At 40.5% G+C, this 121,193-nt stretch overlaps 2 protein-coding genes across 8 annotated transcripts; one reads left to right on the top strand and one right to left on the bottom strand.

Annotated features, from left to right (window-relative positions):
- The first annotated feature begins 5,858 nt into the window (after positions 1-5,858).
- Positions 5,859-60,708, top strand: LOC123787051 (alpha-fetoprotein-like). 3 transcript variants are annotated; one of them, XM_045789481.2, is made up of 14 exons: positions 5,859-5,968; positions 7,125-7,176; positions 7,317-7,458; positions 9,034-9,245; positions 14,317-14,449; positions 16,338-16,435; positions 17,389-17,518; positions 22,843-23,057; positions 25,185-25,317; positions 26,929-27,026; positions 29,541-29,679; positions 32,411-32,637; positions 41,016-41,148; positions 47,479-49,373. In XM_045789481.2, exons 1-14 carry the CDS (start codon positions 5,884-5,886, stop codon positions 47,524-47,526), a joined length of 1,845 nt encoding a protein of 614 aa, XP_045645437.1. In that variant the 5' UTR covers positions 5,859-5,883; the 3' UTR covers positions 47,527-49,373. The 3 variants fall into 3 exon arrangements, with proteins under 3 accessions (XP_045645437.1, XP_087720210.1, XP_087720209.1); XM_087864084.1 differs by lacking the exons at positions 5,859-5,968; positions 7,125-7,176; positions 47,479-49,373 and adding an exon at positions 60,615-60,708 and having other exon boundaries at positions 7,177-7,458; XM_087864083.1 differs by lacking the exons at positions 5,859-5,968; positions 7,125-7,176 and having other exon boundaries at positions 7,177-7,458; positions 43,195-49,373.
- RASSF6 (Ras association domain family member 6) lies at positions 49,710-99,850 on the bottom strand. 5 transcript variants are annotated; one of them, XM_045789503.2, is made up of 11 exons: positions 99,740-99,850; positions 89,036-89,134; positions 75,544-75,622; positions 71,088-71,227; positions 65,553-65,650; positions 64,055-64,239; positions 61,096-61,197; positions 60,702-60,753; positions 55,754-55,872; positions 55,552-55,649; positions 49,710-55,449 (listed from the first exon to the last, which is right to left on the bottom strand). In XM_045789503.2, the coding sequence occupies exons 2-11, from the start codon at positions 89,092-89,094 to the stop codon at positions 55,374-55,376; spliced, it is 1,008 nt and encodes a 335-aa protein (XP_045645459.1). In that variant the 5' UTR covers positions 89,095-89,134; positions 99,740-99,850; the 3' UTR covers positions 49,710-55,373. The 5 variants fall into 5 exon arrangements, with proteins under 5 accessions (XP_045645459.1, XP_045645470.1, XP_045645450.1 ...); XM_045789514.2 differs by lacking the exon at positions 99,740-99,850 and adding an exon at positions 99,420-99,733 and having other exon boundaries at positions 49,710-55,474; XM_045789494.2 differs by lacking the exon at positions 99,740-99,850 and adding an exon at positions 99,420-99,733.
- Between the last annotated feature and the right edge of the window lie 21,343 nt (positions 99,851-121,193).

Raw genomic sequence — 121,193 nt, 5'->3', positions numbered from 1 at the left:
AACACCTTTTTTAAAAAAAGATTTTATTTATTTACTTGAGATAGAGCAAGGACAGCGAGAGAGAACACAGAGGGAAAGGGAGAAGTAGACTCCCCGCTGAGCAGGGAGCCTAATGTGGGCTCGATCCCAATACCCTGGGATCATGACCTGAGCTGAAGGCGGACACTTAACCAACTGAGCCACCCAGGCACCCAACACCCTTTCTTCAAGTGCATTTTGTGAACTGCCAGTGAGTTCATCTTTCCCGTTCCATGGCCTCAATGTTCACACCCACTCAGGGAAATGCTAGATATTGACTAACAGCCTCTAATCACAAGACTCTATAATTACAGAGGAACTTGCCATACAACCCTCTACTGATGCGCCAGAGAACATACTAATAAAAAACGTAACCAGTGTGATGGGAGGAGAGGAGAGAGAGGAATGGTTTCTTCGAAAGATATATTTTGCCTAGAGAAGAGAGGATTTGGAATGAGGGCACATCACGCATACTCTGTATTGCTCAGACAGAACTCAAACCAATGACTAGAACATGCCAGAATGAAGTGCATGAAGAATTCTCTAGTACTAGCGATGATTCTAAGTGGGGTAGGCTTCATGGTACAGTAATCAGTGCCAAGACTGCATGTGCATAAGCAATCCCCAGCCAGATTTTCTGTGGGATCCATGGACCCAGTCCTGGTCTTTCTAAGGTTCCTTCAAACTCTGTTTCTATGACTCAGATAAGAATTAGGTTTGTGGTGAAATAATATTTATTAAAAATCATCACTGCGTCTTGTACACCTTCCATTTTTTATCTTAAAGGTCAGTGTAAAGATCTCACTCTCTTAGGGAACAAATTCTGTGCTGTCTTTTGAGTCTTACCAGAAAACTCATCCCCTTGCCTTTGTTTAAAAAATCCTCACTACTTGTTTTTCCTCTGGTCTGAAATTCCACTTTTAGTCACTGATGAAGGACTTAACATCATTTTATATTTTCAAGAATCTCTTACTCTGAGATGAGAGTTCCAATAGGATGAAAGTTTTGTCCATTCTTTTTTTTTACAAAAAAGAGGAATTAGTTTAGCACATGTGCAATGGTTACTTCTTTTTTTTAAGTGTCAGCTCCAATCAATTAATAGTGGCTGTCTTGTGGCATTGAGCAGTGAATGATTCTAAGGCTGAGTCAAGGTTCATAGAGAAAGAGGGCAATAATTACTCAGTAGTGTCTGCAGTGGGTGACAGTCTGGCAGCTCTCAACCAAAGTCTTAGCCATCCCTAGAGTAATAAGTCCAATTCTAATTGTTTCGGGAGTCTCAGAGTAAGATCTCAAGGGCACAGCTCTAAGAACACACAACAGAAGAGGGGCTGAGCATTATCACTGCTTAGAGGACCCTGAAAAGGATGATGAGAACCTGCCAAAGATAATTTTTCCATCATCTTCCATCGTCTTCCATCACACATCATCCATATTCTTTATCCATCTTTATCCATCACACATCATCCATATTCTTTATCATTAGCTGATGTGTCCCAAACCTAAATAAGAACGGAATTGTCATTATTTTTCAGGTAGCTATATTTTTCGTGTGTGTGTGTGTGTGTATACATTTTTTTTTTTTTTGCCTAGGAAACCAGAAATAAGAATATATGGGTAGCACAATCAAGCGATGGGCTGACAATCTTAGATATTATCTGGTCCAAATCCTCCATATATAAATAAGGAAACTCAGGACGGGAATTGTTAAAGTAGTAACCGGTGATCTCCCATTTCCAAAACTTTTGGATTTCACATTTCTCTTAAACTTTTTATTTAATCAGTAAATACCTGTTTCCTCCCCCAGCCCCCCAAACTGGGTGTTAGGCAAAGGTGACAATAGCTCAGGAATGTTGACACCTCAGTTTTCATTACTAGCTCTCGGGTGGTGTGGGCTCCAAAGTCAGACAGACCTGAATTTCTACCTGTGAGTCCCTGAGCAAATCCTACGGTCCTGAGTCCGTTGTTTTCGATCATTTTTTTACATTAAGTTTTTTATTTTAATTCCAGTATTATTAACATATAGTGTCACATTAGTTTCAGTTATGCAAATAGCGATTCAATAATTCTATACATTACTCAGTGCTCCTCATGATAACTGTACTCTGAATCCCCATCACCTATTTCACCCATCCCCCCACACACCTCCCCTCTGGTAACTATCTGTTCTCTAGAGTCTGTTTCTTGATTTGTCTCTCTCTTTTTTCCTTTGCTTGTTTGTTTTGTTTCTTAAATTCCATATGAGTGAAATCATACAGTATTTGTATTTCTCTGACTTATTTTGCTCAGGATTATACTCTCTAACTCCATCCATGTGGCAAAATTTCATTCTTTTTTATGGCTGAATAATATTCTATTGTACATTTACACCATTTCTTCTTTATCCATTCATCTGTTGTTGGATGTTCAGGCTGATTTCAAAATTTGGCTATTGTAAACAACGCTGCAATAGACAGAGGGATGCATTTATCCCTTTGAATTAGTATTTTTGTATTTTTGGGTAAATATACAGTTGTGTGACTACTGGATCATGGTGTAGTTGTATTTTTAATTTTTTGAGGAGCCTCCATACTGTTGTCTACAGTGGTTGTACCAGTTTGCGTTCTCACCAACAGGGTGTGAGAGTTTGTTTTTCTTCATATCCTCGCCAATACCTCTTGTTTTCTGTGTTTTTATTTTAGCCATTCTGACAGGTGCAAAGTGAAATCTCATTGTAGTTTTGATTTGGATTTCCCTGATGATGTGTGATATTGAGCATTTTCATGTGTCTGTTGGCCATTGGGATGTCTTCTTTAGAGATATGTCTGTTTCTGTCTTCTGCCCATTTTTTAATTGGACTATTTGTTTTTTTGGCTGTTGAGTTGTATTAATTCTTCATATATTGTGGACACTAACCCTTTATCAGATATGTCACTTGCAAATATCTTCTCCCATTCACTAGGTTTCCTTTTAGTTCTGTTGATTACTTTCTTCACTGTGCAGAAGCTTTTTATTTTGATGTAGTCCCAATAGTTTATTTTTGCTTTTATTTCCCTTGCTTCAGGAGACATATCCAGAAAAATGTTGTTATGGCCAATGTCAGAGAAATTACTGCCTGTGCTCTCTTCTAGGACTTTTATGGTTTCAGGTCTCACATTTAGGTCTTTAATACATTTTGAGTCTATTTTTGTGTATGGTGTAAGAAAATGGTCTAGTTTCATTCTTCTGCATGTGGCTGTCCAGTTTTTCCAACACCATTTATTGAAGAGATTGTCTTTCCCCATTGCATATTCTTTCCTCCTTTGTAGAAGATTAATTGACCACGTAATTGTGGATTTATTTCTGGATTTTATTATGTTCCATTGATCTATGGGTCTATTTTTGTGCCGGTATCATACTGTTTTGATTCTTACAGCTTTGTAATAGAACTTGAAGTCTGGAATTGTGACACCTCCAGTTTTGTTTTTCTTTTTCAAGATTGCTTTGGCTATTTGGGGTCTTTTGTGTCTCCATACAAATTTTAGGATTGTTTGCTCTACTTCTGTGAAAAATGCTGTTTAGTAGGGATTGCATTAAATGTGTAGATTGCTTTGGGTAGTATAGACATTTTAACAATATTTGCTCTTCCAATCCATGAGCATGGAATGTCTTTCCATTTCTTTGTGTCATCTTCAATTTGTTTCATCAATGTCTTATAGTTTTCAGAGTATGGGTCTTTCACCTCTTTGGTTAAGTTTACTCTAAGTATTTTATTATTTTTGGTGCAATTATAAGTGGGGTTGTTTTCTTAATTTCTCTTTCTGCTGCTTCATTATTAGTGTATAGAAATGCAATAGATTTCTGTACATTGATTTTGTATCCTGTGACTTTACTGAGTTCATTTGTTACTTCTATAGTTTTTTGGTGGAGTCTTCAGGGTATTCTATATACAGTAGCATGTCATCTAGAAATAGTGAAAATTTAACTTCTTCCTTACCAATTTGGATGTTTTTATTTCTTTTTGTTGTGGCATCAGAGGTGGGGTCTTTTTATGGCAGTCACGTTGTAACCAACATGAATCACCAGACCCCAAAGTAGAAGTAAGCCATTAAAGATGTTATCACCAGTCCTTACTCAAACCAAGATGTCACAAGTATGTTAAGGCCACAAGCTCCCTGGTCAATTTTAGATAAAAGACTGTCCATGGAGGCCCATGTTGGCAACCCTGTGGGGACCCCTCCCACTCCTGAGAGCTTTTCCTGTATTTTTGTTTAATAAAACTCTATTGCTTTCTCACTCTCCTTTGTCAATGAGATTCATTCTTCAATTCTGTGAGACAAGAACCTAGCTCTCCTGCTTCAAATAGCTATTAACTCTTCTTTAAATGTCTGGTAGAATTTGCCTGTAAAGCCATGTCGCCCTGGACTTCTGTTTGTTGGGAGTTTTTGGTTACTGATTCAATTTCATTGCTGGTAATAGGTCTGTTCAAATGTTCCCTTTCTTCCCGTTGCCAACACGGCGGGGCAATCCAAGTACTTCAGGTCGGCATATTTTCTGAAGTCCCAGACTTCTGCAACAAACAAGACTCCCAAGTGTCTCTTATTGAGGATACCATGGTCAGCATACAGGAATCAGCCTTTGCAAGGCTTCTGGATACCTCTGTTCTGCCAGTAATCAAGGCTCTCAGGTGTCTCTTAGTGAAGGATATTCCTGCAGCCCAACAAGTCATGTACTTGCAAAGCAGTCCAGCCTCCTCCACCTGTACCCTATAGACAGGCTACATGGTGTGTTCCCAAGCTTCCCCAGAACTCGAGGCTCCCAGGTGCTGCTTTTGGTTGGCTTCTCAGTCCTCTGGGCAGGCTCTGATCTGGCAGGGCAAATGCAGTTCCTCTGGATCTGCCTCAGATCTAAGCCTCAAGGGCTGCATGTACTCAGAAGTGATTTCTGGTTGTCTGTCCTGGGTCATTGAAAATTTTGTTCCTTCAATTGCTAGAAGAAAAGGCCCAATTTCATTGCCAACTCTCATTTCTCGTAGAGCACCTTCAGCACTGGATGCACTTCATCTGCACACTTGCATCCTGATGTCTTCACTGGTCTAGCAGCTCCTCATCCTTCTCGTGTCTGCCTTCGAGTTTCATGATGCTCTCAATCTCATACAGCTCCTGGGCCAAGAGGCTGCCCGTGCACTTTTCTTGGTTCACCCTCGCCAGTGCTGTCAGTACCCTATTGCCCTTAGACAGACTGCATGATGTGTTCCTGGCCTTTTCCAGAACTCAAGTCTTCCAGGTGTTGTATTTAGGTGGCTGCCTAGTATGTTGGGCAGGCCTATATGATCCTGAGTCTGACTTTCTTATTCAAGAAATAAGAATATTGTTGTCTAAGTATAGTCATATGAAGCACCAGACTCACAATAAACACTCAATAAATTAGGTCCTATTTCCTCAGGTTTGCTCCCAAGGCCTATGCTCCCCCATTCTCCAGGGACTTGAAAATGTGCCCAGCACTGGAACCAGGGCTTTAACCATTTATCTGAATCTGTGGTAGTACATGTTTACCTTCCCTCCTGCCCCCTTCAGAACTTTGTCCATGTCAACAGGTATTCCCAGGAAATGAGATATTTACCAAAGGTACTTATTGATTACTGCAAGGCCTACATGGTATAACCTTGAAAAAACAAGTAGGTTGACATGACTCATTTTAAAATCCAGTATTCATTAATGAATGCCATCCATTAACAATATTTCTCCATTGTCATGAATTTCTTCAATATTATCAGGGTCGTACTGGCTTAGAAAAAATATTCACCAGGAAAAGGTTAATTATTAATAGTAATTACTGGAAAAGAATATAAAAGGATTCTTCAGTTCTTTCAGATGATAGAGCACCTTCTTTTAAGGTTCATCTGGAACAATGAAGACTCTTAGACCCATATGTTTTCTTGTTTTCTTCAGCTACGTTCAATGTCAAACTCTTCAGAGAAGTTTACTAGCTGCAGGTAGGGATCCTATTTACAATCTATACATCCCATGTGCCAGGAGAAAAGGCATAATGACTACTAAAAATATACTAAAATATAAGGAAAGGCTAATCTTCCTCAGTGCTCATCATTGTCAACAGAGTCATCGGAAATTGCTAGAAATTAATTTGTGGCAGGGATGCAGAAAGAGAGCTAATATATAGAGGCAGCACACACAGGAAGATCTCGTTTTAGCCTTACTTCCACTCTAGGTGAGGGAACAACACTTTTCAAACTTGTGTTTGAAATCGGATGAATGATTTTGGGTAAAGCAACTGTGTTTATAATAGCAGGAGTAATATTATGAGCTACATTCTTCAGTACCTATTCTATGCTACATGTTGTGCTCAGCACCACACACGGGTGTGTCCATTTAATCCTAACAACTATCTAATGTGGTAGAGTTTATTTATGTTTTCTAGGTAGAGAAACAGAAACTTCTAGAGCTTAAGCTATTTTTCCAAGGCCACACTCAGTATCAGAGCTAGAAAATGAACTCAGAGTAACTGACTCTAAAGCCTTTCCCCATAATAGAGACGATAATGGTTTCTTTATTTAACAGAAAGCTGCTCAGCTCTTTAGAAGCTGTTAGTATAAGAAGATATTGTTTTCAATAGGGAACGTGTGTGTGTGTGTGTGTGTGTGTGTGTGTGTGTGGTGAGTGGTGAGTGGAGGTGATAAGAAAGATAAAGTTGATGAGTAAATCCAGAATGGGTGAGATATTGCTTTTGCCAAATGAAGTCTGGCAAAGTGCTAATGTTTATAAGTTTGCTCCCAATGTTAAACTTTAATTTTCTTAGTATTCCTTGGATATACTAATAACTTCTAATATAAAGAGTTAAATAACAAAATCATGTTAATTAATTCAGCTGTGTCAACACAAGTACATGCAACTTATTTGTGGGCTAATGACAGATTTCAAGTACACAATATATTTGAAGAGAAATAAGTTATTCAGAGAATGCAGTTTAAACTCAAGTGAAGACGTAGTCTGGTAATTCGTTTTAATTTTTGATGGTAACTAAAATATATCTGGTAATTTATAAGTGAATAAACATGGATTTCAGAATTATAAAGGGAGATTTCAATTTTGAAAATATCCTCTTATACAAACAAAATCTCATTTTTTTTTCAGCCTTGCGCCACATTAATAGCCCGAATTATCTGCAGGAGAACTTAAGGGACATGTGAGTTTTGTTACCAATATTCTCTCCTCTGAAATATGAAATCACAATCATTTTGGAAGGGGGACAGGGGTAGTGATCTAACGATGATGGAGGAAGAGTTTGATTTTATCTTTAACGCTCTTCTAAGTGTTATGTTTCAGCACCAGCATTATGGTTGCTCAGTTTCTTCAGAAACTAACTTATGAAGAAGTACAAACCATAGTTGAAGAGTTGGTAGATCTCGCAGAGAAGTGCAAGGTCCTCAAGGCACATGAGTCACCGTCAGAATGCGCTCACCAGTTGGTAGGTGGATCATGTTTTGCCTTTCTCTCTCTTTTTTTAAAACTAAAATTCCAACCAGAGGTGTTGTTATGAAGTGGGATGTTGAAGAAGTAGATAGGGGCTTTTAAGGCAACAATATGTATATCAATCAATACTCAAAATATAATCTTTGTAGGTTTATATGCCTACAGTTCTTCATTGCATCTCTGGGAGATCAGACTCAGAGAACCAAATGCTCAAGAGAACGAATTATAACCTAGAATGCCAATTTGTTCGTTTCAGTTGGTTGCTCTGCCTCTCCCACTGGAAAGCTATTATCTGACATCCTTGTATAAAGGTTCCTGGGAAATCAAAGTACTAATTTAAAAAAGTTTCTATAAGCATATGAAAAAGAAGAAAAAAGTGAATATTATCATGGGCTCTTTTCCCTAGTTAGTAGAAAATCTTGGGGATCACTACTGTCTTATGAAGTGTGTCTATCTTATTATGAGAAAATTCTTGATGAACACTAACATATTTGCACAATCCACATGTTTTTTGGGTAATGTATCTCATCCTAAACATTTTAGACTACAGATCAATAGTTTTCTTCTTTATTGGTAAGTTGTTTTTTTCTTTTTCCATCTTCTCGGGGCTAAAACCTACCTATCTCTTAATAGACTCTTAGTAGACATAGAAAAACCGTCAGTCTAATTAGAAACACTTTTATTTTATTTTATTTTATTTTATTTTATTTTTTAAGGATCTATTTTTTTTTTGAGAGAGAGAGAGAGAGGTGGGGAAGGGACAAAGGTAGAGAGAGACAGAAAATCCTCTGGCAGATTCCCTGCTCAGCATGGAGTCCCATGTGGGGCTCAATCGATCCCAGGACCCTGAGATCATGACCTGAGCCAAAATCCAGTCAGCTGCTTAACTGACTGAGCCACCCAGGCATCCCTAGAAACACATTTGAAATGAAGTGCTTCTGCTAGTGACTTGTCTCACTTATTTTATAGTGATTCCTTCTTATCTCTACTTCAAAAGATGGCCTTTTTTCTGCCTTTATTCCCTAAATCTAGACATGTATGTTTGAGGTTTACAGCATCCCACACATTTACTGCCACTCAAAGGTATTTGAAAACTAGCTGAATTATTACATTTTCATTTGAACATTTGACACTGAATACACACTGCCTTGGAGTTCAATTCTTAAAATAACTTTCCATGGAAACCAAGCTAATAACAATTAGGAAGCAAGGAAAGCAAACTCCATTTATTTCTTGGTGGATAGTTATAAAAAAATACCTTGATTTCGTTAGGCTCTGGAATTTGGCTAATGTTTAATACCTCTTAATGACTGTATGAAAATAAATTTGAAATCACAATTATTTTGGAAAGAAGAGAATGGTAAATTCCATTTGGTCCATGTCCAGCATGTGGGAATTTAGACTTAAAAACCTACAAAAACTTTTGCTCAAAAGAGCTATGTCCAAGGATTATTAAATACAGAGTGTAAGATCATACGCTCAGTGGCCTTTTTCTTGATAATAATTCTTTACCTTTCCTAAGAATGTAGATCACACATGCTTCCCCTTTAAATTATTATTCCTCCTACAGATGACTACCTTCCTAGAGCACATTTGTGATAACCAAGGAAAGGCTGACAAACAGGAGTTTTCTGACTGTTGCAATATAAATAACAAAGCAAGACTCAAGTGCTTCCTATTACGCAAAAAAGGTGATGCAGATGACAGTGATGTCTTCCAAATTCCAAATCCTGAGCGCATCTGTGAGATGGACGAAGAGAACCAAGTGCCAGGGAAGGAGAGGTAAGACATTTCTCCTTGCCATACTCTCTGAAGAAGAGTGGTTTCCAATTTTGAAGACAGATCTTTTTTTATATGTATGGGACTCTGAGAACACAACTTTATTACATGAATTAAGGTAAAAATTTGAGCTGCAATACATATTTTTCTCCCTCAGAATGACAATTACAGTCGCAGTGAACCTGACAGGGTATGGAAATGTCTGTGTGTAGAAACATTAAAAATGACTAGGACAAAATTTTTTTAAAAAAAGATTTACAAAATGACTAAGACAATGTAAAGGACCCGTCTCCTTAATGGTTAGATGAGTCAGACCAAGCAAATGATGTAGAAAGGTACAGCAAGTAGGCAGAGCATAATAGACGGAGTATTGGGGACAGAAAGCCGGTAATAGCTCCGAGAAGGGGCTGGCATTTAGAAGGTTCATCAAGGGATAACATAGAGGGTATCTGATAGGCATGGAGAGAGCCTGTCATTGGGAACCTACGAATAAGTGACAATTGCAGATTAGACAGAGATGAATTTTCTGCTCATTAACTTTGATTCTATAATTCCCATCTGGAGTAGATAGCATTATAGAAAATGAGCAGACAAGCTTCTATTTTGTTTACCTAGTGAGCATAGAGGTCTATCTGTAAAGGAGTGCGAGCAAGTGGCTTGGGTTTAAGGCAGGAAACCATGTCTAGAGAGGTAGAAATGGTAAGAGAAACAAAACACTTCAATTCTCAAGGAATGCAATTCTAGCCATCTTATCAAGACAGGCTTAGACAATGGGAATCAGGTAAAGAGATCTGTTGCTGGTTCTAGAGGGCAAGGAGCGTGGTAGTGATTTGATTTCAGATTTTAGACATGAAATTTTAAACCGGAGGTGAATAAACAGGGTGACTTGATGTTGAATAATGTAAACTCTTTTAATTCACCCATGTGGAGGCAGAATTGCCCCCAGACATTATTGAACCTTCAAGAAGAAATTAATTGGTTCTAGCCACTTAGGTATAAAGGCCTGGGGTTCCCGGTGGCTCAGTCGGTTAAGTGTCCAACTCTTGGTTTCAACTCATGATCTCAGGGTCTCAAGATCGAGCCCTGTGGGGCTCTGCGGTCAGGGTGGGGTCTGCTTAAGACTCTCTGCCCCTCCCCTTTGTGCGTGTGTGCATGTGTGTATGTGTGTGTGTGCGTGTGCTCACATGCTCCCCCCTTCAAATATATAAATACATCTTTAAAAAAAAAAGGAAAAGAAAGGACAAAAGACGGGATTGGACAGGTTCCAACTTGTCTGACATTAGGGGCAACCAAATGGGAACCAAAGTAGGACTCAGCTACCCTTTACTACAGTGCTTCCACTCTAAGGGAGAATTATAAAATCAGGTTTTGGTTGAACCCTCTGAGATTACAAAAATCTAACCAATACTCAGGCAGTGAGTCTAATCTCTTCTTGAATATTAACAATGAAGTCCATATTAAGGAGTTATTTTAAAAGCTAATCTTAACTGATATGCAGACAACTATAGATATTCAAGGAAAAATAATTTTCTAATTACTTGTCTCATAATTATAAGGCAACAACTTCATTTAATTCTCAACCAAGGAAACAATAACATATTTAGAGCTGGGGGAAGAAATCAGCTCTTTAAGACTTTTCAGAAGATAGCATAGGCTACAAATACACAAAACCATAATTACTGTACCTTTGGATTATCTGAGGAATTTTCAATAGCAGTTTTAATTATTGTAAGCTTCTATTGTATGTCTGACTATAGAACCCAACTTCCAATCAAACGTGACCCTATGTTACCTTACAGTTGAGACATTCCATTTTTTAAATGGCTCTAATTATTAGAAAGCTTTTCCTTATACTAAGTTAAACTTTGTCTTTGGAGATTTGAAATTAGATTTGCTCATATTGAATATCTTCTAAGGGAACTGTTACTGTAGCACAAAAATAAACTCTTAATTCAGCACACACAATAAAGAGCAAGGTATTGAATGGCTTTGGTGAAATTTCATATTGGCCAAGAATTTTGCCTTATGCTGGGAGGCAGATTGTTGAAAATATCAGTTCTGCTCTTCTGTTCTGTTTCTACAAGTTGGGCTTAAGAAACTCTGCTGATAGAAGTCTATTGATGAAAATTCCAGGGGTTTGGGACCTCTTAGTGAGAATGAAGAGGGGTTTTTTGGGGGAGCACAGACCTACTTTTCTAAGTCTTGCTAATGAATATTGTTTAGTTCTATTATTTGGCCTATTTTTCTCCTTCCATGGTTTATGGATGATTTTTTCCTTTAAAGGTTTTTAAAAAGCAAAAGTAATAACCCCAGGATAAGCCAACTTTAGTGTGGTAGCAAATAATCCCTAATTTTCAGCAGCTCAATATAACAAAATGTTTGTTTGTTTGTTTGTTTGTTTGTTTCACTCATGCTATCTGTCCAATGTGGATTGGAAGGAGGTCTGCTTATCATGGTCACTTAGGGACCTAGGTTGACAAAGACACCATCTCAACACTTGCTTCTTTGATTACCATGGCAAGGGAAGGGGCTAATAGTAAATCGTGTATTGCTTCTTAAGCTCGTTCAGAAGCAACACTCATTATTTCTTCTCACACATCATTAACCAGCAAGTCACATTGTCATTCCTCACCTCAGAGGGGGTGGGAATGTGCAATCCTACCATTTCCCTGAAAGGAGGGGAGCTGGAAATCTCTGGTAAACAACTCTAATGGCCACCACCTCGGTCATCCACCCACAAGAAAAGATTTTGTACTTTCAACTGAAAGGAAATGTTACCACGGGATTGCTACACACCAGTTGCTAGATAAGGCCTCTGTTGATGTTTGGTTAGTGCTTCAGGGCTCCTGCAAATCTCCAGTCTTTCGTTTTGGCACCATTATTCCCTATTGGGTCAGAAAGCAGCAAGAAATACTCTTCTGATGAAGTCACATATGGATATAGTCCCTGACCCCAGAAACTCTAGACACCTTCTTGGGTGGGATTTTGTCTTTTAGACTCTGTAGTACTCAGGGATTTCTATTGAAATATTTTAAGCATTTCCTTGGCTATTTGTCATGAGACATAATTGCTTTTTCAATTGTTCCAGGGAAGGCAGCGGTAGCAATTTTTCGTTGGACTTCAGTGTTTTCTGCAGCTGTATCTTTCTCTGGGATCCCAAAAGGACTAGGAGTTAGATCCCAAAGGAGCAGGCATATAGATTTATGTATTATCCAAGCAACTGGGGGTGGGAACAAGTTAAAACATGAACCAAGTCCCTATTCTATCTATTGCTTCCTCCATTATCCTTTCAATGTTGAAAACCCGGTTTTCTGGTATCACCATTTTCCCGCTGATTTCAGCCTGCTTTACAGATATTACATCTTAAACTTGTATTAGGGATAGTAGTATAATAATCAGGATGCACAAAGCTATGCTGTGGTCACGAGGAAATCCTAAATTTATAAATAAATCCTAAAGTACTAAATATTGACTGAATTCAGTAAAGATTTTTTTTTTTTCATACCACAGTCTAAATTGGGTAGTTCTCTTTGGTGACTCTTGAAGAGTCTGGCTTCTGGTTGAATCTTGGGCAGATTTTTTTTTTCATGCCTGACAATAGGTAATTACAGGTGACAGGTCTCAGGGGGGCAAGCTGCCCTTCCCACACCAGATTGGGGCAGAACACATTTCAGTCTCTGAAGGAGCTGCAGTCAAGGGCTCGATCCCTCCCCGCCCCCCCAGATGGGCCGTGTTTTTGTGCACAGCTTCATTCCTGGCCCTGGGACCTCTGCGGAGACTTCCTTGTAGGGGTGATGGAGGGAGAAACTTGGACACCTCTGTACACTTTGGCTCAGCACTCAGGGCTTTCCCACTCCCGGCCCTTTCCCCTCTCCTTCCGCCTGCCCTAGGGTCCTTCAAACCGAAAGGGCTTTTGTTTGGGAATCCCACAGGAGAAAGCCATTTCCCAAGTCTGTGGTGTTCTACTGGATCCTCAACGGGTGCAGGACCTTGGGGGGAAGTGGACAGGGGGAGAGGGGGAGGAATCGACACTTCTGCAGTTTAACCTCTTGCTCATACTTTCCCAGTCGGTGATTAAAGTCTTGAGTGTTACTTTCATTTGGTTTTAGTTGGCTACTCTGACACTTGGCAGTTCATCTCTCTCTAACTCGGCTCTGGTCCTGACAATTCTCCTCCAAGGGGTAACTCGGGAATGCAAGATGTTTCCATCTCTATATTATCTGAAGCGTGTGTTTCCAAGGTCACTGTGAAACAGAAAGAGAGAGAGCAGGGAACTGTGCTGAGACATTAACAGCCACACCTCAGAGCACTGTGGAGCACATTCATTCACATTTCCCCATCTGTGACTCAGTTACATGTTCTCAGACTAACTGCAAGGGAGTCTGGAAAAGGAGTCTCCCTACGCACACGGATTTGGATTTGTGTGAGCATTGAGCCAGTTTTTGCCTGTAATGTCATCTTGTTGAGTATTTTTGCATGTGTGTCTGTGGGGTCTTTTGAGCAAGCTTTGCAAAAATAAGAGGAGATATGTATTATAAGTGAAAGGCAGACCTAATGCCCAGGCTTTACTAGTGTGAGGAATGAATGAACTAGAGAGAGAAATAAAGACAGGAGACTTAGTAACAGACCAAAATATTGAAGGGCACGTCTTGGAGGACAATGGCGTTAACTTTCTTAGTCTAGAAAGAACTTCCGGATGATCTTGAGAGTCTCCTCCGCCCTCACTAATAGATTCTTAATTTAATCCTCCTGCACCAGTTGTACAAGCCTGCATTTACAATTCAGTTTGGACTACTGAACTTTCTTTCTTACATAAAAATGAAAGTTTTAGTAACTTTTTCTTTCCCCACCAGCCTGGAAGTTACACTTCATGGGCATTCAGTGAATGTCCGACTAACTTCACAGTGATCCGTCCAGAGTGACGTGAACATGTGGTGTGTTTACGTACTGTGCTACCTCATCTCTTTCACCATGAAATTCTAGAAGCTCAGGTCAACAAAACTAGATGAAGACACAGTGTTGGCACGTGTCCTTGAATTCTAAATTACACAACTTCGTATTTGCCCAATTACAGGTACATTTATGAAACATCTCGAAAGTATCCATTCTTGTATGGACCCACTATTCTGACCATGTCTGCTTGCTATGAAACCACTATTCGGTCATGTTGCCAAGAAGAAAATAAAACTGAATGCTTCCAGATAAAGGTAAACTATTCGTACGTCAACTGTTATTTAGAGCCTTGCTCTGCAAAGTGTGGACTGTGGATCAGCTCATATGCATAGGCTGGCAGCTCACCGGAAATGCAGAATCTGAAGCCCTTCTCCAGACCTACTAAATAAGACCTCATGGTGATGAGAGACTGAGGCGATTCACATTGTTATCACAATGTGATATATATATATATATATATATATATATATATATAATATTATATATTATATATAATTTATATTATTATATTATATATATTATTATATTATATATAATATATATATAATATAATATATATGTAATATATATATTACCTCCCTCTTCATTTGTCCCCTAGTGACTCCTTCAGAAGTCAATCTGAATTCCTAAGCAGGACAGTCTTTTTTTTTTTTTTCCTTTTAGGCTTATATTAATTAAAAATGGAAAAACAAATGATCATGCAGACTTATATCTCATTACTTCACATTTCTAAGGAATGAACTTTTTTTGTGGGGGTTAAGCTTTTTTTTAAAGCAACTTGTGCTTACTCTTTTAAGTTACAAAGTTTTCTTAATTTTGACCCTTCTCAGTGGAGAATTTTCCTTAACGTATAACATGCCCCTATGAAGTTAGCCAAGAGTTCTTCCCTCTTCTATCCCACTTTATGATCTTGACAGTATTGCTGCTTCTAGGATGTCTGTTCCTAATAGTTCTTCATTCTTCCTCAGAGAAAATGACATGACCAAGTGTGTAAAAATTGTGTCTCTGATCAGAGAATGTGGTTTATGAGTTAAGTCTTCAGAGACTCTTGAAGAAGTAGACAAGCTTGTTTGTACTAGATTTTAAATGAGTGTACTACAACAAAATAAGGATTAAAGTAATAATCATATTTACAATTAATTATAAAATACAGTTATATTTAACAATAATTACTAAATTAAGTTATAATTATTGTGCTAGTTTTGTGGTTTGACTGTTGCCTTCGTATATATTTTTTGACTTGTTCTTAAAAATAGCACGGTACGGTACAGTTAGCCAAAGTAAAAATAATCTGTGGTCGCTATAATGTTTTAAGTGAAAAAATAAAGTTGTTCTGAAATTTTTAAAATATTACTAATACTCCCAGTACACGGAGATACCACTTTTAGTATATGTCCTTTTATTCATTTTTCCATTCACAGATTTTATTTTTACATTGTTGTGATCACACTGCATATCTAGTTTTGATTTGAGATTTAAACATACCTGCTTTTTATTAGAAGTATACATTTTGTCAAAATTAATGTGCCATTATTTACTTTACCATCACTCTGCTGTTGAGACATTTTGTCTCCAAAATGTTGCCATTGTAACAAAACATGCATGTTCTTCTTTTTGCATAATTATGTTTTTTTTTTTTATGTAGAAGAATTTATTTGCAATTGTTTCCAAAGTAAAAATCCTGGGTTAAAAACTATGAACATATTGGGGGTGGGAGACTTCTTTAATGTATATTGCAAAACTGGAGCATATATTTTAGATAAGCAGTAGGAGACACGTCCAAGATGACAGAGCTAGTAACTTGAATAAAAACAAAATACAACTGTAAGATATTATTGAAATTTATTCTTGTGGCTCTCTGGACTTTTGTTTGCTCACTTTCATGTCTTCTTTTTATTCCCTATGTTTGAGGTTCTAGAACAGGTGATGTCTGGGAAGTGAGATGCTATTTTATAAAACCAACCAACCAACCAACCAACCACATTGTGCTTTTGCATTTGGTCTCTTTTAAATAAGACAATAAGGACTTCCTAATTTTGAGGAGATAAACAACTTTTGCTTTTCTTTCTTGTTTACTAATGACAAGAGTGACTTTTTCTGTTACGACCACATTTCTTTGATGAGCTGTTTTTCTAATTGCAGCTAGAACCCATCAGAAAATACATTAGAGAAATATCTTTGAGGCATCATCATTTATGTGAAATTGGGATTAAATTCAACCACAAAGTAGCAAAAGCAGTGTAAGTTACTGAGTGAGATATATGAACTCTGCTGCTGTTGGATCACCGCATTTGATCAAACTCATTTGAAAAATCATTTTTCTTTCAATTAATAACGTCTCTCAATGCAAACCTGGATCCTTTCTCTACACGTATGCTACTTGCCTGTTCAATAGGGCACATGGAGCTGGGCTTGAAACCGCACAACCCACTGTCTCCTGCCTCAGTTTCTTCCTTTGCACACAAAAGATTCTGTACATGAACTTAATTGTTCTGCATGATAAAAGCTGGCAGACAAAATGTATTCTTTTCTCTGGGAAAACAGGAAAGATTTTGGTTCCAGTGTCACGCAGAACAGAAAAATCTAGTGTTGCTTTCTGGGTGGGGATGGAAGAGTGTGGGGTGAGGAGAATTGGATGTTACTCATTGTGCCTTTTTCCCGGCCCAGATTGTGATTCTGTCCAAGTTTACCTGTGAAGTGATGTGTCCTTCCTTTCTTCCCCAATTTGGAACAACACTGGGCTGCATGGAAGCTTAGTTCTCCTTATAAGGCATTTTCCCTATTGCCAGAGAAATTTGGGGGATGTTGCTCAGTTGTCAATGGGGAGAGGCAAGGGAGACCCAAGACTCTTAGAATTGTTGCCTTTATGATGAAGAATTTTACTTGAAAAGTCAGGTCAGATAAATTTCCAAATTACCCATCTAAGCAACTCAGCTTCTTTAAGTGATCATTTCAATGATGAAAATGACTGTATTTTGCATGATTATGAATTGAATGATATTTGTTTTGTGATTTAGATCTTTGTGTGACTCTGAGTGCTATGATTGAAGAAATAGAAGGCATTTAAAATATACTGTCTTCCTCCTACATTTGCAAATGTGTTTATTATTTTGGTTACTCAATGAACTAGAACTAATTTTAGAAAGGATTGAATTCAAAATATGGTTTAAAATGTACTTATTTTTCTTTTCAGGGAATTGGTTCTGCTGACTAAAAAACAACCGAAAGCTAACTTTTCTGAAATTGCCAGGCTGGCCGTGGATATTAAAAATCTGCATCAGACGTGTTGCGAAGGAGACGTAGTCGCGTGCGTACTTGGCAGGGTGAGAGCCTCTCCTTTCTTAAAACTCACTTCAGCCTTGAAAAAAACTTGCAATTCTTTTTTTTTTAATGATTTTATTTATTTGACACAGAGAGAGAGAGAGAAAGGGAAGCACAGCAGGGGGAGGGGAGGAGGAAGAAGCAGACTCCCGCTGAGCAGGGAGACCCACATGGGGCTCAATCCCGGGACCTTGGGATCATGACCTGAGCCGAAGGCAGATGCTTAACCAACTGAGCCACCCAAAGCGCCCCAAAAGTTTCAATTCTTAAAGAAAGGTGACCATGGTACATAATGAATCTAAAATAAAGTAATGAGCATTTCTCAATCTTACCGGAATTACCAGAATGTCTCCCCTCTTGTCTTGTCCCAGCTCAGGCAATGATTTGATTTGTTTCTTTCTCCCTCCCACACTTCTTTTCTCCCTCCTCTCCTCCTTCCTTTCCTTTCTTCCTTACTTATCCTGTCTTTTTTCACTTTATTCTGTTATTCTTTAATTTTTAGAGCTGACCTCTAATTGCCTTCCAAATAAGGTTTATATTTCATTCACCTTTGAATCCCAAGCAAGTCCCAGAATTGCAACCTAGAGCCCCAGGCCACATCAGACTGGAGGAAAGAGAGACATCAAGACAAAGAGGTGGGCTTGCGGTTTGGGGGCATGGACACCATAGAATTCACCTGCTCCTCATCCAAGTGTAAAGTCTCTAAATCCCAGAGAAGGAAAAATTGTAACTGTCAAAAACCCGACGAGGCTTTAGTAAATCACAGGTTACAAGTCATGTTCCTACTCATTCTGCAAGTTAGAAAATTGAAGAATTTTCATCATGATAAATAAAACCCAGGAACAAAGAAGACTAGTATCATCATTTCATGGGGATGTCCACGACTCTTATAGACAGGAGTCTCCACCTTCAACGATTTTAGTCCCATTCCATGAAAGATTAAGGGATATAAGCAACTATGGTGTTAAAATAGAAAGTCATCGCATAGACAATAGCATCCTTCGGATTCTACGTCCTCAACTATTTACTTTGCTAGAACAGAGTTGGGGTCTGACCACAGCTTTTCTTTGGTACCTCTTGTGGTTGTGAAGTCAGTGCCATATTCAGCCCGACTGCTGGGAAGGGTGACCGCAGGCACTGCCCCTTTCATCCTGGGGATACACAGTATAATGTCATTCTTGAGCTTCTGTCTGTATGGCAGGAATCCCAGCGAGTGCTGGAAGACAGACTCCCCCGCTTACTTAGAAGGAGTCCTGGATTTTCAGGACAGACTATTAGAATGTTATTTGTGTGAAGATTAGGTGAACTTGGGGGAAGAGTAAAGAGAAAGTGGGGACCAGACAGACTCCATCGTAATTAAAACAAAACAAAATCTCTAATATCCTTTAACACATAAACAATACCCGTGCCAAAATAACAACTCCATTTATAGTTCTACACCATGTCAGGAATGCCAGAACAATCGTTAATGATTTCATCATATTGGCTAGTATTCACAAACAATATAAAATAACTATAAATGGTTCTAGCATTCCTGTCTTGGTCCAGACTTTCATGGAAACAGATTTAAAGTTACTCACTTGAGAAAGGTATTGTCTGTGTGTTAAGAGATTTTTCATTCTTATTTTAGAGGTTAGTTTTTTTAAAAAAAGAATTTATTTATTTATTTGAGAGAGAGCGTGCACATGAACAGGGTGGAGGGGGGCCGGAATCTCAAGCAGATGTGCTGAGCACAGAGCCCGACAAGGGGTTTTATCTCAGGACCCTGAGATCATGAACTAAGCCCAAATCAAGAGTCTGACACTAAACCAACTGAGCCACCCAGGTGCCCCGAGGTCCTTTTGTTTTTAATTGGGATGGATTCTTAACATTAGTAAATGTTCTTTTGTTTTCTTAGGATCATCCTTTGATTTCCATTTAACTTATTCATTGGTGAATCATATTAAAAGATTTCTTAATTTTTTTTATTTAAAAAATAAAAGCGAGAGAGGGAACACAGCAGGGGGAGTGGGAGAGGGAGAAGCAGGCTCCCAGCAGAGAAGCCTGATGTGGGGCTCGATCCCAGAACGCTGGGATCATGCCCTGAGCCAAAGGCAGATGCTTAAGGACTGCGCCACCCAGGCGCCCCAGATTTCTTAATTTTTAATCATCTTTACATTGCTTACATTCATCTCATTTTGCTTTATTTCTGGATTTTATATATGCATAATTTTCAAATTTTTGCATTTGTGTTTACATGAAATTGATCTAGAACTTTCAGGTTTTGGTATTCAGTTATGCTACCTCCCCAAAATTGCACTGTTCTTCCTTTCAAAATCTCTGAAATAATGTAACAGTATTGAGCATGACCTGTTTTGTGAAGGTTTGAAAGAACTTGTCCGTGAAACTGGAGCAGAGATTGAGACAGAAACCCATGAGACAGCTTTTCAATTTCTTTTGCTATAGATTTATTTTGACAAATTTCAGTCTATCCTCGCGATTTATTAATTCAGTGTTTGTGAATTCACTTATTTGCCAACATTTATCTGTCACCCCCAAGTCAATACTCACAGCACTTTGGTGGTCGTCCGCAGGCTTGCTGGGCACGCTCAGAGCAGTGGAGAATTTGAGTTGCCTGATGCCCGTAGTCCCGCTGGGAGGAAATACATCAAGGTTCTGCCTTCTTACTGTAAATAAGTGTCCTTTCTGCAGTCTAGTGCCACATTTTCCACATTTTTGTGTTTTTTTGTTGGGGAGTTAGCTGTTTGAAATGGCTCCCAGGCATAGTGTTGAAGTGCTGTCTGGAGTTCCTAAACACAGAGAAGCCATGATGTGCCTTATGGAGAAACTAACCTGTTAGATGTATTAGTTCAACATTAATAAATCAAGTGTGTATTAAATAAGGGGTCTTTAAATAGAAACACACATAACACAAGGTTAGGTCTTGATCTCTTGACAACAAAAATGTGACCAGAGGCTTGCAGGCAACTAATCCTGGATTCCCCCAGGGCTGATGCATCAGTATTCACAAATTCAGTGAATTTATAACTATTGTGACCATTCAGCATCAACGGCACCATTTTTGGGTCAGGTTTTAGAACACACATTTTTTAAAAATAAAGTCTCCTTTATCAGCATTTTCTCATTTAGGTATTGAGTTCTACATAATAATGTTATTTGGTAATTAAAAACATCAAGTATGTAGTTATAGTTCCTTTTCTCCATGTATTCGCATTTTCTCCTTTGTTTAATTAGCTTTGCAAAGGTCCTGTTTAATGCATTGGTCTTCTCCAAGGCAAAGTTCTCGGGCTTATTTATTAATTCTACTAAGTTTCTGCTTTTAATTTTATTAGTTCCCTCAGATTTGTTTAGCTGTTTTTTTAATGTTATAAACATAATTATTTATTGGACATCCACGAATTTGATACTGAACACAAGAACTAAAACATTCCCAGTCATTTGTATTGTAATTGTAAATTTCCATAATTGTTAGTGCTTATTTTTATTCAACACACACTTTTATAGTACTTAACGTGGGTCAGGCTCCTTTCTTTGTTCCTAATAATTATTAATCCGTTTAGTTCCTACAACCTTAGGAAGTATTACTTTAACCCCATGTTATAGATGAGGAAAATTGAGGCATCAAGAGGCAAAGTGGCTTGCCTAGGTCATGAAGTTGGGAAGTAGCAAAGTCAAGATTAGAACTCAGGAAGTTTGACTTCAGAGCCAAAGCTGTCAATCATTGCACTGATTTATTTTTCCAGGGATGACTGCAAAGGTGTGTCTAGAAGATGATAGGTGGTGGGAGAAGTTTTTCATCTACTTGGAATGTCTGTATTCTCACAATTTCTTTCATCAATTTTCTTCCCCTCTTCTACTACCCTTTAAAAATTGGTATTCCCAATAGATCTGTCTTTTTTTAATTTTTTTTATTTTATACATATAGTCCGAGATGGCTGTCCCTCGGTTTCAGGAGAAGAATTCAGTGGTTCCATACAACACCCAGTGCTCATCACAAGTGCCGTCCTTAATCCCCATCACCCTTCTAGCCTATCCTCCACCTACCACCCTTCCAGCAGCCCCCAGTTTGTTCACTATCACAAAGAGTTTGTTTTATGGTTTGCCTCTCTTATTTTTCCCCTGTGTTCATCTGTTTCATTTCTTAAATTCCACGTGAGTGAAATCATATGTTACTTCTATTTCTCTGACTGACTTATTTCACTTAGCTTCATACACTCTAGCTCCATCCACGTCATTGCAAATGGCAAGATTTCATTCTTTTGATGGCTGAGTAATATTCCATTGTATATGTATCTACCACCTCTTCTTCATCCATTCATCAGTCAATGGACACTGGGCTGCTTCCACTCTTTGATGCTGGTAAATATTACTGTTGTGAACATGGGATTGCATGTGTCCCTTTGAATTACAATTTTTGTATTTGGGCCAATACCTAGTGGTGCACTTGCTGGATTGTAGGGTAGTTCTATTTTTAACTTTTTGAGGAACTTCCACACTGTTTTCCAGAGTAAGCCCCATCATTTCTCAACTACATTTTCTCAATAACCCCTAAAGATCCTACATATCATTTCCCCAAATATGTCATATTCTTTCACTTCCAGGATTTTTTATATATAAAGATGAATAATTTTGGAATGTTCTTCCTCTTTGTTAGTTTCCAAGTAACTTTTATTTGTCTTTCAGGACTCAAATTGTTTAAGATCTTCCCTCTGCTCTCCACCCAATCTGTATTGCCAATCTTTTTTCTTCCAAAGCGTCACATATGCACTTCTCCTACAACTTCTGTTACACTGCATTATGCTTGTTGATCAATTATTTGGCTCTCTAATTAGACTGTGAGTTTCTTAAGTGTAGAGATTAACTTACTCATACGCACACATGCATAATTATTTGTGTATGTGTGTGTAAGTAAATACATTAAATATGTAAGCATAACAGTAATATTATAACAATATATGTGGTAAATGACAGAGACAAAATGTTTCCTAAATTGGAATCCTAAAACAATAACAACAATAGCAAGACAATAAAACTCTTCTTTGTATCTTGTGGGGCTAACCATGGAAACAATACTAAAGTCTGTCTCCCCTTAAGTTCCTTAAGAGATGTTAAAAGAGCTTGTGACATTTGAATGAGGTCAAATAGAGAAGCCTTCTTTATTAGAACAAGTAACTATACATGACCTTTTTGGTCTCTCACTCAGTTTGCCAAGGATAAAGCAATGGAAGATACCAACTTTTTCTCTGGTTTTCTAGTAACAACAATAAAAATAAATAAGTTCAGAATGAAGTCATCAAAAATAACTGCTCCTTTTGATGTTTTATAGAGCCAGCTTATGAACTACACCTGTTCCAAACAGTCGATCCTCTCCAGCAAAATCAGTCCGTGCTGTGCACTGCCGGTACCATTCCGAGGGGAATGCATTATCATCTCAGAAAATGACGATAAGCCTGATCTTTCATTCATGCCACTCGGCAGGTTTACAGAAGACCGATCTGTATGCAAGCAATTCTCCAACAAGCCAGATGATCTCCTGCAAGAGTAATACAGATTTTTGTAAAATCTTCATAACGGAATATTGTATTTATGGATTTGGGGGGAAGGTTGTAGGTTTGGGTGATGACAGAGGCTAGCCCAAGATGTAGATGAGTGACTTAAATTGTTCAAGAGGAGATGCTTGGCAGAGTCTGAAGTGGCAGCTACTTATACAACTCCAGTCACTTGTTAGCATATGAGAATGCAGGCTTTGAGTGATTGGGTCTACAGCATTTTTATTTTATTTTATTTTATTTTTTATTTAAGTTCATGAACTTAATTACTTCACATATAGTGTATTATTAGTTTCAGAGTTGGAGTTCAGTGATTTATCAGTCTTATATAATACTCAGTGCTCATCACGTCATGTTGCCCTCCTTAACGTCCATCACCCAATTACCCCATCCCTCCCACCCTTCTCCCCTCCAGCAATGCCGAGTTTATTTCCTATGATTAAGAGTCTCTTATGGTTTGTGTCTCTCTCTCTGATTTTGTCTTGTTTTATTTTTTCCCTCCCTGCCTCTATGATCCTCTGTTTTGTTTCTTAAATTCAACATATGAGTGAGATCATATGATAATTGTCTTTCTCTGATTGACTTATTTCACTTAGCAATAATACCCTCTTGTTCCATCCACATTGTTGCAAATGGCAAGTAATATTCCAGTGTGTGTGTATGTGTGTGTGTGTGTGTGTGTGTGTGTATGCACACCACCTCTTCTTTATCTATTCATCTGTCGATGGACATCTGGGCTCTTTCCACAGTTTGGCTACTGTGGACATTGCTGCTACAAACATTGGGGTGCAGGTGCCCCTTCGGATCACTACATTTATATCTTTGGGATAAATACCTAGTAGTGCAATTGCTGGGTCATAAGGTCTACTGCATTTTGAAAGAAGCCGAAAAGCACTTGATTTTTAAATGTTGACAACTAATACAGAATTTTTAAAAACACAGTGAGGGTCAAGTGTTTGCAAACTTTGCTCCAAAGTACTCATTCCTAAGTAAGGGCTTCAGATTGGTATACCTGGTGAACTCTTCTATTCTAATTAAATAAATACCTACTACCAAAGCCGTGGTGTGGCATTTAAAGATTAGAGAGATGGAATATTAGCATCTCTGGTGTCCATTCAGAAATGCCTATTAATTTGTGCAAGACAAACTGATTTCAATACGTAATATTAAAGCAATACCGCTGTGTGACTGAAGTATTTCCAAAGTCACTTTGTGAAGCATTATTTAGAGCAATTAAACCAACAAAGCCTAAGAATTTGAGTTTTCTTCAAAGCACTCTGTAGAATGATTTGAGCTATATTTCCGAAATTACATTTGATATGGCTTATAAAAGTAAATGTCACTGCCTGAATCCACTCATTCCTAAACTTGCATTTGGTACTAGAAAAGTCGATAGGCACAACTTCGTAGTGGATATCACATTAAGCTATGAGTTGGGAGACCAGAGTTCCAAGACTAGCTTTGTCATGCGTAAACTTTGGAATGTAGGTCAAGCCACTTAATTTCCTTAGGCTCTTGTGTTCGAGCTACTAACTTAGGTGGTTGGATAAGATCACTTCAAAGGTGCCTCCTGCGACTCTGTGATTCCTTTGTAAACATTCTAGGGTCCAAATTCCTCTTTCTTGTGACCCAGAAGAATGTGTAGATTAGGCTCAGACTACTCGAGCTTGAAAGCTTATCTGGAAAAGAGGGGAAGATGATGATTTTAATAACTAGCTAGCACTTCCTAGCACAAAAATTCCAATACTTATAAAATCTAGGCTCAAAGATATTTGAGAAAAATGTGCTCTCATCCAATCACTGGAAATTAATTTCTCATAAAAGTAAGTTAGTGACCCTGAACCAGAAACTCTCAGCTAATCAGATTGTTTTAGTTCCAAGTTCTGAATCTGACGCCACTCCTGTGTGACTTTGGAAAAATCTCGTCATTTTATTGATTCTGTTTCCTTATCTCAAAATGGAGTCAATGAAACCTCCCTGCCATCCACTCAAGGTTTCCAAACGCCTAGAATCAGTGAAAATATTGAAAAAAATTCATAATCATAATTAGGTTTTGAAAGAAAACTCATGTCTTCTGAATTTTACTGTTTACTTTCTAATATGTTTGATATGGATACAGGTTTCTTTATGAATATTCAAGAAGACATTCAGAATTGGCAGTTCCTGTGATTTTAAGAGTGGATACTGTATATCAAAATTTATTGGCAAAATGCTGTAAATTAGAAAATCCTCTGGAATGCTATAGCAATGGGGTAAATGCCTTTTTATTTTCTAACTTGTTACTCATAAGTAATTACCAACCTAGGAAAAATTCCGGTGCTGTTGGTAGTGCCGTATTTTATAAAAGCATTGTGCGTCTTCTTGCTAATTCCCAACACTGCACGACAAATATAATTTTCCTCTAAACCAAAGGCCACATCATCATACAGTAGCAGCTCTCTGTGAGTCACTGTCTTATAGATTCTGTGCTTCATGAAAACTTCTCTGTGCAATCTACTCTTTTGATGAGTGTCTGGGCTCCGTAGCAGATGGCATGAAAGCACAGCATATTAAGGTCTGAGAACGTTGACTATTTTCTTTAAGCAGTCCTGGAAACTGTCCCTGTTTCAGGCCAGAAATCATACTGTTTGCAGCAGCTCTGTTTGTGCACCTGACATGAAAAAAGCAGGTGACCTTACATATGTGACCAGATGATCGCTTATCCATGCATTACCAGGAGCCAGGTGGTTCTGGCTTCTGTTATTCTAAGCAATGGCTTCCATGTTGACAGAGGGCAGGGTACTGGTAGAGGATTGACGGATCTCTTGTCCTGTCTGGGCTCAAGCAAGTACATCTACCACCTTTCAGTTCCCAGAGAGAAGGATCAACGAAGGTAATTTATTCCCCTGAGGGTGAGCACCCTTTCACAGCATCCCCAGTAGACCTCCACAATAATCATTGTGACAACAGCACCTTACAGGAGCATGGATGGTTAGAGTTCACAAAGCAACTCTACAACCAGTGTCCTATTGGATCCTCACGCCAGCCCAGTAACATAGGTAATGCCAGAATTAGTAACTGCATTTTACAGATGAGAGTACTGAGTTGTAGAAGGTTTAAAAGACTTGCCCAACATCACACAGGCAGTACGGGCAAGGCTAAGGGTTCAATCCAGGCAAACAGTTTGCAAATCTGGTAAAATTGTCACTGTAACAAACACTGTTCAGGAAGACCAGGTACGCTGGGTCGGATTAGTTGAGATGATAACCTGTCCTCCTACTGAACAGCTATGCCTGCAAGGTCACTTGTATTTTCCTGCTGGAATTTTATGCACACAGTTGAAGAACTCTTTGAACTAGCGGTTAGTTCTGAGAATTCCATTTGATTCGCTTCAATGTGTATTTGTGGAGTGCTTTACTATATTAAAAGCTGCTACCTGTTTTTATTAAACCGTGACTTCTTAATACATATCTATATTTCATGCCTATATCTGTATCTCTGTATCTGTGCTGTTTATGTAAAAAGGCTGTATTATTAAATACAACCAGCACACTCTGACCAATCAAACTGAGATCTGTAAACTACCTTTAAAGAGCTCTTTGGCCTTGATGAATGATTTGCCTTATGCTTGGAAAATACACCGTATCCACAAATGAGTTTATATCGCCAGAAACTAAATATCAATCTTGTTAGACCACTTCTTTTCTCCATAAAGTACTTGGCCGTTCCTATTTTAACAGAATGTGTTTTTCGAGATTTGCAAGCTCACTAAGTAAATAAAGTCCTGGGTTTAGGAAAACAGTTACATTAAACTATCAGGGTTTTGCAATCTTACCTCAAGATATTTTGTTACAGTGATAACACTGATTATCTCTATTTTCCAGCAAGAGATGTTCCAAAGAGTGATTCGTGAAAGCCATGAGCGTGTAAAACATCACTGTGATTTACATGAGAAACTAGGAAATGCTAACTTCCATGACAGGTAGGCTTCCACGATATTGTCCAGATTTATGCTTGTTAGTGAGTTTGTGTTAACTCCTGACACTGAGGGCTACTAAAAGTCTACATCCAACCTTGAAATCTCAGAGGCCAAGGAAAAAATGAGTTCAAAATTAACCTTGCTCTCTTTGTCTTGATAATGCGGATGTCCTCATAGCCTTAGATGTTTCCACGTGGCTTTCCAGGCCAGTTTCCAGATTCCAGCCAATGTCCAGAGGTTAGGGAAACAAGCAGGCCCTGGCTGCCTTCCTGCAGTCTCTTTGGGATCTTCTCCCTCCCACCTGGGCATTTAGTTTGGGGCTTTGCCTGCAGCTATAGGGTCCCTTTGTCAGTTTCAAGTCTGGTCATATAGTAAATTTAGTATTTTCACCATAGAAGGTAGAGATGAATAGATACCTTAGCTATTTGCCAGAGAGAATACATAAATCTCTGTGTGCAGAGACTGATATGTCAAAGACCACTCTATCAAAAACCAAAGGCCAATTTTTAGTCATCTTTAGGGTCTTACTGTAATAGTCTATTTAGAAGTAGAGTATTGAGGAAAAAAATCAGTTTGATATGGTGTTCCATAAATTCAGCTTGAAATTGATGCCCAGTTTTAGGACTCTACTTATATCACATTTGCTACTATCTGATTAGTCAAAGTAAGTCATATGGCCAAGCTGAGTCAAGGGGTAGAGAAATAGATTCAACCTCTTGATTGGAGGATCTGCAAAATATTGTGTCCGTTTAGAAATATATATATATATATATATCACACCACGTGACTTGATTTGGCTAATAAAATATGAAAACTTTGGGGGCAGAAGTTTAACAACCAATGCGTGCTTTCCTATTTTCTCCTTTCCTTCTTACACAATAGCCAGATACATTTGAGAAGGTAGCCTATTTAGCTGCCTTGGTTCCAGAATGATCAAGGTAAGCAGAACCACCATGCCAAATTGTACTGGACATATGGCTTGAATAAGAAATAAGCCTTTGTGGTTTAAAGCCATGCAACGAAGTTGCATTTTTTTGTTATTGTTACAAACCTAGTCTATCCAAACAAATACAAAAATTGTGCAGGATTAAAGTGATATTTTAAAGGAATAAATAAATTAATTAATTGATGTCCAGAATAATGGATCCAGAAAAAATTATTCTTTCAGAAGGAATATTTGGCTTATTACTTCTACATTGTGTTCATTTGCTAATGTTCAGTTTAAGGATTAGATCTGTGGTTCTCAAAATTTAGAGTACATCAGAATTACCTGAAGGACTTGTTAAAACACAGCCCCATCCCCAGAATTTCTCATTCCATACGTCTGAGATGAGGCCTGATAATTTGCATTTCTTTTTTTTTTTTAATTTTTTTTATTACATTATGTTAGTCACCATACAGTACATCCCTGGTTTCTGATGCAAGGTTCGATGATTCATTAGTTGCATATAACACTCAAGTCCCCAGCGCTGCTGATACTGCTGGTCCACCAGTCATACACTGAGAACCACTGGATTAGGTTGCCTGCTCTTTGGATGTTACAGCTAAATTCTTTCCCAAACTCCATTGTAATATAAATGCAGTGATTGAGTCTGACTTTTTGTTGTCTTCAAATCCAGGTCAGTAGACTCTTTCTCCTTAAAATCTTCCTCATATCCCTCTATTCCCACTACCACTTTTCTACTTCAGGCTATCACTGTCTCTCTTCTTGAATGGCCTTCAACTTCTTCTTTCACAATGCTTCTTGACCACCTTCACTCATCCTTTATGTGGCAACTATAATTATCCTAAAAACAATGCAAATCTGATCCTGTAACTAAGCTTTGTTCCTCTTTCTGTATCCAATCCCCAATTACCCCCCTGAAAAACCCCACAAAACAAAGCCACAATCACATTCAATGGCTCCTCTCCCACTTTCACTCCCTTCACTTGGCTCATTTTTTGTTATTGTTAGATCTCAGCCCACATGCCATTACCTCCGGGAGGTATGCCTGACCTCGCTGGGATGGGATTAGCTGCCATTCTCTGTGCACCCACAGCACTCTGAATTCCTGTCACTAAGTCAAGTGTACCTGCTATCTCACCCATTAGGGTGTGAGCCCCGTGAAAGTAGGGCCTGTTTGCTGATTGTTGCTGTGCCCCTATTCCTACACACTGTAGACAACCAACACAAGCTTTAATGGCCTATGTATACATTTATTTCAGAAGCTGATTTTACTAAGACTGATTTTGCAACCATCCACATTAGCTCTCATAGTATCCTTGATAAGTACTACCCCCCACCCCCTCCCCACGCCCTGCAAAGGATCAGGGTGGAGTGATGTGTGAAGTGTGAAGAGAATTCCAGGAATATTGAGTAAGTTATTGGGCCATTGGAACAAGGACTAAAAAGAATTAAACCCTATTTAATGCTTTGTTCAATCTAAGCTGGAGATTGTCAAATATTGAGGAAACTCCAGAATTCTTCCTTTTAGGCACATGGTCATTGCCAGGAGTAAGAGGAAATTATTCTTTCAGGCTCATAATCCTTTATACTAAGAAAGCTCCCCAACTATCTGCTCAAGAGTTGGTTACATTCACGAAGAACATGGCGGCCGCTGCCACCAAATGCTGCCCACTGAGAGATGAGCAACAGTTTGCCTGCATGGAGGACTCGGTAAGTACATCTGTGACTTTATGTTTGCGTGTTCTTGAAGTCCTAATCTCCAGCCTCCAGCAATCGATCTCATGTTTGTGGACACATCATGAATTGTCCATGGAGCTTAATATTTCTGTCTCTAGGAGAACTTTCTCTAGGTCAGATCATGCCAATTGTCTTGATTAATGGCAGAGATAAGATTGTTACTTCCCTAACGGTGGTGATGTCAGATTCAACAAGTCTTTACTTGGATCATACCCCAGGGTCTAATTCTTGGATTTTCAAGCCAACAAAAATGACTTTGTCAACAACTTCAAAGATAATGCTGATTTTAGATTAAGTCATCCTAATCAAATGTATAGGGAAAAAAAAACCCAAAAAACAGTCTTCCTCCCATGTTTCTCCTTTATTCTTACAATAACTACCACACTCACAACACCTTTGACACCAGATGTTTTTTTGCACAACAAGCAATTCTCTGTGACACCAGCTGGGTGTCCTACAGTTTAACTCATGCTGACACTATCTATCTGGAGATAGTGTCATATCCCCCAGGTTAAGGGCTCAGTCCTACAAGACTGCCCCCATCCCACTTCAGATAACAATTGCAAGTCCAGGTCGTCCCCTATGATTCTAACTGACCAGCTATAAATCTAAGGTTCCCATGATCTCCTCCTCAGGTTTGATTAATTTATTAGAGCAGCTCATAGAACTCAGAGGGCACTTAAGTTTACCAGATAAGTAAAACATTTGATAAAGGAAATAGGTGAATGAAGAGATACATAGGGTGAGGTCTGGGGGCATCCTGAGTGTAGAAGCTTCTATTCCTGTGGAATTGGGATGTGTCAATCTCTTAGTATGTGGATGGGTTCACTCACCTGGGACCTCTCCAACCCCCATACTACTGGGATTTTAAAAAGCTTCCTTATGTATATATGATCAATTATTAACTCATTTCCAGCCCATCTCCTCTCTCTGGAGAATGGGAAGCAGGGTGGGGCTGAAAATTCCAAGCTTCCAATCATGGCTTGGTCTTCAGCTCCCACTCAGGAGCCCACCCAGAGTCACTTCATTAGAACAAAAGATGCTCCTAGCTCTCTTATCACTTAGGAATTTACAAGGGTTTCCGAAGACCTTTTGTCAGGAGCTGGGGTCAAAATCAACTTTATTTTCTATTATCTCACATCAAACTCACAAGTGTTAAATTATTATTAGACAGAATACCACCAGTGTGTTCATTTGCAATAAGAAATGTCTTTCCAGTGGCAGCAATAATTGGGCCTAATAACTAGACTACACTTTTTCCTGACTCAAAATATTTAGAGATGGTCTTAAGGGATATTTCTTCCAGGCTATCCCGAAGAATGCGAAATTATGTCTTCCTCACAATGGAGAGGGAGAAGTCCCTCGAGGGACTTGTATGTTCCTGTCTCCAAGATGTAGTCTCCAGGTCTCTCTCAAGTGGTATTTTTTTTAACACTACTGCATTCTTATTTGGTGACAGCTTTCTCTGCTCTATGTTCTTGATAGAACATCTCCTTTATGCTAAATTGGTCTTTCTTCTGATAAAACAGAATTTTTTTTCATAGCAGATATAAAAATTTTATTATCTAGCCCTGTCTAACTTTTATTTTATTATAAATTTTTATTATCTAGTCATGCCTTCCTTGGGGAACTCTTTCAATTAGACATATATGTTTCTAAAGCCTTATTTTAAGGTGATCTCTTTGGTTACATTTAAAATGGATAAACTCACACATCAGGGTGCCTGGGTGGCTCAGTCGGTTAATCGTCTGCCTTCAGCTCAGGTCATGATCCCCGCATCCTGGGATCGAGCCCCACGTCGGGCTCCCCGCTCAGCAGAGAGTCTGCGTCTCCCTTTCCCTCTGCCTGCTGCTCTGCCTACTTGTGCTCTCTCTCTAACTCTCTGTCCAATAAGTAAATAAAATTTTTAAAAAGATAAAATTAAAATGGATAAACTCATACATGAAATGTTGATGCTCACTGACTTCAAGTACTTCATTCCCAAATACATAAATGATTGGGAACTTGGAGAGTCATGCTTGGAAAGGCATACAGACAGACTTGTAGATAGCATCAGGCTAAGAATCAGACACACGAGGAGCAAGGCAAAGTGACAGTTCTAGAAGAAGACAAGGAAATGAAGGAGATAACTGGAATAGGATCCAAGGATTTCTTTCACCATTCATTCATTCATTCATTCATTTATTCAATATTCATAGAGCATCTACCATATGCCAAGTTCTGTGGTGGTTACAGTTGTCCAGTTATAAAAAAAAAAAAGAAAGAAAGAAACAAATTGGATTTGAGCTTCTTAAGTAAGAACTCCACTCATCAAATATACATCTGAGTGAAATTAGCAGTGCTGTTGACTTGAGGCTTGATTTTAATTTAAAAGAGCATAAGAAACTCCTACCTTAAGTCAACACTGGTCTACAAACTGGACTGGGAAGGAACCTGGAGGTGGAGACCAAGTGAACTCAACTTGAGGATGAGGGGAAGAGAGAGGACAAGTCTGGGAACCAGGCTGCATCTGACGCTCCTGCTTTTTCCCGAATGGTGAAATCCAGGCCGAGCTAGCAGAAACCAGAATTTGAGATATTTATGAGTCTTATTTTCTACGAAGTTAAAAAAAAAAAAAAATACACACACACACACACACACACACACACACACACACACACGACCAAAACCTTATGGCTCTTATTGTAATTCTCTTCTGGGAAAGGCAAAACTAATTCTTGGAGCTTTATGCAGAAGACATGAGGCAGAGGCTATCAATGCTGGTGTGGGCCACTGCTGTGATGACTCATATGCCTTCAGGAAGCCATGCTTTGATGATCTGCAAGGGGATGGAACTTACATTTCTCCGCCTTTATCCTGTGACCAAATCACCAACCTTAAAGAGAACTTGTGCAAAGCTCAGGACGAGGAATTCCAAACTGAAAAACAAAAGTAAGAATCTTTGTTTAATTTGTTCTTTAATTTGTTCTGCCCTTAGCGAGCAGGTATAGAGAACTGTAAACTGGGCTCGGATGTAAATATTACATAATGGATGGATCAGCTGAATGTTATGTTAGAGGTCAAGTAGAATTGAGAATATTCTGCAGTTTTGCAATGCGGCTATCATGGTTGCTACCCCAATTAGATCAGTTAATGAGATTGAAGTCTATTGATCAGAAAATATTGACAGAGAAGTACATTAATGTATTTTTCCCAAAATGGGAAAGTTGGAACATTTGTACGTGTGTGTGTGTGTGTGTGTGTGTGTGTGTGTGATATATACGTATGTAACGCATATGACAACATTTATTAATTAGAAAATTTTATGAATATAAGTTATTACTTTGCAAAGTGCTATATGGATTTGGTTGCTGTTTCCAATACTAAAGCCTATTGGTCAGAAATGTTGCCAGTAGAGTACCATGTCTATACATTCGAGCAGAGCTTCCCAACATGTGTTCTGTGTAAAAAGGGCTTCTGGCTGAAGTCAGCAATGGATCTGTGGGTTGACTGGATGAGTCTGTTGACCTGCACCAGCCTCAGCCATTCGCAGCTGGGCTTACTCACGAGCGTATGGTCAGCAGCTAAGTCAGCTGGAAGCTGGGTGGCCAAGGCTGGCCTGGGCTGGGACGGCTTGTCTCCACTGCATGTGGTCTTCCATCCTCCGGCAGGTTAACCTAGGCTTCTTCACATGGAAGCTGGGAGAAGGTGGACGTGTGGAGGCCTCTCGAGGCCCAGATTTGGAACCGTGCAATGCCACTGCTGCTGTACGGTAGGCCCTAGGGCCGGCCCGGATTAAAGTAGGGTGAGGAAATAGGCTTCATTTCTTGCTAGGAAGAGTTGGAACATCACATCGTAAAGGACATGAGTACAGAGAAAGACGGACAATTGGTCCGTTTTTGTAATCAATCTGCCACCTGTGGATCATTAATGCAGTTGTTGAAACTACAGAAAATGATAAATGTCAAGATAATGGTGGAAAGACAGGTGATACACTGGGTCTGAAGTCATCAAAAATGAGGGGGAATGGCCAGACTTTCTATATGGGGCAGGAAGAAGTAGGGGTGAGGGATGTTAGAGCTTGATTACGTGTTACTTCGAAGGAGCCATGGCTTTCCCAAGAGCATGAAGAAGAGAGATGTTGGAAGTAAAAGAGACCTAGGTACTAAGGTAGGTGGAGTTCAAGCAAAAACAGCCAGCCTCCTCTTGAAAGGTCCCGGGGGGAGCTGTGTCCTCTGGGGAGCCTCCTGTTTTCGTACAGAGCCAGACAGCAGTTCAGAAGAGAAGCTGTGGCTAGGGGGATGTTTTCTTGAGAAAGCCTCAAGTTACAAAGGAGACAGAGGACCAGGAGCACAGGAGATGGGTCAGATTAGGGGTGTAGAAGGCTCAGCATGATAACAGGTGACCTGGGAGACTCGGATTTCTGACTGTGACCGAGGCTGAGGTGACTGAGGCGTCACGGCTTGGCTTCGGAAGTAGCGCATCAGCACCCCGAACTTCAGAGCAGCCGATTCGCCCTTTGCCCCCGAGAGCACAAGGTGATTAAGATCTCACAGGTGGTTGGCAATTCTCCCGCTCCTGCACAGACGGGTTGAATGGAACACTTATTGTCAGCTCTTAGAAAAGAGGCTGCTTGTTTGCTGTAGACAAAGAATTGCCTTTCTTAGCGGCCGGCATCAGTCATCCATCTCTTCACCCCCATCCTGCTCCTGAGCCTGCAGCCAAGATATCCCATGGTCCAGGCATTTTCCCGCAGAATGAATTTTGCTTCTGGTGAGTGTGCTGTTAGAGGTCCCATTTGGAGATGACCAAAGGTGACTGTTCTAGGAAAAGCCAAAGGGTGAAATTGTGGTTTCCCTGAATCGGCAGCACGCACTGAAAGCACTCCAAGCCCCCGACGGTGGGGCAGTTCCCTTCTAGTGCCCCTGCTCCTGTCCTCAGGAGAAAGCAAGGAAGCCCTAGTGCTGGTTGTTCCTTCTCCCCCCAGATCATTAGACGCGGTAGTTTACTGCATTTCTAATTCATGTATTCACTCTAAGACGTGCACTTGCAGGGTCTAAATATTCCGAGTCCAGCACTATCATCTTGCCAAGTGAGGCAGAGTTTCTGTTGCCTCCAGAATGACACATCCTCGGGCAACAAGCACAGGCTGTTGCTTGCTCAGTTTTATCCCCACTTGCAATTCTTGAGCCCGCTGACCCTTGGAATCCTTTCTGCAGTTCTCAAGGCGAGCCGATCCCAAACTAGACTTTAACACTGCCCAGTAAACAGCCAAAGACCCTTGGAACATTGAGTTCCATCGCTCAGGCTGGATGGGAGAACGTGGGAGAACGGGGGCTCTGTCTCTCCTAGCGTGCGGTTTGCCTTCCCTCGAGGAAGTTCTCCAGGCACAGACAGGTGCTGCGTTATGTGTGGCTTCTCTCCAAATCCTTACCACAAATCGATGAGGCAGATAACATTACATGCCATCCTAATTGTACGGAGACTGACGCTCAGAAGGCAAGAAGCCTTGGTATGCAATTATGCAATGGGGAAATAGGTCGTTGAGCTGGAAAATTCACCCAAGCTATCTGGCTCGAAGCACATATGCTTTAACTACCAACATATAGCTTTTAGTGTGCCCTAATCAAAGGGTTATAATACTGGTTATAATTTTTAAAACACTGAGCTCTTGGGGTGCCTGGGTGCTCCGTTGGTTTAGTGTCCCATTCTTGATTTCAGCTCAGGTCACGATTTCAGGGTTGTGAGTTCGAGCCCCTGGTCGGCCTCTACACTGGGCATGGAGCCAGCTTAAGATTCTCTCTCTCCCTCTTTCTCTGCCCCTCCCCTCCTACCCACACACACACTCTCTCTCTCCCTCTCAAAATAAAATAAAACACTCAGCTCTTAGATAAGGGCTAGATAATAAAAAGTATGAAATATTAGGAATCATCCCTGTTCTAGTGAGTTCACTGTGTTCTCTGTATGGAGAAAACAATAGCATAGAAACAGTTAATGTAGAGATTTCTGGAATATTCTGGGAGAATCTATATTGGGAGTCAAGGGTCAAATTGGAAAAAATCCCCTCTTACTTCCTGGGATATTGGCAAGGGCTTGCTATGGTTTTTATCCGTTAATAATGCAGGCTGACTATCACAGCATAAATGCAAAAACAAGCAAACACAAAAGCCAGTGAAGGGGCTTCTGGAAGGGAAGGAAAAATTGAGCAAGTAGAAGAGAAGGTAGAAGTTGAGATCATGTAATAAGATAGAGACAATCAAAGGGAAACAGAAGTTCAAAGTAAAAAAAAAATTTAAGTCCAATTAAAAATATTGAGTTGAAATGTGAAGATTTAAGATAGTATATAAAGATTAGAATGTACTGTAAATGAAATGGTGGGTAAATTTAACGGAAATAAAAGATTAATATCATAGAAGTGAAAAACTGAAAACAAGTTGATGGCACTGAATTAAAAGAGGATTTAAGATTTAAAAAGGTAAATTAAAAATTTTAAGCTAAAAAAGAGAATTAAGGGAACTATTTTTAAGTAACAGCAGTCAGGTGGGAGGGGAGGGAGATCAGGTGGGAGAGGGAGAAAGTGGGCAGGAAAGGTAAATCACCTGCAAGCAGATCACAAGTATTTGACAGTTGGGGAGTGGGGGGAGTCAAGCTTCTAAGTGGCACAGAGTCCCCAGCTGTAGAAATGACCACCTTTATGTCTGGAGTTCCAAGAAAGAATAACATGACCTCCTGACATCCCTGCTCTGAATCTCATTCCCAGACCTTCTGTCTTCTCCTAATGAGAGACTTTTTTCCTCTTGCCTATTCTAGTACAATTTGGATGTTTCTCCTGGTTTAAATAAACAGCTGGCTGATGTTCTGGAAACCCAGCAGTCATGCTCGTCTTCCCCCTACTGGTCCCTCTGGGGAAGTGCAGTTGGAAACCAGCTCACCCTGCAGGGGAAAGAGGAAAGCAGAGTAGTTCAGTGTGACTGAGGCCTAAGTGAGAAGGGAGAGAAACTTTTGGGTTGATACTACAGGGTTTGGGAGGGGCCAAGCCATGAAGGCACTTGGATCCCACAGCTTGTAAGTGAGAGAAGAGGAGGGTATAGACACGGGAGCTTTCCTGCCTCTCCCATTAGGTTTCTCTATTACTGTTGAATCTACAGCTCAGGTCCTCAGGGAAATTGTAAAAAGCCTCATCAATCATTTGCTGAATGAATAAATGAATACATAGGAGAAGAGCTATGATGATGTACTATTTATTGTGAAAATCAGTGAAGAAAGAGACCATGGTTGGAAGCAACCGATAATTTGAAATGGAAGCAAGATGTGCTATTATTATTATAATTATTCATCATTATTATTATCTTTGCCATTATTTATTGCCTGAAGTATGCCAGTTACTGTACTCAGCCCTTTAATATGTTATTTTTGGTCCTTACAAAAGCCTTTCAATGTAGGTCTTCAAATTTTCTTTTTAAAAATAAAGGTCAGAGAGGTTAAGTATCTCGCTCACCATCACACTACCTAGTTGAGCCAGAGTAAGTTTGACTTCGAAGTCTGTGCCCTTTTTATGACATCAGAAGGAAACAGAAGTCCAGATTTTGCATGAACTAGTAGTAAACTCTGTCCCCTTCCTATACCAGCTCCTGCCCTCTCAGCGCTGAATCCCTTAAACCAGACCAGAGAAGCCCCAACTGCATGGGTACCCACAGTGTGGGTACCCATGACAAGTAGTTTCTATTACTTGGGACTTCAGCAAGCCTATGCTTTCACGGATTGGTGAGTGAATTTCACCATCTTGAATTTCACCAGTGAATTTCAGCATCATGAGTAATATTGTTTTTGTAGGAAAATACATTCTTATACAAATTCTACCAAATTCCAATAGGAAATGGCCTGTATTTCTCACTTTTACTAATTAATTTCTTAAAAACTGATAAGTATTCAAAGGTAGTGGAAACTGGTTTGATGATATATCTAACCATACAGACTTAAATTATATAGAGACACTTAAAAACAAGTACAGCATTTTCTTTCAAGCAGGATCAAGTTTAGGTCTAATTAGAAGATTGACTATGTACAGAACCATCAGAGAGGAAAAAATATACTATTCTATTTCTTTATAAAATATTGATTTCCATTATTATTAAAGTAATGCATTATCATTGCAGAAAACTTAGGAAATACAGAAGAGAGAAGAAAATCATAACACTTTTATTCCAACACTGCAGACATGCCCAGTATAAAGACATGAATACGATAAGAATATATAATGTCACATATGCATATAAGCACATGCTCCCACAATTGCCCTTTGTCCATCAATCTATGGTTCTAATATTTAATAATACAAGTTTTGCACAATCTTGCGACTAGCTGCTAATACAAAATTTCGGTTCCTGCAATTATCCCTAGAGTCCTCAGGGGAGAGCTTAGGAAGCTCCCTTCACCCTCAGGAATTCTCCAAGCATGCTCTCCCTGGCACCGCTCCTGGGCCCCTGGAAACAGTCACGCCTTCCAGGTGCTGCTGTCTCCTGCTCAGCTGCAAACTGGATCCCTTGACATGACAAAGCTGCTTTCTGTTTTGTCGTGAAAAGAAAATCACCCCTTCCACCTGACCCTTAGGATTATACACTTACGGCGGGTACCAGGGCAGTGCTGTGTGAAGTCGGCAGGACTTCAATGGAAGTTCTCTTATGGCACTTTTTCAAAGAGGAATCCCGATGCCATGTAACTCAGAAATGAGTCTAATGAAAGCTCACTTGGGGAACCACAAAATCATTTCTGCCTTCCACTGCCCAAGCCTTTCTCACTGGGTGGAAGTCTGTGAGGCTGACTTCTGGTCTCACGAGGAGTTCTCCCAAGTGGTTCTCAATCCTCTTACCTTTGGGGAGGGAGGCTGACCTCCCTGGTTTGCTGTATAAGCCCAGAGCTGTAATATTCCCAGGGGGGTCTGAAATCACGGTTATTAATGCAAAATGGAGCTGACATAGAGACTTATTAAAAAGGTAACGGACAGTATTACATGGGATAATATTTGTAAATTCTCAGCACATTGCCTGGATCATAGTAAATATCAGTACACTCAAAAAACGTTGGCTGTTGCCATTATTTTTTGATATAGCTTTAAAAAATTATAATGTATGCATTTTGGTCACTAATTATTTTTCAAAAGCACATTTTAAAAGTACTGTAATATTCCACCATCTGGGTACCATAAGGAATTTAACCATTCCTTATTGCTGGACATGAAAATTGTTTTCAATTTCTAACCAGTATACATTGTGACAATGAGCATTTTTGTACATAATTCTTTGTTCCCATATCTGATTTTCCCCCTAGATTCCTAGGACTTAGAATTAGAGGCAAACATGGAGGCAGTTAAAATCTCTTAGCTTCTCTCAGCTCTGTCTGGCAGCCTAGGGGCAACAACTGTGTGTTCCTCAAACCAGCCTCCTTTTTGAGGTAGTTTCTGGAAAGAAATCATTAGTGGGATGCCTGGGTGGTTCAGTTGGTTAAGTGTCTGCCTTCAGATTAGGTCATGATCCCAGGGTGCCGGGATCAAGTCCCAGATGAGGGTCCTTGCTCAGCGAGGAGTCTGCTTCTCCCTCTGCCTGCTGCTCCCCCTGTTTGTGCACTCTCTCTCTTTCTGACAAATAAATAAAATCTTTAAAAAAAAAAGTCATTAGCTCATGCTTTGCTAATACTTTTAGTCATGCTGTTGTTTTAAGTTTGTCTATCCTCAAGGCGGGGTGTGGGTGTGAGGGTTGGGGGCGGTGGGAGAGGGTGGAGTTGAAATGGCAAGTTCAAGGAAGCACGTCCCTTGGGCTACCATGTTAAGCTGGGTGTATTGTCCTATTGTTTAATGGGATCGGTACGCGATGGACATCTGGGTGTGGCTGTTTTTGTAGGTCCTGAGGGCTCTGCTTGATTGGGCTAGGCCTGAGAGCTGCAGAGGGCCAAGTTTGCTTTAGCCATGTCCCCCACTTTGCTCCTGGTGCCTGCCTTCCCTGCGGGTGACCGTGGGCACTGCTGCACACTGCCTGAGCTGGTGCCCCCTATACCCTGGGGACGTTGCTGTTGGTCACTGCTGGGCAGCAAAAGGTAGAGGCATCTTAGTCCAGGAGTCAAATGAGTCAGTGCGTGGCTTGGGCCAGCCGCCCACAGTGAGACAGCTGGGAGAAGAGGAGGGCGTGTCTGGGGCAGAGCGTGAAACTGATCCCAGTACGTACCTCCTTCCTCACTGGCTGGCCCCTCTTCCCCACCTTCTCCAGCTGATGGCCACTGGACACAAACTGTGCCTGCCACCTGCCATGTGGGCAGCCCACCCCAGGCAAACGGGGGTCTGGAGTTTTCTGTCTTGTGGTAGGATATATTTATAACATCATACTTCTATAATATCCTCCATTTTGTCTCTCTGTGGGCAAAGCCTAAAATATTTACTATCTGGAATCGTTTACTGGACCTGTGGTTTAAATTGTCATAGAAATAGCTACTCAGTGCGTTGAGATATTTTCTTTTATACCCGTTCAAGGCACAAATAAGGTCACTGGCTATTATCAGTGTGAACTTGAAAATGAAGAATAAGCAAAGGTTTTTGGTTAAATAGTAAAATACCGATTAATGTGCATTTTCCCTACCCCTCATGCCTTATTTTCTCTGTGGTTAAATCTGTCTTGGTCTAAAACAGTAAAAAAGAGAGAGAGAGAGAGAGAGAGGGAAAAGATAACACTGGAAGATTTGGAATACTATTTTATTAAGTAGAGAGATAGAAACCAGGTTACACTTTTGAATAGTCAAAGAGGTTGAAACTACAGATGTGGGGGAAACTCTTCGGTGAAGAGTTGGGGATGATTATCAAGCCATGTTAGAAATTAGTTTATTGGTTTATCATTAATAACATATGAAAGACCCTCAACTTACAAGGTTGTTACACTTGCAATATTTATTTGAAAGTTAGTTGTTCAGAATAAATGTTCCTCACAAAATATTATAGGAAAAACTATTTAATTTACTATATCATCTATTTACCATCCAATGCAACGAAAAGAGAAAACAAAAATCTTTACCTTAGTAATAATTATATAAAATAATTAAATTTAATGTATGAATTTTGTAAAATAGATGTCCTGGAAGAAAAGTCTGTTGGATAAAACATGAAGATGGAGGTCAGCAGTGTGAAATCTGTGAACACATCACAGCATTTTCAGGGCTGCTAAGCGTCAAAGTGGGGGTGACAAAGAGGCGTGGGTGGTGTCCGGCTTTACAACAGTAAGGCAGGTGTGCAAGCTGGCCTTCTAGAGCTCAGGGTGTACTGGTATTTTTGCCACTCCTGTCTGATTCAGGCTCCTCAGCAACCTTGTGAAGCAGAAACCACAGGCGACAGAGATGCAGTTCCAATCAGTGATGGCGGAGTTCGCCCACCTGGTGAAGAAGTGCTGCCAAGCAGAGACAAGTGACATGTGTTTCCGGGAAGAGGTATCCCTGTTTCCTTGTCTGTTCTCTCAGTGCGCTTAGGATGTACTGAAGTTAAACACAAAATACTTTCTCCATTCCAATTGTGAGTGAATGAGGAGAAAGTCACAGTCTAGATGAATTGGTGTAATCGGTTACATTCAGGTTTAGGATATGTTAATATTTACGTTTATTTGAGGAAACTAGCAGGATGAGACATGGATAAAGATGAATACCAGAGTCATGACACCAGATGGAGTAGAGATGTTTAGGAATTGGGGATGCAAGGAGGGAGGGGGGACTGAAGACTTTGGTAACTGTAGAGAAATGGTGTCCTTGGAATGTCGTGAAATTTTAAAAAAATAACAATTTAAAAACTTGTGTGGGCAAACTGTAGTTTTGTTCTAGAAATTTCTACGGGCACAGTCAGGAATAGTCACCAATTGTAGTTGGGGGCTTAACTAAGGAGCCAATGCAAAGGGTTTCATTTTCTCAGTGGTCAGAAGATCGTTAGAAGAGGGGTTGAAGAATGGAGAGGAAAGAACATGACAGAAAAAAGTATCTGTGCACACCCACCAAACTGACTCCCAGCAGACTGTTTTCTATAATTCATCTAATCCCATATAGTTAACAAGTAAACGATTTTCACTTAAAGTCGCGGGACTTAAATTTCTAAGAATATCATGGTAGGATGTGGCACAGAAAATTTCACGTAAATTCATGGAGGGGACCCAGGACAAACGGTTGTCCCAGGGACATGACTTGAGGAGCAGAAACTCAGATATAGTAGATTATAGTATCTGAGTAGAGGGATGCAAAAATGCAGGTAAAACAAATAAATAAAGCAGCCTTTATAGTGCAAACAGGCTGGGAATGGTTTGGACCAGGGTTCAGTTTAGCAGTGACCCAGGGAAATGTTTTCACAGGTAACAATTTTCACGAATCCTTGATTACCTTCGGTGGCTCTTTCCTACCTATTCAGCTAAACTGTGCATGTGTTTATGTTAAAAATCATATATCTATGGTCTAGTCAAGGGCAGGCAAACTACAGCCCTTGGGCTAATCGACTCCGCTTCCTGTTTCTAGAAAAAGGGTTGTATTGACACACAGTGGTGCCCATCTATTTACATATTGTCTACGGCTGCTTTCTGTCTACAACGGCTGCATTAAGAAATTGCAGACTGAGTAGTTGTGACAGAGGCTGTATGAACTGCAAAGCCCTAAGTATTGATTATCAGGCTGTTCACAGAAAAATTTTACTGACTCTCAGACTCGCTGATACACAAAATCAAAGTAATCACCTATGTGAGAGTCTATTTATTTATGTATTTTAAGGCCTTTTTGCTTTTTTGTAAAGCATTCAGAAAACATGTTTCCACCTAACAACCCCATAGCCACACAGATCAACACTTTGAAGAAGGAGGGCCTTGCCGGCGAACTCCCAGGGGAATTTTCTTGAAGTATTCTCGCTCCTGCATAAGAATACCACTTGGTTAAACTATTATTGGTGAATAGCACGCCAGGAAGATTTCTGCGTGCTTTTTCCCCACACTTTTTGCCTAACAGCAATCTTTAACTCAATGGTTGGAAAGCCCAATTTTTTTCCCCTTCCCTCCTCTCCCCTCTCTACTTTCTTTTAGGACTTCTCCCCCAAATTAAGGGAGAAAAAAGAAGCTATCTGAAGAATATATCATGTTAATTAAAATTTGCCAGAATTACTTCTTCAGATAAAAATGCTTGTTATCTGTAATTATGCATTATCTCTAAAGTTTGGTCAAACTTACCCTTGTCTGATTATTCTCGGGCTGTGATTCTGAAATATGAGCGTGCATCAGAATCAATTCCAGAGCTTACTAAAACAAAATCAGCCTTTTCTACCCACTGGGCGTCTGATTGAGTAGTTCTGGGGTGGGGTCTGATAATTTGCATCTCCGACAAGTTCCCAGGTGCTGCTGACGCAGCTGATTTGGGGACCGCTTTAAGAATCGCTTTGCTAAGGTGCAAGTGACTAATTATACACTGTTCCCCATCCCCTCCCCATATCTCCTACGCCCAACTCTCCGTGAGAAGCCGGAACCAAAGACAATAGCAGAAATGATGAAACAATTGGAAAATAACATACTTGTGAATAAAAGTGCAAGAATGTCGGGATATTAAATATAAGGATAAGACTGGAATATTTTTAAAAATAACCTTATAGTGTATGAACAGCCTTAGCCAAAAATGTGGGAATAGATGAGCGAACTATTTTAGAATCTTACCGTCAAGAAATCGTGTCTTCGTGCTTCTACATTTATCAAAGGAGTCTAGGTTTGACTCTTAGTGCGAAGGAATAATCCCTAGATACTCCAGGAACCCCCATGAACCAAGACACCGGAACTGAAGAGACTCAGCCAATTGGCAGTTCGTGCATGTTCCAAGCTAGCTAGAAAAGACAAACGGCTCCAAGGACCTACAGGCATTTTCTTTGTTTTCTTTTCTGAGATTTTAATAGTCGATTATGTGAACCTGTTTTGCCTGTTAAAAGAGGAAGCGGGCAGGTTTGAAGACTGCCTTTCTAACTATGGCTATTGGGAGGATAAAGCATTTTTAAACAAGATGGAAGACATATTTTAAGAAGAGAAATTCTAAGGAGAAAAAGGGTGGACCAAAGTCAATGTTGGAATGTTGGCAAGAGTACAACTGAAATATATAAAGGAAAGAAAATAAGACACTCCGCTATACAGCGTGAATTTGGATCGCCCAAAGAAAAGGCATCTCACATTTCATGAAATCATAACATGAATTGTAGACATCAGCAAGTTCAAGGAGAAAATTCGACTCACAGAAATTCTCTCTGCCGGGTCAGTGGGGAAGGATAATTATAGCCTGAGAGATTTCTCTATCAACCAACAGAATATACTATAGGAGAAAGTAAACATGAATTAGTGGAAAGGTGGGCAGGTTGAAACAATGCTTTGAAAATAATACATGAAATTTAACAATGGAAGAAAAACAAGGTTCTACTGTTAGACGTGACTTAACACAGGTTCATGTGGAAAGATCTGCCGGTTAAGTAGTCTGTACTTAACAACTTGATGGGTCTACTATCAGAGCTCCCGCGATCTTGGATGTGTTTCCAAAGGAGAAAAAGTGACCAGATAAAGCAACATGATAATCCCAACCTATGTGGATCAGGTCATTCCTGGTTACTACGTTCAGTTTCTTATAATACATTACGCACGTTTTGAAAATTATGTAGGTGATACATGAACACAGTAAAAAGTTCAGGCAGAAGGGCCGGGTGCATTTCCCGTTCCCAAAGGGTAACCAATTTTATTTTATTATTTTTTTTTATTAATGATTTTTTGTTATATTATGTTAGTCACCATACAGTACATCCCCGGTTTCCGATGTAAAGCTCGATGATTCATTAGTTTCATATAACACCCAGTGCACCATGCAATACGTGCCCTCCTTACTACCCATCACCGGTCTATCCCATTCAAGGGTAACCAATTTTAAGTTTCACTTTTAGCTCCAGTGATTACCATCATCGCTTTAACAGTTTCTTAAAATATTAACATCACATGATGAATATAGTGTACTTATGCTAACTTCAAGAACCCTATCCATAGACACTTTCTTAATTTATTTAAAAGTATTTTTAATTCTTTTATTGGTTATATTTTATTTCTTGGCCTTTTAATACCACTTGGCATCTAATGATTCTCCAGAGCATAGTTAACATGTCCAAACTTCCTTTGACTTGCTTGCCAGCTCTTCTTTTTAAACTATATATACCATTACTTCTACATTGTTTGGGTTTATTTATCTGCATATTAAATATAAGGTTCATATGCTTTGTTCATAAGTGGATGCTAAAACCTGGAAACCATTAAATGGTATATTTAATTGTGTGTTTACTTGGAATATTTTTTATATCAGTACCACGAATGGATTGACCAACAGAATGACTTACCCTGTTAAAAGGTGTAGAGATTAAACGAAATCTCTTTTCTTACCTACTAAGCTGCAGAAAATCATGCCACTTGTATTTAGTTTTGCATGTTTGGACTATGATTCCCTAGTATATCCTCCTGTTTTGGGGAGTTACTAATTGTCTTTCTTTTTCTATGTTGGCAAATAAAGCACTTACTTTCATCATACCACTAAAATGTTTCAGGTTCTTAATAATACAGCTTTTTTAAGAGAATAGTCTGTCTTCTTAAAAGTATATATCAAAAAGTGGTCTGACTTAATCTTTCAATTGGATCTAGTTATTTCTAGGAGATTCGTGGCTGTCCACAGGGGGTCTCATTTTAGTATAATCCTGGGTAAATTAGACTATTTGTAAAATCTAAAATACTATTTTATGTTTTTTTTTCTTGGATTATTTTGTTTTGCTGGGCTACCCTCCTAACATATATGTGCATATGTATGTATGTATGTATTAGTTCAGAATGAGCACCTGGGAGATAACCTTTCTAGGTCCTTGCATTTTAAAATACTATTTTGTCTATGTATTTGCACAGTATTTTTGCTGATATGTCAATGGGGGTTCTTTAGGTGTAAATAATAGGATCAAACTCTTGCTAAGATTAGTTTATTGAAAGGATAGTGGTGGCTACAGGAGTCTTCAGGAAGTTTGAAAACAGGCTGGGCAGCAGACAAGAACCAAAAGCAACTCAGAAATCAGTGACTTTCTGGTCTTTTACTGCTGTGACATATCATTTAATTATTCTGAGCTCCTATTTTTGTACTTCAAAATATTGGTCAATATCATACTGATGACTTTCTTCTTTTTTCTCAGCAGTTCATCAATATCTCTTATGTTGATTTTTTTCTTTTGAGCATCAATAAGGCTTTCTTCTTTTTTAAATAATATTTTTACCATGATTGCACTGGGATTTTGGGAGAGATGAGAGACGATACATTTTAAAAAGACACTGGCGAATTGTTATGTCCAGAAAGTATTTAGAGCAAAAAAAGGATTGAGAAGCATGTCACAGGGATATGGAGAAATTGACTGGTAATGTTTATTCTAAAGTCTCAGGTTGGGTGACATGATAGCGGTCTACCAACATGTCTAGGATTATAGGAAATCAGAGTGACTCATTTGGTGTCAGTGTAAGGAAAATGTTTCCTCGTTCTTTTCTCTGCTCTCCGCATTCCATCGTACGAGTCCATAGTTTATATTTCAAAGTCTTCCTTGGACTTGGCCTCAAGATGTCGAGTTATCATCCCTTATTTCATGAAGGACATTTCTCATGATTATGGTAGTTTCTCTGATGCCTTTCTTCTACCTTACTTTTCCCAGAAACGTCCCCCCTGCCTCCACATTTGTTATCATTACAAATTAGAAATTTACTGAGCAACTATGAAATAAAGTCGGGAAGGACAGATATGGAGAAATGTGACTTACCCCACTCTTGTTAGGTTCAGAGCCAATGAAGAAGATTAAATGTGAGGGTCTTGAGGTTAAGCTTATGGGAAAATTTCCCATGAAGATGGATTTAAAAAGTCATGGGTTACCAAAGAAACGAGGATCCCTTAAACTGGGGAGCTCTTTTTAAAAACAAATTTAAATAGATTCCAGTCTCTAGATGATTTAGGTGTGGTCTGTTTGAGGGTCAGAAGAAGGACTAAATTAATAAACTTCTAACCATGTCCCACAGGCTGCTAGGAGCTCTTAGGAGTGCAAGTCATCTATCAGCTAGGGTGTGTGTGTGTGTGTGTGTGTGTGTGTGTGTGTGTGTGTGTGTATGTGAGCACTAAGCTTAGCAATGGAGTGCTAGGGGTCCCATTCCCACTTCACTAAAGACAAGTTAACTTTTATCAATCAATCTCTGGGCTTCCAAAATGACTTTTATTTGAATAAAGCCTGTACAGGTAAAAATTGGGGAAAACTGCTGAACTTAGCATAGAGGTCAACACCAGTATATATGAAAGCAGTAGAGACACTGATCAATGTTAGTGATTTTGTTCCTCTTGAGTTCTTATACCTGATTGTATAATGATTTAACATGGGATTAGCCTAGAGAAATTTTAAAATGCAACGAGACACTGATGTTCATTGTCTATCTTTACCCTATAGCAAGAGTGCCATATTTTTGTGAGGAAAAAGCAAGTTTCTGTTTATTCCAAAACTGGGGTCCTGAGAGTGAGAGAGGCATTGCGGTTAGCTCAGTCCTTAAGCTCAGACACTAGGCTGTGAGAAATTCTAAGACCTTGAGCCAGGGGCACATTAGAGCCCCTCTCAAGCATATAACAAGTTAAGTCTTAAAGATTTTCTATTTGGGGATCATAGACGTTCAGATGCTTTGTTTTGTTTCTCTTTTTCTTACAGATGTACTAATTTGCTTTTTTTTCTAGGGGTCCAAACTGATTGAAAAGTGCCAGTCTCTCTTGGGAAGCAAATGAGTCCAGAAAATGTCAACATAGAGCCTTTGCTGAGAACTGCCTTTATTTTTCATGACTAATGAAACACATGTCTAATATTCAAAATACGAATCAACAACATCATTTTTCAGCCACTCACAACGTTACTCAAGGGTCCTTGCCAGGCTATAGTAAATCTCTCCTTTTCTACTTAGCAGAGAAATCTACTTACCGTAACCCCGATACAACAAGTTTACATTCTTCCTTTCTCCCAGAAGCTTTCAGCTTCTCAGGAGCAGTACCAGAAATATGAAATCAAGGGGCCTTTCAACACTTCAGGTAGATGCAATGGGCTGCCACATCTCGCTGGGAACAGGCTGCTGGGTTTCCAGAGTGAAAAAGACCCAAGTGTAGCTTTGAAGTTTCTGTCTATTCCACTGCTGAAAATGATTATTGATGCACTGGATGGAATGTGGTTTATAGTGAGTCACCTTTATAACTGCCTTGACTTTTTTTTTTTTTTTTTGAAGAAGTGTGGAACTGGGAAGGTACTGGAACCACGTATTCATTCATCCAATAGATTTTTAGTGGGTGTCTGCCGTGTACGAGGCATGGTTCTAGGGGCTTGTGACACATCAGTGGCCAAACAGAACAGAACAAAATCCTTATCTTCATAAAGTTAACCTTCCGGTGGAGCTTGGTCAAAACACGTCTTTCCTTCTTTTTGTCTCTTTCTTTCACCATCAGTTAGACTTGAACTAATCAGGACTTTGCCTCGTGCCTACGGCATTGAACACATTATGAAATCAAGAAAATATTTAACATTCTGTTTGCCAAGAGTCTTTGAGTTACTAGCAAAGCTCCAAAAGGTCAGGACTGAGGTGAGCGGTAGGTCCCGTGGGCCATACATTGTCTCCTACGTGCCAGTTAAGTCTGCTTTTGCAACAGCCGGTGTCCTAAGACACATAGTTAGACTCAACTTCCGGCTTGTTGTTGTCGCTGGCGCGAGAAGGAGCAGCTAGCATGTGCTGCGTGCCAGATATTCTTGTAGTTCTTACCTGGAAAAACTCAATCGATCCTCATCATGATCTAATGATGATCTAATTATTAACCTTCCCAGTCTACAGACCAAGACATTGTGCACAGAGAGGTTAAGTAACTTGCTCAAGTATTCACAGGTGGCTTGGAACCAGGATTTGAATCTAGATCATTCATCTCCAGAAACTGGGCTCTTCACTAGTGCGTTAGTGCTCCTTTGTCACGTCAAGGAACATCATTATCTGAAAACTCAACACCAGAGAAATCTTCCTGAAGCACTCATTGCAAATGGTGGCAGTTTTCTCTTCACAGTATTGAGAAGACAATGGCTAATTCCTTCTGTGAACAGTTAACCAAATATCTAGTGCTGTCTCTGTTAACCATCGTCTCTGCAACTTAAAGCCTCAGCCTTGGAAGAATTCCTCACATGTTCATTCAATTTCTCATTCTCTCCTATCCATCTCATTCTCTCTCTCACCTCTCTTTTCTCTAATATAGATTTGTGAATTCCTTTTTGTATGTGTGCTCTCTTCTTTAAATTTTTTAATTGACCTCTGACCCCCTTTACCCATTTTTCCCATCCCTCCACTTTTATCTTTACCCTATATATGTGATGCTGACATTGGAACCCAATGGGGGCCCTAATGTTTATTAACTCAAGCTTTCAGTGATGATTTGTAATAGTAGTCTTCTCCCCAGAAATCTTGGCATAAATGACACAATGAACTTATCATTTGGACTTACTATTATTTTTCCAGATAATTTAGTGTATAATAAAAACTAAGCAGTAATATTTTAGTGCTTATGAAATAAATGAGCTTATTTTGATTATAGAAAAAATTTAATCCTCATTATAGTATACTTTATTTTATTTATTTATTTTATTTGAGAGAGAGAGCATGTGCACACACAAGTGGGAAGAGGGACAGGGAGAGAGGGAATGGGACAAGCCGATTCGCTGCTGAGAGTGAATCTTGATGCAGGGCTCGATCCCAGGACTCTGAGATCATGACCTGAGCCAAAGTCAGACACTTAACTGACTGAGGCTGCCCAGGTTCCCCCATTTCCCTTGACTTTGAATAGTTTTTCCTCATTCCAGTGATTTCAGCATGTTCATATACATTAGCAAACTAGATCCAAGGAAACGGTTAAGTTATTATGTATTCCATACACTACTAGGTGCAATAGAGCATAATATGAATATACTAAAACCAGATAGCTAATGAATTTATACAAGAGACAAACAAATAAAGAATTATAACAAAGGGCAGATTTCAAACTTTCCAGATTTCAAGCTTCCAGGAGCAGAGCTAACTGATAATGTGATGCACTGGAGTCCAAGATCACACATTGTCACGGAGACCAGGAAAAGTCATGGAAGGAGTGACCCTGGCCAAGGACTAGAAACGCCAGGGTTTGAAAAGAGATGTGGTGGGCTGTGAGGTGTTTCGGGGAGTAGCAAGTGATTCCGTTTGGCTGGTTTTAAGACAAAAATTAAGTAGTTGTGGGCGGTAAGGCCTAGTGGAGGATAAGGATACATGGTGGGTGGGGGCATATTGTAGTTTAATTACAACAACAGCTAAGATTTATCACACTTGTTACGTGTAAAGTGCCAGCCTTTGCATGATTTCTTCCTGTAACTCCCACAATTGTCCACAGAAGTAGATTGTCAACTGTCCACTGCCAGATCCAGGGAGTGTAGTTGAGAGTGAGGTCATAGATTAGAGTGGTTAAGATGGCGGATTCTGGAGCATGATTCCAATCCTACCTCCATGGGTGGCTTTCTTCTTCATCTATAAATCTGGGTTGAAAGGGTCATATCTTTGTGGGACTATAATAAACACCAGATCAGCTAGCAAATGTAAAGCTGAAAACACTGCCTGGCAAATGGCAAGTGCTCTTAGTGTGAGTAATCTGAAATTGCTGCTTTTGTAGGTTTAATCTTGAGAATTTCAAATGGCTCCATCTAATAGGTGTTAGCTCTTCTTATTTAGAAGACAAACTGGTGATGGGTAGTAAGGAGGGCACGTATTGCATGGTGCACTGGGTGTTATACGCAACTAATGAATCATGGAACTTTACATAAAAAACCAGGGATGTACTGTATGGTGACTAACATAATATAATAAAAAAATATTATTACTAAAAAAAATAGAAGACAAACAGATGCCATTGAGGGTTTTGTCCTGATTGCATCCCATTCCTTCCCTTTCACATGTAGATAAAGCGACATAACAGTTACACCTGCCATCTTTTCCACCTCATCAACTGCCTTGAAAATGGACTTCTTTCTCCTTCAGTTCCTGAAACCGACATTAATGGCCCTAAACAAAATTCCATAGCAACACTGCCTAACTATTTTGTCTAGCCAAGAGATAATAAAATATACCATCAAATTAGGGGAAACCATTCCGAAAAGATTCTATATTTCTTTAACTACTGGGTCAGATTTGTGAAAAGGAGGCATACATACAGAAGATTTTTAGAAAAAAATATTTCCTATAACTCATTCACTCATTCTTTTACTCACTGATTCACTAAGTCATTAAGTCTTTTATCCAATTGATTTTTATCAAGCACACTTTATACACCAGATGCAACATTAAGTAGAGTGAAGTATACGAAGATGAATATAACAGGTCCTCTACCATTAGTAAGTATAACATTACCTGGGATTGAATCTGAACTAATGTGTAACTGGTAGTGAAATATTTGACCCACCTAGAACAAGGATAAAGAGTTTTATGACAAAAATTTATATCCCATATGATGCAAAAATGCTTCCGAACAAATTTTTGTCTCAGGAATTATATTGGTTATCTATTGCTGTGTAACAAATTACCTTAAAATTTAGCAGCAACAGACATTTCTTTTCTCATAGGTTTTCTGAGGATCAAGAATCCAGGAGGGGGCTAGCTGGGTTTTCTGGCTCACGGTCTCTCATGAGGTTGTAGTCATTCGGTTAGACAGGGCTATGTCATCTGAAGGCTTGACTGGAGCCAGCACAAGGCCCACTCATCTGGTTGGGGTTGGGAGGCCTCAGTTGTTGCTGACTTTGGCAAAGTTCTCCATTCCCATCATGCAGGCCTTTCTCCAGGGCTGCTCCCAACATGGCAGTTGGCTTTCCCCAGGGCCTATGGTCCACGAGAATGAGCAAGGAGGACCCCACATGTTATATGACCTAGCCCCAGAGTCACACACTGTCACTTCTGCTTTCCTCTATTCATTAGGATTGAATCACTAGGTCCAGTCCATTTGCAAGGTGAGGAGTATTAGGTCCTACTCTTGAAAGGAGGAATATCAAAGGCTTTATGAATATATTTTAAAACTACCAAAGAAGTGAAGTTAATGTCTTATTAAACAGATGTTTTTGCATCTAGAACTCCGTGCTTTCTTGTACTTGCTACTTTTGGTTAGTAGCTTTCCTTTTTTTTTTTTTTTTAAAGGTTTTATTTATTTATTTTAGAGAGAGAGAGAGAGCGTGAGCAGGGGGAGGAGCGGAGGAGGATGAAGGAGGGGGAAAGAATCTCAAGCGGACTCTGCACTGAGTGCAGAGTCCGATGTGGGGCTCCATCTCACAACCCTGAGATTGTGACATGGGCAGAAACCAAGAGTTGGACACTTAAGTGACTGAGCCACCCAGGCACCCCTGTTGATAACTTTCTAATCGTAACTTTTCTATTCCTAATTTAAAAAGTAACACATGTTTATTATAGAATATTTAATAATCATGGAAAAATAAGAAATAATTCACCCATAATTCTATAACCCAGATATAACCACATTTAATGTGTTTTTTGTTTGTGTGTAGGTACAAATATTAGTGTAAACACACACACATAAACATATTTTATGAATAAGAGATATTTTGAATATTTGTATGTACAGTCTTACTTAGATATGTAAGAAGAATTTTCTTCTTTAATGAAAGTTTATTTGGAAACATAATTCTAATATTTGCATACCATTCTATGGGTAAATTTTTTTCCTTCTTTAATCATTTTCTTTCTATTTTTGATCATTTAGGCTATTTACTTCCATTTATGACAATAGCAATATAATAAGCAATAATCCTTGAATAATGTCTCTATATGCCTGATTATTTCACTATAAGATCCTATAAGTTGAATTATAGGATGAACTGACTACCAAATTGCTTTCAAGAAAAGTTATAGCCATTTGTATTTCTACCAGTAGTTGGAGTGGTTATCTCATTGTCATTTGTTGAGTATTTAATATCATTTCGTAATATTTGCTAATAGACCCAAAAGTGCATTTTGCTTTTCTTTACCTTGCGTTTTGTTGACATCTCAGTTATTTTATTGACTCTGGGCTCCACATTCATTCATAGCTGTTGGTTCTGTGAAAATGGACTTGGACCCTTTAAATGTGTTTCTTTTGCATTTTGCGTGATGACGGGCTTCGTCAATAGAGGGCGCTGAAGAAACACTGAAGGAGGAAGTTTGGGCTTTCCTGATTCTAGGGGCAGACTGTCAGGGCTTCTGGGAGGTGGACTTTTGTCCTCCACTGCTTTGCCCGGAGTACTTTCTCCAGGATAGTTGCCTGTAGGGTGCAGCTTTCTTTCCCATTTGTGTCCCCAACCCCTCCTCCAGCTTTTGATTTGGTGTGTGGTGGCATAACCTGGAGCTGAGCCCAGGTCAATGACCTAGCACGAATCACGGCTCTCTGCTCCACCTCCTCCATTCAGGGCTTGCTCACACAGAGACACCACCCCTCCCCCGCCCCCGGGGGTGGCCATCTAGGAAGCCACTGGCCCAGCCTCTGTCCCACACAGCTTTGGAGATGCTGCAGCCCAAATCATGCACGGAATTGCCCTGGGTTCCTGCAAAGGAAGCCCCTTTAGCTCCTAGTCCAGGCACACCAGCAGCAGTACCCCTGATTCTTTGTGCCCCCTAACTTCCCATAGACCTCCAGACACGACACTATGAGACCTGGGCCTTGGGCCTGCAGAGAATCCCCCAAGGCCCTCTGCACACTTGCCCACTTACCCCAGCTGCTCCGCATCCCAAAGGGCTGTTCTCCTTTGCCCTACGACTGTGGTGCTAGCAAGCAGCAAACTTCTCCTCTACCATGGGCTGCAACCACAGCCTTTCTGGTGAGTTCCGAACCCCTGATTCCAAACCTTCCCTTTTGGGGTCCTCTTCCTCAGTCTTAGGGTATCCTTTGGAGCTCTCTTTCTTTCTGTTCTCCTATCACCACAGCTTAATTCTTTATATTAAACTTCTCCTGCTTAAATTACTGTGTTTCTGTCTCCTTACTGGCCACAAACTAATACAGTTGATCTCCATTAAGATACAAGTCCCTCCTCACACACACTTAGTAGCTATTTGTATTTCCTTCCCTGTGATTTTACTTTTTATGTGGTTCCTTTTTTTTTTCTTTCCACGTCTTGGTATTTTTCTTACACATCTTGTAGACTTTCAATATATTAATGATTAATCTTCTGTCATTTATGGCAGGCACTTGACACTACTTAAAATTTTTTTATAAGTATACTGAATTTTAACTATTTCATTTGCCCCATTTTGGAAAGATGAGACCATTTTCTTATTAACTGATAGCTGGAAGGATAATGAAGCAAGCCTCTGCTTTCCTCAAGAAAAGATTTCTTAGGACTTAAAGGTCATAGTACACTTTCGCTTTCATCCGGTTTAGGTTTCGGTTTTGGTGACACTAAGAAGTAACACCTTTGTCTTACAATGGTTTCGCATTTTAATTTTGATAATGAATCTTCCAACTTGGGCTTATGACACCCAACCTTTCTCCCTTAGTACATGTAATGTACCCAAACAATTTAATACAATGCTTATGAGGAACGCAAATGGACGTAGTTTAGAGAATGGAATAGTGTGGCATAAAACTCCATTCTAATATAGAGTTCATAAATAAAATCATAGATGATACTTGTGGCATTCTCAGTGTTTGTTTTCAAATTGGTTCTAGCGGACTGTTAAGTACCTTGAGGGTTGTCTCGTGGAATGGGTTGTCTTGGGGGAAAAGAGCAGAACTCCAGATTCCTTGCCTACCTTCGGCTGCAAGTTCTGCATTATCCGTTGTTTTCATTCGGCAATGAATGGTTATTGTGGGCCAAACCTTGTCCAGCTGATTAAATATATTAAGCCTCTGTGGTATACTTGTTTAGAAAAACAAAGAAAACTAGTTCAACTGACTTTAAAAATGCTTAAGAATATTTTTGAAAGTCATGAGTAGAACAGGGGGGGGATAAAGGGCTGAGGTTGAGAAAACTGCAATTTGGATTTCTTAACAGAGCCCATAATCTTTTCCATCCCAAAGGACAGATAGCTCTGATGTTACAAATAGCCAAAAGCCCCCGACCATCTAGAGACCATCCTGGATTTCGTAAAGATGTTAAGAGTTTTCAAGGAGCTGTGAAACACTGTCCCCCTCCGATTCCTTGATAGGGTGCTTCTCTTTTATTTCAAGAGCTGGCAGCTTTTACTTCTGAGATCAGTTGATGATGCTCCAGTTCTCTTGACAGTTTGAGCTAAAAAAAAGTTCAAGTTACACAACGTCTGAAGACACCGTTTAGATTCGAGTTCATGGAGTGTTTTACTGTTAAAGTATTTGGAATACACAGTATCCAAGCTTGTTTCAGTTACTGAAACTAAATTGAAGCCGCTTTCAGTGCAACTGTGAACCCTAGTTAACCTCATCACTTCAAAGAGAGACAAGCTTTTTCAACATTCAATTTCCTACAGATTCAAGTTCATATATATTTGTACGAATGCAAGGGTCGAAGGCATGCATTCATCAAATGGTAATATCCCTCTGATTCTGTTGAAGTGTTGCAGCAATTGCAGCCTGTACTGCTAAACCGTTGTCTCCGTTTTTACTACGCGTTTACTTTGAAGGCATTTCAGTATAATAGCCTTTTCTGTACGGAATCTGAAAATAAGAAGGACAAAAAAAGCTATTCAAAATTGAACACATTTTGTGCACTGGGCCTATTAAAGGAATAGGCACCCGGCATGCATGCTCCTGACTTACTTGGCTATTGTTCTTTGGATCTCTCTCTTCTCTTCTTCATTTAATCTTTGAAGGATGGATTCCAGGAGAGAAAAATGAAAGTTAATGTACTGAGCCACCTAGAAAGGGAAAAAACAAAATGAAACAAAAAAGAAAGCAGATTCTGTGAGAGGTGCTGAGTCAGGAGGAAGCAAAGACAGAGTCGGGGTGACAGTATCCATACATCACTGCTAATTTCTTCCGCATCTTTATCCATGAGGAAAATGCGAGCATTCTCTTTGGAGGGTCCCTGCAGGAGCCTATGCAGCAGCGGGACATCTGTCTTCTTCAGCCGTCTCTGCTCTGCAAATGAAAACAAGAATCAACGATAGGCAGGAGTCCGTCCTGGAAAGAGAGAAGAAAGATACGCCGTCCATCCATTTTCTTTCTTTAGCTCACACTGGAGGAAGACCTAAAAAGAACATATAACAGGAAGCCTTCATTCAAATCAGTAAATTAAAATTAAAGCCTTCAAAGAAAAAGACTACAAAAGGACTCCTTTCTCTTGCTATCTCTTCAACTTGACTCGTATCTCAGATAATTCAGCCTTGCCTCTGGTTCGGACGTTCGGACAAATCTCCAGTTCCGTGTATGCTTTTATCAAGCCACACACCCACAAAATTCTTTATAAGTTTTCATTCATTCATTCATTCATTCACTCAACAAATGTTTACTGATTCCTTCCTAGTTCAGTTTCTGCATTTCCATCTTCCCAGTTGTTCAGGTCCAAAGCTTTGTAATCATCTTCAATGATCCCCTTGTTTCTCATCCCAATCCAACCCTTGGATCATCCTTAAAAATATATTCATAATGTTTTTTACATCACAGGTATTTTTATTATTTCATTCATCTGAGGGTTTCATCCATTCAGCCATAATAATGAGATGCGAAAGAAAATAACTTCCAACATGTTATATTCCCGGAACTTCAAATTTCCAAAAGTTGTAAATACTTCCACCCACCAAAGCACTTCCAGCTTTCTGTCAAAATAGTTTCACATCCATGGTTTCATTTTTATCAAAGTGAAACATGAACAGAACACAGTGCCCTTACATTCATCTCCTTTCCTCCTTCCTCAAATATTTTTTGAGTTCCTACTATGTTTCAGGCATTGTTTTCTGTGCGGGGCACTTTATAAAACAAAGCAGAGTAAAATCACTTCCGTCACGGACCTTACATTCTAGTGGAGGACACAGAGGTTAAGGAAGGTAAACCAACAAAACACATCATGTATTAGTGATACGTATTCAGAAGAAAAATAAAGCAAGGAAAGGGGTAGAAAGAATATGTATGTGCAAATAGGTGTGTACAGGGAACACGTATGTAATTATTGATAGGGTGGCTGAGAAAGGCCTCACTGAAGACGTAACATTTGAATAAAGACTGAAGGAGATGAGGTATGGAACCATGCAGCTATTTGGAGGAAGTGTGTCCCAAACAGAGTAAGTAAGTAAGTCAGGACCCTGCAGGTCAGTGCATCTCGAATGCTATCAAAGAGCAGCAAGGGACCAGGGTGGCAAATATGAAGATGAGGGAAGGAGAGAGAGTTGGAGAGAACGTGTAGTGGGACCAGCGTAAAACTCTGGCTTTACTATGGGAAGAGAGATCACTAAGGGTTTGAGAAGTGATGTGACATGGTCTGACTTACACTGTTAAAGAACAGTCTGTCTGCTATGTTGAAATAGACTGAAAGGGGAAAAGGGTAGACCAGTCAGTCCTTTCTACATTGCCATTTATGAAATCAATCACCTTGGGCTCTTAACAGTTCTAAGAATCAGAACTGTTCTCATCCCCTGGGTGGGACTTGGAGAGGATCGAGAGCACAATTAGAGTAATGTTATTCATTCTTGTTTCCACGGAGTCAGAGTTCATTGCTTTAATTCCGCCACATTTCTGAAGCGAGGGAGAAGCCTGATAATTTAGCTCATCTTATTAACCCACTAGAATCCTCTTCTGACCTCTACATCTTATAATAACTTGGTTTTGCATCGTCAGTTTGTTGCGTTCTTAATATTACAGAGCAAAGTTTCTTGCTTCATGAATTTGTTTCTGGGATAATTATTAGAAATACATATTCCCAGACTGTTCCTGAATCTGGATGGCTTGGGAATCTGTATTTTTAGTGAACTTCTCAGGTAATTCTGAAACGCACTAGAATTTGAAAAACACTGTTTTGGATCATGGGCTTAGTCGATACAAGGTGTTAAAATGCACCTGTCTGTATTTTCCAGATTAATACCTAAGCTGTGCTAAAAGTTCCATTCTTGGGGCGCCTGGGTGGCTCAGTCATTAAGCGTCTGCCTTCAGCTCAGGGCGTGATCCCGGAGTTATGGGATCGAGCCCCGCATCAGGCTCCTCCGCTGGGACCCTGCTTCTTCCTCTCCCACTCCCCCTGCTTGTGTTCCCTCTCTCGCTGGCTGTCTCTCTGTCAAATAAATAAATAAAACCTTAAAAAATTTTCAAAAAAATAACGCTTCCATTCTTTTCTCTGTTCCTGATCCCTAAACGGTGCTAGTTAGGATTATCTTCTGTTCTGGATTTTGTGTACAAGAATTTTTGACACCAAAAATAAAATAAAACAAGATTTTTACAGATAAAATTTTAAAGAACTACATTTTTGCAGTGAAAATAGACATTTTTTTTTTCTGATTATAAAAATAACTCCTGCTGCCAGGGAGGGAAAAGAGGGTGAGAGAGATACAAATTTTCAGTTATTAGAAGAATAAATTTTGGGGGCGCCTGGGTGGCACAGCGGTTAAGCGTCTGCCTTCGGCTCAGGGTGTGATCCTGATGTTATGGGATCGAGCCCCACATCAGGCTCTTCCGCTATGAGCCTGCTTCTTCCTCTCCCACTCCCCCTGCTTGTGTTCCCTCTCTCACTGGCTGTCTCTGTCTCTGTCGAATAAATAAAAATCTTAAAAAAAAAAAAAAAGAAGAATAAATTTTGAGGATCTAATGTCCACTCTGGTGACTAGAGTTAATAATACGGTATTGTATGTTTGAAAGTTGTTGAGAGTAGTATTCTCACACACACACACATACACACACACGCACACACATGAAAAGCTTTAACTATGTGATGTGATGGACGTGTTAATTATCTCAATCTTGGTAATCATCCCATAATATCAATGTATATCAAATCATCACATTATACACTTTAAATGTATACAATTATATGTGTCGATTATTCCCAATTATTCCTCAATAAAGTCTTAAAAAACACACATGCTATTGTAAATTGAAACTACGGAGACAAGTGTCAGGCAGAAAGTAAAGATCACCTGGAATCCCAGAACTCTGAGACAAACAGCCTCACCCTCCGTGTGGACATCCTTTAGTATACGTCTTTACGCACACACATAAACACACAGTACATAAAGATGGTCATGTGAAACTTGCTATTTTTACGGTAGCCATGTTTTAAAAAATGTTTTACCTTTTTTTTTTTTGCTTCTGTGTTCCTCCTTCTTCCATCCTCTTCTCTGCATCACCCTAAGCCCCTAGCTGGGTAATCGATGTTCATGATTTAATATTTGTCATTTCATACCTTTCTCCCTGATCATATGAACTTATGTACCACATATTTAAATGAGATTTGTAATTTTTTACAGAAATGGGATCATATTATACACATTTTTGGGCATGTTGCATTTTTCACGTAATCGATATTATGGAGTTCCCTCCATTTAACTGGTATACATCTAACACACTCCGTTTAATGGCTGCTTAATAACCATTTATTCAATCATTCTCCTATGATAGGTGACTTTGTCTTTAATTTTTTGTCATTATAAATAGCCTTGCACATAAATCTATAGGTACTAGTCCTTTTACTCTTGTGGAGTGGATTCTCACCAGTGGCATTGCTGGGTTAAAGGATATGTACCCTGTAAATGTTAATAATGTTAATAATGTTAGAATGAATTCCAAAAAAGTAAAGACTGTCTTATTTTCACCAGAATTGCATGAAAATATCCTTTTGCCCTTCAATACACCAGACATAGGTAGAACCCTTCTGAAACACTTTGCCAATCTGCTAAAAGTTGAGATATAATTGCATTGTGGGTTCTATTCTCATTGAATTGTCTTTTTGTTATCGTTTTGCAAGAACTCTGATATTATAGGTATTAATCTTTTATCTGATAGTTTTCATAATCTACTATTTGTATCTTTTGCATTTTTATATAGTCTGTTTCTGCTTTTTATTTTATAGCTTTTAGTTTTTCCCTAAATGAGTAGAATACAAATAGATATGTACACACACCTTTAGAATTTTTAAAATTTATATTATATTTCTTATATTTTAAGCTTTCAATTTGTAAGGGCTTTAATTTTGTTATTTTTAAAGACCCAATTTTCATTTTCTTACAGTTGTTCTGGCATCAAAACATATTATTTTATTCTGTTCAATTTCCAGCTCAAACATTCTGACACTTAAACTGTAATTGGAGATATTTCTACAATTTTACATACAAGTTTTTCAGTTTCAGGGTTTTCAAAAATTTCATTTCAGTATTGCCTTAGCTTTTTCTCTAATGTCTCTTTCATCCCTGCTCTCAGCACCCCATGCGTAGCCTCTTCCCAATGTCCTGCAGCCAACCTTCTGCTCCCAACCACCGAGTTGTGCATAACTTCCTCTACTGAGGGAGAGAAAACACATCTACAGAGTGGCAGGAACTGTGCTAAGAGAGTGATAATAACAAGAGAAATGGTATGCATTATGACTCCAGCAAGAGCTGGAATGAGAAAGGAAACCCAAAAAAAGTAAGAGGTATAGAAATCAAGGACTTCAAAGCATAACAATTCTTGGGAACTTTCCACAGACTACCCCCCCACCCCCTGCCAACTCCGAGCTCTGACTTCCATTCAGGTAATTTAATATCTGGCCAACAAGCAAACTCTTTTGTATTATAAGCTCCTCTAAAATACCTTATTCTTAAGTCATCTTCTTCTAAGATTGTGAAATACGAATAACCTTGTAAAACACCCTCCCTCTTATCCTCCTTTCTCTTTCTTCTTCCTTCCTTCTCTTTCTTCCACAGAATGAGGTTTAACTGCTCCTCTGCCTTCCCAAGGGACAGAAAACTACAACACCCCGGAATCCTATGAAGAAGAGCGATCAAGCTTACCTCCTGTTGCAAAAATCATGTAGAGTGCGAAATCTTGGGCACTATTTTCAATCTGTCAAAGGAAAAAAAATAAACGAACATGAATTCTTTCATATTTGATCATTTGTTCGTTGTCAGATGTTTTCTAAGCCAACCAGATCCAAATTATCCACCTGTTTCCTCACTTTCATTTTGCACTTTTAGACATGAAAAGTCCTCTGCTCCCTAGGAATAACGTAATTTCTCAAGGCTCAATTATGAAAAGGTGTGAGATACATAAGAAAGAGCTCTTCAGAACTGAACAGCTTAATTTAGATTTACATATTCATAGATCTTTTCCAGAAGAGTGCATTTAGGTATCTACAGTTAAATTATATACAAGAGAGTTACAGCTCAGCTTCATGACAAAGATCACCTTAAATTTTTGGAGAAGTTGCTCTATTACATCTTCAGTCCTCATATTACTGTTTACTCTGACCTTAGTTTCTGATCCAAAGGCTGGAGTGAAAATCGATGTCTGGGAAGAAAACAAAGTTCTTAAAATTAGATCAGATTAACAAGAATCAATATGTTGAAGCTGGCCTCATTATGCGCAAAGAAAAAAATTCCAGATCACCAGTTTAAAAACTTTATTGTCTTGTGCTTGCTTTCTTCATTGTTGTTGGGATATTACGTTCCCTTTTAAGCAGCTTTACATCGTTGCTGGAGTAAGGTAGGTAAAACATCATTTGAGGATGTTCGAAACATTTTCACTGGAGAATCATACCATTCTTCCATGTGGCTCAAGTTTTCAAAATAAATTAACTACAGCTAAATACAAATAAAAAGCAATATGAATAGTGTCCCAAGACTCTAGAAATGAGGTGGGGTCAGCAGACATGGTGCATCTGTGTGAATCGAAATATGGATATAGAAATAATTTTTCAAAGTAGGTATATAGAGGATGCCTGGCTTAAACTCTTGCTAAGCACGAGAAAAGTCCATGTTTGTGCACACTGGGAGGCATGGATGAGTCCCTCTGTGACACATATGACCAGTGCTGATAAGTTCTATGGCTGGAGACCCAAATGCTCATCTGGCACTAAGGGAAGGGTTAGTAACATATGTGATTTGATTTTGTTTATATGAAGAATCTTTATGGAGTTTGGCAACAGCACTAGATCATAGTGTCTTCTAGCTCCAACTTCATCAACCCACTTAACATTAAGGCCTAAAGAGGCCTCCTTAGGGTTTCATCTATGAAATAAGAGAGCAGGACTAGATGATCGCCAAGAGCCCTTCCAAAGTGCCAACATACAATGAATCTGGAATCATGTTTTTCAGTGGTTTAGATTAGTTTTGTTGGCCAACACACACAATAGAAGAAAATCATTTATTCTTATTGCAAGGATAGAAATATATCACAGGTCAAGTCAGTAGTCTTAACTTATGTACGAATATCATAATCTAATCCTCGGATATGGGTGTTGTTCACGTCCTGACAATACTGGTGTTCTCATGGGGTTTCGTGGCATAAAAACACGTCTTACAACTATATCAACTTAAACTCCTAGCTGCGTCTCACGGCACATCCGTTGATAGAGGGCTTGGGGTTTGTGGGTTTGTTTTGTTTTCTGGTAGCTATTAAGTTGCAGTGAATGGCATCTGTAGGACATATGTGTAGTTCCAGCTTGATCTCTTTTAACCAACAACAATAAAGCTAATGTAAATTGGGTTCTTCCTTTGTGCCAGACACTGTGCTGAGTGCTCGGCTCCCCTCATTCCGCGTAGTCCCTTCAACCTTGCAAAGTAGGAAGGATGAAGGAATGACAGCTAAGAGATGGGGGTCTTTTTGAACTTTGCTCAGCAAGAATTGGAAATCAGGCTGTCAAGCTGCAGCACCCAAGCGTTCAGCCACTATACGGTGCTGCCCGCTCAGTGTCAATGTCATTTTCAGCATGGTGGCCCATCTGGAAGCCGCTCAATTGGAACAGGGTGGTTTTCACAGCCTTCTTAACACAAATCACTCCCACAAGATGATGACGCAGCATAATCATGAGGCATAGAAACCAGGGCAGTTGGTAAGTTGCACGTCTGTGGGGACTGTCAATATCACTTTATGGCTAAGAGGAAATTCTGGAGCCAAGAAAATGTCTAATTTGAACAAAGAATTCACAAGGGATGTTTCTCCCCACGAGCCTCCAAAGGCACGCTGGGGCTGTGTTCCCGAGGGGAGGAGAAGGAATCAGGCAGAAAGCCCTCCAGGAGAAAAGCTTCAGCTGAATGACAACATTTTGTATGAAAGGGCTTAGAATGGTACCTGGCACAGAGTAAGTGCTTTAAAGTATTTATTAAATGAATGGGTGAATAATTGCTGAAGTACATGACATGAAAAATTTGAGTTCTAGGGAAAAAATGATGTATTTCCTACCTTCAGCAAAGTGAAATGTCTTACAAAAGCTGTGGAAAGGAACACATAAATTTAACACATTAAGTGAAAAATCAGAATACAAATTATGTAAAGTACAACTATGCTTGCATTAAAAAAACCATGTATATATGTACAAGGCCTGGAAGGGAACGTGGAGAAATGAGAAATTTGATTTATCGGAATAATAGGTCTGTGGCTGGTCTTATTTCTTTATTTAAATGTTAGTGTTCAAATGTACTTTGAACCAACCTCTGCTGTAGCACTTACATTATTCTTTTTTTTTTTTAAAGATTTTTATTTATTTATTTGACAGAGAGACAGCCAGTGAGAGAGGAAACACAAGCAGGGGGAGTGGGAGAGGAAGAAGCAGGCTCATAGTGGAAGAGCCTGATGTGGGGCTCGATCCCATAACGCCGGGATCACGCCCTGAGCTGAAGGCAGACGCTCAACGACTGAGCCATCCAGGCGCCCCCACTTACATTATTCTAATGCCATTTGTTGATGTGTTGGCTTCTTTGCCTGAGACCTGAGCTCCATGGCGGCAGAGCCATCAACTGAGTCACCTCAGATCCCCGGTGCTTGGCACAGAGCCAGCCCCTCAGATAGGGTTCACCCATCACGTTGGTTAATACTTGGGTTCTGGACTGGATTCAAGTTCAGAGCTGCTACTTACGAGTAGTGTGACCTAAGACAAATTACTTAACCTCTGTGAACCTCAATGAAATACATGTAAGGGAGGGAAAGTAATGGTACCTATCTCATAGGATTGTTTTAGTGATTAATGAGATAATTCACCAAAATCCAATTTCAAACAGTTTAGTACCTAACACAGGGAGAGGACCTGACAAATATTAGAAACACTACTACTAGTTTATTATGACTATTTTAATGGTAAGTTGAATTGAGTGGCATTGTTAGAAACACAGACATTATTTTCAATGACATGAATGGAATTATAACTCACTTCATGGTTATAGAAGTGCCCGTTAATGGAGGCCCTGTGCTTCTGTCTCTCTTTTCTGTCCATCATTGGAAGATTCATTCTTTTTCTCACCAGCGTTGCTTCACTCATGGTTCGATAGAGCAATGGGGATTCTGGCTCTTCTTCTGCATAAGGTTTCAGAGTGCTACTGTGATAAGATAAATAATCTGGGAAGAATAAAGATTATAAGGCCATATCATTTAGTCAGTTACTTCTTTGGGTGGATTTGTATATGTAGTTGATAAGAAAACGTGTAGCTAAGCAGTGAACTATAATGTTCTCAAACAGTAGGAAACAGTGTTCCATTTTACCTTGGGATTTAAAAAAATTTCCTACCGTAAATAGCATATCATCCAATAGACAAGAGATGGTTCCTCTTCCTCTAGCACCGGTACTTAGATACTGATAGATTTTTATGGTATCTTTGATGCCAAGAAATTGGGATTCCCCTCGGTTTAGAGGAGTGTTTTCAAAGGGCTAACAGGAAGGACCCTTACATAAAAGATGCCAAGAGCCAGTAGACAGATAAGGGAATCTTAGAAGAAGCATCATGTTTGTTATTAAATATGGGCTGTTATGGAGACGGCAGAAAGGACTGCATTGAGAAATGCCTGAAAAATATAAATAAACATTGGAAGTTGTCGGTAGATTCATGAAGATCATGTCAGCAGGATACTCTTTTCAGTCTGAAGTCAGCTTCATAATAGGACCACCCCAGAAACGTGAACCCTGCCCCCAGCCTCAGTTATCAGCTCCTCCCTCCTTGGATCTCCATATATTATATGAAAACCAAATCTAGGTAAGATACACAATATCAGGTGACACTTAGCAGAGTCTCGGTGAGTGACAGCTCCTAATATTACTACTATCACATCACCATTATGGCTCCTCAGGTCACATGTCATAGGAGCTGCCATTGACCCCTGGTTTGTCAAGTTCGATATGAACTCGCCTGACGTTCAAGTTGATTTCTCTTTTTAAAATAAATGCTTGAAACAACTCTATCAAATATAGCGATGCCGGTATATCTGCCTCGTTCTGGGGAGTGGTGTTATGTTAAATATCTATTAACTAACTAAAACGTTCAACTTCTAAATAGATGTAGAAGCCAATCTGAGGAGATTGGTCTAACATAAAAAGCTACTGAGTATTATAAATGATCCTAATTCTTGGGGGGAAATATTGAAGAATTTTGTGTATACAAATTTATTCAAGCCATTAGCTTTCCCTAATCTAGTAAATCGAAGTGACTTGATGTAATTTTAAAAATCACTATATTTTTATATAGTAAAGTAAGGTTCTTAAGCATTTATGAGCACTGTAGGGACTTAAGTTAGTATGATCCTAAGAGATTTTTTTTTTTAATATGAGAGCTTTATTAAATAGTGGTGTGTAAAATGTTAAATTTCGGAGAAACATTAAGGATTCGTGCTTTACATTAAAATAGAAGTCTCGCCATTAGTTAGAGTTTGATACTTACCTTTTCGGGAATTTGTTGCTTCAGAAGCTGGAATCTGGCTCCTGTCCAGATCACTAATACGGTAAAGATCATCAAACTCCCCCCAGCGGGTCATTCCCCTGAAAAGTAATAAATCTTGTAAATGACAGCAATTCTTCATAATGAGGCTCATGATGGTTTTCAGATTTATAGTATTAATATGGTACTGAGAGCCTCCTTAGGTAGGCATATCCTAAATTAGAACAGTATTATGATATTATTAAAATTATATTTATACCAGAATGGTCAGCATGTGTTTTAAATACTTTCTGTACTGATTTTAAGCAAATCTGATACAATAATTCAGTTATACCCTGAAAGGCAAGGTTGTATAGATTCTATAAATTGTGTATGCAGATGGAATTAGTAGAAACCAACATGACCCATTGTTCCACAGATATCTCACAATGCTCTTAGGAAAGTCTAGATGTAAAAGTGTTCTTTCCGCCAATCTGCTTTGAGTTCCTATAGTATTCAGAGAATTTTTAGGTAGAGTGGCTATCAGTAAGATGGGGTGCCCATCTTTAAGGCTCTTTACTACTATGAATGCAATTTACAAAGGAGGAAAGTGTACGAGAAACTTCTCTTCTAAAACATTATGACTTATATCTAGGATACTAACAATTTTCAGTGCATTCTAGTGATTAGAAAACATAAAACTGGGCAACTACTTATTTTTACCAGCAGGGCCGAGAGTCACCTTTACTTTATTTCTCTGGTCTTAGACAAGTTACTCATCTTCTCTGTGCCTTCGTGTCCTTACCTATAAAATGATGATAAGAGGAGGCGGTAGGATAGGGTTAAGTTAGGTCAAATTCTTCAAACAGTGCCTGGTATACTTAGTAAGCACACAGAATGTGTTAAAAGTTATCAAAATCCTCCTCATCTTCATTATCATCCTCCTCCTCATCACTTGTACCCATTTCGTGGGAGACCAGGAACCAATAGGGGTCCAAGATATTCCTGGGTCTCTCTAGGTCAGTGAATACTATCATTGCTGGGACTGGTCCTATTCTTACTAAAAATCTCTTCCGTAATGTCTGTTTTCCTTATGACCAAAACCTGTAAGTGGTGGCATACACTCTTTTCAAATGTGACATTTGTAGCACTAATTCTATCCAAGTGTCACTGGTGGCAACAATAACAAAAAATGCTTTTTCAGACTAGTGGTGGTGAACATGACAAACATGATTTTTTCCCCTTAATCTTTGCATCCGTTTGATGTATTTTATAACCTTGATATCATTTGAGCCTCATTCTAGTCTTATGTAAATAAGGTAATCCTAATGTATTTGTTAGTTAATTTTCCCGTAAGCTCTACTATCCAGAATATAGCCAGTTAAATGTCAGAATAGTTCAATAACTATGGGTAATAACGAACTCAAAGGAGACCTATTCGGGTCCTGACTCAGAATCAAGTTATTCTTAAACTAGATAAAATTACCCATCTTTCCCAATCTATCAGGGATTCATTATCACAAGGAGGCAGATGTTATTATCACAGGAATGTTAGCCATGGGGAAGGCCCAATACCAATGAAAAGCAGAAACGAAAGTGAGAAGGCGACCTGATGCTATTTCATGTGGGGGAAGACGAGAATGCCACGAGGGCCCCACCGGTAGCATTCTACAGATCCTTGGTAATCTTGGCAGACTTGACACTTGTCCTCACTTTCTTACGGTTTAGTGGGGTCACACAAATACAGGGGGCAAACATGGCCCTTTTTCCTTCCTGCCCATTTTGTAGAAAGCACCAGGGTTTTTTGTTTGTTTGTTTTAAAGATTTTATTTATTTATTTGACAGAAAGAGAGAGGCAGAGAAAGAAACAGAACACGAGCAGGGGGAGGAGGCAGAGGGAGAGGGAGAGGGAGAGGGAGAGGGAGAAGCTGAGCAGGGAGCCCAACATGAGACTCCATCCCAGGACACTGGGATTGTGACCTGAGCCAGAGGCAGACCCTTAACCCACTGAGCCACCGAGGCGCCCCACTTCTGAAAGCACCAGTTTTGAGCTTTGGATCGTGTCATTCGAAGAGTCACCCACATACAGCTGTTGCACATGCCTACGCTGAGTGCAGTTACCCGGAGTAGCTGAAAGGAAACTGGACAGAACTGTACACGATGTCAAATTGTCGAACGTGCCCAAGCATGGGACTGCTGGCACGGCTCTGACCTCGCTTCAGGATGTGTGCCGTTGGTAAATTCAAACTGTGGGGAAGGTTTCTGGTGAGTTGCAAAATAAAAAGGAGGTAGTAATTTGATAGACAAATGGAATGTGGTCATTTTTCTACCTGTGCCGTAAGGACAAAACCACATTGTTAATGTTATTCAAACGTACACCTGTCTGGCTTCTGTTCTTCATGTCATTCTGTCATGATTCGTACAAAACGTGCCAAAGCTGATTTTACAAAGATTAAAAACAGAACTGAAAACTGGTGCAAGCAAACGTAGCCTCAGTAAGGCTGGGGGGTTTTCGAAAAAATTTTTGAAAGATTTTCGAAACACAATACTTGGACCAGATAGGAAAGATCAAAGTACTGCCCACAGGATTGTTTCCGTAAAGGACCACAAGTGGTCACAGTTCAAACAAACTGATTTGTATTTAAGCTTCTACCACTCCCTTTGAGCTGACTCAGTGTGACTCACTTCGAAGATAATTAAAACAGATTAGCCTGATAAACTGATGATGCTCTCCACGGGTGAACCGGAAGACCAGACTGTGGCCTGTCCTGCTGCTGAGGACACTGCTTCCCCGTCTTTTACTCCATGTCCAGCCACAGCAGATCCCACCCCTGGGACCCGGTGGAAACAGAGGGAGAAGTTCTGCACACGGGAACCCAGGACGAGAAAGGGGACTTGAGAAGTGAGAGTGAGGGAATCGTCCCTTTCTTCATATGGTTTCCTTCAAGGCTCAGAATTTAAGCGAACGCCACCTGAAGGCTGGCAGCCAGAGTGACCGTGTCTAGGACTGGCCTGAAACGAATAATAGGACGTCAGGTGGCCATGTGCCCCGCTAGGGAACCAGAGGCCAAGGAACAGCCATCCCAAATCATGCTGCTGAGTGTCCAGCTGGTTCCCACAAAGATTCGTGGCTAACTGACCACAACTGAATCTAATCTTGGTCTTGAGTGTGAGGGGGTAGCATCTCTTCCTGGTCATACTCAACCTCCAGAAGGACTGGATACACCGCAAGTGTGCCCTTCACTTCGAATGTTCTTGTAAGCTTCATTGCTATGGTAAATTAAAGGGCAAGCCAAGTTCTCTAGGGAATTCTTTCTCAGCTCGAAACTAAAGGAGGTCGTTCGTGCTTAGTTCACAGCACTGTTCTTTCCAATAAACACTGAAAAATGCAGTTAGTGTCGACGGAAGGCACATCAGGAGAATATTAATTTTTAACCTGCTACCGTGTATGGAGAGGTGTCAGTATTACTTTGTCCACCTGGTCTCTTGAAACTTATGCCCAAATTGAGGATTTTTAGGAACAAGTGTTTTGAATTTTAATTTGAAAATTTAAAAATACCTTGGGGTAGCTATTTAAAAAAAGGCTTCATGTGATAATACAAGTACCTCACTGAATCTCCTTGACATCTTCCCTTAATGTTCCATACTTATTAAGTTTTCATGACTCAAATAATGAAAATGCATCAAAAGCAGCCAGCTGCTTGGAGAACTTTGCAATGAGTTTTTAGGCAATATGAATAATGATAGCTAATTTTGCCAAATTCATATCTTGCACAGTTATTTCTAAAAGCAGAGCCCAGGGGTAATTTCTCCTACAGGATCCTCCTAGTCGTTTAGAATCATCAGCCCCATCAGTCACCTGGTCTCTGAAGGTGAGGGATGCAAAGCTTCATCAGGCTGCCTAAGTCTGTGGTCTCCCTTCTGCTCTTCTGCAAACACTGGACCTTTCACCCAAGGCAACCCTTAGCCTGGGTGGGAGACCAATCAGAAGTGGTAGAGGGAGACAGTTTTCACAACAGAGCAGATGTTAATTTCACTACCGGGCTTGTGGGCTTTATTCAAAGACTCTATTTTGAGTCTCTTCTTCGTGCCAGGCACACTGGCAAGCACCACAATAACAGATGAATAAGACATGCTCCATACCCTGAAGAAGCTCGCAGGCCAGAGCGGGAACTGGTGCATAAAAATACAATTAATGATATATTTTGAAAGTGACCTAGAAAAAGTGTCAGTGCACCTCGTACAGATGGAAGGGTCAGAAAAGGCTTTCTGGCGAATGTGTTACCTTGTTACCTAACCAGACTCTGAAAAGACTGTGAGAATGGAGTCAGGCAAATAGATGTTGAAAAGCAGGGAGACTTTCCAGGAGGCAGGAAAGTAAGCAGCTGCTGCACGGTACGTGTAGGGGATTACAAACTGTTCAGAACCGCCGGAGCATCATGTTTGAGCAAACTGGCCACATGCACATCAGAGTGGGGTGTCTGTGTTTTTTTCCAAAGCAAAAGTGGGGCTTCCCTCAAGGTGATACTTGGGCTCTCCTTGCTTATGGCTGAAGACCAGATTGAGGACAAGGTCCTGGCTCTCTCATCATCCTCTCTTCCTAAAACTCCAGCCCATCCAGGTACAGATGTTAATAGACAGCAGGATGGGTAAGGAGAAGGCTTGGTACCTCCACATATACACGCTAGGAAGATGAGTGGGAAAGTTCAGGATTAGAAAGGACGGAAAGTAGGGAAGAAGGAAGAAAAAAGAAAAAAAAATGACATGTATGATTCCTTCTGGGAATATTTATTTTTCTAAAAACTACAAAGGATAACAAAAAAAATGAGCCCAACTTTTGTATTCAGGGTACGGTTGCATAAACCCACACAGAGAACAGTCTTGTGCAGTTACCGAGCTTCAAGGGCACTTTGCCGTGCCCTGTTGAGCAGGATCAGGACCATCAGGTGGCACATAATTAAAGCTCCCTTCCAGAAAGCACCAAGAGCCCTCTGTTCCAAGGAGAGGAGAAATTTACATTTTATCCCCCGTTTCCGTGACCAGGCCAAGCCTAATGGAATCTTGCCTTTATATTTTCTCCTTCCTAACAAAGGAATTCGGGGCGCTTGGGTGGCACAGCGGTTAAGTGTCTGCCTTCGGCTCAGGGCGTGATCCAGGCGTTATGGGATCGAGCCCCACATCAGGCTCCTCCGCTGTGAGCCTGCTTGTTCCTCTCCCACTCCCCCTGCTTGTGTTCCCTCTCTCACTGGCTGTCTCTCTCTCTGTCGAATAAATAAATAAAATCTTTAAAAAAAAAAAAAAGGAATTCAGTCTTCCAGGAGAGAAGCAACACAGCAGAGAGGTAGACCTGAGGTCTGCTACATGGTATTTGGAGATTTTGCACAAATTACCCAACCTCTCAGAACCCCAGGTTCTGAATACCTACTTCACAGAGTTGCTGGGGATCAGATGAGATCCTGTTATGGGCATTCGAGCTCCCATCTTTCAGAGTCCACACAATAAAAAGAAGTAAATATGAGGTTGATCTTTTAAGGAGGTAACACATGAAAGACAGCTTACCTTTTGGAAAAGACATCTGGTGACTTCACCTTAGTAAAAGAAGGGATTTGCTTCTCATCTTGGATTTTCAGTTGTATAGGCCGTTTTACTCCCCAGGAAATGTCCAACATTCCTTCAACAATTGGTTCTCCATCTTCTGTCTGGGGAAGAAACCAATCATCTCAAACATGGTTTTTGTAATATTTACAGAAGGCAAATCTTTTAACTGAAAATATAGAACTCAAGTCTATAAGACATCTTAATAGACAAAAATAAATTCCCCAGTGAGGTTGTTTGGCTTTTCAATTTATCCTCAAAATACTTCATTTTCGGGGGCGCCTGGGTGGCACAGAGGTTAAGCGTCTGCCTTCGGCTCAGGGTGTGATCCCGGCGTTATGGGATCGAGCCCCACATCAGGCTCCTCCGCTATGAGCCTGCTTCTTCCTCTCCCACTCCCCCTGCTTGTGTTCCCTCTCTCGCTGGCTGTCTCTATCTCTGTCAAATAAATAAATAAAATCTTTAAAAAAAATACTTCATTTTCGGAAACAGCTGTAACTAGCCAAGTAAGTCGTAATGGTAATGACATGCCCACAAGAGGGCATAGTATGTTAAAATGCTTTCTGAACTCCACGATTCTTCAATGAACTGGAAGTTTAATTAATTCTGTTCTCTTCAAAATAAAGCAGAACTAAACACTATACTGAACTAGAAATCAGAAGAGCAGCTTTTCAGAGACTTAGTGGCTGCTTCCTCATTTCTGAACAGGAAATTTTAACTCACAAAATTATTATGCAGAATGAGTGAAAAAGGTAAGAAAGCAGTGTTAAATGTATAACAGAAATTATTTATTTGAAAAAAGTCAAGAGCATTTGACTAATTTTTAAGTTGGAAATATAACGAAAGAAGGAAATTCCATGCCAACACGGACTGTGAACACTTACTTATTCTGTGGGTGTAGATATTAATACCAAAGTATATTTCCATAGAACTTATTTTGTAACCAATTTTTCTCTTGTCTATGTAAAAGCCTTTCTGTTATTAAAGTAACATGTTGTCATTATAGAAATTTCAAAAAAATATAGAAAATAGGAAGAGTCCTATTCCAACTCTCCAGTAACAACTATAACATCCAGTGACTACTATTCTTATGAAAAATCAATTATTAGAAAATGTAAATGACTCCATTTTTATTTGAGAGGGTAATGAAAACTCCAGACTCTGGAATCAGACAGACCTGTGTTTGAACCCTGGCTCTGCCACCTCCCTGCTGTGTGACCTTGGATGAGATGCTGAGCACATTTAAACCGGCTGCTTCTGAAGAACAGACTGACGTCATAATAACCCCTAATTCATAAGACCCGACATTTAATAAGTGCTCAATAAGTAGTATTGCTTATTATTTCTTTGGCTGATAAACTTACTTTCGAGTCACTCCTGAAACAAAGTCGTGCTCTTTCTCCCACTTTTGAGTTCCGGGGTTCAGAGTACTGAGAGTTCAGGTTACCAGTCGGTTGTTTTTAACACCCGACCAAGCATAATCTGGCCTCTGAAGTGGCACTACGCGATGCAGGTCCTACGTTTTCCTTACTGATGTATAGCATCCCTTCTTCGTTTAATTGTACTCCAATTAATCCCTGACAGCAAAATCAATCAATCAATCACAGAATACTCTTCTGAGATTATTAAATTCTTGCTTTCAAAAAGAAATACCCCAAACTACTATCACACAATGCTAGGTTTTCTCATGTAAGGAATATCAGAATATTTTTTAATTTCACAAAGCATTTCTTTCGAGATTAACTAAATAAGTTATCACAGAGGGCTTGGGTACGCTTATTTAATCTCGTCTGAATCCGTAGGCCTCTTCTCTTCTAGATCTACCCACCATTCTTGGTGATCTCAAGGATCCCCCTATGCCGTCTCTAAACTAAACGCTTCCGACTTTATATTTCCAGCCCAAACCTTCCCCCTGAACTCCAGTCTTCCAGTTGCCTACCTGACATCCAATTTAATATCTTCCTGATTAACTCAGGATCTTTCTCCCATGAATATTTCCTTCTCCAAGTTGCTCCCATTTTGGCAAATAGTACCCTTATCCTTCCAGTTGCTCAGGCCAGGAATTTTAATCTTTCTTTTGAACTCAACAACCAAAGCATTAGCAAATCCTATTAGCTCCACCTTAAACATATATCCCTAATGTGACCACACTCACTGTGTCCACTACCATGATCCCGGCCCACCCCACCGTCATTGTTTGCCTGGAATATTGCAAGAGCTTTCTTTCCCATTCTTTTCTTGCCCTTTGCTATACTCCCCATTGCTAGAGAGATCCTTTTAAAATGAATCCTTTTAGATAATGTCCCTGTTTTACACAAAACTCCCTTTGGCTTTCCATCTCCTTCCAAGCACGTACGAAGGTCTTCACAATGCTCTACAAGACCCACACTCTCTGGTGCTTTCCTTTCACAGTTACGTCTCTAGCTGCTTTGTCTGCTCATGCCCCGTTCTCTTAGGATCCCTGCTCTACCGGCTCCCCGGCTCTACTTCAATTACCCTAGCCAGGCTCTGGCCCCTTACTCTGGCTGCTGTCTCTGTCCGGAATGTGTGTCCCACGGACTTCTGCAAAGTTGGCCTCTTCACATCCTTCAGAGTCTTCGGTCAAATGCTCCTCTTCCCCCACCCCACTTAGATCCCTGAGCCCTCTTCCCTGCCTTGCTGCTGTCCACAGCCTTTATTACCATTTGGATATATTGTATATTTTGTATCTTATCTGTCTACTATAGTGTAAGCAGCATAAAGGCAAGACATTCTGTCCAGTTTCTTCACTGCTCTATCTGCAGCATGGTCTAGAAGCTACATGGTAGACAATCAATATTTGCTTAATTAACCAGAGATTAAGAAAGCTACATATTCGGGCGCCTGGGTAGCACAGTCGTTAAGCGTCTGCCTTCGGCTCGGGGCGTGATCCCGGCGTTCCGGGATCGAGTCCCACATCGGGGCTCCTCTGCTAAGAGCCTGCTTCTTCCTCTCCCACTCCCCTGCTGTGTTCCCTCTCTGGCTGGCTGTCTCTCTGTCACATAAATAAATAAAATCTTTAAAAAAAAAAAGAAAGCTACATATTCGTAGCTTTGAACAGTGTCTGTTATGGTAACCAAGGATATTTAGAAAATTCTGAATTCTGACTTTATTGACCAGTGAGTAAAGATGGAAAGATTAAGTTACTTCATGTAATTTTTGAAAATTAAATGACTTTTGTATTATAAATTGAACACTGTTCATAGAACTGGAAAGAACATGTCTCAAATTATAAGTTCATTATGTCAAAATTCAAACATTTTCCTAAAGGAAATAAATATCAACATTATGAATTTTGTAGAAACTTTAAGTAAAATATAAACAATAATTTTTTTTAAGTTTTGACCTGTTCTTACATTTTCTTTAATTATCTTTACAATTACATATAGTAGAGATCAAAGATATAGGACATTATTGAAATAATTTAAAATTATGCCCATTTCTTTGTAAAGAGATTAGTTATCTCCTTCTTCTATCTATTATATTTGGGAAGGTAACTGAAATATTCAATCGAGCTAAATCATTTAACTTCTCTAGTAAAGGCCAGAGTGGTTTGTAAGTTTCCTTCTGTCCCAATGGCAGTTTTAAGCCAAATCACAGTGGCCTGAAGTCAATGCTCGGCCATCGAATTTGAAGATTTGAATCAGCGATAGAAAAGTCTAAGGTTTCCTGGGACCAGGAAGATATTGAAAAGAGGTGAAGTGAGCTCCATTAGAATATAAGACTGAGTGGAGAGACATGTGGAGAATGAAGCATTCAAAGGAGAAGAGGAAGAAAAGAAAAATCTAAGGCCGGTTTGTACAACAGCCTACCATTTGCACTCCTAAAAATGCTTTCTAGCTTCAGGACTTTTCTGAATTGTTTCTTTCACATTTTAAAATTTGTTATTATAACATAGTACACATCCATTGGAATCTAACTGATTCATTTTAACAACCAAATCAAACTATGTTACAGCCTATGTCATATTTATTCGAGCAACCCCCCATCAGTATAGACTTAAGATAGCTTCAAATTTTCTCCGTTACAAATGATGTCACCGTGGGATGACACCACTTTCTCTACACGTTCTGGTACATTTGTCACAAAGTATTATGATAGATTTTTGCTATGCAAAAGATATTTATTTATACACTCTTTTAAAATAGAAAGTAAATAGGTCATTATAATTATTTTTAAATGTTTTCCTATCTCCAAAATTGCTTAAAAAGTCACATGTTCCAGGACTGGAATCTTGTGATATAGTCTAAAAATAAAAATCATGATCGAGTCAAAGATTCACTGTTTTTCCAGTCCACTTGTGCTGCTAGACTAGGGACTCCAACTCATCCTGATTCCTCTATACTTTTATGGAATTTCTTTCTGTGAATCAAACTGTGTTGTATTTCTTTGATGGGCTTACCTGTCCGTATAAAATATGCAGATTTTTCTGGTTCCCATAAAAAATGTTATAGGTCTTCAATAAAGAATTAAGTTGTTCCCTAAAAAAGAAGTTACATTTGGTTACAATCAGGCTCTTTAACAGTAAGAGGCAATAATAGTGCATTCAGTTCATAGAGGTATGAGATAGAAACGGTGACAGGAGACAGCCACAAAATAGAGATCTGGTTTCACATTTCTTTTTGGTTTTGCAACATTTGCTCAGCCTAAATTAAGTGCCTAGTATGTGCCTGACATCGTGCTTCCTACCCGGGGTATAGTAACAGTTCGGAAATGGTCACTGCTCCCGAGTTACTTATCCTTTGTGGCAGGTGGGCTCTGGCAGTGGGAATATTGGTTCCTGCCCCTCCTCTCTCCTTCCCCTGCACCCCCACAGCCTAAGATCCTTACCCTCCCTAACTAACCTACTGGTCCGGGCCATCTTCTCTCACCTGGATTACTGCGACAGTCTCCTAAAAGCTTCCTGCATCTGCAGTCTGTTGTAACAGAAGGTATTATTTTAATGCAAATTTGATCATCTCTCTCTTTGGCTCAGAACTTTATTCAGGATAAAAGCCAACATCCTTCCAATGACTTAAAAGGCCAGATACGATCTGGTCTTCTGTTTCCCTTTGATCTCATTTCCTATTATTCTTTCTTTCACTCACTACAGTCTAGCCACTGGCCTCCTTACTGTTCCTTGAGTATTCAGGAACATTCTCACCTCAGGGCCTTTGCACTTGCTGATCCCCCTATTCAGAATGACCTCTCCTCTTACCCCTCACCCAGTGTCACACTGTTTACACATTTTCTTTAACTCTTTACTCAGAATTCACATTGTCAAGGAGTCCTTCCTGACCACTCGATCTAAAGGTTTGCCTTCTTCTAACATTCATACCCTGCTTTCTTACCTCTGCCCCTTTGTCACCTCTAACCTGCGTATATTTTACTTATTTCTCTTATATTCAGTCTCTCTCACCAGACCATAGCTCCACGAGAATAGAAGAGCTTGTGTGTTCTGTTTGCTCTATATTCCATGTGCCTGGAACAGTGTTTGGCACATAGTAAGAACTCTATGAACACCCATTGAATGAAACTATCGAAGAAATTCTTATTCCTAAAAAATGAAACATACCAAATAAAGGGGGGGGAAACTTTTTTATATAAGCAGTTTAATGGGGAGAAATCTCATATTAAATTTCCAAGTCTATCATTTGTTTAAATTCTTCTGATCCTCAAAATCTGTCTCCCTCCCATAAGAATACTGGCTCTACAAGGGCAGGAATTTTGCTCTGTTTTATTCATTATTGTCTTCCCAGTGCTAGAGCAGAGACTTGTTCATAGCAAGCTCTTAATCAATAAATACTTATTGAATACTGAATGACAGAATTCATGCATATTGATTTCTATGCTTGAGATCATGGAAACGTACTCTTTCCATCTGGCCTTGTAATTTTAATGTGCACTCTTCCAAGGTTCTATGCACTTCACACAATCACCACATTAAAAAATTCTTCAGAATGCCTCCATGTTATGGTTCCATCTCCAACCGAGTTACTTCAGAATTTCAGCGTTAATGAATATTTCTGCTCTAAATATCATTGCACACACAAGGGACTTGCTCCCTTAGAGTCATTACTGTGGGATATTTCCTAAAAACGATTGTACTGGTAAGGAACATGAACACTTTTATAGCTCTCATTATTGAGTACCAAGGCAGCATATAGAAATTTCTGGTTCACTTGGGATGCAACTCCTGAAATGCTGAGCTGTGAGAGTTGTTATTAAGGCAAATGAATTTTTATATAATCTTATTCCCTCAGCTTCCTTTTCTGATAAGACTGCACAATAAGATATGGTACAAGTATCCTTCAAAGCATTTACTTCAGGACCATGTATAATTAGAAGATATTCTCTGGGATCAAGCCATTTAGAAAATGTTTCTGTACCTGAACAGAACCTGACTAAATCTTCTTCCACAGAAATAAGTCCCCAGATGACCCAGGGAGTCAGCACACGGTGGTCCTGAGCTGTGTGTGTTTATTAATGAAATTTTATTATAATGTAGCCACACAAATTTGTTTGCTTATTGTCTGTGGTTGCGTTCCTGCTGTAAGTGCAGAGTTGAGTAGTTGTGTCAGAAACCACATGACCCACAAAGCCTAAAATATGTATTATCTGGCCCTTTACAGAGAAAGTCAGCCAACCCCTTCCAATTATAACACGCGGTAGTGAATACCACAGAAGTTGATCATATTTTTCTTAACACAGGCAGGATCGTTCTGCCTGAATACTAATGGCACTTTGAAGGATTCCAGAGTGTGGAAGAGTAGTAGAGCTTACTAAGATGAAGTGTTGGGATAAAGTGAGGAATTAGGAGAAAAAAGCTCACAAGTTATGTAAACAACTATAGCAAAGGTGAATACGTTGCAAATTTGAAAACATGATTACGTTTTAATTGTATATACCTTACCAGAGGAACTTCCGGAGATGAATTTTTTGTGTATCGGATGAAACAATGGGTCCACTATAACACGGCTAATAAAACCTAGCCTGCAACACGTTAGTCTGACTTGTTGGCACTGGAGGCACAAGCACGTGAAGAGTGATTGTCGAGTTGATCATGTGTCTGCCTGTGTCCTCTAATAGCAAATGGCTGTTCACTCATGCATTCATCAGCCACCGTGCGAGCCCAGTCAAGAAGTTCGGTCATACTCTGAGGTTGGGTGAGAGCTTGAAGCATAGACGCTGCCTACAGTGAACTCTGGACGGGGGGAATTAGACACAAGGAGTGTGAGGAGCTTACCAGGCAAAGAGAACGTTCACAAGGACATGGAGCTGTGCCTACAGTTTTTGTGGAGAAATCTCAGCATGTCGGGATCTAAAAGTGGAACATGCAAATGGGGACTGGTGAGCAATGAGCCGGAGAAATGAGTAGGAACCTCGTGAGCCATTTTAAGAAGCTTAAAATTCTACCCTGCAGGCAGGGTGCAGCTACTGAATGTTCTAGGCAGAAGAAAGACATGATGATCAGGGCCACTAGGGAATGTACAGGAGACAGATTTCAGGACAAGATGGAAGCAGAGAAATGGGTGGGACTATTGCAACAGTACCAAGATGGAGAAGCGGAGCAAGGCTGTGTTCCATGGAAAGGAGCTCAAGTGTCCTACAGGTACAGAAGGGAATCAGGTCTAGATGGGCCCCAAAATAAGTATAAGGATTACATGATTTAGAACGTCCAAAGGTAATCACAAAAGCCTTGTCTAGGTGGTCCCTAGTCAGGAAAGGGGGCAGTGATTTAATATACACTCTTCCCTGTCGATGGTGATTGTAACAGATTTTTTGAATCCCCTTAAATGTCACATATGGACCTTCTTCCCCTCATGAAAGGAAACAAGCATCTGTGCACCTTTCCTTCTCAGCCACCAAAATGTTTCCCACCTAGCCTCGGTCAGACTGCTAAGTAACTCTTCAGCCGCCCAAACAGAGCTATAAAATGGGTGATAAGAAATGGATTTCACATCCAATCTTCTCAGTTTACAAATCTGTGATGTCTAGAAGCCACAGGGATGCCCAAGAAATAGACATAGGTTCAAACAGCTTACACATTTTATGTTTGATACATAAGAAATTGATTTTCTGATAGCTTGGTTTTTGGAACATGAAATACTGCATCGTAATATATAACAAGGTTTTTAAAAAAGCATCAAACTGTATATAATATGGATAGTGTTTTAAAGATTTATTTAGTTAGTTGAGAGAGAGAGCAAGTGCACGCACAAGCAGGGCGGAGGGGCAGAGGGAAAGGGAGAAACCGACTCCCTGCTGAGTAGGGTGCCCAATGTGGGACTTAATCCCAGGACCCTGAGGTCATGACTCGAGCCAAAAGCAGCCGATTAACTGACTGAGCCACCCAGGCACCCTGATACGGGAAGTGTTCTAAGAAAACTGAAGAATGGCAAACTTCCATATAAACTGGACTTCTAACTAAACGAAGGGATAGAAGAATAAGCTTCTCAAGACAGAAGCTGGCACTGTGCACTGGCAGTGCAGAGATCGGATCCTGATAGAGGCTGATGGACACCCAGAATTATTCACAGCAGCTCATGAAGCGTGCTAACCACAAGAGACTTCACATGGGAAAGACAGGTGCAGGGCAGGGATGCGGAAGAGGGCTAGGGCTCCTGTTCCTTTAAGGCTCCCAGCTTGGTTTTATGAGCAACAGTGGATCCAGAATTTGCTGTAAAATGCTGAGGTGTACTTTGTACTTTGTGGCCTGAATTGCAGCTGCTCGGCAGATGGGAATTACCCACACGCTGACGTCTGCCATGAATAATGGACTTAGCAAGAAATGAGTTCCTCAATCTTATCATGCTATTTAGCTGGCCGGAAGAAACAAGTTTTATTTGATCTTATAAGACTGTAATATTCATGGCCACGGGACAGCATGATGGATGGGACCGAGTTATGCCTTGCATCCATTGATAGAATGGATGTCAAATATTAGTTGTAAGAAGAGTTCCCGCTCTCGTTTCAGTAATGATATACAGTGTAATGAAGTGGATACCCAATCCCTTTCCTGGAAACCAAAAACCCTGTCCCACTCTTGGCTTAGTGATTCTTACTATTTGGACCCAATAAAGGCAAACCAGAAATACTGTTGAGGCTGCCACGTGACACGAAAGAAACTAGAGAAAAATACAACCCAGCTTAGCCACGGAGGGCATATCTGGCCACGGTTGTGCTTCCTGAGTTTATGTGACTTCCGCCTCGTGGAGACTTGCTGAAACATGCCCGGGCTCAGATGAGGCAGCCGCTGAACCACACTGGGACAGTGGCATTAGAAACGACCTCCTGCTGTGCGTATTGCCCTGTTTACGAGCAGGAGCCTGAAACTTCTGAAAGAGTATCTTCAAAGAGATGAAAAAATTGAGGCAGAATAAAAATGTTAATTTGCTGTCTTATACATTTAGTTCCCCCTCCCCCCAACACACGTGGATTTTGTTCCTTATGTTTAATTTTAGCTATGAGATCAACAATTTTGTGTGAGGTTAAAAAAAACTGAATTTAAAGCTGACTATGTTTTTAATAAAATAACTATGAATGAAGCATGTCAAGGTGGCCCAGCTGGGACCACGGGCTGGGAATCAAGACGGTGATCTATTTTATGGGTTGTAGTTCTGTCTACTTCCCAAACTTTATATGATACGTGCAGAAAGCCATTATAACGTCATAGTTTTACTTTCATAAACACGTAATAGAAACTCCTGTGTGTCTTTGGAAAGGTGGACCCAGGAACTAAGACAACAGAAAAGAGTAAGTAGAGCTTTATCACAGAGCCATTTGCCAAGACTAAGCGTCATTTCATGTTACTGACGTCTGCGTGATGTCTGCAAACAATAGCAGAATTCTCTTAACCGACTTTATCCTTCATTACTGTCAACTTGAATCCTGGAATTAAAATGGCAAACTTCTGCAGCTGCTCTCCTACCAGCCGCTCCAGCTCTGGGTCCTTTTGCCTTTGGCCTCCCCTCCTGGCTCACAGGAAGAAAGAAGACTGTAATAAAAAAAAATTAAAAATAAAAAAAATAATAAAATAAAATAAAAAAAAAAGAAAGAAGACTGCCTTTCAACCTTTGCATAGAGACCTTCCTCAGCCGGCAAAGTAGGTTATTCGCATTTCCATTGCAAATGAAGGAGTTGGGCTCCACAGTCTGAAAACAGCAAAGTCAGAAAGAGGAGGGCTATCAGATGGCAGCAAAAACGCACACCCTAAATGAATGGGAAGCCCCAAATTTGTCTACTTCTCCTGACTTCCTTTGAAGGGACTGCCCTTTTCAAAAAGGAAGGGTTTCTACTATTTCTAGTAATTCTGCTAAAGTATCAGTAATTATTGCTGGTGGTCGGGATGAGGGTGCCTGTGATTATTTGCTTTGTTCTTCCAAACAGTCTGTCCTGAGATCCAACTCCCTCTTCACTGATAAAAAGGACCTGGGAGTTGCACGAACTGCACTATAAATCTACTCAATAAGGGAGTATAACCAGACTGGCCTCTCCTCCAGCACCAGCACCCCTCGGCTGCTTTCGGCCGTTTCGGACTTCTGTATTTTCTGGGTATAAATCTTTTCCTGGTGAACCCTGTCAAATCTGGCCCAGAGCCCTTAGTGGATTGAAGTGTCAGCTTCTCTCAGGTCCTCAACCCCAAGAACTCAGGTGAGAGCAAAAGGATGAAAGGCTCAGGAATAATTTTGCAGTATTACAAAGAAACTTGAAGTGGTGGCTAGCTGGTGGATACGAAACAAAGAAAAACACCCGAGGTGGTTTCTTGATGATGAACTCTACCACTGAAGAGAGGGGCTTTCGCTATACAGAATAATGTCAGTAGATGTGGATAAGACCTAAAAGACGGGGTAAAAAGGGAGGGACAAAGGAGCGCATCATTCATCAAAACGCCAGCGCTTCTAAAGAAAACTGGCCTGCGCTCTAGATCTGACATCTGATTTTTTTTTTTTTTGAACATTTTATGTATTCTTTTGAGAGAGAGTACAGGCAGGGGGAGAGGCAGAGGGAGAAGGGGGAGCACCCCGCTGAGCAGGGAGCCTGATGTGGTGCTCATCCCAGGACCCTGGGATCATGACCTGAGCCGAAGGCAGACGCTTAACCGACTGAGCCACCCAGGCGCCCCCGACGCGTGATTTTTAAGAGAATCCCTTTCTAAGGGTAAATCTCACTATTTGATATTTTAACACACAGCGTGTTTTCCTCAGATAAGGGAAGATACTTATCTATTCTCTTTTCCTTTAGGGATGGGCTTTAAAAGATTTTTATGAAAAAGCTTTAAAAGAAATTCACAACCTATTGTTCCAGTTGGCGGCTACAATGAGCTGCTCCCAGATCAGACTCTGTTTCTGTTATATAAGCAGATGAATTCCTAGGGGCGGCCCGAGCAATTGGCGGACAGGAAAGAAAGAAGGAAGGAAGTCTGTCTGTGCTCTGTAACCATCTTCTCTGGCCTGACACACGGGGAAATACGGTCTCTGGTTCACAGCCCTCATATTATTCACAAATCAGCACCGGTTTTTATATTTCTATTCCAATGCAAAGTAAGGACTTGAAACCACAAACACTTTGATGAAATAGTCCCTTTTCTTGTTGCAGCTGGGTGTTTTGGAGAGAACAGCTACCCATGTGTGAATAGCGTTAGGGCTGAGCAGGAGACCCTATTTACCTGTTTCCTTTTGCTTTTTCATTTCCAGAGCCTGCCCACATTCCTTGGCTCTGGCCCCCTTTCCATCTCAAAGCGCGCAATGACCATTCTCAGCAGCCTTGCTCTGACACAGACTGTCCTCACAGAGCTCTCCTCCTCTCCATATTTAAACACCCTTGGGATTACATCGGGCCTCTCTAGATAATCTCTCTGTTTTAAGGTCAGTGGATTAGTGATCTTAATTCCCCTTTGCCATGCAATATAAAATATTCGCAGGTTCGGAGGGTTAGGATGTAACCATCTCTGGGAGGCTGTTACTATGTCTGTCACAAGATTTCAGAGTGACTCCTACCGCAGTGTTGTCTGAACACCCGGGAGGCATCTTGTTAGAAATTAAAATCTGTATTTTAACCAAGATAACCATGAAATCTGCCATGTACATTAAAGAGAAGCCCTGGTGTCATCACTTTGCCCCTCGATATGAAACAGTATTTAAGAGTAGCGCATGGCAAAACACTAAGGTCCCGATTTAGTGCTCCAAGGTTGGCTATTTCCATACTCAGGCATGATCAGGGAAATTTGAGGGGTTACTATGTAACAGACAATGTAACAGAGGCTGGGGGTCCTGTAGGGTATCCAGCCAATGAGGCCCCTGCAGTGATGGGACCTCCTTTCTGTAGGAGGAAGACAGAAGAAAACAAAATAGCAAAATCAGAAATAGGCTAATTCGAGGTGGGGCTAAGTGCTCAGAGAACAGGATCATGTGACACAGTGCGTGGTGGAGGACATGTCAGAAGGGGCCTTCAGGAGGACTGACATATTCCGCTGAAAGCACAAGCATGGGAGGGAGCCAGCCATGTGAAGAGTCAAGGAGAGAGTCCCAAGCAAGAGATGCATTGCCCTGAATACAAGACTAAGCTTGGCATGTTCGGAGGAGACAAAGAAGGGAAGAGTGGTTAAAGATGAGGGTCTAAGGGACCTCCAGGCCAGATCCCGTTGGACCTTAGAGCCCTCTCATGGTAAGGAGTCCGTAACAGGAACCCTGGAGGCGTCAAGCAGGAGGATGCCTCACACTGTGAAGGGCCGTGCTGGCTGTGCTGGCTGCCGGGGGCAGTGGCTATGGGGACGGGGGATGGAAGCAGACCTCCCCATGAGGAGGCCGCCGCAGCTCCCCAGGCAAGAGATAATGGTGGCTTGGCCTGGATGGGGCAGCGGGCTTGGCTTCTGGAGGGGGAGCCAGCTGGACTTGCTGCGGGGCTGGGTGTGGAGAAGAGGGAGTGGAGCACCTGGCTTGGTAGGTAGCTTATACGGCGATCTTGCTTCTCATTCTCCCATGTGTTAAACTTTCATTTCAGGTTTTTCGAATCTAAGCCTCATAGACTTTTCAAACCAGCTGACGAGTAAACACAAGTGTGCCACGCGACTCTGGTCTTTATTGCAGCGGACGCGGGCTGCCTGTAAAATAACACCCTTTGTGTACGAACAGCTGGAGGCTTCTGTGGTTGTTGAGGGTGGCTACCTGTCTCCTCAGGCCGAGGCCGGTTCCCTCCGGATGGGGGAATGAGCTGTCTATGCTGTTAATTCATCAGCAGCCTCTTGGACCCCTGGGGTTGTTACCAGAGTGTCTGAAACGCAGCAGGTTGTCGGTGGTCCTCGGGGCCACGTCCCTGAGCAGAAGCTAAAGACAGGAGCTCTCCTGGTACACAGGCTCTTGCCTCACTCTTCTGTGACGCTGCCATGACTCTCACCACTGAGTCTCCTTCCGTTTGAAACAATATCTATTAAGTGACTCCCTCGTGTCTCTTCCGGGCATCCGCCACACACTCCACGCTCTACACAGAGCATGGAGAACATACCGTAGCATCTGCTCTGCCTGCCATACTTTCAAGATGTGCCTTCCCCTGTGTCCTGTCCCTCGCCCACACTAGGTACCTTTCACTGGCCGGAACGCTGAGCTCCCTCCGGCCCTAAGGATTTCAGGCACTCTCCCCACGTCAGGAATGCTCTCCCGCTCACTCCCGTAAACTTGTGAGCCCCCTCCTCGTTCAGATCTCAGGGAACATGCCCTGCCTAGGCTAGGTCCGTATTCCCTAAAGGGCCCCCCTTTCCTTCTGCACACTTAGCTCAGTTTGTTATCAGGCCTTTAGACCTGTGGTTCTCAAAGAGTGATTCCCAGACCAGTAGCTCCTACACCAGCTGGGAACTTAGACGTGGGAATGCTCACTCCAACCCGGATCTACTGAGTCACAGTCTGGGAATGGGGCCCTGCAATCTTCCGTGTCACAAGCCTTCCAGGTGATTCTGGTGAAGGCTCATATTGGAGATCCACCGGTACCTTCAGGCGGCTCTTGTCTGTTTTTGCTCAAAATTCCATACTCGTCTTTAGTACAACTTCTGGCTCATGGTATGTTCTCAGTAATTGTTTCAGGAAGAAAACATATTTTTAGAGAAGAAAAAAAATCTTTCACCAGTGTCACCAGTTGACATAGCCAGAAATTCAAGTAAATTCCATGGGTTAATATATTTCCCATCTCTGAGTTTTGATTTTATCAAATATTTTTGTGTATCTTTGACGGATAGATGATTTTTTTTAGCTGATCAAAGTGATAAAATAGATAGATGTGGAATAAGTAAATTTTATTGAGAATACCAGTCATATTGGTGTGCTTCATAACTGTCAATGCTCCTTGAAAAATATCTGATATAAAGAAAGCTTAATAAATGACCTTTTTCTCGAGAAGTATCTGGGGGGACATTATTGACCATTTTTTGACATAGTAACTAACATGATAGCCAATTTTCATAATGAAAATTCCTGTTGTTTTCATTATGTCTTCAAACCTAATAATGGAAATGTTAAAATAAATGTTTAAAAACAATCCTCACATAGAAAAAAAGTTCTCATGTTTAAAGGAGATGGTCCCAAACATGTCTCGAACTTTTTATCCCTGATTTATTTTAATATCCTGACTCCTTAAAAAAAAAAAATGTCAGGGAGGGTTCCCTTATCCTTTGTTAAAGACAGTCCAGCAGCCTTCAGGAGAGCGGTGCCCTCTTCCTAAGCCTACCTGCAGAGCACGCTGGGGCACGCAACGTTTGCTCCGTTCCTCCGAGCGAGAGAAGACCCTGGCCATGGAAACTGGGCCAACATTGCCCTCTGGCTCTACTGGCCAGGTAGAAGCAGCCTCTGGAACACTGGCTCTTTGTGCTGAATTTGTGCTCAGAGGTGCAGGTGGCTGATTCTTTTGTTTCAGCAAACAGTGGCTGGCCAACATGCTTGGAAAAAGACACCGTTTGGAATAATGCACTTTGGGCTAGACTTTATTACATCATGCTAATTAAAGTTATTTACTGAGGACGAGAGTGCTCACATGCCTCATGGGTTGCTGCTGGAAGAGCTGCAGGCTGGGAGGGTCGGTATTAGGTTCCCAAGTAGGAGAAAAAGTTACCATTCTGAGAATGAAATCCGATCTGCATTCTCAACCGGATTTGAAGTCCCCGGTTGGCATTTACTCTCTTTTAAAGTGCCCTGATTTCAGCCTAGGACCTGAAATGAAAGTACTTTGAAAGCAACTGGATGGAACCATGTTTTTAAACCCAGCTCACTTAGAATATTTACCATGTGTCACACCAGAGCAGTGATGGCCCCAGGCAATGAAAAAGCAACTGGAAACTTAGTCATCTGAGCGTGAAGCTGACTTCGGCCAACACCCTTTACCCAGGGAAATTTCTAAACTCTGGGAATTCTCATTCAGCAGTAAGACAGAAATGTTACATTCCTGCTATGCTATTAATAGTATGACCGCTTATTTTATCGATCGTATGTAGCTCTCATGAAATTTGCTGAAGCCAAAATTTTCGTTCAGCATATTCTATTTTCCTACTAATTTCCATTATTTTCATGTATTTCTGTGCAAAGAAATAAAAATCCCTTCATAAGCTTGTGATTTCTTTCTTTTTTTTTTTTTTAAGATTTTATTTATTTGACAGAGAGAGAGAGAGAGAGAGAGACAGCCAGCAAGAGAGGGAACACAGGCAGGGGGAGTGGGAGAGGAAGAAGCAGGCTCCCAGCGGAGGAACTGATGTGGGGCTCGATCCCAGGACTCTGGGATCACGCCCTGAGCTGAAGGCAGACGTTTAATGACTGAGCCACCCAGGCGCCCCAAGTTCGTGATTTCTGTCTTGCTCACCTAGTGTGGAGAGGGAGCTAAGTGACCGACTCCTTGTGCAGCGAGTGAATGAGTGGAGGTGTTCAGCAGATTTGTGACATGTTGGATGTCACAGGGGGTCAGTGGTATCCTTATCATTTCTACAACTGTTGTTTTTACAGATTTCCAGGCGTTTTGTTTTAATCTCAGGTGGTCAGAAGTTCTCAAACGTTAATCCTTTCCTCCTCTGAGCAGCGGTTCTTAGACTTGAGTGTGCATCAGAATGACCTGATTAATCTTCTCGTGGAGCCTGGGATCTGCATCGTTAACAAATTGTCTGATTGGGGGTTGGGGGCAGCCCATGGACCACATTTGGAGAAATGCTATCTTCAAGTCTGGGGTTTGTATAAATGTTACAGTATCTTATTTTACCATCTGGAGCTCCAATTAATACGTGGATACTGAAAGGAGCTGAAAGGGGCTCTGGGTTACAGAAGGTAAATGATCAGTCCTCAATTTGGTCAATTCAAAATATGACACAAAATAAGGGTCCCTAGAATCTCAGACCCCCCCCCCCCAATGTGGTTTCATTGTCTCTTCTGTCAAAACAGAAGAATTTGACCTTTTTCTTTAATCTCCACTACTGCCCCCTTGGCCTAAGGCACCATCACCTCAACCCTGAAGTATCAGCTCCTTCATAATTTCTCTGCTTCCAATCCTGTCCCCCCTCTTCAGCCTGCTCCTAACATGACAGCCAGACTGACCCGGTCACTCTTGTGCTCAGTATCCCTCAATGGCTTCTCCTGTCATAAGTGGGCAAGCTGGAGTCTCACAATGGCCTGTGGTGAGATCCTGCACGCTCTGGCCCATGATGTCAAGAACGTCAGCTTCTGCTGTCCTTCCTGCTTCGTTTGCCCACCTGGTTTCCTCCATTCTTAGAGGCAGGCACCTGCCTCAGGGCTGTGACCCCATTGTCCCCTTTGCTCCCAGCCAGCTACCTGCACATCCTACTGGCTCACCTCCTCCTGGCTCTTCTTCTAATGCTACCTCCCCGCTGAGGCCTTCCTTGGCCACCTGGGAGGACATCATGACTCCCTGCTGTCCACTCCTAGCACCCATTACTCCTTTCTGCTTTATTTTTATCCTTCACGCCTTTCGGCGTTGAATTATATATATTCTTACTCATTTATTTACACAATCACTGTATCCCCCTTGTAGGAGGCAACCCCACGAGGCTAAGGGTTTTGTTGGGCTCATTGCTGAATGCTCAGGGTCCAGAAGAACCTGCGTGCACAGGGAGCAGTTAACAAGTCCTTGAGGAATGAATAGATGAATCCACTGTCTTCTACTTCACATCTTCTTCCCACCGCTTATATGTCATGTGTACCCTTTTTGGACCCTAGTTGTTCTCTCTGCTTAACTATGGCCCAATCCAGCATCAATTACATCCATTTCCCTCTACCGCTTGTTTGGCTTTGTTCCTTTTCTCGGTGAAATGTGGGTCCTGTTCCAGGACCCCTCGGTTTCTTTTTTCTTACTATGTTGTCTTTCTCCTCATCTGCTTCAGCTCCAGCTCAGCCAGTTCAGTCCTCAGCTTTACTCTTAGAGCTTTCAAGTCCCTGCTCTGTTGTTCCCCAACCAATATAAGATGCTATTTGCTGTATGCAAGAAAACAACTGTGAATGTCTGTATGTTGTGTAAGCTAACATCAAGGGGACACAGAGAAAATGAAGTGTGTCCTGAGGATTAAGGCAGGGAGAGAAGAGGACAGGAAAACCTGTTTGGGGCCCCCGGACTAATTCTTTGGATATATCATTTATGAGGAGCCTTAGATCCTTTACTTGCGGCTTTTCCTGAGAATTCTGCGAACTACAAAAATAGAAATTTAGCATTTAGTGAAATTAGACCACTATTTAGGACATATGAGTGATTGTTCCATGAAAAGTTATGGGTTAGCAGTCTTTAGGACCATATTTATTCAAATTCCTATTAAATGTCTCCACTGTTGATTCTTATTATCGATCTTTGGGTCATATATCACACTCAGAATGACACGGTGCTGGGGCAGGATCCACAAATGACTGCAGAGCACAGCGCACGTAATACAGGCATGTAATTACCCGGTAATGAACATCCTCTCATTGACGAAGATCCACGAAGAGTGCTGGTGAGCCATCATAGTCCTTGTTTCCCCTTTTCTGAGGTCATCTGAGGATACCCTAAGACATCAGAATAATATTAATGGTCTATTCCTATGATGCATTCAGAAATGAGTTTCTGACTTAAATTAAATGCTTTGTCATGTCCCTAGTGTGTAAAAGTATTTCAGGCAAATTTTTAAGGAGTGTTTCATACACGGCCATGAGGGTTGGGTTGGGGAGGGAAGAAAACAGAAGGATTTTTTTTCCATGTGCCATGGATCTTATACTCTGTATGCCACTTTACAGATGTTACTTTACTTAATCCTCAGACCATCCCAGTAAGGTGTGGGTATTCTTACCTGTGTTTCAGACTAGTAGTGGGACAGATTATTCGAAGCAAAGTCTGAATGTCTTTAAGACCTCTACTCTTTTTCTTTTCACCAACGTTGTTTTTGCATTTCAGAAAGGTTATACAGATTAAAATCTTTGATTTCCTATCAGTTGGTCTGTTCTAAGATTCTTTTCAAAGGCTTTTTCTATATCTAAGGGAATTAATATTGAGGATAATCGAGATGCCCTCCAAAATGTTCGATGGTAAGAAACTAAGCTCAGAGTTCAGAGTCGTAACTACAACTTGCTTTGAGTGAGTTTCCAAATGGCAGCCTCTAAACCTCCTCTTCATAATTGTTCACAAAGTGACTTGTTTGAGAACAAGTAATAATGTGTTCTTTTCTCTGCTCTTGCCCCCGTTGCCCCCATATAAGTTTTCAGGTATTTAGGTGTTTCCCTCTATTTTCTTACTCAATATGTGCTTTTGAGAAAAATCCATTTTATCTCTTATGATATATTTCCCATTAAAAATTGAAAATTATATTCTTCATGTAATTAGGGAAAATAGTAAAAGAAGAGGAACATATAATTTAATTATAACAATCTCTAAAGAAAAATGGGCAGAAAGAGGGCATATGAAAAAATACTAGATGAACCAGAAATATATAACTTGACATACAGTCTTCCCCTTGGTAATGAATTTGAGAGGCTGACAGCTATGCAATGAAGAGATACGGAGAGAGAAAGGCAGACAGGATAGAGTGATATTTCTAAGAAAGTACGATACAAACCACAATGCTGGCCCATGATAAATGCAAAAGATTTGCAAATTTGTAAGTGAAACCCTGGATCAAAATCGTACCGAAAATCACTTGCCAGTTGGTGGCCGTATTACTTCCGGTAATGAATGTACCCAATATGGCTAAAGTTGGCATAACTCCTGTTAGAAATCCTATTTCTGAATTTTTAGTATTTGATTTGTGATACGCTCTAAGGATTTTTTTTTTTTTCATTTTTCAATTTATCCACAGCTCTGATACTACTGGGTTTTAGTGATGCAGAAGTTATCTTCCTGTCCTGTCTTTCTATAAATGCACAGGTGTGCTGGGGATGTTTGAAAGTGCTGTTTCTTGGTGCATAGCTTACTTTTTATTTAGAAGTATAAAAAAGGGGGGGGGGAAGAAACGGCATAAGGAACTTTGCCTGGCTGGAATAATATATCTGAAGCTGGTTTTATATTTTACAGTAAAATTTCCGGAAATTTATGAAAAAAATTTTAGATATCTTGCTGTTATCATATCTTTAAAGAAAATTTCCAGGGACTTGTGAAAAAATTTTTCAGTCAGTTTTAAACTTCTGCCTCCTTAGCAGCTCAGTGTTACTTTCTTTAAGAAGATATTAAATTCCCAAAGGCTTCTGCAATCCCAAACAAAAAGACGTTTTATAATCATGGAAATGTTTTTGGCAACGTGGGAATACAAGATCGCTAAAGTAGAGAAGAAATCCTGGGGCAATGTTTGGAGATGTGCAGAAAAGAGGAAAATGTACTGTGTAAACTGAAAAACTCTAGAATCACTGTCCCAAGGCAAGGAAGGATTGGCCAATTTGCTAAGTCTGTTTTTGCAGTATTTCTAGAACGAGTTCTCCTACATGATTCTGTGCAAGGGAAGACATTTCTTCTATTACATCCACTCAACCCAAATTGGCTGAACCCTGCCCCAGTCCTGCAAACACAATTTTAAGTTTCCAGGCGGCTAAAATCAAGCTCTGACTCGCAAGTGTTGATTAAGTGTGACGTAACATCCTTCAAGTCTCCTTCAGGCTCTGGAAACCATGGTCAGACATGAATAATATCCTCCTTTATGTCTTCATCTAAATGGCATTAGGGTGTGACCAGAGATTTTAAGTATAATATTTTCTAGTCATTCCATTTTGCTGAAATTGAATATTTAATTATTATTGCTTCAAGCCTATAGAATCACAGGGGATATAGCCCGGATAAAAAGTTAGGCTAGAGGGAAAAATTCAATTTTATATTTAAAAAAAGGGAGAGAGGGACTTCCTCCTTTTACTTCCAAATCAGTTTGGTTTGATTGGAGTAAGGTGTTTAGAAGGCATTTCAAGTCCTCTTTCTCCAGGAGAATAGCAATCCCCCCACCCGTTGCCCAAAGGAAGGAAAAAGGAAGAAAACATGGAAGCTATTTTCACAAAACCACTGATGTATATTCTTACAGCACGATATTTGCAATTATAAAATCTACTTGAAAGCTGTGAGCACATCTGACCCGGCAGATTGTAATAGTCTCTAAGCTGAGTGCTTGACTAATTTCCCTTTATGCTTTTAGCATTCCGACCATCACATCATCTTCTCATACCTTCCTAGAATCTCATTCTTAGCAAATACAGTCAAAGTCTCCCTGCCTACATTCAGGTTTTCTGCAATTCCACCAACACCTACTTTTCCAACCTGAAAATTGCAGCTTTTCTCAAATACCAGGCCTACTAGTCTAATGGATCTCAAACCACTGAGTCTCTTCTCACCAGTTAGTTACCTCACATGAGAGGGCCCTGTCAACAGAGGCTGAGCTCTAGATTTCTGCTTCTTCCTCGTCTCTGCTCAAGTGGGACCTTATCAAGTCTGCCCATAGCCTATTATCTGCACCTGGTGTGCAGCCATCTTCTGCTTTCCACCTTGTATTGCTCTTGATTCATACCTCACTTCTTTTTCTACTCCTATCTTCTTGCTCGAAGACGGGTGGTCCTCTAGTTGGGCATATATCCTCTTTGATATCTCATATTGGAAGGGGTCTCACCGAGAATGCACGCTGGAAGGGACGGAAGCTTAGCCAACCAGGCAGATTAACTCTGTGTAGGTTGGAAGTTCCATGGGTATTTTAGGCTGCCTTGGGACAAAAACGTAGCATGTTCCATGAGTCCAACCAATGCCAGTTACTCATTCATAGGATTTGGTCTGAGCTGTTTGGTTCTACAGCCTTTGCTCTTCCTTCTGAAACCTGAGTTTTGCCCCTAGACATTGTCATTCTAATCACCCACCAAAAAGGGTATTGTTGTCCCCTCCTGAGAATCTCCCAGTGGTGACCTCATTGTCCTTCTCCTGGATCCCAATTATTTACCATCTATCTTTTTAATTTGCCCCTCCTTGCACCTCCCCTCCCACATTCCAGTGGCCTATATCTTGCCAAATGGTTCATTTTCTCTTCTCATTTTCCTGGCCTCTTAGCAGCATTTGACAAGACTGATTGTTTCCTGCTTTTCTTGAGGCTTTTGAGACAAAGCAGTAACCACAACAACCTTGTCTTGTTTTTTTGTTTTGTTTTGTTTTGTTTTTGCTGTTTCACAGATCTCAACATTTTAGTTTCCTCTCGGAATCCTCTGTACAATCGTAGAATGCTGGCTCGTTCTACTAGTCCGTCCTCAGCCATGTCCTCTTCTGTGTTTGCACTTTCTGCCAGGTAATTGAATCCGTCTCTAAGCCAACCACTCAGCTGAGCTCCAGCCTCGTGTCACTGTCTACACAGTCTCTACTTGGACGTCTAGCAGGCATCTCCCTATCAATCAACATGGTCAAGACAGGACCACAGACTTTCTTCTGTCTCCAGAATTCCCTCCTCCACAATTCTTTCCCATCTACTCAATTAGACACCATAACTAAGACTCAGTTTCATTTTTTTCCTCTTTCATTATAATCAGATTCCAATCCAAAAGTAAATTCTACTGATTGTACCTCCAATATATACCTGAACCTCAAAAGCTTCTATTTCCAATGTTCCTGCCCTGAGCCAAACCATCGTCTTCCTCCTCGATTTCTGCATTGCCTCATGACAATTTCCCAGCATCCACGCCGTGACTAGTACTCTGCTGTCCACACAGCATCTACGGTGATGATTTTAAAGACTGACAGACGTCATCATCCCATGATTAAAAACTTGCTACGATTTCCAAGAATGAACTAGAATAAAATATAGCCTCCTTAAGATGACCCACAAAATCCTACCAATCTCTTGAGTATTCATTCCCTTATTTTCCCCATTGATTACATTTCATCTATGTTGGACTTTTTGCTGGTTTTCACTCACTCCTTAAGCTCATTCCCATTTTAGGGATTTATACTTGCTGCTCCTCTTACTTGGATCACCCTGCCCTTAGCCTTTCACATCTGTTTCCCGTCATGCTGCTCTCAGGCCAAGTATCTCTTCTCTCAGAGGCTTTCCTTTAGCAAGTCTGTTAGCCACATGATTCCCATTGAGGTACGTAACAGAGTCTGAAAGGATCTTATCTATTCACATGTCTGTCCTCCCCAAGCACAAAATGAACTTCTTTGGATCAGGGCTTTTTATTTACCTGTGTTCATCCAGCTCTTAGAATTTTGCCTGGAACATGGAAGGAATTAATATTTTTTGAGTGGTTGACTAAATGTAAGGTTGCAGATGTAGCCTGAAGGATTCACTGTTAGTCATAAAATTTCCTTGACTTCATAGTTGACATGATAGTTTTGCTGAGAATTGAAGTTGGGTATATATGGAACTGAAGAATCACCAGTGGAAGGTTCTCACAATCACAAGTGACACTGGCAGTGATGGGCTGAAGAACCATTGCAAGAGCTTCCTGGTTAGCTCCCTATTTGTATTTATAAGAAAATAGCTCAGGTATCATCAAAGATCCTAAGCCATTGCTGTGGAATTATATTGTCAAACCTGTGAGCTCTGCTGAAGCAAGTCAGAAGATTTCAGGTGTGATTAAAGGATTTCAGAAGCCCTTACATTATTCTCTGACCTTAGGAAGGAAGACAGTTAAATGGAATTTATGGAAGAAAAAAAAAGGGGATAAAATTCTTGTTCATTGGCAATATATGCTAATTGAATAGGAAATAATATTGACCATACAAACAGTCCAAATATCTGAAAGGTAAAAGTGTAATTTGGTCAAGGTCTCATTTTACTATTGATTGCCAAGGTGAGAAATAGATCTGTGAATTCAAACAGTTTCTCCTCTCACATTAGCCATGATTCATAGCAATTTAAAACCTGGTAGGACCTTTTGAATATCTCCTAAATTATAGAGATCTGGTAGACCAAAGGGTCAGAGCTAGTTTCCTCAAAAGGCTTAAGAGAAGGACAACAGAGGTCATGATTAGCAGAGATGAGGATTTATGAAAAAAGGAAAAATGATAATTCTAGAAGCCTAGAGGTCTTATGTTGGACATTCACAATTAGTTTGGTAGAACATAATAAACTATGGCTTGAGGAGGAAGGTAGTTGTTACAAATCCATGTATTTAACTGGAAGGGTGAATCATACAAGCTCTCTGGTCCTGAGGCCAGAATTTATTGACTTAGACTGTGTATGAAATAAGATTATTATTCAATAAGTTCGGTTATTTACTTTTTCATTTTGTCCAGATAGAATGGAGCCCATGAGATAGGAAATTAGACAGGTCTGCAATCAAGTCCTGGAGAAATAAACAGTCCTGGAAGTACTACGTAGGCCTCGGTGGTTCAACAGGGAAGGGCAGAGACTAGGGAAGTAGACTCGGTCTAAGCAGGCAAACGAGATCAGGAGCCTGAGAAGGCAGGATCACACAGCATCAGCTCGCAGGCCACACTGAGACCTGAGCGCAGCAGAGAACATCGTGCTTGGCCTTCCCCTGCTCTGCATCTGGCCTAGACGGGGGCTTGCCTGGACTGGCCAGTTACCAGAAGGAGGCCAGAGGATTGGAGGTGAATCCCAGACCCAATGAACTTAAATGGGCCAGTCACTTACAGTACCTTCCTGCGCCCTATCATGGATTAAATGGTTACCTGTTTAAGAGAGAAAACTTGGTTCAAGAGAGGCAACTTGGTTCACTCCTTTCTGCAATCAACAAAGATTTCATGAGCTCCTTCTCTGGGCCTGCTCCTGGGCTAGCCCCAGAAATGTAACTTCTCTCTGTATCTGCAGCTCCTTATTCCTGGGGCCACTGGGTGCATGAGGTGTCAAAACAGTCATAATTTTACCATGAACTGGAAGAATACAGGTGCTAACATCTCAAGATTCCCTGGCCAAAGAGAATGTCTCCTGCTTTGGAAGTTTCACAGTGAAATATCTGCAGCTTTCTCATGACTCGCTGCTTTCTCTCTCTGACTATATTCTACTTTACTGAATTTAACTGTTCCTTTAGACAGGATTATTGCTTATTTCATTTTTGCCCCTCCTAGAGTGAGTATATATATATATATATGCAAGTATATAGGTAAAAACATTTATAAAAGAATGAATATATTTGATATATAAGGAGGTATACTAAAATATTACCCATAAAATTGTGAGCCATGAAATTATGAGTGATAATTATTTTCTTTTTGGTTTCATATGTTCTTTCTAAATCATACACAATGAGCATATCTTACATAACACACACCATAAAGGTTACTAAAAAAATAAAGACTGGAAAGTAACACATTGGAATAGCAAATGTGTATTTAAATTATGAAGTAAGATTATATTCAGGGCTGTACACATGGAGGGTTTTTTTAAATATTGTTTTGGCCTGAAGAAGCAATGGAAAGTTACAAATATATATTCAGCTCCAAAATAAGGATGTTTCCTCTAAGCTCTGACCAGGAGCCTTGAAGCTGAGAAGAGCAGATCTATATACAATTATATGACTTCAAGGAAATGAGAAAAAAAAATCTATAATTCTATCCATTATCCAATTCTTAGTAAAACAGGAAAAGAATCCGGAGAAGGTGGTTTCTGGGAAACATCTGGCTCCACGTTTTTCTAAAGAATTGGCCTCTTTCACAAGATGGTAAAAGTGGGAAGCTGGCATATAAAATCTACCACTTTATTAAGTGATATGTGTTGCAATTAGGAAATGCTTGTTTTGAGATGCAAATAAAAATGTCTTACAGTGCTTGACTTTAAGACAGGACTGAACAGGATATGGCTCAAACACCCAGACTGCTATGTGAACATGTCATTCCCATTAGTCCCAGTGGAACCCCATGTGAAATGTCACCATTAACTCTTCTAGCGCGTACTGACAGGGCACTAGTAACGTGGCTGGATTCTCCCCAGAACGTCCTCAGGGGACGGGGCTGTAGCAGAAGCACGCGAGCTTTAAGCTACCTCAGGACTCAAGGCATCTTGCCACCGCTCAGTGTGGGAGGGAGCTGCTCAGTCTGCCAATGGCATCTTCTGGAACTGCTGGTGTGGTGCAGTGCAAGGAGTCTCTGCTTTCTCTAGCTTCCAAGAGGAAATTCTCAGCGTGGCTTCCCAGGGACTGTGAATCATTCTTGTGCGCATGTCGGCTGCAGAGTGAGCACTTTCTGCTCTTGAGCCCCATTTACTAGGCTCTGGGATGATGACGGAGGATTGGTCCTTCAGTCATCTCGGCGACTAAGATTACATGGTCATCACATTCAACTACTGAAAGCAGTAGCATTAGTCCACTACTTGAAATGAGGTTATGAAGTGATGAAATCACTGTATCTGGTAGCTTTGAAAGACACAGATGGATTTCTGCAATGAAACCTAACCCCCTCTAACACTAGACTTCAGGGAAAATAGAGAATATTCAGAAGTTCTTTCTCAGAGGTTGTATTTTTGATTGACCTACATTTGAAAAATTTTTTAAAAATCCAAACTTTAAAAAAAATTTTAATTCCAGTATAGTTAATATATGGTATAATATTAGTTTCAGGTATACGATATAGTGATTGAACATTTCCCTACAACACCCCACGCTCATCACAGCAAGTGCGCTCCTTAATCCCTATCACCTAGTTAACCCATCCCCCACCCACTTCCCCTCTGGTAACCATCAGTTTGTTCTCTATAGGTAAGAGTCTGTTTCTTGGCTTGCCTCCCTCTTTCTCTCTTTTTATTCCTCCTTTGTTTGTTTTGTTGCTTAAATTCCGCACATGAGTGAAATCATATGGTATTTGTCTTTCTCTGACTTATTTTACTTAGCATAATACTCTCTAGCTCCATCCATGTCATTGCAAATGGCAAGATAAAAATCAAACTTTTATAGGAAGCCCATGTATCTCTAATAATCCTAAAATCCCTGTCTTCAATGAAACTGTACAAGTAAATTGATGGTTAGCATTAGATTTCTACTTCAATGAAAAATATAGGATGCTTCTTATCTTAGGAAGTTAAAACAAGTATCAAATATAAAACTTTGAATTACATGTTAAAAAACATGTTACATATGTGTTACACTATTTCCAATATAATTTGGAAAATTAATTTTTTCTTAATCATTGCTGGTTCTCTCTCTCTCTCTCTCTCTCGATGGACCAAAATGTTTAATAGTTTATTATAAAATGTTATACATATTACAAATAGTAGAGAAATATATGTATGCTAAAATAGAGTTTAACACATTTATGTGGTTAGATAAATTAATCTCAAATTAATCTCAAATATGGTCAAGTAGATTTATCTCAGTTGGGGCTACTGTCTGTTGTGTAGACATACACCATTAAGAAATATTAAATAACTTGGTTTAAGAAGTTCCAACCATATCTAGTCAGCATAAAGGAATATTTTCTCTTTGAAAAACAATTAGTAACTACTGATACTATAATTTATTCTAATGGATTAGGTTATTTTATAAATTTTTAGCTATAAAGACTGAACACAATCAAACCCCATAGGACAATAACATAGTAAAGTTCAGTTTGGTTGGCTTTAGAATTCTATCCACAATTCTCTGGTCAATATCCAATTATAGGTACATTGGAGAATTTCACATCTGTAGTTTGAAACAAGAATCAATTAAAACAATGATGATATTAAGCTAGGATCAACTGCAAACCATTTAAATATATATTAATGAAATGAAAAGATAAAATGTTGTCAATGAAAATACTTTGCTGGTCACAACTTCTAAGTTTATCCTCCTCAAAGTTATCGACATTAATAAAACTAACAGCAACAATAACGAAAGTGCCCTTTAAATAAAGTTTCATAAAGTAAGGTCACTTTCCTATAATTTAAGTTCAGAGATAAAGACCAACAAAACACAGGTATCGTTCTTGTATATTTCTTGTCCATAAACACAAATGAGAGTCTGTAACACTTCAACACAAAACAATATAAGATCATGGGCTACATGGTCTATTTTATCAAAGCTGTTCAAGGGCAATCTGTCTTATAAAACTAAATGTCATGTGTTTCACAACATGGGGTTGTGTGTCACTCTCTTACTACAAAATTATATTTTCTGGTTAGAAATAACAGGTTAGTATGAATGTGACTTTTCCAAAGTAAAAGTAATTGAGTAAAAATTTTGCATTTGTCACTTTATGTACTCTGTTCGAAAAGTAGCAAGAAGCCAGATAATTTCACTGCCATTCATAGAGGTAATGTTTTGCCCACTTGCCATCTGCTCACATCCTAGACCTGCTTTCCGGAAAGCAGTCTACCTTTACCACCTTCACACGGTCTGGTCTCCGAAGCTTACCTCACCCTCCTTGATCTGGCCCTTTTGGCGGAGCTGCTTATTTCTTAATGCTAACTGGAGGTACCACTTATAGAACGCTTGCTAAGTGTTTAATTCCCATCAAAGCCCCATTGGCATATCTTATTATGCCAACTGAGGCTTGCTTAGGTCAAGTAACTTGCTAAAGGACACACTAGTAAGTGGCAAAGCCGGGATTTGAACTTAACGACTCTCCTGCTTCAAGACTGGTATCCTTAACTCACAAACTCCCATTTAATTATTCATAGTCATTCATTGTTTGGTGAAGTCTTAAATTATATCAGAAATCCTTTCAATTTTTAGGGGGATATGTCTCTGTAGCTTTGTGGAAATAAATAAAAGTTTAGCATACCCCTCGCTTAAAAGACCTTTCAAGTCCGCTGATCCAGGAGAAAGGGGGATGTCAGGCAGGAGCCAGCATCTTGGTGAGGGTCAGTGCAATTTCAGATAAAGCGGTTATTGAGCTACTTCACTTGAGGACAGGGAGAAGGGCTTCGGTGGCCACACTTACCTCCACGCCCCACCCTCTACCCCACAGGTTTACCTTGGTCGGGATAGGTATTCTGAAAACCATCAAAAGGCAAAGCGATGTCCCGGTTTCTGGCTGTTCTGATGCACGCACACATTCAGCTTGGCCGCCCATGAATTCTGCTTTCTAATAACTTGTCCTCAACCTGACCTCAGGGGGTGGGTTAATGGGGTTCTTTCCCCTACCCCCATTTTTCACCTGTTATTCACACTGTGGCCAGGAGAGAAGCCTTTGTACCTGAGTTGCTGAGCTGAACTTGCTCCGGAGAGTCTGTTCCCCCCTCTCAGTCATAGATTCACAGATTCCTACTGTCAGGAAAGGCAGGGCTCACTCACCTGTCGCGGAGGTCGGAGCCAAGTGCGGAGGAGGGGCGGCTCGAGGCTCTGCGCGCAGCCAGCTCGGGCTCTGCGCCTGGCAGGGCCCCTCGGCACGATCACCAGCCCAAGGAGCTGTTAATTATTACCCCTATTCGCCAGAGCAGGGAAGTGTTACAAACCTGAGCCACTCCCTGTGCCTCAGTGCATGTTGGGAGTGTTTACTTTCTTTCTTAGGAGCAGCTGATAGGAACACTCCTTTGCTCTCTGACACACATCTTGAGACGTGAATTGACATTACCCACTGAATTGGACGGTCTCTAAAACTGACCTCGACTCTCTATCCAGATGACGGATGAGTAGTCCATAAGAAATGACACCACCTAGGAATGAATGCCACTATTCACCTGCCTTTCTTGTAAAATGTGCTCTTTGAATTAGAAATGTCTTACTTTCTTTTCTTTGTCCTGCTGCAGCCTCCTTTCCCAGCCAGCGCCTTTCCCCCCAGACCACTGGTTCTCACACCTCAGGGCACCCCAGACCCACTGCGTAACTTGCTAAACCTACATGCCCCTGGGTCTCAGCATCCGAGAGACTCTGATTCAGTAGGTGTGGGGTAGGCTACAGGCACCTGTAATTTATTATAAGCTCCAAAGAAGAATCCGGTAGACATCAAAGTTTGAAAACTATTGTGATGAAGTACAAAAGAGGCATTAGATAACGACTGAGTTGAATTTAAGGACTTTGCTTTTCCTCAATACCTCCAGTTTCAAAAAAGGGCCCCAAAGACTTAAAGACCCTCAGATGACAGATGCTGTGAGAATACAAAGTGCTTTGGTTTGCATACGCACACACACACTCAGCACACACACACACACACACATACACACACACACTTTTTAGTATCATTGTTCATTTATCTGTTTCCCATGTAAAGCAACTATTGGTAATTTTTAAAAAGTAAGTTTTTTTTACAAGCGTAAACCTTGGAGCCCTCAAAAGAAATTCAATATAATTTCAACAATGTGTACAGTAGGCAGAATTGATCTCTGGTGTCTTTTGAGTTCAAATGTCAAAGTCAATAGACTGATCATTATTATAAATTGGCAGGTTACCTGTTTGATAAATATGGTGTTTTAAGGATTCTGTATGTTCACGAGGTCAGACAGTTTATTTAACTTGGGCGTGAAGGTCAGGAGTGACCGGCTTTATCATGTTGGAAGGTTATTTTAATGAGCTGAGCATAATCAAGCCAATGGCTTATTAGACTGCCATCAAAGTTTCTACCACCTCATATATGAGCATACACTGTAACTTGGGATTCCTTGTGGGTGTTCACTTGATTAGTTGGCGCCAGGACCCCCTGCTGTGTGGACTGACCTTTGAATGATGACTAACAGGACCTGCAGTGTCTGTGGCCTCCAGGTTCCAGAACTTCTTTGTCTGAGTTTAGCTTTGCCTCCACTGTCTCCACTCTGTGGGGATCATTTGCTTGTTATCAGTATCAGGGCAATTTTGTTTTGCATTTTTTATCACAAGCATCCTTGAAGCCTTTACTCTGACTTCCGCTGCCCAGTTAGTTACCTTTAGTAAAAAGCTCAGTGACTCCTTTTATTTTTGATTACTTACCCTTTTATAAATATATGATTTTTTGTTTTGTAATATGAAAAAAGCATAATTATGCCTGTGCAATGTGGAAAGTTTGAAAAACACAGACATGCAGAAGAAAAATTCACCTACAATCCCAACCCTCAAATCGAGTTACTATAAACAATTTGGCGAATGCCTTCATTGACATAGTTTCTCTACGGGTATTTGCCATAATGCTCTTACCTTTGCATTGATGTTTTATGACTTGCTTTTAGCACGTAAAACATATTATGAACACTTGACCATATGTCAGGCTCTTTTTTTCCTGCAATGTGATTTTAACTAGCCACACTGTATTATATCATATAAAGTATTATTTAATCAGTTTCCTATTGTGAGAAATTTGTATTTGTAAACGAGACTTCAGAAAATGTTTATATATAGCTGCACACAACCATGAGAATGCCTTTTAGATACAGTTCAAAAAATGAAATTGCCAACGGAAGGGCTATGTGCATTTGTAAAGAATTTCTCTTGAAAAGGCGTCAATTTTATACTTCTCAGATAACTCTTGGATTCTTCTTCTTTTTTTATTTACCAACTTGAAAGGTAAAAAAAAAAATCAGATCCTATTTTAAGTGTGGATATTATTGATTACCATGTCTCACTATGTCCATTCTCCACCTGTAACCAGCGCAGTCTACAGACAAAAATCAGGTCATAATACCACCTCTGATTTCCTTTGCTGGACGCCCCCAAATCTGGGATAAAGTCTAAACTGGAACTCCTTGTCATGGCCTCAGAGGCCCCCATAGCCCAGTTCTTCCCTATCTCTTGGGCTTGATTGATTCTCATCTTCCATGCTCCTGACTCTATACCTTTTGCTCTGGCTTGATTTTTTTTTTTTTTTTTAAGAGAGAGAGAAATTGGGGCCGGGGGGCGGGTGGGGGGCAGGCAGAGGGAGAGAAAAAATCTCAAGCAGACTCCAAGCTGAGTGCAGAGCCCAGTGCAGGGCTTGATCCCAGGACCTGGAGATCGTGACCTGAGCCGAAATCAAGAGTCCATTGATCATCTGACTAACCCACTCAGGCGCCCCTCTGGTTGGATTTTTTTGTTCCTGGAACAGACCAAGCTGCTTCCTGCCTCATTTCCTTTGTTCTTGTTATTGTCCTGCCAAGAAAGCTCTGCTGTTATCACAGCTGGTTTCTTTTCATTTTTCTGGTTTTTCTTAAATGTAAACACCTCAGAGAGGCCTTCCATGGCCATCCTATCCAAATAAGGCCTCCAATCTTTCTCTAACACAGTCCCCTTTTCTATTGTCCTCACGGCAATTATCGCTATCTGAATGCATTTCACCATTTCATGTATTATTGAATGTGTATTTATTGTTTTGGGTGACTGTATTTTACATTTCCTCTCATTAAACCATTAGTGCTAAGGAAACAGGAACCTTGATCTAGGTTCACTGATCTGTCTTCTGTGCCTAGGACAGTGTGAGGCCCACGTCAGAGGTTTAAGAAACACTGGTTCAAGAACAAATAATGGTGGCTTCATACATATGTGACGAGTAAATAAATACAAATCTACTTTTGTCCTGCCTTGAAGTGACACTTTTATCAAGGACAAAGGGCATATATATTTTTAACATGATTCTAGAATTTATATTTTGTTCCATTGACCTATGTAGCTATACAGGTATCAGTTTCCTAGTATTAGCAGGCTTACACTACAGCTTGATGTCTGGCAGTACAATCTGATTGACATTTTTTTCCAAAATTTTCTTGATTATTATAGCCTTATAATACGATAAATAGCTTTTCACTGTAGAATGATAATGATTTAGTTTATATTTAGGGATTTCACCATTAGCCATTGTCGTTGGGAATTTCTCCGAGGCCAGCAGGCTTAACACATGTTAGCAACTAACTTCAGGTCTAGGGGAGAAAGACTCCTAAAAGGAGATAGTTTTCTTGGTTAATGTCTTCCGTAAGGGTATTCTAGTGAGTGCTATGTTGACTGCAGGAATGGCTCTGTTTTGTTCATGCCTCCCTGTATTGTGTGGAAGGACTTTCCGTACACTGGTGCTGGGTTGGGACGTCTGACTTGCTTTGGTCAATGGGTCAGTTCCAAGTGACAAGAGCAGAGGCTTGAAAATCAACTGGGCCCCGAGGCTTCCCCTTTGCTGCTCTTCAAGCCCGGAACCACCATCTGAACAAGGCTGGGCTAGCCTGTGGGATGAGGAGAGACCCTTGGCCCAGTTGCTCCATTACCTTAGCTGACAGCCTAAAGGCAGAGGCACTAAACGCATCTGCAGCTGACTACAGACCCACAAATGAGTCCAGCTGAGAACAGCAGAAACACTGTCTCGCTGAGCCCAGTCCACATTGCCAACCCACAGAACTATGAGCTCTATCAATGGTGGTTGTGTTAAGCCACTAAGTTTTGAGATGGCGTGTTTCAGAGCACAAGCTAAAGAATACATCTAGCTTTTGTAAGACACACACACATGCATGCACACCAATATCTCGTTAATTGGAAATCGAAAGAAATACTTGGATTACAATGTGTTTCTACCATAATTCTGCTGCAGGGGTATGGTGACCCATAGCAATAGAACAGAAAAGAAGGAGACAAAAAGGGATGCCTGGGTGGCTCAGTCACTTAAGCATCTGCCTTGGGCTCAGGTCATGATCGGGGAGTCCCAGGATCGAGCTCCACATGGAATCAAGCCCCACACTGGATCAAACCCCACATCAGGCTCCTTGCTGACTGGGGAGTCTGCTTCTCTTTCTCCTTCTGCCCCTCCCCCTGCTTGTGCTCTCTCTCTCTCTCAAATAAATAAATAAAATCTTAAAAAAAAAAAAGGAAACAAAAAGAGAAAAGAGGTGTGGGTTATCATTATATTAGGTCATTTCCACAGACCACTAAATCACCCCTGAAAAATATTTAGAGATGATTGTAACTTGAGGAAAATACATGGACAACAAGAAATTGCCTGATTCTAACACTGTGTGACCCAAATTGCTATCAGTTTGTTGCATGGACGTACACCTCCTTTTGCATCTGAAGCTGTACTTGAGGCCTATGCTTGGCACTAAGTGAAGTAATTCTAAACATTGAGGGGACTCCCAACAAAAACCTAACTGGATTGCCTTATTAAGGAAGCCAGCCATTCACAATGATGCAACATGATAAGTTACTTTTCCAACATGTGAAGGTTAAAATAAATATACTTTACAATTGGGAATTTTTACTTTCAAGATCTTAGTGAATTACAAGAAGTATAACATTAATTCTCTGAGAAAAATCCTGACATTGATCTGGAATTTGAAGAGTAGACCATCATTTCCTGTTTAGATTTAGAAACATGTAATTTATTTCCTATGAAAACAAAGTCTTTAGAACTTCTATTTAAAAGATAAAATTTTCCTCTGTTGAGAAAAATAAGATAAGGGAGGAGAAATTCCCTTCAAAAATTCCTCCGGGCTCCTGGGTGGCTCAGTTGGTTAAGCATCTGCCCAGGTCATGATCCCACGGTCCTGGGATTGAACCCTGAATCGGGCTCCCTGCTCAACGGGGAGGCTGCTTCTCCCTCTGCCTGATGCCCCCCTGCTTGTGCTCTCTCACTCTGTCAAATAAATAAATAAGTAAATAAAATCTTGAAAAAAATAAATAAAAGTCCTCCAAAACTTTCATTAAAGCAATGCTTGTATTGATGCATGGGTCATTTAAAAACGTTGACATAGCTGACGAGTTTGGAAAAGGTTCACCTTCTGTTGTTACATTGTAGGGCTGAAGGCTAACGATTTGTCCTAATGATGGGATAAAAGCCACGCAACTGATTTACAACTTGAACAATGAAAAACAATACTGAGAAGTGATAAAAATAATTTTTATTTCTAAACATGTTTCCTCTCTAGGAGAAAGTTTCTTATCTTAAATATAGACTGTTTTTCAACACTGTAACGGCCAATGGAGAGAATTCAACTTACTCGGTCATTGAAAAATTGCCGTGTGCCAGGCAGAGGTAGGCATGGCCACATAAAGGTGCATGAGACAGTCTCTGCCCTCAAGGAGCTAAATCCTCAACATGGGCATGGACTCCAGCCAGTCTTCTCCGTCACAGGACAGAGGAGACTTAAAAGCACACATGCTGTCAAACTTTAGCGACAGAAGGAATCCCAGGGTATAATGGTGTTTTGATAGATTTCAAGAGGTGGGAGCCTTAATATGTTTATTTGCTTTTTTTTTTTTTAAAGATTTTATTTATTTATTCGACAGAGATAGAGACAGCCAGCGAGAGAGGGAACACAAGCAGGGGGAGTGGGAGAGGAAGAAGCAGGCTCATAGCGGAGGAGCCTGATGTGGGGCTCGATCCCGGAACACCAGGATCACGCCCTGAGCCGAAGGCAGACGCTTAACCGCTGTGCCACCCAGGCACCCCTGTTTATTTGCTTTTTAACAAATAAATATACTCTTCAAATGAATGGAGAATCCTTTTATGAAGGATATGGATGTGAATGAAATAAGCAATAATCGTTTTCCCACCCCAAATGTTACCACCTTTTAATATTGTAATTGCGTACCAAACATAAAGAAGTCCAACAGAATGTGACAATGATTGCTTTTTTCTAAATATGGCAGTTAGCCAATTTGATTTTTATACCATTCTATTTCTTCATTCGTTCTCCTCCAACATATACATACATCCACTTCACACTCTACAAGTTTTGGAAAAAGATGGCTAAAATAATAGCAATAGTAATAATAACAATAACAACAACATACAAAAAATTTTGTTCCAAGTGAAAATAGCTTATAAGCAATTAATGTCAGATATTCTTTTTTTTTTAAAGATTTTATTTATTTATTCAACAGAGATAGAGACAGCCAGCAAGAGAGGGAACACAAGCAGGGGGAGTGGGAGAGGAAGAAGCAAGCTCATAGCGGAGGAGCCTGATGTGGGGCTCGATCCCATAATTCCGGGATCACGCCCTGAGCTGAAGGAAGACACTTAACCACTGTGCCACCCAGGTGCCCCAATGTCAAATATTCTTTTTTTTTTTTAAAGATTTTTATTTATTTAATTGACAAAGAGGCAGCCAAGAAGAGAGGGAACACAAGCAAGGAGAGTGGAAGAGGAAGAAGCAGGCTCTCAGCAGAGGAGCCTGACGCGAGGCTCGATCCCAGAACGCCGGGATCACGCCCTGAGCCGAAGGCAGACGCTTAAGGACTGCGCCACCCAGGCGCCCCCCCAACGTCAAATATTCTTAAATCTCAATACAAGCAGTTGAATAATGCTGAAAGTGAAGTCGTGGGGCGCCTGGCTGGTCTGTCAGTGGAGCGTTGGACTTTTGATTTCAGTTCAGGTCATGATCCCAGGGTCCTGAGATCAAGCCCCACACTAGGCTCAATGCTTGGTAGGATTCTCCTTCTCCCTCTCTCCCTGCCCCTCCCTCCATTCACTCTATCTCCCTCTCTCACTCTCTCCCTCCCTCTCTCGTTCTCAAATAAATAAATAAATAAATAAATAAATAACTTAAAAAAAAAAAAAGAAATTCAAGTCATAGCCTGGACATTCTTAATGGAGTATTGTAATAGTGACCATATTTCTCAAGAAAAACTGGGATATTTGGTCTGATTTCTTTTTTTTTTTTTTAAAGATTTTATTTATTTATTCGACAGAGATAGAGACAGCCAGTGAGAGAGGGAACACAAGCAGGGGGAGTGGGAGAGGAAAAAGCAGGCTCATAGCGGAAGAGCCTGATGTGGGGCTCGATCCCATAACCCCGGGATCACGCCCTGAGCTGAAGGTAGACGCTTAACCGCTGTGCCACCCAGGGGCCCCTATTTGGTCTGATTTCTGAACAGAACACATGAATTTAGGAATTTGCTAGGAAATCATGGACATATAAATATTAAACAAATAACACAATTCTCATTAATGCAGACTGTAAGTGATGTGTTCTTGACGCTTGTCTGTATTATTGCTAATGGACCACAGTTTTGACAGCTCCCATCATTTCACATTTGTTCAAACCATCCTGTTGCTTACATCACACATTTGGGTCAGTAGTCATATGTGGGTGTAACCAAGCATGTGTGTATGGTTTGTTGGTTTTTTTTTTCAAGTTTCTCATTCAAAAGTTTTCATACTTAATGGCAGACTTAAAATGTTATAAGCTGTTGGGGCGCCTGGGTGGCATAGCGGTTGGGCGTCTGCCTTCGGCTCAGGGCGTGATCCCGGCGTTCTGGGATCGAGCCCCACATCAGGCTCTTCTGCTATGGGCCTGCTTCTTCCTCTCCCACTCTCCCTGCTTGTGTTCCCTCTCTCGCTGGCTGTCTCTATCTCTGTCAAATAAATAAAATCTTTAAAAAAAAAAAATGTTATAAGCTGTTAACTGTTGTTTTTCTTAGAAGGATCACGATTGTTTTCTATCCCACCCTTAAGAACTCCAGCTACATACAAGTCATATACTCTAGGCATAGGTGCTTGTGTAGTTTCAGAAAACAGGAGATAATTGGGCTTGTGTTGGTTACACAACATGCAGCTCCTGGTGTATATCCTGTTTGCACTAAGGGATCCCTCCTGGGCAAACTCTTGTGACATTAAGTAGATCACAACATTTTTGCAGAGCAAAGTTAAACACTTGAGTAATGTAATTATGTATCTTCTGGGTAGTGTCCGTTTTAGAATAAGAAGGAGGAAATATTAAACTACTCCTCTTTCTAACTATATATATGTACGATGTCAGTTTTTGTCAATATCATTAACAGATAAAAGGCAGAAACAGATATGAGAACAGGTGATTTCTATTGAGCTGGATATTAAAGAGATTTGCAAACCGCAAGACAATGACATTCTCTTCAGCACATTTTTTGCTTTGGAAAATATAGCTATTTTTCATAAAATGTAATTAACATATAGTGAATTTATATTTTTTAATAAATTAATAGGTAAATTAAAATTTTTTTCTGTTTTAATTTCTAACATTCATGCATATAATCTCCATAAGCGAATTAATTGCTAACATTGATACATACAATCTACGTAAGCAAAATTCCTTGAGGTTATCAATACTTTTGAAAAATGTAAAGAGGTTCTAGTAACTGAAAAAACTGAGAATTGCTGGTTGAGAGCAAAGAGACAGATGGGACCTAGAGTATTAAATTTTGGGAGTAATCAGCATTTAGCTGGTGATTTATACATGCATGTGGATGAAATTGGCCAGAAGAAGTTTCTAAAGGGAAAAGATATGACTCATAGTGGAATGCTGAGATTTAGTTTCTTAACCTGTCCAAGTGTACCCCATCTACAAAATGTGATTTCATGCATTGGTTTGTAAAGCACTTGGCATAAAGAAGGCACTCCATAACTGATATTTAATTTTTATTTTTCTATCTTTTTAAATCGTTTATCTTTCTTGATTCTAATATAGAATTAATTTTTTTGACATATCCAGATGACTAGTCAAGTACTCTTAGTTTCCTTTATGCAGGAACAAGTGGAGAGGGGAAGCAAGTAGGGAGAGAAAGTTTGAGACAATGAAGGGACAGGTAAGTATAGCTTGTCACCTGCCCTTACAGTATTCATATGTAGCCCCTGCCATTGAGGTGACTAGCTTTATTACTTCTTTTAACTTGGGTTCAAATGTTCTAGCCATTTTTCAGTGTGGCAGAAAGAACACAAAGACATTGGGATCAGGGGTGATTTGAATTCTGGTTCTGCTCCATACTGGAAGTATGACCTTGGGAAGTTACTCTGCCTTTTGGAGGCCTACTTTCCTACTCTGTGCAGTGAGAACCTTGATAGAGACCTTAGATGGGAAACCTATTGCACAAGGGCATGTAAGTGAAGAGTGGTGTGCCTGGCGCATAATAGTTGCTTAATAATGGCAACCATATTGCTCTTTGCTGAGGTATGAGCAGGAGAGGGCAACAATCTCTAAAGCAAGAAACTGACGCTTCTGAGACTGAAGTTATGAGTTATAACTAATGGAACTAATGGAAAAATGAAAGTAGATTGTGAATAGTGGAAAAAATTTAGAAAAAAAACACATAGTTTGAAGTTTTGTTTTTCCATTGCGACTCCAGTATCCATTTTAATCCTTTCCTGAAGGACGGACATGCCTACATACCTACATCTGTATTGTCTATATCGTATCTCTATCGCATTTATCTGTCTACCTATCTGAGTGACAAACATGGCCTGATGACCACTGAAATTCAGTGTGGGATGGCAGAGTGGTGGAGACCGAAACCACAGATGTCTAGATATACAGATGGACACATAACTATGTTGGAAGACAGGTAGATAGGTCTCCACAAAGTCAAAGCTTGAAAGATTTTGCAATGTCATTTATACGAAGGCTTACCTTTTGCAATTGTGATTGTCTTGTTGTCTGCCAGGAGGCTCCATTTTCTTGGTATCTCTATGTAGGTTATTAATTTAAGGCTTATTTATTTTCCTAAAGTGCCATGAATATGTGGGAGGCGGCAAGGCACAATAGAGACAGTGCAGGCTTTGGAGCCAGGCGGAGCTTGGTTTGACTCTTAGCCCTGCTAATTTGGGCAAATTAATGAATGCGACCTGTATTATTGAGTGCCTGCCATGTCCCTGGTATTGCACTAATTTCTTATGATATGATAATGAGCAAAGACACCTACCATCCGAGGATCAGGTGGGAACAGACATTATTTTAAAATGATGCTAATGAATATATATGATTGGACACTGAGATAAATTCTAAACTGCATTACAAGTTAGAGGGTGGGGGAAATAGCATATAATCAGCAGTAACAGCATCTGCAAAAGACTTTTGACAAAAAGGAGCAAGGAAAATTAAGAGAAAAATTCAGTGTAGCTGGAGTGAAGACAGCCAGAGGAGGAATCAGAAGCTCTAGTTTCCTTGTCTGTAAACTGGGGATAATAAGGCTATCTTATGGATTAGTGAGAGCATATGACACTGCCCAACCAACAGTGGCTATTCTATTAAGTGGTGACTACAATTATAATTACATAATTGCTGCAGAGATGAAGACATTTCTTCAATCATGTAACGTTAGATCAAACCTTCTCTAACATTTTAGTTGTGCTCACCCTTTACAACTGACCACTGGCAGACAAATGCATCCCAGTCCTTACAATGCCCAGAAGACTTCCAGTTTAGGGAGGAAGTGTGGTGTTTTCTTTTGGTCTTGGACTATGTAGATGCCTGTCAATAAAAGAAGGAATGTCAGAAAGCCATTGTGGAAAGGAAGGAGGAAGGAGTCAAAGAAACTCAGTGTTCTAAATCTTTTTTTTCCTAGACATGTCTTGAAATGTGACATTCCATTCTCCTAATCTGTCGTTTTCCTATCCTACAGGCAAAGGTTCCAACCTCCCAACGTGTTCCTGCAAGCAAAGATCTGAACACGGAAGCTACTGAGGAGAAAGCTCTTTTAGTGGTATCAGGGGAACTGAATGGAATTGCAAAATTAGGTAGTCTCAAGGATACAGTGCCTTTTTAAATTCTTTTTAAGTTTTTATTCAAATTTCAGTTAGTTAACATACAGTATCCGTTTCAGGTGTACAATATAGTGATTTAACACTTCCATACAACACCCAGTGCTCATCACAAGTGCTCTCCTTAATCCCCATCACCTATTTCACCCATCCATCCACCCACCCCTTCTCCGGTAACCATCAGTTTGTTCTCTAGAGTTAAGAGTCTGTTTCTTGGTTTACCTCTCTTTCTCTTTTTTCCCCTATGATCATCTGTTTTATTTCTTAAATTCCACATATGAGTGAAATCATATGGTACTTGTCTTTCTCTGACTGACTTATCTTGCTTAGCATAATGCTCTCTAGCCCCATCCACATCATTGAAAATGGCAAGATTTCATTCTTTATGATGGTTAACATTCCACTGTGTATATATACACCACATCTTCTTCATCCATTCATCAGTTGGTGGACACTTGGGCTGTTTCCATAATTTGGGTATTGTAGATAATGCTGCTATAAACATTGGAATGCATGTATCCCTTTGAATTAGTATTTTTGTATTCTTTGGGTGAATGCCTAGTAGTGCAATTGCTGGGTCAAAGAGTAGAAATGGATAAATTCCTAGAAACATGTACTACCAAAACTGAAACAGGAAGAAACAGAAAACTTGAACAGGCTGATAACCAGCAAAGAAATTGAATTGGTAATCAAACGACTCCCAGTAGAGGCACCTGGGTGGCTCAGTTGATTAAATGTCTAATTCTTGGTTGGTTTTGGCTCAGGTCATGATCTCAGGGTCGTGAGATCGAGACCTAAGTGGGGCTCCATGCTCAGCACAGAGTTGGCTTGAGATTCTCTGCCTCTCCTTCTGCTCCTTCCCCACCCTGGCTAATGCTCTCTCTCTCTCTCTCTCTCTCTCTCGAAAATAAATAAATAAATAAATAAATAAATAAATAAATAAGTAAATAAACAAACAAATAAGTAAATAAATAAAATCTTAAAGCAAAAACAAAAACAAAAAACTCCTAACAAACAAAGTCCAGGGCCAGATGGCTTCACAGGCAAATTTTACCAAGCATTTAAAGAGTTAATATCTATTCTCCTCAAACTATTCCCAAAAGTGGAAAAGGAAAGAAAACTTCCAAGTTCATTCTATGAGGCCAACATCACCGTAACACCAAAACTAGATAAAGACACCACTAAATAAGAGAACTGCAGGCCAATATCCCTGATGAACATGGGTGCCAAAATTCTCAATACAATCCTAGAAGGCCAAATCCAACTATACGTTTTAAAAAATCATTCACCATAATCAAGTGGGATTTATTCCTGGGTTGTAAGGGTGGTTCAATATTTGTGAATCAATCAACATGATACATCGCATTAATAAAAGAAAGGATAAGAACCATATGATCATTTCAATAGATGCAAAAAAAAAAGCATTTGACAAAGTACAACCTCCATTCATGATAAAAACCCTCAACAGAATAGGTTTAGAGGGAACACACCTCAACATAATAAAGGTCATATATGGAAAAACCCACAGCGAATATCATCCTCAATGGGGAAACCTGAGAGCTTCTCCCCTAAGGTCAGGAACATGACGGGGATGTCCACTCACACCACTGTTGTTCAACACGGTACTGGAAGTCTTAACCTCAGCAACCAGACAACAATAAGAAGTAAAAGGATCCAAACTGGCAAGGAAGAAGTCAAACTTCCACTATTTGCAGGCGACATGGTACTTTACATAGAAAAACCCGGAAGACATCCCCCCAAAATTGCTAGAGGTGAGGTGCCTTCTAAATGGACCCCAGGGGGTGAGCCCCTGCAGTCCAGGGATTGTAGCACTAACGGCCTGGATCCCAACCCCTCTCCACTCCTGATGCCTCTGTGTCTTAGCCTCCCCATCCCTCGCAAAGGACTAATGATGACAATAGTAATACGTGTCTCAGGGGGTTGTTGTGAGGATAAAATGAGTAAACAGTGAGAATGTGCAAACACCTCAGCACCTCCTTTCCGAACTCCACATTAGCTGTCATCGGAAGCAGTCGGTTGGCTTTTTAAGCTTCGGGCTCCCATTGGTACAGTTTCCTAGAACCTGAAACTAAAGGCTCACATTTCCATTGTGCTTTTCTAGCCAGAGGGTTCCCTGGTTCCTGTCTTTCACTTTGAATGAGGTTTTGTTGCCATTATTTTATAAAGTTGGGGAACTTGAGGTCGCGGAAACCCATGATGTTGAGCTCCTGATGTGGAAACTATAGTTCCCAGACACAAATCACCAGTTTCTTCTTTTTTCCACATTAGTACGGTTGACCCTTGAACAGCAAGGGTTTGAACTGCGTGGGTCCACTTACACGTGGGTTTCTTCCAATAAATACAGTGTAGTACTAGAAATGTATTTTCTCAACTCTGGATTCCGGGAAACAAACTGAGGGTTACAGAAGGGAGAGGTGGGGGGATTGGGTGACCGGGCAATGGGTATTGAGAAGGGCATGTGTTGCCATGAGCACTGGGTGTTACATGCGACTAATGAATCGTTGAACTCTACATCAAAAACTAATGATGTACTGTATGTTGGCTAACTGAACATAAAAAAGAAAGCGTAGATCTGGAAAAAAAGGAATGTATTTTCTCTTCCTTATGATTTTCTTGATAACATTTTCTTTTCTCTAGTTTACTTTACTATAAGAATACAGTGTGTAATACATATAACTTATGCAATGTGTTAGCTGACTGTTTACGTTATTGGTAAGGCTTCTGGTCAACAGTAGACTATTAGTAATTAAGTTTTGGGGAGTGAAAAGTGACAGGAGGATTCTCAAACGAGCGGGGGTTGGTGTCTCTAACCCCCGCATTGTTCAAAGGTCAACTGTATCTGACCTATTTATGGCTTATTACATTGCAAATTTGGACACGTTTTCTTTGCTGCGACTAAAGAGTTGCCATAGCCCTGTCTTTGGTCCAATCATTTGACTTAACCTGAAACACTGTAAAAGGAGATGTGGTTGCTCACAAGGGGGTGAAATGCTGCTCAACATGGGGTAAATGGTAAGCCCCATATTTCGCTGCCGTTCTCTAACTGACACCAGAACTTAGCCCCAGCAAAATCCCTTCTCCGTAGGGCTTCTAGATCACCCCCAGGGATTTTAGCCCCACTGTCCTATGTTCTTGTCCTTGATGCCCACCTGCAACCATTCTAAGCCACACCACTTTCCCTGCCACTGGGTTTCTGCTGGGACTGAGGCTGATGTCCAAGCCTGAGTGTTTGGTCTTGAGGCTTCCAAAACTGTCACTTCTGCAGGGGTCACCGTGCTGCGTGCATCTATGGGGAGAGGATTCCTGCTCCCCTCAGTCACCCTGACACTGGCCAAATCGTTCTGTTCGGCTCCAGCCTTTTCACAGTCTCAGTTGTGAATCTAAGGAACAAAGAAGAGACTTCTGGTTTCTTGTCTGGTATGTAAAGAGCTTGGAAGTCACCACTCTGCTAAACAACAAATAAAAACCTGAAAGGACCAAAAATTCCTAAATCCGTAAGGGAGGGAGGTCTCAGGCCAACAGCTTCCCCCAAAACGGGAGAAACCTACAGAGAATCACAACTTATCGGAAGAGAAACCCAAGGGCAGAAACCTCTGGGGGAACCAGTGCAGGGCTAAGAAAAACCTGAAGGAAGTTGTTGAATTGCTGGAGGCTCGTGTGGACGAGACTGAGAGTTAAAAACTCTAGGGGGACCCAGTCATTTGGGGGGGGCACTTTGGTGAGTTTTCCCTCTAGGAACTCTACCAGGTCCTCAAAGTAAACACCAGAGAACAGTCCCCTCACACTTCTGGTGTGGGGGTGGGGAGTAGGGGTGGGAGGTGGGAAGTGGTTCCATTCTGGAATACCCCTGAGGCACTCTGTTCTGCTTAACTAGGCCTGCCCTCAGGAGAACTAGTCCACTAGAACCTAACTGACCTAAAGGAAGGGAAAACCCAACTTCAGCCTTCTGTAGCTTTCCAGGAGGGGAAGGAGAATAGCCAACTACAGACCCCTCTAGTCATCCTGTCCCTCCTGAGGGGGAGGGAAACCTGAGAAGCTTGTGTAAAGTTCACTGTCCAGAGGCACAAGCTCCCTGAAAGACTGAGAGAGAACACTTCCCCCCTCCTCCCCACCTCCCCCCCCCCCACATTTACCAAAGTCTTATTCACCTCAGTTCCTTTTAGTCAGCACACAATGTTCGGTTACCAAGAAAAAACTGTAAGACATACTAAGAGGAAAAACAAAGAATTTGAAGAGACTGCACAAGCATCAGAACCACAGTTGGAAATGGCAGGAATATTGGAATTATCAGCCTAGGAATTCTGCAAATATCAGACCAGAAATGATCAGACCAGTGATTCGTACGTTCCCTGATATGTACTGTGAGGACCTGGTAGAGTCCCCGGAGGTAAAACTCACATACCCGATATGCCAAGTAGACAACACGCTGGAACAGGTGGGCCATGTAAGCAGAGAGATGGGAACTGTGAGAAAGAATAAAAAAGAAATGCTAGAGATCAAACACACTGTTAGAAAAATGAACAAAGCCTTTGATGGGCTCATAGGTAAACTGTACATGGCTGAGGAAAGAACCTCTGAGCTTGTGGATATGTTAGCAGAAACATCGAAACCTGAAAAGCAAAGAGAGGGGTGCCAGGGTGGCTCAGTTGGTTAAGCGTCTGCCTTCGGCTCAGGTCATGATCCCTGGGTCCTGGGATCGAGCCCCTCATCAGGCTCCCTGCTCAGCAGGAGCCTGCTTCTCCCTCTGCCTCTGCTTGTCACTCTCCCTGCTTGTTCTCTCTCTGCGTGTCAAATAAATAAAATAAAATCTTTAAAAAAAATAAAATTGCAGATCAATGTATTCATCCATCCATCCATTCTTCATTAACATCTTTTCAGATGTATTTCAAAGTAAATTATAGAAATCAGTTTGTTTTGCCCCTAAACACCTTTGTATGCATGTCGTTAATGTTATTAGCTAAAGTTCAAGTATGTATATGAGCAATGTTTCTTTTTTTTTCTTTTGACATAATTTACATACAGTGAAATGCACAAATCTTACATATTCCATGAGATGAGTTAGGATGAATGCATATACCAATGCAACCCCACCCTTTATCAGGAGACAGAAGTTAGCATGACACCAGAAAGTTGTCTCATATGCCGTCCCCATCGATTCCTGCAGGGGTCACTCTTCAGAGGCAACTACTCTTCTGATTTTTCCTCACACACATTAGTTTTGCCTGTTCATGTAGATGGGATCATACAGTGTGTATTTTTTGTGTTCAACTTCTTTTCTCTATTATCATTTCTATGAGCTTCATTCAGATGGTTGCTATTGTCAGAAGTATATTCCTTTTTATGACTGAGTAATATTCCACTACTTATACCACAGCTTGTATATCTAGTCGCCTATTGCTGGACATCTGAACTTTTCCCAGTTTTTAACTATTATGAATAAAGTGGCCCTGAACAACCTGGTATAAGTTATAAGCTGGTTTTATAAAACTGTTCTTTTCTGCCTCAGGACAACTATTGTCTATATATATGGCTGACTTCTAAAGTTATACGTCCAGCCTAAATCTGCCCCCCACTCCAGACTCTTAAATCCAATTGCCAACTCAACCTCTCCTCTTGGATTTCCAATACGCATATCAAACCTATTGGTTTGAAAGCAAACCCCAGCTCAGCACCCACCCCAGCTGCAATTTTTCCATTCCAGTAAGTGGTAAAATCTCTCCTTCCAGTTATTCAGACCAGAAAACACAGACGGCCCCAACCCCTCTCCCTTTCCCACCATCCAACCCATAGGCAAATCCTATTCCTATCCCCAGAATATATCTAGAATGCTCCAATTATTAGCACCTCTCCTTACCATCTGGTCGGAGGCATCATGGTTTCACACATGAATTTCGGAAAACCCAGTAAGGGGTCTCTTGCTTCCGTTCTGCTACTCCCACACAACCTATTCTTAGCATCATGGCCAAAGTGGTCCTTTTGGAGCACATCTTTTCGATCCCGCCATTCATGATGCTTTAAAAAGCTCAAACGGCTCCTTGTTTCACTCAGAGGAAAAGTCCTGCCAATGGCTCCCCAGGCTCTGTGCAGTCTGGCTCTTTATTTCACAACTGGCCACTCTCCTGTCCTCTCTCTACACCACCCAGTTTTTTCTAGTGACATTGGCCTCCTGGTGGTCACTCAGTGTGTTTGCAATTGCTCTTCTCTACCTGGCATCCATTTCCCAGGTGCGACAGCGCGGCGTATCTCGACCTTATGCTGAATTGTCACTGTCCGTGGATTTGAACATTTCAGGCCAATACCATATCTGGGGGGAAACTTTGAGCCTAATAGACAATATTCTCTGGTAGAGAATTTTTGAAGGACTATTTCCCCTGAATCTTAACAAAGCCGAGTCCTTTTCACATTGTTTAGTTGTGTGGAAGCCATTGACAAAATGGTGACAACGTCTTTCTTTTTTTGCTGCTTCAAGGTGACATCAGAATAAACACGCACTGATGTGTGTACAGATGTTTTTAATAATTATTTAAGGGTCTGCGAAATTTTCCAAGAGGGAAAATCTTTTTACTAAAGAGCTTGTTTGATTCATGAAGGAGAGGCCCAACCTTGCAGCCACCGCACACCCAAAGCCACGGACCGTAGGGCATCAGGACAGTGACTCCAGTTGTCCAGGTTCCGCCGCCCCTGGGACACTGGTTCCCAGACTTCAGTGAGCCTCAGAATCACCCAGGGACCACTGTGCCCCAGACCCAGAGCTTCCCACTGGGTAAGTCCTTGGTGAAATCCGAGAACTTGCATTTCTAACAAGTTCCCCAGGGGGTGCTGTGTGGCTGGCTCAGGGATCAGACTTTGAAATAGAGCTTCAAGGGCTGTTTGCTGCTTGTTCTTTCCCGGGCTGGGTGCCAACGCCTCCTCTGTCCTTGCTGCTGGACCCTGTGCCCAGGTCCGGGCTGCCCGGCCTTCATATCAGAGGGCCGCTGCTGTGGCTGAGGGGCCAGAAGTGATGAATGGAAATTAGCTCAGTCTCACTCTTGCCCACTGAGCTTTGCTTCTCCAACTATGAGGACTGACATTTCCTAGCCCTTGCAGGTGGTGATGACTCCATAGCCATACCAGTACCAAAGAATTGATTAAGTTTATTAGTTCCTCAGATGAAGAAAGGGAGAAAACCAAGACTAGGAGTAGATTAAACAAGTGGTTCTGAAACTTTAATGTACACACAGGATGCTTACTAAAAATGAAGATTCCCTACTAACGCCACCTGACAGGTGTGCTGGTGTGCTGGTGTATTGGGTCGAAAGTAGTTTAAGAAATAACATTTAAATGCACATCTAGGTGATTCAATGATGGGTAATCAGGGGACCCACTTTCAGACATATGTAAATAAATAATTTCCCCAAGTTCACCCAGATAATAGTATACATGGAGTAGAGCCATGTCTGGTTCATTGCAATATGCTCTTGAATGCCTGCTCTCACAAGCAGTGTTCTAGGCTCTGAGGCGGTAAGGGTTCACAAGATTGACTGAATCACCCATGCACTTTCAACTACAACACGCCATCTCTTCCTCACTGAGTCTGATTAAGAATTCTTGAGATGAATTATGCTTTGTTGTGTTTCAATTTCAGCCACTGATACCAAGGAAAATGACAATTAGGGGCATCAATTATAGGCATCAATTTAAAAATATAATAGCAAATCGCATTTTGTTTATGGCAATCCAGTTAAATGCCGTGCAAATCCATACCGTATGACACAACTTCGCTTAACGCAATTCAGCGTAATACCATACAGTGCAATACGGCAAAAACCAACGCGATGTCTCAGCCTGCAGTGCGGTGAGGTTAGCCGCAACCTCACTGGGGGCTTGGGCTGCGCTGCCCTCTAGTGGCAGAAATGGAAATGCTTCCTCTTGGAGGCTACAGCGGCCCTTCTCCATTGAGTAACTGTGAACGAACATCCCTTTAGAAAGGAAATCAGCTGAGATCCAGCTGACTGCTTTATTCCACAGCAGAGGTCATGCATGGATTCAGAGACTACCTGAGTTGCCATCTGAGCTAACTAATCGTGCTGTTTATGCAACAGGCTGTTTTCAACACATTCTGTTGATTTGCAATGAAAAGAGGAAGAACAGTCATGAGCCTTTTCTCCAGCCTGCAGAGAGTAGACCAGAGTGGCAAATACAGGAGTGTGAGAAACCCTAAGAAGAAGTAAATAAGAGAAATATAAAAATAGAATATGTAATAGAATATAATAGATGGAGAAAAATCTGTATTCTCTGACATAAAGCCATCTTTTCTCCTTGGTTGGAGAGGCACTGTCCTATGCTTGGAGACAGCAAGGAGAATGTTAGTGATTAAAATTCCTTATTTCACAAAATGTACATGCATAATTACAGTTCATTCAGTTCATATTTATTGAGCCACCGCCATGCTTTAGGCTCAGATGAAACACACACACACACACACACACACACACACACACACACACACAAAGTCATTTCAACTGCATAGTAAAGTTCTTTTCCTCCTTTGCACATTTGCTGAGGATGATGGCAGCTTTCCTGGTGCCGGGCCCTGCGTTAAGCTAGTGGAGCTCGCAGTCATGGGCTGACTCATTCTTCTCCTCTGAGGGAAGGGTGTCCTCTGATTGGACATGAAATTATGTGCGACCCCAGACCCGTGGATCAAGCTCAGGTGACGCACTTAGGTGACTCTTGGCACTCTTTTGCCCTGCTTTGATGGTAGACAAGTGTAGCAATCCTGGCTTGAGAAGGTCACAGGGATCAGGGCTTTAGGCTCTTCATGGACAAGTTTCTGGATCGTGTCACCCGAAGCCTCAAGGTCAAGCAGAGTTGCTAGCTGAAGAGAAGGGAAATCTACAAGGGGTAATGGACAAGGGAGACAATATCAGTTGCAATTCCAAGATGATTTGCAGTGAAGGAAATACAGTTCTTGCCACTTAATTTCCTCTCCCACATTTCTCCCAGGAAGAGAGATCCTGGAAGAGCCTCTTCTTGTGGGTACGTGAAGTTGATCTTGGTAGATGGCAGCGGACATGAGCTACGCCCCCAGATTCTCCTTCATTGCCCAGCTACTAGAGCACCTCGAGCGAAGCGAAGCTTCTTCAGCATTTGCCTCAGCTGTGGATTCACCTCACCCAAGGTCACACCTTTCTGGGCCCTGCCCATATCCAATGACTGCTAACGTGGAAGTATAAAAACCCATGTGACTCAAAGCAGGATCGCTCTGATGGGCCATGGCAGCTCCGGTGGTGATCATTTAAGTTACAGCTTAATAGACAATCTAAAAGATTTAAATGCAAATTTATGGAGAGTTTCTGTGATTGTTTGAAATTAGGATAGGATGCTATTAAATTTTAATTACTACAAATAATTCGATGATAATGTCTTAAGTATGTAATTCTTTTAAAAAATATGTTTCTGAAAAGCAAAAGAACTTTTGGGACTTCATCAAGATAAAAGACTTCTGCACAGCAAAGGAAACAGTCAACAAAACAAAGAGGCAACCCACGGAATGGGAGAGGATATTTGCAAATGACACTACAGATAAAAGGCTGGTATCCAAGATCTATAAAGAACTTCTCAACCTCAATACCCAAGAAACAGATAATCAAATAAAAAAATGGGCAGAAGATATGAACACTTTTCCAATGAAGACATACAAATGGCTAAAGACACATGAAAAAATGTTCAACATCGTTAGCCATCAGGGAAATTCAAATCAAAACCACATTGAGATACCACCTTACACCAGTTAGAATGGCAAAAATTGACAAGGCAAGAAACAACAAATGTTGGAGAGGATGTGGAGAAGGGGAACTCTCTTACACTGTTGGTGGGAATGTAAGTTGGTATAGCCACTTTGGAAAACAGTGTGGAGGTCCCTCGAAAAGTTAAAAATAGAGCTACCCTATGACCCAGCAATTGCACTACTGGGCATTTACCCCAAAGATACAGATGTAGTGAAGAGAAGGGCCATATGCACCCCAATGTCATAGCAGCATTGTCCACAATAGCTAAATTGTGGAAGGAGCTGAGATGCCCTTCAACAGACGAATGGATAAAGAAGATGTGGTCCATTTATACAATGGAATGTTACTCAGCCATCAGAAAGAACGATTACCCAACATTTGCATCAACATGGACGGGACTGGAGGAGATTATACTAAGTGAAATAAGTCAAGCAGAGAAAGACAATTATCATATGGTTTCACTCATTTGTGAAACATAAGGAATAGCAGGGAGATCGGTAGAAGGAAGGGGAAAACGAAGGGGGGGTAAACAGAGGGTGAAATGAACCATGAGAGACTATGGACTCTGGGAAACAAACTGAGGGTTTTA

Source organism: Ursus americanus, chromosome 8 (genome assembly GCF_024610735.1).
Source record: "Ursus americanus isolate L20-20 chromosome 8, mUrsAme1.1.p, whole genome shotgun sequence".
NCBI classification, from domain to species: domain Eukaryota; kingdom Metazoa; phylum Chordata; class Mammalia; order Carnivora; family Ursidae; genus Ursus; species Ursus americanus.
This window is presented reverse-complemented; position numbering and strand designations above follow the sequence as displayed.

Bases quoted from the DNA above. Each gene is read 5' to 3' on its own strand.
- LOC123787051 (XM_045789481.2), top strand. From the start codon at position 5,884: ATGAAGACTCTTAGACCCATATGTTTTCTTGTTTTCTTCAGCTACGTT. The intron at 27,027-29,540 runs GTAGGCTTCCAC...TTATTCTTTCAG, and splicing joins AATGCTAACTTCCATGACAG to GCTCATAATCCTTTATACTA. The intron at 41,149-47,478 runs GTATCCCTGTTT...TTTTTTTTCTAG, and splicing joins ACATGTGTTTCCGGGAAGAG to GGGTCCAAACTGATTGAAAA.
- RASSF6 (XM_045789503.2), bottom strand. From the start codon at position 89,094: ATGATGGCTCACCAGCACTCTTCGTGGATCTTCGTCAATGAGAGGATG. The intron at 75,623-89,035 runs GTAATTACATGC...CTTCTTTTTTAG, and splicing joins GAGAGGATGTTCATTACCGG to GGAACAACTTAATTCTTTAT. The intron at 61,198-64,054 runs GTGAGTTATAAT...TTTTCTTCCCAG, and splicing joins GGCACTTCTATAACCATGAA to ACATCGATTTTCACTCCAGC.